The 110,553-nt window shown below is 35.1% G+C and overlaps 14 protein-coding genes, 1 long non-coding RNA gene and 1 other non-coding gene across 33 annotated transcripts in view; 3 read left to right on the top strand and 13 right to left on the bottom strand.

Annotated features, from left to right (window-relative positions):
* Window positions 1-3,622: 3,622 nt before the first annotated feature.
* Window positions 3,623-8,222, bottom strand: LOC149730357 (muscarinic acetylcholine receptor M2-like). 3 transcript variants are annotated; one of them, XM_089886998.1, is made up of 6 exons: window positions 7,751-8,221; window positions 6,039-6,279; window positions 5,100-5,336; window positions 4,453-4,568; window positions 4,165-4,235; window positions 3,623-4,131 (listed from the first exon to the last, which is right to left on the bottom strand). In XM_089886998.1, the coding sequence occupies exons 1-6, from the start codon at window positions 8,084-8,086 to the stop codon at window positions 3,672-3,674; spliced, it is 1,461 nt and encodes a 486-aa protein (XP_089743124.1). In that variant the 5' UTR covers window positions 8,087-8,221; the 3' UTR covers window positions 3,623-3,671. The 3 variants fall into 3 exon arrangements, with proteins under 3 accessions (XP_089743124.1, XP_089743122.1, XP_089743123.1); XM_089886996.1 differs by having other exon boundaries at window positions 3,623-4,235; window positions 7,751-8,222; XM_089886997.1 differs by having other exon boundaries at window positions 3,623-4,235; window positions 4,459-4,568; window positions 7,751-8,212.
* Window positions 8,223-9,338: 1,116 nt separating this feature from the next.
* Window positions 9,339-15,480, bottom strand: LOC149730356 (uncharacterized). 3 transcript variants are annotated; one of them, XM_089886983.1, is made up of 9 exons: window positions 15,093-15,480; window positions 14,497-14,617; window positions 13,961-14,097; window positions 13,384-13,508; window positions 12,921-13,039; window positions 12,260-12,490; window positions 11,753-11,893; window positions 11,140-11,242; window positions 9,339-10,229 (listed from the first exon to the last, which is right to left on the bottom strand). In XM_089886983.1, the coding sequence occupies exons 2-9, from the start codon at window positions 14,557-14,559 to the stop codon at window positions 9,607-9,609; spliced, it is 1,542 nt and encodes a 513-aa protein (XP_089743109.1). In that variant the 5' UTR covers window positions 14,560-14,617; window positions 15,093-15,480; the 3' UTR covers window positions 9,339-9,606. The 3 variants fall into 3 exon arrangements, with proteins under 3 accessions (XP_089743109.1, XP_089743110.1, XP_089743108.1); XM_089886984.1 differs by having other exon boundaries at window positions 15,325-15,478; XM_089886982.1 differs by lacking the exon at window positions 15,093-15,480 and adding an exon at window positions 14,941-15,086 and having other exon boundaries at window positions 13,384-13,507; window positions 13,963-14,097.
* Window positions 15,481-15,607: 127 nt separating this feature from the next.
* On the bottom strand, window positions 15,608-23,356 carry LOC149730355 (atlastin-2-like). The gene is made up of 11 exons (XM_089886995.1): window positions 23,034-23,356; window positions 22,415-22,546; window positions 21,947-22,102; window positions 21,047-21,103; window positions 20,045-20,201; window positions 19,403-19,477; window positions 18,850-19,034; window positions 18,137-18,208; window positions 17,652-17,779; window positions 16,866-17,169; window positions 15,608-16,391 (listed from the first exon to the last, which is right to left on the bottom strand). The coding sequence occupies exons 1-11, from the start codon at window positions 23,289-23,291 to the stop codon at window positions 16,293-16,295; spliced, it is 1,623 nt and encodes a 540-aa protein (XP_089743121.1). The 5' UTR covers window positions 23,292-23,356; the 3' UTR covers window positions 15,608-16,292.
* A 1,699-nt stretch (window positions 23,357-25,055) lies between these two features.
* Window positions 25,056-32,757, bottom strand: LOC149730353 (kelch-like protein 12). 4 transcript variants are annotated; one of them, XM_089886989.1, is made up of 13 exons: window positions 32,649-32,757; window positions 31,664-31,795; window positions 31,314-31,434; window positions 30,986-31,139; window positions 30,712-30,929; window positions 30,444-30,596; window positions 30,136-30,253; window positions 29,517-29,611; window positions 28,975-29,155; window positions 28,586-28,726; window positions 27,839-28,006; window positions 26,436-26,568; window positions 25,056-25,853 (listed from the first exon to the last, which is right to left on the bottom strand). In XM_089886989.1, exons 2-13 carry the CDS (start codon window positions 31,735-31,737, stop codon window positions 25,739-25,741), a joined length of 1,671 nt encoding a protein of 556 aa, XP_089743115.1. In that variant the 5' UTR covers window positions 31,738-31,795; window positions 32,649-32,757; the 3' UTR covers window positions 25,056-25,738. The 4 variants fall into 4 exon arrangements, with proteins under 4 accessions (XP_089743115.1, XP_089743114.1, XP_089743113.1 ...); XM_089886988.1 differs by lacking the exon at window positions 32,649-32,757 and adding an exon at window positions 31,920-32,204; XM_089886987.1 differs by lacking the exon at window positions 32,649-32,757 and having other exon boundaries at window positions 31,664-31,905.
* On the top strand, window positions 25,733-27,308 carry LOC149730354 (uncharacterized). Its single transcript, XR_016385878.1, has 2 exons — window positions 25,733-25,872; window positions 26,426-27,308. It is a non-coding gene; the product is annotated as an uncharacterized LOC149730354 (long non-coding RNA).
* Window positions 32,758-33,331: 574 nt separating the features above from the next.
* On the bottom strand, window positions 33,332-42,011 carry LOC149730352 (kelch-like protein 12). Of its 3 annotated transcripts, XM_089886993.1 has the most exons (13): window positions 41,956-42,011; window positions 40,932-41,063; window positions 40,582-40,702; window positions 40,254-40,407; window positions 39,980-40,197; window positions 39,720-39,872; window positions 39,411-39,528; window positions 38,792-38,886; window positions 36,956-37,136; window positions 36,559-36,699; window positions 35,799-35,966; window positions 34,914-35,061; window positions 33,332-34,305 (listed from the first exon to the last, which is right to left on the bottom strand). In XM_089886993.1, the coding sequence occupies exons 1-13, from the start codon at window positions 41,994-41,996 to the stop codon at window positions 34,188-34,190; spliced, it is 1,788 nt and encodes a 595-aa protein (XP_089743119.1). In that variant the 5' UTR covers window positions 41,997-42,011; the 3' UTR covers window positions 33,332-34,187. The 3 variants fall into 3 exon arrangements, with proteins under 3 accessions (XP_089743119.1, XP_089743118.1, XP_089743117.1); XM_089886991.1 differs by lacking the exon at window positions 33,332-34,305 and having other exon boundaries at window positions 35,060-35,402; XM_089886992.1 differs by lacking the exons at window positions 33,332-34,305; window positions 41,956-42,011 and adding an exon at window positions 41,188-41,326 and having other exon boundaries at window positions 35,055-35,966.
* Window positions 42,012-42,572: 561 nt separating this feature from the next.
* Window positions 42,573-49,770, bottom strand: LOC149730351 (kelch-like protein 12). The gene is made up of 13 exons (XM_089886986.1): window positions 49,616-49,770; window positions 48,945-49,076; window positions 48,595-48,715; window positions 48,267-48,420; window positions 47,993-48,210; window positions 47,725-47,877; window positions 47,414-47,534; window positions 46,478-46,572; window positions 45,918-46,098; window positions 45,526-45,669; window positions 44,765-44,932; window positions 44,078-44,210; window positions 42,573-43,498 (listed from the first exon to the last, which is right to left on the bottom strand). Exons 2-13 carry the CDS (start codon window positions 49,064-49,066, stop codon window positions 43,381-43,383), a joined length of 1,728 nt encoding a protein of 575 aa, XP_089743112.1. The 5' UTR covers window positions 49,067-49,076; window positions 49,616-49,770; the 3' UTR covers window positions 42,573-43,380.
* A 731-nt stretch (window positions 49,771-50,501) lies between these two features.
* LOC149730350 (pleckstrin homology domain-containing family D member 1-like) lies at window positions 50,502-57,260 on the top strand. Its single transcript, XM_089886999.1, has 14 exons — window positions 50,502-50,681; window positions 51,131-51,221; window positions 51,717-51,815; window positions 52,083-52,162; window positions 52,588-52,679; window positions 53,091-53,143; window positions 53,453-53,547; window positions 53,684-53,777; window positions 54,248-54,420; window positions 54,682-54,751; window positions 54,941-54,982; window positions 55,482-55,626; window positions 55,790-55,930; window positions 56,123-57,260. The coding sequence occupies exons 1-14, from the start codon at window positions 50,542-50,544 to the stop codon at window positions 56,281-56,283; spliced, it is 1,476 nt and encodes a 491-aa protein (XP_089743125.1). The 5' UTR covers window positions 50,502-50,541; the 3' UTR covers window positions 56,284-57,260.
* Window positions 57,261-57,364: 104 nt separating this feature from the next.
* On the bottom strand, window positions 57,365-66,136 carry LOC149730349 (uncharacterized). Of its 4 annotated transcripts, none has more exons than XM_089886976.1 (14): window positions 65,998-66,136; window positions 65,038-65,184; window positions 64,033-64,139; window positions 63,348-63,507; window positions 62,986-63,087; window positions 62,365-62,514; window positions 61,605-61,750; window positions 61,166-61,328; window positions 60,723-60,818; window positions 60,179-60,298; window positions 59,607-59,812; window positions 59,068-59,254; window positions 58,743-58,897; window positions 57,365-58,116 (listed from the first exon to the last, which is right to left on the bottom strand). In XM_089886976.1, exons 1-14 carry the CDS (start codon window positions 66,049-66,051, stop codon window positions 57,654-57,656), a joined length of 2,256 nt encoding a protein of 751 aa, XP_089743102.1. In that variant the 5' UTR covers window positions 66,052-66,136; the 3' UTR covers window positions 57,365-57,653. The 4 variants fall into 4 exon arrangements, with proteins under 4 accessions (XP_089743102.1, XP_089743103.1, XP_089743104.1 ...); XM_089886977.1 differs by lacking the exon at window positions 65,998-66,136 and adding an exon at window positions 65,277-65,454; XM_089886978.1 differs by lacking the exon at window positions 65,998-66,136 and adding an exon at window positions 65,277-65,454 and having other exon boundaries at window positions 64,033-64,135.
* A 753-nt stretch (window positions 66,137-66,889) lies between these two features.
* LOC149730347 (AMP deaminase 1-like) lies at window positions 66,890-80,620 on the top strand. The gene is made up of 17 exons (XM_089886974.1): window positions 66,890-66,965; window positions 67,713-67,894; window positions 68,275-68,459; window positions 68,719-68,959; window positions 69,205-69,352; window positions 69,911-70,094; window positions 70,377-70,515; window positions 71,029-71,160; window positions 71,480-71,542; window positions 71,879-72,010; window positions 72,513-72,676; window positions 73,065-73,187; window positions 73,565-73,732; window positions 74,207-74,327; window positions 79,337-79,546; window positions 79,888-79,994; window positions 80,321-80,620. The coding sequence occupies exons 1-17, from the start codon at window positions 66,926-66,928 to the stop codon at window positions 80,517-80,519; spliced, it is 2,538 nt and encodes an 845-aa protein (XP_089743100.1). The 5' UTR covers window positions 66,890-66,925; the 3' UTR covers window positions 80,520-80,620.
* On the bottom strand, window positions 74,508-79,170 carry LOC149730348 (uncharacterized). Of its 6 annotated transcripts, none has more exons than XM_089886969.1 (3): window positions 75,927-79,170; window positions 75,711-75,866; window positions 74,508-75,575 (listed from the first exon to the last, which is right to left on the bottom strand). In XM_089886969.1, exons 1-3 carry the CDS (start codon window positions 78,877-78,879, stop codon window positions 74,755-74,757), a joined length of 3,930 nt encoding a protein of 1,309 aa, XP_089743095.1. In that variant the 5' UTR covers window positions 78,880-79,170; the 3' UTR covers window positions 74,508-74,754. The 6 variants fall into 6 exon arrangements, with proteins under 6 accessions (XP_089743095.1, XP_089743097.1, XP_089743096.1 ...); XM_089886971.1 differs by having other exon boundaries at window positions 74,508-74,972; window positions 75,415-75,575; window positions 75,711-79,169; XM_089886970.1 differs by having other exon boundaries at window positions 75,711-76,640; window positions 76,818-79,169.
* A 453-nt stretch (window positions 80,621-81,073) lies between the features above and the next one.
* LOC149730345 (eukaryotic translation initiation factor 4H-like) lies at window positions 81,074-86,629 on the bottom strand. The gene is made up of 7 exons (XM_089887001.1): window positions 86,389-86,629; window positions 85,930-86,077; window positions 85,194-85,242; window positions 84,642-84,706; window positions 84,174-84,279; window positions 83,507-83,773; window positions 81,074-82,294 (listed from the first exon to the last, which is right to left on the bottom strand). The coding sequence occupies exons 1-7, from the start codon at window positions 86,445-86,447 to the stop codon at window positions 82,086-82,088; spliced, it is 903 nt and encodes a 300-aa protein (XP_089743127.1). The 5' UTR covers window positions 86,448-86,629; the 3' UTR covers window positions 81,074-82,085.
* LOC149730346 (small nucleolar RNA SNORA53) lies at window positions 82,532-82,754 on the bottom strand. The gene has a single exon (XR_016385948.1). It is a non-coding gene; the product is annotated as a small nucleolar RNA SNORA53 (small nucleolar RNA).
* Window positions 86,463-90,826, bottom strand: LOC149730344 (uncharacterized). Its single transcript, XM_089887000.1, has 5 exons — window positions 90,558-90,826; window positions 89,851-90,225; window positions 89,536-89,697; window positions 89,172-89,339; window positions 86,463-88,582 (listed from the first exon to the last, which is right to left on the bottom strand). The coding sequence occupies exons 1-5, from the start codon at window positions 90,616-90,618 to the stop codon at window positions 88,404-88,406; spliced, it is 945 nt and encodes a 314-aa protein (XP_089743126.1). The 5' UTR covers window positions 90,619-90,826; the 3' UTR covers window positions 86,463-88,403.
* Window positions 90,827-91,556: 730 nt separating this feature from the next.
* Window positions 91,557-98,348, bottom strand: LOC149730343 (tuberin-like). Its single transcript, XM_089886967.1, has 4 exons — window positions 97,121-98,348; window positions 96,586-96,774; window positions 93,874-96,224; window positions 91,557-93,554 (listed from the first exon to the last, which is right to left on the bottom strand). The coding sequence occupies exons 1-4, from the start codon at window positions 97,601-97,603 to the stop codon at window positions 92,216-92,218; spliced, it is 4,362 nt and encodes a 1,453-aa protein (XP_089743093.1). The 5' UTR covers window positions 97,604-98,348; the 3' UTR covers window positions 91,557-92,215.
* Window positions 98,349-107,522: 9,174 nt separating this feature from the next.
* The window catches only part of LOC149730342 (uncharacterized), a 5,778-nt gene continuing 2,747 nt past the window's right edge, over window positions 107,523-110,553 (bottom strand). Inside the window, exon 1 of the mRNA XM_089886926.1 lies at window positions 107,523-110,553. This exon is cut by the window's right edge and continues 2,747 nt beyond it. Coding sequence (XP_089743052.1) covers window positions 107,523-110,553 — 3,031 coding nt within the window.

Genomic DNA, 110,553 nt, shown 5'->3' with positions numbered 1-110,553 from the left:
TATTTTTAAGATATTTTTAAGATATTTTTAAGATATTTTTAAGATATTTTTAAGATATTTTAAAGATATTTTTAAGATATTTTTAAGATATTTTTAAGATATTTTTAAGATATTTTTAAGATATTTTTAAGATATTTTTAAGATATTTTTTTGATATTTTTAAGATATTTTTAAGATATTTTTTTGATATTGTTTTGATAATTTTTTGATATTGTTTTGCTATTTTTTTGATATTTTTTTGATATTTTTTTGATATTTTTAGAATATTTTTCAGGTATTTTTAGGATATTTAAGAAAAAACATACTGTTCAGATTTTTTGAGATATTTTTAGGTTTTTTTTTGATATTTTTCAGTATTTTTTGAATATTTTTTAAAAAATGATATTTTTTAGATATTTTTAAGATATTTTTAAGATATTTTTAAGATATTTTTAAGATATTTTTAAGATATTTTTAAGATATTTTTAAGATATTTTTAAGATATTTTTAAGATATTTTTAAGATATTTTTAAGATATTTTTAAGATATTTTTTTGATATTGTTTTGATAATTTTTTGATAATTTTTTGCTATTTTTTTGATATTTTTTTGATATTTTTAGAATATTTTTCAGGTATTTTTAGGATATTTAAGAAAAAACATACTGTTCAGATTTTTTGAGATATTTTTAGGTTTTTTTTTTTGATATTTTTCAGTATTTTTTGAATATTTTTTAAAAAATGATATTTTTTAGATATTTTGTAGATGTTTTGTAGATATTTTTTAGATATTTTTCAAATATTTTTAGGATATTTTTAATATATTTTTTGGATATTTTCAGATATATTTAAGATTTAAAATATTTTTTGATGTTTTTAGAATTTGTTTTTAGATGTTTTTAGAATATTTTTTTAGATATTTTTATGCTATTTTTAGGATAACATTAGACTTTTTAATTTTAAAGATTTTTTAAGACTTTTTAGAAATAGAAATAAGATACTTTTTGATTTTTCAGATAGTTTTCAGATATTTTTCAGATATTTTTAAGATACTTTTAAGATATTTTTGAGATATTTTTGAGAAATTTTTGAGATATTTTTGAGATATTTTTTTGATAGTTTTAAGATGTTTTTTAAGATATTTTCAGATTTTTTTAGATATTTTCAAGATATTTTCAAGATAGTTTCAAGATATTAATTTTCTGATGCTAAGTTTGAAACTTCTTCTCATGGTTCCACAGATAATACAAGATGTTCATTCTTAAAATTCCCACCATTTAAAGCTTATAAATGTTTCGGCATCTCCTATATAACATCCCCATAGAGAATGACCTCCCATCCCGATTGCTGTCCAACCGGAAGTCACTGCATAAACAACCCAATTATTCCCATTACTCACTTTTCTAAATCACTGCATAAACAACCCAACTATTCCCATTACTCACAATTTAAAATTACAAAATTGTTTTTTTTTAAGTGTTTGTGTTCCTACATTTTTGCTTATTTATACAAACTTGCTACCTTGCTGTTAATGCATCCTACATATTACACTGTACATCGTAACCCTTCTTCACTTACCCGGACTAATAATCTATGGATTTGCAGCATTTGAATTTCACCCAACCTAATATAATGCAATGCAATTCCAAATATTTTTATTAAATCTGCAATGAACAAAAATAAAATAGCAATATTACAAACAGCGATTTCATAAAAAAAAATTATCGTTGTGTTTGATCTTCTACCTCGAACGTTTCGTTCAGGATTCTGTAACAGAGAATTTGCATTAACGTTGGATACAAAATGTTTAAATCGTCGGCTTTAGTTTGAAAGCCACTGCACCACGACAAGGTACCGACGAGTTAGCAGTGGAAATGTGTTTTTGTTTGAGTTTGATTTTGTGTAGTTGTGTGTTTATGCAACGTTGCTGGGTTAACCACTACTGACATTCTGCCTGCAACAATTCTAATATAAATACATAGAGAAATGAGAGAACCTGTAAAAAAGAAAGAGATATTCTACACCCTAATGTTCGAGGGAATAAAACCAATGCCACCTGTAAGAAAATGTGTTGTTTGGAGCTATGCCTATTTAAAAGAATAACCCTAAACCCAGCATTGTTGCGCAAAGTTCACATTTTATGGAGAGCCTCTTCGTGGTAAGTCAACAAAAATACGGAGCGTAAAGGGACGCGCGCGATTGACAAAAATGATACAACATACGAAGTGCAGCTTATCTTACCAACAAAATGTTGGCCCACGCTCGAGAACTCTCCCCTAAAGCCCTAACGTGCTAGTAATAAATTCACGGTACCGTTCACCAGTACTACAATTTGTACCGTACTGATGTTGAAGCTTGTGTTCCATCCACTCCTCTTCTTCCTCTCCATCCGCAGGACCCGGATACATCAATTCCATCTTTCCTTCTTTCTTCGTCTGTTTGAAAACAAGTGTTAATAATTTGTTAGCACGCCCATAACAAACCCGTTATTGCCATAATAGGCCAAAACAACTGGATAACCAGTCTATTAACCTGTTGCAGATAAATATAAATTACCCCCATAGACAAGAGATATCGAAACGTAAATCTTACCTTGATAAAGATTCCTGAAAATCCGCGTTATTGAGCATATTCCCTGGCGCAAGTAGAGCTTCGGGTGTATCCAACCTGTAGCTGAAACTAAACCATTTGTTTCCCCTAAACCCCATTAAGTATTTAAATATAAAAACAATACATAACAAATGAAACCGTGCCCGGTTCAACAACAAAAAATATAAATAAATGCCAATACCGGCCGACAATATGGGCAAACACCCCAAACAATATGAATATCAACAACCGCCAAAACCGGCAACCCAAGCACAACAGAATGTGCAAATCAAACCTTGAACAAAACATGAGCGTCCAAAAGCTCAAGAACCAAACTAGAAACACAACCATGCGACATCAACACAACATCATACCAACATGAACAACCAACAAGTGAGATGCAAACTTGCAACTGTGGGCTAACACCAACTTTCGGGCGAGGAGCTCAGGATAAAAAAGAAACTAATCATTTTTGAGGGGGGATTTCGAACCAAAGTTTCCTGATTTATATTTCTTTCTTTCTCTTGGTATGAAATTCTTAATCTTTGTTGAAAACGTTAGCTCTTCGATTTAATTATTACAAGCGCCAGTGCTTCTCATTGAAAAATGTCAGTGTTTCCGAAACGTAAATCTTTACAAAACTTTTTAAGCTGCATGCGAAAATATCCGATCTCAACCGAACGTTTCCGAAGTTACAATAACATATTGGAATAATAGTTTATGTGTTTATCTCTACAATATATTATGTATTGTTGCGCAGAGATGGGGAAGTTAACAGAAAATCAACAGCCGTTATTACAAGGATAATAATGAAAAAGTTATAAAACGTAAATTTTAAAACCAGGACGATTCAAACTTTGAATTTTATTTGAGCGCTCTCTATCTTATTATGCGCGTTCTATTGTAGCACAGGCATTGCGCATTTGAGATTTAACCTATATACCATTTTAGAAAAGGATGAAACATGGGCAGCAGGAAAAATGACCGTGATAGAATATCCAGTACGAAACGTTAGAGACAGAAATATAGACAGCAGCCAATAAAAGTGCGACCGTATAGAGCAATGTAATGTATTTGTGAAACGACTGAAAAGTAAACGACAACTTTATTGGACAGTTGTTAGGTTTTCACCGACAGATAATGCCGCTGCCCTTGCAAAAGGCTTCAAACTGGTTTTAGTGCGAAATAAATCATTTGATCTTTGGCAACGTAGCAATCGGTGAAATGTCCTTCTGAATTCGGGGCTACACATTGCATAGCATGCTGGGTTTATGGTGGAGTTGAGATAACAGAGCCAGTAACTCAACTTCCACAAGATATCGTTCACGCAACCATCTTCCCCGCATACAGTGGAAATAACAACCAGAATATTATAAGGTGCCCATGTTATAATAAACACCACCATAATACATAAAAGCATTCTTGCTGCTTTGTTCTCTCGAGCTGACATGTTGCGAACGTTCTGTCGAGTTGCATTTAACAAACTTGCGGTAGTTTCCGATAACCGGAAACTTGATTTGCTTTTTTCGATCGTGATCTCGTCTTTGTGGGGCTCTTGCCCTATCGTGATCTCGTCTTTGTGGGGCTCTTGCCCTAAGTGATCAAAAGACGACGTCTCCACTTTAATCACAGCTAACGGCGGTTGAATTTTCGAACCATTCTCTTTGTTCTGTAATTCAAATTTACTTTTTTAAAAGGTTTCTATTTTAAGCCATAAATTATAAACTTTGATAAAAAAACGAAAGTCATATTATTTAAATTTTAAAGCAACGAAAAGTCAAGAATAAACAGCACATCCACATTCGTTCAAACACCCTCTCCAATCTTGTATGTAAACCAAAGTAAAGCAATAAAAACGGAATATTTTTAAAGGTAAATAAATGTACACTAACGTGTTCGTCTTCTTCTAATGTATTGTTTTGATTTCTTCTCATTTTCCAAACCTTTACCCCTTGTGTATTTCTCTCTTTAATTCGATCAGACATGGCGCTACTCCGAGTACCTTGGGGGAATATTTAATTATATTATATCACCCGTACAGTGAATTATTTACAAGGAATGTATTAAAACGTCGTTATCAGTTATAATATATAGTAGTTAGGAGTAAGATGGAGCATGTTTTCATTCACTTTTATTATCCCATTTGGTGGTAAACAAATTTCACCAACTTTATGAACAGTGCTCTGGATCATACACCGTGTGCATGTTTTTTCCAAGACAACAAATTTGTGTTTTGTTTAGAATGACTGTTAATTTGGACAGTCAATTAGTGACCGCTGAGTTAAACGTCTTGAAAAAGACAATAAGTCGAACTTTGGTACCATCGGTCTTCGAGCCAAGTATAAGTTATAGTCGGCTTGGTTAAAACGGATTATTTTTCATACTCGAAAAAGGATACTCACAGAATCAAATAACTGTATCCTCAAGACTATAAAATAGCGTTGTTCATTAAAACGCGATCAGGAAATATGGGAAATTATTTGCTAATGCTGTCCACCTTACCCCAAAGTATTACCTAAATGTCACAACTCACCGTTCAAAGTTTTTTTCACAGAATATTGACCAATGTTTTTCTCATTAGTTGACTTTCGTATTCGAAATGTGTTTGCATACTTTCGGTGCTCAACATTCACTCGGTTGATATACCAGCTTAATATACTCATAACAAGCACTGGCACATAGAAGGCAGCCATTGCCGTCCCTATTGCTACAGCGGGGCTTGCTAAGATGAAGCGAATGTAACATTTCTTGTTCTGTACATTGCGACCACCTGTAAGAAAATTCGTTGATTTAGTTAAAAAGCAGATTGAAATAAAACGTTTTATTTTTGGGTGTTTTATAAATACAAAATGAAACTATGTATCGGAGTATTTAACTAAAAAATATGAACAGAAAGTATCATGTTCCAACAGAGAGGTGCACGAATATTTTAGTCTGTTGGCTTAATTATAAAACCTGCACGTCTTTTTGGTACAGGGTGTTACTTTATAAAGCCATTGAAATAGTTTACTATGGCACGTCTTTTTGGTACAGGGTGTTACTTATGTACGTACAACCAGCATACGACGGAGCAAGGTTATGTGCAATAAGTTTAACAATGTTATTATGCATTACAGTTGTATTTAACAAAGTGTGGATTTGAACATTCGGCTTAAAATACTTTGGATATACAGTAGGGTAGGGGAAGATGAGACACCTTTTCCTGCTATTTTTTACTCCATTTAATTGGTAGTAAACAAAAAACATTCAAAGAATTACAAAACCCTATCCTTACGACTTCCTTAGACCTTTGTTAATTGTTTAAAACGTGATCAGGATACTTGGATATTTTGTGCTAAATGTCTCCCGTATTTCCCATGGTACTCTACCCCTTTTATAAGTTAACTTTAAAATTTTGGCTTCGAATTTACGGCTTGTATAGCTTTGAATGTGCGAGTTTGATACATTAAACGGACTCTAACCGCGTTCCTACCTTCGACTAAAGGCCACAATAGTATCGATGGAACCCAAAGTATGAAGCTAACTGTCCACGCCCCTACTATCATAAGGCAAGCTCTCCTCTTGGTCCGTTTCACGCGGTAAGTCATTGGTTTGGTGAGAGCGAGGTAACGGTCAACACTTATGATCAACAAGTTCATAACAGATGCATTGCACGCCACATAGTCAATACATAGCCAGATGTCGCATACCAGGGGCCCAAGATTCCACTCGCCCTGTGAGACAAGGAGAAAGCGTTATATAGGAATGTGAACCAAAAATTTGAATCAGAATTTGATCTTTTTCCTACCAAATATCCCACACATGCGTTTAAACCGAAATCTGTTACTCTTTGACAATTAATCGTATACTTATAGTGCTATAGGATTGTCATTTAGCTGTAACGTTTAATAGAAAGGTTAATCCAGTGTTTTACCGCATTTTCTATATTGAGACAACGGGTATATATATTTGTTTTAACGGAAATTCAGATAGATTAGATTTGGAGTTTAGGTTTTCGTATCTACAAAGTTACCTACGTGGTAACACTTGCACGGGTTTATGAAACAGAACACTCATGTTTTAACTGTCGTTGCCTCTCCATGCGTGGGTAAATAAGGTACTTACATTCGATCAAAGGTATTCGGTAACGATGGAAAAACTAGTATTTCGTAATAAAGAATACTTAGCGTAATCGTGGAAGTATTCAACAAATAATGATAAATCTGTGCGGCTGAAATAAGAACATTTTTTTGATGTTGGTATCTATCGCTCTTACAGAGAGCGATTCGTCCTACTAAAAAACAAGCAATGCCTTAGAAATAATCCGACACCCTTCAATTAAAACTTGTCGCTTGAATGGACAATTTTCATTCGCAGGGAAAATAACATCGATTCTCAACTGGACGAAATGCGTTAGACCAATGTGTCGTATTGACGTGTTATGTCAGAAGCTTTAATAGTTCAAATCAATACGCTAACGAATTGCTACTGAACGCATAGCCATGTAAAGGTCAAGACGCATGTTACATGGTACAGTAGGTTGGGGTAAGATGGTTTATATGTCACTCTCTTTTTTTGTCCCATTTAGTACAAAGAACGTAAAAGAATTATATAACGGTATCGTTATGACCCTAAAAAGCGTTGTTAATTGTTATAACACGATTATGATATATGAGATGTTCTGTGCTAAAGCGTTATCCATCTTACCCCACAGTACTATTTACCAAAACATTTTGATGCCTTTAAGGGAATTGTGTGTTACTAAAACTACAGTGTTGTGCATATATACCAAAAACACATTTAAAGTCATGTGGTTAATATGAATAATGCAGGTGCTCCATAAAAAGTTAATAACATACTTTTAACCTAAAAATAACTTTTTACAGGTGACTATTTTGGCGTTTAAGGTGATTTTTTACACATTAGCGTTTCCATTCGGTGAACGACGAGGTAAAAAAGATTTAAAAGTTAAAAACAACGATTTAAAAAAATACTTTCAAATTAAAAAAAATGTTATTCACAAGTGAATATTTTTCAAGGTAATTTTGTTGCACATTAGCGCTTTCATTCGGCGCGAAGATACCAACATCGATTGTTAAGCATGCACTAAGCCGACCCTTGGTAATCAATATTGTTTAACTACGTTTGTCTCCATGAACAATCGCAATGAAAGCCGAAAGTAAATCCCCATGCAATATTTCATACCTGTACGATGTAAATGGTGAAAAGGTTCATTGAAACCAATCCGATTACCATATCCGCGTAAGCAAGGCTTAGTATGAAATAGTTGGTAATGGTCTGCAATCTTTTGTTCATATAGAAAGCGATGATCACAAGAATATTCCCAGCTGTCGTAACGAGACTTATGCTTGTCGTTATCAAACACACGAACAACGCAAGTTTGGGCTCCATGGCGGTCAGATTTTCGTGGCTTGAATTTAAATTCAACAGCAATGAGTTGTTATCGTTAATTTCGCTCATACCACTTGTGGAAAACTCGTCCATAATTGAAGTTTCTTGATAACTTTCAGCTCCTTGCATATTTTAAATCAACAACAATCAAATACAGTGCAACTAGACCATTTGTATTTCACTACAAACAAACCCAGTCTGTTATTTTAGTCTCATTAAAACCACAAATACTAAGCAAACAATACTTATGACTTTAAAACTACAAAAACGAATGTTATATTGTAATTTCTATGAGCTAACGTTAAGAAAACAAACTGTTAGTGCGCCTGTCAACGTGTATCTAATTTCATAGACCTTAAAACCAACCGTTTTATTATAGATTTAAATTTTATGAATATTGTCAGAACGCCCGCGGCACAAACCGAAGCCTTTTTAGCCTAACACAAAATATACGCTCAAGTTCGATCTGTCGTTGCCTTTCGTGTTTCACTTAATAGGCTATAAGCTCATAAACCTAAATCGAAGTTATCGACAAAGTGACGAATAGGTTTATTAAAACATGTTCTTTTCATTATTTCCAGTCACTGCAGAATTTTAAACTGGACTTTGGTTTTAAAACTAAATTAATCTAAACATGTATTAGTATAAAGGTGGGGTAAGGTGGTTCATGTTTTTATTTTCTTTTATCATCTATTTGGTAGAAAATAAATAATATTTACAGAATTATAAATCGTATCGTCGTCACTCTTAAAATAAAGTTGTTAATTGTTAAGACATGATTGGGAAATATGGGATAATATGTCCTTATGGTATCCATCTTGCCCCGTAATACTATATCTGTTTCTAAAACTTTTTTTTAAATCTTTCTAATTTCAACTAAACAGCTACGACCTTAATACTTTAATGGCAATCACAAAAATCCATCTTTTGCTTTGACACATAATCTGATGAAACATTCAGCATAGGATAGTTTAGCGCAATTGATATTGATTTTACCAAGAACAGCAACTGTTACACCGATGGCTATACCTAACTAAAAATCGATTAAAAACTTTTCCATGTAGCTCTAAACTTGCTAGCACGGAGCCGACTAGATGTAAAAAACAAGCGGTGTCCTTGTAACCGGCACATAGTAGGTTAGGGAAGACGGGACACCTTTAGCACATTATATCCAATTATCCTGATCCTGTTTTAAACAATTAACAACGGTCTATGGGAGTTGTGAGAATATATTTCTATAATTTTTGACTTTTGTTTACTACCAAGTGGGACGAGAAAATAAAATGTAAAGGTGTTTCATCTTCCCCCACCCTACTATATTCAATCTAACTGTGGCCTCGACTGTTAATACAATTAAGATTTCAAACACACTCGCAGGGAATCGCATAACTGCAGTTTAGCAGCACCTTTATATACAACAGCCATTCAAAACGTATAGGAAATCGGATTATACAAATACGCTTAACCTACTTAGAAGATGAGAGCCTTTTTATGGATTCTTATTCACCACAATGAGTGTAAATACAAACGCAAACCAATACACAGTAATCGGATTCAATATTAATAAGCGTCCTGCATATTTCGATGAAGCATACAGCGTCAAAAATACAGTTTTCAATCAGAATATGAAAAAAACCTGTTTTATGTGGCTACAAAATACTATCATAGCTACTTGAGCTATCAGTTTCATAATCCCTAAATTGATCCAAGTATTTTAATCTTCTACAATTTCCTTCGTTCCGTATATTCTCATACTCCGACCTAATGACTCGAAAGTACTGCAGGATTCCCGCGCACTTTGTAGAGCTAGGACCGTTCGCTTCTAACGCTGAAACGAACAGCGAATCTAAACTATCTGTGTCGGAGCTTAAGCCGTTTGAATTAGCCCCGTCAGTCGAACAGTAGTAGCAACCGCAGCCACAATACGTCACCAGCATTGAGCCTTTTTTCCGCCTTGCATCACCAACGAATTGAAGGCTCGCACCCGAGCTATTAGACTTGGAAGATGTCCTTAACAAATCACTTTCGATCGATCGGCTGATTGGTCTGAATCCAAACTCGGGATCCTTAATTTGTAAATGTGGATCGGATTGCCAACACGGAGACATATTGCTCCCCTGGCGTTTCGATTTACGACCTTCCAATGCAGAGAGAGTAAATGAACCTGACCCTTGGCTGCAAAAACTCCGATATTTTTCTTCTGTGTTACCATTTGGTAGCGACACTGTAGAGCCACGGTGCTCCTCGCCTTTATCTTCCTTCTTCCCTTTTTCTGCCAAAAACGTTAATAAGGTATTGATACAAACCACCCACCCACATATTGTAGCCAAAATTATTCACCTTTGTAAACATTATTGATTTTCACGGATACCGATTTTAATATTGCTAACGGTTTTGATTTATTAAGGTGACATAGTGACAGCGGTTTAACGATCTCATGCAGTTTATGTGACAGGGACGTAAAGCGCTGGATAGAGTCAAGGTTTTTACATTTTTTAAATTTTAAAATTAAGTTTTAATTTTTATAGCCAGATTAAGTGCTACGAAATACGTAACAGATGAAAATGCCCAATCATTTACTATAAGAGGTATATAACAAGGTGGGGGAAGATGGGACACCTTTAGCACCTAATATCAAAAATACCCTGATCGTGTTTTAAACAATTAACATTGGTCTATGGGAGTCGTGAGAACACGGTTTTACAATTCTTTAAATGTTTTTTGTTTAATACAAAATGGAACGAGAAAAATATAGGAAGGTATCCCATTTCCCCCCACCCCACTATGTATAATTCGTCTGAAATTACAACAACCATTCTGCTTTTTAAACGGAAAACAAATCGATTTTTATAATAATAAAACATGTGTTTGTGTATGCATTATTTAAAGGTGTCGGAATAATAAATTTATGACTTTTCTAATATATAGTACTTGCGTCACAGATAATACATATACACGCTTGTTTTTATTGTAGTACTTTGGGGAAAGATGAATACCGTTAGCACATATAGTATCCCATATTATCCTAATGTGTTTTAAACAATTACCAACGCTCTTTTCAGAGTCATAAAGATACAGTTAACTAATTCTGTAAATATTCTTTGTTTGCAACCAAAAGGGACGATAAAAGAGACTGAAACATGGACCATCTTACCCCAACCTACTATATGGTTAATAAAAACCTGTTAGAGCGTTTGTTTTCCTTTTTTCTTGTCCATAGATGCGGTTGATTTCGTTTGACAAGCGCATGAGTTTTCTTTCCAAATGATTGATCAGATAGTCTTTCTAATTAAAAACAAAATATTGCATTAAACGGATCGAATAATCAATACGAATAATAGGCGACTATAGACGCAGTAATATGATAAATAAATGGGCACGCGATACTTATTTATGCTCGCGCGGCGGAGCTGTGGTTTACAAAATTGGCACCGATAGTTTTTAAGCAAACCAGCTAACGGTGAATGCCCCAAACCAGTGGTCACTATTGAGTGGTAAAAACAATCACCTACAAATTTACATATGTGGTATCTCGTAAACGAACACAAGCTGTATAAAATAAAAACACCCGCCTTATAACTTTAGATCTTGTCAGAATATTCGCAGAATTCAACAAAAAAAATCAATCAGTCATCAAATGTTATAAATTTCACTTGTTGTAACAAATCGCCATCATTTCAATGAGAATTTCGGCTCAATGATAAACAAGAAATATCTTGGAAATAATCCGACTTGGTATAATTAAAGTCGCCCCACTATATACAAAGATAACGAAACACAAATGAACAAGATGACCTCACAAAGTTGATCTCTTAAAGATTCGATTTTATTCAGTTGACTTTCTGTCTCACCCCGATTCGAGGAAGAATGTTTTTCTTGTACAGGTATAGAGATTTGTTTCGGGGGATTCTTTTTCTTTGATTTAGTTAGGAGTACCTGTGTATGATAGTTAGAACTTCTGCAGCAATACAGTTAGGATAATACGGATCTGGTTTGCTTTTAGTCGGTCTGTTAAAACTAAGACAATATACGGACTTTTGTCACAAATATAGGCATTTCCTAAATATCAAGATACTATTTGGTAACTCGTAGGCTGGCACGAGGTGTTAAACCTGTGTGATAACGACTGTCGTTTTCCGGCTACGCGAGGATAAAGCAAGTTACATTCATTCATTTTCTAAGCTATAAATATAGTCTTGCGGGAGATGGATATCGTTAGCAGATGATATCTGAAACAAGGTGATAAAATAAAAAAGGAAGCATGCACCATCTTCCCCCAATCTACGTGTAGAATAAACTGACCTTAGGAATAAATTGAATTGACACAATGAAAACCGTCGTTGTATTCACCACTGTGAAGAATACGATGAACTGTATGTTGGGCGGAGTGAGATATACTATTGGTAATGAAAAGCAAAACACAAACAGAGCCAATATAGATGAAACGACATGTGTGTTCGAATCGTTGAAGGAAGCTTTGGATAATTGTTTCGTACACCAAGCCATCCATATTGTAACACCCAATATCGAAACCTGAATAAATATAATTGATGATATAGTGGGTTGGGAGAAGATGGGACACCTTTAGCACATAATATCCAAATATCCTGATCGTAGTTTAAACAATTAACAACGGCCTGTGGGAGTCGTGAGGATAAAGTTTTATAATTCTTTGATTGTTTTTTGTTTACTATTACATGTGACGAGAAAATATAGTTAACATGTGTCCCATCTTCCCCCACCCTACTGTATTAGGGTGGTGTAAAGTGGGACACGAGGGAGCATGAAAAAACATTTCGTAAGCGGACACAAATGTGTATGAAACAGAACATTCGTGTTATAAGCCACATGAGGATAAATAAGTTATAATCAATCATTCATTATACCAGATTGCTTTGTACATTTAATGCCCATTTACGAGTTACCTATATTTTATAGTATAACTACCTTAATCTATTCTTACCTTTATCGCACAGATACAGAATACCCAAATAATCGTGTAAGCTGTTGCGCAAGATACAACAAAATCTTCATTAAGTAAAGATAAATGGTTTTCCAAAAGTTTTGTCAATCGATATACACCTGAAATTTAGTTTTAAATTAAGCTTACCGAGAATTTGAAAACGAAACTTAACCAAATGTGTAGAGTATATAGCACTGTGGGTAAGATAGATACCGTTAGCACATAATATCCCATATTTCCTATCGTCATCAAAAAAAAAAGTCATCAGGATACGGTTTTGTAAATATTCTTAATTTATCATTCGGGACGAGACATAGTACTAAACATATCCTGGGATATCTCCTAAGACCCACCGCGTGCCACGCTGCGAGACCTCAGCCACATACAATAGAATTGTCGAATATGTTCTAGGTTTACTAGGAAATGAGTTGAGGCAACCTCAGCTAATAAAGGATCAGCGTACCTGAAACATATTCTACTTGCACGAAGTAACAAACACTCTGATCGTGTATATGCCACATAATAAGAATCACAATTTCAAGGCAAACCAACAAGAAGACAGCACATAGCAGCTTTTCATCTGTTACCTATATATGGGTAAAAATGTGTTCAATGTTTAAGTACATATAGTAGAGTGGGGAAGTTGGGACACCTTTAGCACATAATGTCTAAATATCCCGATCATGTTTTAAACAATTAACAACAGTATATGGGAGTCGTGAGAATACGGTTTTATAATTCTTTGTATGTTCTTTGTTTACTACCAAATGTGACGAGAAAATAGAATGATGGTGTTCTATCTTACCCCACCGCAGTATATATAGTAGGGTGAGATATGAAGATGATAGTCCATTTTTTTAATTTATCCCCTCTTTTGAAACTTTAAAGTCTTACGTGACAATATAACTTTAGCGAAATTAGATTTTTTTAAGCTGCATTTAGCTGTTAAAACACCCAGTAGTGAACACTGGGTTGGAGCAATTGCTGTTGCCCAAGGACAATAGTAGCAGCAACGAGCATGGTAAGCGAAAACTTCACATACTTGCTTTCTTGAGTTTTGTTGAAATATTTTATCAATCCTCCAAGTCTTTGCAGCAAGCGAGCCAAACATTAATGTAAAGCCAACATCGAAGCAACAAATACCAGCAAAACAACAAGTTTTCCACGTTATTACGTCCTGTTAAAAATATTTATAAGTCAATATTTTTTATTGAGCACAAAGTGGCCAAATGGATCTTTCTCGAAAAACAGTTCTTATTCTTCACATTGCGAGGTTTACAGTTTCACTCGAAAGAAATTACTTTACGTGCCCATTCATTAGAGCTCTTCTCTCTTGTTAATGTCTTTTACTTATATTTTCGCGTGGCGGGTAACCATTTATAATAACAAGGGTGTCGCGGTTCGTTCCATATGTGTTGGCCTAATACATTTCACGCATTTGCCCAAAGACACACTCGCGGTGGCAGCATCGAGCTTTGAACCCGAGACCCGGTTACTGTTATGAAGCTTCGACCAATGCGCAGCAGGACGGTCGGTCAGTTAATTCTTATTCATTGAAATAAATCTAACCACCTACCTCTGTTGTAGGAATGTCCCTTATAAAAGCCGAGGACCCAACCAAGCATGGCGATAAGTACATCAGGATTGAACCAAATAAAACCACAATGTTTATGTTGGGACTTGATATTTTAATCCATCTGAAAATAAAGTAATCTTAAAAGGCGGCCAATTTGATTTACTACGAATTAAGATGCTTCAATGGTTATGTTTGTACCTAGAATGTGTTATGTACACGAGAAGTGTTATAGTTTGACACAAACCATTACTCCAATATACGAGCCTATATTAAACACATTTTATATTAAGGGTTTCTAATAATGGGGCATTTGAGTGTGTTTGTACAAACTATATAAAGCAAAGCTTATGTCGAAACATTGGCATAAATTAGTGTTAAATGGTAAAAGTTTAGCGACGCATGCGAGACAATACACCCAGGAGTTGCATTCTACGCAATACATACCTGCTATTATAGTGTGTCCAGATAAATACAATATGAAAAACTGACGCTATTACACCCAAGAAGCTAAACACGCTCGCCACGACATAACATAAGATATCCACTTTTAAATACATTACTTTAAATCGAAACACAACCATTCGAAGCTACTTTACCTATGATAAGTAACTGGATAATTTTAACACAAGATCACTGGTGCGGAGAAACGGAAGTTAGGAAAATATTATCTCAGTTGCTACTTTTGTGAGTGTGACTGTCTTTGTTTACATAATACGTCGGGGTTAATTCACTTGAACGCTTGTTGTTGTATGGCTACTGACAAACAACGAAGACGGTCGCACAAGAGCTGGTATTTCACTTAGCCATTATAAAGCACTTGTCGCCTACCTTTGGTACAACGACCATATCTTCAAAATTGGCAAACACTTCTAAACCAGAGGATATGGGTTCGAGGCTCGATGCGGTGTCTTTGCGCAAGACACCCAACGGCAATGCTTTAACACAGTGGTCCATTACAAAGTTACATATGTGGTAACTTGTAAGCGGACACGAGGTGTATGGAACAGAACACTGGTGTTATAACGACTATCGTTGCCCGCCACGCTTTGGCAAATAAACTGCATTTAATCTCGCCCTGAGCCATTTACAAATAACATAACAAGTTACAATATTAATAGTTCTCACAATTCATGTATTTACTTTACAAATTTTGAACAAACACCATGAAAAGTGAGCTTAAATAAAGTTTGAACCAAATGGAATATTCTGGGAATCCGTTCTTACAACGACAGTAAACACTGCAAGTAACTTTGTTCGTACCTTGAATAAAAAGCCACAACCGTAACCTTAACAGGTGGAGTGTTACAACATTAAGTATTTCAACAATAAATATACAATCTGGCATGAAGAATTATTTTAAGCAAAAATTAATTGTCACACACTGTTTTTGTTGGCCGAAATTTACACCCAAGTTTTTACAATGGCATTGTAACTATAGTGTTTTGCAGCACAGTGATTTGTCAGACATAAGCGATAACAGGTAAATTACATGTCCATGATACACTACGAATTGAGATATTGAAAAGGCTCTTACAATTACCCACACACACCAATATAATGGCTACAAAACACAACGTAGCCCAAACAATATATAGTAGGTTGGGGTAAGATGGGACATCATTAACACATAATACCCAATATTTCCTAATCGTGCTGTAACAATTAACAATGTGGGAATACAGTTATACAATTCCATAATTTTTTGGGGGGGAATTCGGTAAATTTTTTTGAAAACCTGGACCATCTCACCCCAGCGTGCTATACAGCTTGGACAAGATTGTGGCAGATGGAATAATTTAGTTCGTTTTAATTTTATTTGTCATTTGTTTGATTGCTTCATCTCTTATATGAGTTGTCCCTGGTTTAACAATGGATTCGTAAAGTTTCTCCATGAACTGAAAAACATAAAAATATTAAAGCAATGTTATTAACTTTTCATATTTTGCCCCTTTTTGCATTTTTACCATTGTGGGTGTATGTATCCTTGGGCAAAACACTTTAACGGTAATTGTTTCAACCGAGTAGTCACTAATGGGTTGTACTAATGGTCAATACAGAAAGTACAATCAACCACAAAGTTACATTTGTGGTAACTCGTAAGCTGGCATGAGGTGTATACCAAACTCAGTTATCACTGATAAGTAGTAGCATCCTGGGTGTCGGGGTAATGAGCCAACTCTGGCTTAAATCTAAGTTCGCATATCGTGCCACGCTTTAGGTTTCTAGCCATGTAAAAATACAAACAGTTTTATAACTCCCATCTTTTGGTCTTTAAAATACACAAAGCAGAGATTTATCCCTTATATAAAGCCCATATAAAAAAACTGACATAAAACATTAGAACAAGTTACAACAGTTTAATAACTCACTGAATCCCAGATAAAATCGGCGGCAACTTCCAAAGATTGTCCGATAGCGATATGATCACCAGTATACCTCACATAAGCCCATACAACAAGTGCTACTAACATACTCATACAGATGAGTGAGAACACGGTAGCAATTGAAGTGAGGTATATGAATCCAAACAGCCCAGACAGAATGTAACTAATTGCACCAAACGCAAAGAATACGGCTGGTGTACGTGCGTAACGAAATACGTTTTTAGCGTCGTTGCTTTTCACAAAATTATCAAACGCTTCTTGTATTGCAGTTTCAAGTTGTTCACGGTATCTGGGGAATTAATGTTTGGTAAATATTATTTATACTCATAGATAGGGTTAATAACATAACCACACAATTGACCGTTTATATTGTATATGGTGGCTGCATACACATGCGGCTTATAAGTTATCACACTGACTTCTAGTTTTGTGAGTGATTTTTTCTGGTTGGCTGACAATTCCGACAACCCATTAGTGACCACTGGGTTGGAGCAATTAAGTAACATATGTCAATAACGACAGTTATAGTAAGAGCACGGCACCATTACTAAAAAATACTGGGTTCAAACTTCAAACAAATAGAATAATATACATCTCAGAAAAAGATCAAAAAGACACCAAAGTTACATACATAGCACAAGACGTAAAAAGTTAAAACCGTTACCAAAAGTTACATACAAGGTAACAAAAGATGTGGAAAATAGTCTACTCTGTGTGTTTTAACCCTGGTTGTACCACCAAATAAGCATAATTAACATCCATTCAACTTACTTTAAACTAAACTCTGCACCCCCCATTTTCCTTGAGGCATCAAAACTATCGAGTGAAGTTTGTTTATGTTCCTGGTGTTTATCTTCAAGTAAGTTGGGGTTGAGGAACGGTTGGTCACCTCCGCATGTCTGTGTGTGATAATTATAATTATGTGTACAAGGCGTTGTGTAGCGACTAAGTTAGTTTAAAAAGATGCAAAATTCCCAGGATGGGCTTGCATACCCTGCGGCCTGAACCAAATGAATCAACGCTATAGTATGTACTATTGTAACCGTAATAAATTCTGTGAAAGTTTGACGATTCTTGTAACGAAAAACGGTCAGGATTAAAAACTACAAAAATACGTTAACGGACAAAAAATCCAACAAATTATTTTGATATAACAATTTAGTGTGTGCTGTTTTACATTTATGTTTAAAACTAAATTTGCTGTACATCAGCTTAGCTTATATAAGATGTAGAGAGTTAGATGTAATGTTACATACTTGTTCCATTAGGTTGACGTAAACATCTTTAGCTTTAGAAACAGCAGAAAGATTATTTGCTTCAGCAGTAGCCTGGAATCAATTATTATTTTGTTAAAATTGATTAATTCACAAAAATTTGTAAATTAGTGAAAAGTCGGTCAATTAAAATGAAATATAATGAATAATGAATTAGTGCACAATATACTCCTAAATCTAAGCAATAGTTAATTTTGAACTGCATCAGTATATAATATTCTAAAACACTTTACATATCAAAATATCAAATGTTTAACACAAAGTTTTTTACACTGGGAGTACAAGACAAACTGTGCTTGGTTGTATAGACACCTAACAGCAGGAACAAAGCTGTTAAGGCTTAAAACTAAGGTTCTAAAACACAGGATGTCACCCTGTTTTACCAATATTGTGTTGACACTTAAGACATATTGGTCTATGCACCCAAAATCTGTAGACTTATTTTTGATAATAACATATGATTTTACGCATGTTACAAAAAATAAGGTAAACGTCACATTGGCCTTTCCCACTGTTACCCATATACCATGACAAACACATCTTACTTGCAAGTTGCAACATTTTAGGTTCAGGCAGAAATAATAGTTAGTCTGACTGTGTCAACATTGAGACACAAGGCTTTCCATATCTCGGTATAAACGGGGATGACCACAAAGCAGTTAGGAACCTCTTATATAATAATAAACACATCTTACTTGCAACATAGTTTTAGGTTCAGGTAGTTCCTCTCCATCGTATATTTTAATATAAGCTCGATAATATTCCACAAGCTCAGCTGCTGTTACTTCTGTCCCGTTGATTTTCTTTGTTTTTAATTTATCGGGCGACAACAGTAGAGGGGCGAGGCAACTAAGATGAGTTTTGAAATCGTCAGTAATATCTGGTGATAGAAAAAAGCAATATTGTTGCACATTTTTTCTAAAAAAGGAGCAAATAACCAAATATATATATATCAAATATCAATAAATGTACAATATTTAATGAAGAATTTATGTATTTTAAACACAATTTTTGGTTAAATTTTAAGGAATGAAAATCATAAAGAAATAAGGAATGAAAAACCTTATTATGAACTTAGCAGTGTGTTTAATTACATGGAACATGAGCTGTACAAGTACATATATGTAACTATATCCAAGTCATTCAATACTGTAATTTACATTCTGGGAAGATGACATGTCTGCCCATCAGCCCATGTAATTATGAAATCAAACTTCTAGCGAACGATAATTACAATAATTAACAAACCTTTTAAAGCTCCATTAAAATGTGGGTTGGTTGCGACAGATAGTCCAGGGTGGGGCATCAAAAAACAATCCAGATCTTTCAAATAAATATAGTTTAATATTATTGATGGTTACTACACATAATATAAGTATTGAAGTTATAAATCAGTCCGTCCTAATCAATTATTTATCCTAATGTGGCAGCTCAGCTTAGTTAAATAAGTTATATTTATAAAAAAATAGTCATAATAATAATAAATAAAGTGTTCTACTGCGTAGTTTGTGATATTAGGCACAGTGTATAATTGTACACCTAAGAGCTGACTTTGTATGCGGTGTTCCGGCTTACAAATGGTCAAATATGGAACTTTGTGGGTGATTAGTAACAACTGGGCTGGAGAAATAACTGTCTTGCTCAAGAATACGCGCCATAACACTAACATCATTGAGCTTTGAACTCAGTCTACTCGAATTACAATTCATTACATATGCCAATCCTATATATATATAGGTATGAAAATATGATCGTAATAATTGTCTTGCCCAAGAACACGCGCCCACAATGGTGGCATCATTAAGCTTTGAACCCAGTGTACTCAAATTACAAATCACAGCCAGTTATATATTAAATACAAATCATGTTAAGTTACACTAAAGCAATCACCTGTAAAACACGACCGAATATGGGTTCGAACTCTTTGTAATTCCTCATGCTGTTGCTCAGTAAGTTCAAGTCGTTTATCCAATAGTTTCCTCCCCCCTTCGTACCCATACGTATATTCATAAGGGTAACTCCAGTCACGAACAAGGAATTGGAGGGACTGGAATATATTTATTGACATGAGATAAGTATAAACCAATATAGGGGTAGCTTAGGGGTGTCTTGGGTAACATATCACCCCAATTGTTGGAACAGGGGTGACATTATATGTTTTGGGCATAAAACAGATTTTACCTGCTGTTAGTTTTCTATACTAACAAGCAGAGCTAAAGTATATTGCATTCACCACATTAATCAATGAGGTTCTCTATGTATGACAACTATGAGTGTAACTGTATTTTAACAATGTCACCCCAGTTTTTACCCTGCTGTTAGGTGTCCAAACAAACAAGCAGAGCCAAAGTATATTACATTCACCACATTAATCAATGAGGTTCCCTATGTTTGACAACCATGAGTGTAACTGTATTTTAACAATGTCACCCCAGATTTTACCCTGTTGTTAGGTGTCTATACAAACAAGCACAGCCAAAGTATATTGCATTCACTACATTAATCAATGAGGTTCCCTAAGTTTGACAACTATGAGTGTAACTGTATTTTTTTAACAATGTCACCCCAGATTTTGACCTGCTGTTTGGGGTCTATACAAACAAGCAGAGTCAAAATATATTGCATTCACCACATTAATCAATGAAGTTTTCCATGTTTGATTATTATGACTGTAACTGTATTTTATAAATGCAACCTTATATTTTGGCAAAAATTGATTAAACATGGCATTTATGGCGTTGGACTGTAGGGTATGATACATTATGTCATTTTAACTCCACCAGTTATCTAGTATAGCAACAGAACAATAAACACAATATATATGTATATATATATATGTATAAATAAATATATATAAAAACATACATTTGTTACAATTACAAAGTCTCAAACCTGGAAAGGTTTTTCGGAAGATTCTTCCATCGCCAATCTTCCATATTCTGTAAAAAGCTGTAGAAATATTTCGTTTCAGTAATAAGATCTATTTATATTTCTATTCTACTATTTATATTATATATATATGATTTTTGGGTACTAAAATACTTTGGTTGGAAATTTTATTTATAAACAAAAACATTACAACATGTTATGGGTAACCCCTATATGGAATAGAAAAGTCATGCATAAGAACCACATAAAGCTTGTATTGCGCAAATCCCAGAATAAACAGAACAGGCAGCCATGATATGAACACACGTAACTGTGACATAAGCTTAATCATTGACAACAAACTTGATCCATTGTTACATTGTTGACTAACTTGGAACATGAACTACAAGGTTAAAGGAATATCAATGGTGCTGATTTATAACAGGCAGAGTATGTATGCTTTAAAGCTTATCCTGACAACTTTGCAGGGGTTGTGACAGCCCCTAGATATCTAATTGTACATTTTTTATTCTTTAATATTTAGAAAAATACAAACTGCTACTCCTACAGTTATAGCAGCTTTGGACAACAGATTTTACACGACACATTTTTTAAAAGATTATACCTAAACTGCAGTATAAAACCTACTTCTAAAAGTCAAACTTAAATTGTATTATAAAACCCTTTGATTTACAATTTGGAATATCAAGTCAGAAACACTCTGAGAGCTTGACTTAGTAGGGCAGCTGGAAAAAGCTGCGTCTTTTACTTTAGGGAAGCTTTGTGGCAGCTTTACCTTCCAGTTTCCTTGAATTTCCAGACCTAAAAACCTTACCAGACTTTAACTTTTTAGCGTAAGCTTTCTTCAATTTCAAAAACATAAATATAAGGCATAGCCATAGGCTAGATATAAATACATTATACCTCCAAATGTTGCAGGTCATCTTCTTGGATATTTTGTGAAATGTTATAAACTTGCACGGAACTTGTCATGGTGCTGAGGGCAAATATTGTTGCGCAATCTTTGACTGTTGAAGAAGAATCAAACGCTCCTTGTGTATCAACAAGAACAACTGCTATCTGTCGGCAACATATATATATATACATATTAGCCTATTATATATAGTGTAGAATAAAGACAAAAATTATGCTAAAAACTGCAACAGATGTCAACATGTCATGTAGATAGGCAGTAACTTTCGAAAATGCAGGGGAGGCAGGGATAGTTGGATACACATCAGCAACTTCTAGATTTTCCAATTGAAAAAGTATTTTAATGGTTCAAATAAAATTTATACTTTGAAAAATTCCAATTTTTCCTTACAATTAAGTTTCACAAGCCCTGGATTTTTTTTATAAAATAGATCAAATAACGACCACACCACCCCTTACCTCATGCCCTTCACTGATGGATATTTTGAACACTTTACTCCACATAAGTATTCCAGTTGTATCTCGATCTGACCCCCCTCTCCATGAAAAACCAGATAATAATTCATCAGAGTCACCAAGCCAATTCTCCATCTGTGGGGATTATATATTTTGTTTTGTTTTTATTTATATATATATATATTTATATATAAAATGGTAGATGTATATAGGCTATATTAAGATTCTAATTAAGGGATAAAAATAGAAATATTAATAAAATGAGATAACACAAAAAAAGAAATATATATATATATATTTATATTTGTAGAAATATATATATATACGACATACGTAATACGTATAAGGTTTAATATATATATATACACACACCTTAATGAATAAGTTACTTAAGATGGGATATTTCCTTATTACAAAAACATTTAGCAGTTTATTTAAATCATACGAGAGCATTCAGAATAAAGAGATAATAAAATGCTAATTACATAAATGAACTGGGGTGCACTTTAAAAGTTTCCATGAGGTTTCAAGGTACATTAACAACCAGTATAGGCTACTTATCCTCACCCATGTGGAATATATATATAGCCTAATATATAAACACCAAAAAACTTTGATTTACCCCATAATTTGTCAGATATCTCAGGAAAAAGTTGAGCAAAAACGATTTTCCTTTACGGAAAGCACCAGCTACTGAAATAACGGCTACGGGAAGATTCATCACGTCATTCTTGAGCAAAATAGATGAAATAGCTTCCTCGTCCAAGCAGAATCGATGGTCGTCATCAACCACAACTATAGGTATTGGTTGGTCTGCGTTTCTGTCTACTTCTGTGACTTCAGTCTCAGTTTCAAGTTGTTGTGAAACCTCAGTTGCCATTTCGTTTTTGGTTTTTAAATAAAATTTCTTTATGACTGTGTCTGTGGGACTGTGGAAACCAGGAAAAAAAAAAATTTTTTCAAATAAGATAACATATTTTTTAATATTATATACAGGCCAGTACTTCAGTTGCAATTTCGGTAAATAATATTACTTAGTTCTATGTTATATAATATAGTCTCTGGCTATATATATATACATATATATACTGTATTATAAATTATAAAAAAAAATATTATTTTAGCTCTTTTCAAGTTGAATACATAACAATAAAACACAGGTTCAAATATTGGAGCAAAGATTAATTAAGACTGTATATCGACAGTAATTTGACTAAACCATTAAGGTTTTTTTAATATTTGCTCTATTTTAAAAAAACTTTAATTTACAACTACCAGCCGGCGTGTTACGTAAAATAAAACAGCGTTTTAATATTGATAGCAAATATAGCACCACAGTCGTCACGCTAAACTTCTGAGTAAAAATACTGACACGTTAAAAAAACAAAATAAACGCGCTGCATTTACTTTTAAAAATCTCAGGAACAATAGACGGACATAGAAATATAAAACCTTATACATAAATATAAAACCGTACACATAGTGGTAGCAGAGCCATAGAAATACCACAGAAATAAAAAAGAATAGAACGCGCATCTCCAATGTCGGCAAAGGAGAGAGCACGATACACTGTCTCTCTTTCGCGGGTCGTTCCCGTTTACTATTGTAGTCAATGGAGTCGATGACGTTTTGTGTACTTTTTCTTCGTTTTTTGACTTAAATTAAAGTTATTGTGTAAAAAAACTATTTTCTAACATATATATATTTCTAAAAAACCGTTTGTTTGAAATTTTTAATTAATTTTTTTTAAATAATTAAATTTCCTAAACAAGTGGTAAACTGTAAGCGTTAACGTACCAAATAACTAAACTAGCCTAACAAACTTGAATAGTTGGTGTAGTTTTTAAAATAAACAGCTAAAACCTTCCAAAAACATTATGCGCCTATCTTTTACAATGGAGACGAAGGGAAATGGGGACGGAGTTGGCGGTCACGTGAATAGAAAAAAGAATATATCACGGTTTTGGAAAGTTGCGCGTTCTACTCTTTTTTATTTCTGTGAGAAATACCGAGTAGTCCAACCCATTGTTACGTAAAACACAAATTGAACGGCAATTTGGTTCCAAAATAACACAGTAGGTATAGGGAAAATGTATGTTTTTCGGTAAATTAAAGAAAAACTTGGGCCTAAAAACAAATTTAAAGGTTGAAAAATGTAAAAAACATGTGTTATTTGTTTTCTGTGTCAAAAAAAGTCAAAAATTAGAATTAGAAGCGGTTGATTTGCGACATTTTAGTCATTTAATGCGGCTAAATTTATACATTTTTTCTAAAAAATGTTGGTAAGGTAAATAGAAGCTGTTTTACACCTTCCCACAATAGGAAAACACAAACAAAACTTAACAGGTTCGTTTAAACCCATTGTCAAAGTCACCACTTTTGCTCTATTTTGGACACACATAGACGGCAGTTGGACTACTCGGTGTTTATACGACTCTGAGTGGTAGTAGAGAGTATATAAAAGTAAAAAAATCCAATCGTTTTTTATTTATTTATATTTTGCCCAAAGGCAACTAAAATATATATATAATTAATGCTCTTATAGTCCTTATGAGCTAAATCTGAGGACACTGTACCAAGCCTTTTCTTATAAAATCCTATCGTTTATTAATTACGTCGCGTCTCTTATGCATATCGCTGTCAATTTACGTCACCATCGACGATAAAAGTTTTTTTCTTGCGGAAAATGGGGCCGTTGATCACCGACAATTAAAAGAAAACAAACAGCGAAGACAAATAAATGGTGACGAAAACAGCAAAGACAAAATTAATGGCAACCATTTATTAACAGTTACAAGTGAAAAATCACTAAGAATGGATTGAAAAATTTAGGTGAAAATATAGAAATATAAATTATTAAATTGGAGTATCAAAAGTACTAGTTGCATAATTATATATTATAGGTTGAAGTAATTAAATACAATCTCAAGTGCTTTTATGTTATGAAGAATTTTTCATTAATTATTACAAACCTAAATTTATGAAGTTTCAAAGTATTTCTGCAATGTGAACAGTGGCTCATGTGGTTTACAAAACTATTGATGGAATATTTATCAAAACAAGTCATGAAATACACAAACAGGGATTGCATTCTCAGCTATCGACTAAACTAGTTGCCACCTAAATTCGATTTTGGTTTTTTAGTCGGTAGATTTTGACCTGTAATAAGCAATCCACAGAAAATTAGTCGGTCGACTAAATGTGAAAACCACCGACTAAATTTTAGTCGGCCGACCAAATAACCGCGGTAACCAATAGTTACTCCGATCGATTAGTTTAGTCGGTAGCCAAGAATACCATCTCAGTTTTCTTGAAGATTTTCATTGTTTACAAAGCTACAACTGATGCCCAACGTCTTGGTGTCTTCATGTTGGTCTCAATCTTCCATTCATTGATTGTTCCATCATAAGCCTCAATTGTTTTTATTTCTTTGTCACCGTTGCTAAGAAGATAATATTAAGGTAGGGCTGGTGTTATTTAACCATAATGCGTCATAGCATTATATGCTGGTTTTATTATTTGTATAACTTTACAGGAGGATAAACAGACACAAAATTACCAATATAAATTATTTAAATTAAAACATTTTTTTTAAAGCATTGTGTATTGAATAACAAATGTATCACAGACTGTTATCGGACAAAAGACTGATGTTGTGACATAATAATAGGTAAATAAAGTATTATTGTTTGGGGAATCGTAAAAAAGGGATGCAAATGCTGTATTACCTGTTGATAAACAAGTTACTGGTATAATAATGAAAATACACTGCCACCAGGTAGTATGATAAGGTAAACAATGAATAAAAGGTAGGGGCATGAGTGCATGACATCTAATCTTCTAATACACCACTGCTTATACCAGCGTGTTTGTTTTGAGTAAATCCATAAGTTTTTCAAAACAAAATTAAAATACAAAGTTCTAATATTTACAAATACAACAATTTTAACCAATTTAAAGATTTGTCAAACAAATTGTTTTAGTATTTACAACTAAACACTTTAAAATCTTTAGAACCACTTACCCTCCAATGACGTATATCTTCCCATTCACAACACAAGCACAAGAACCAAATCGCACGTGGTCTAAGCTGCCAACATTGGTCCAAGTGTTGGTTGGTATGTTATACCGCTCGACGCTTTTTAACCCATCACCACCTTAATAAACATTATACAAAGTATAGAGTAATTATATTGTATTAAATGTTATTGTGTAGTTTAAATGTATTTGAGTTACAAATTTAAGGGTGGTATGCAGAAAATATACTTAACTTTTTGCTTGATCTTAGTTTAGCTAAACGGAGATCATGCAAAAAACTTAAGTGGTATGCAGAAAGTATAATCAGTGATTCTTAGCTGATCTATGTTTATATTTTTCGTGTTTGTGACGTAACAATGGACGAGAGAATTTCTCTCGAAAATTACTCCACGAAGAAGGCAATTCTCGGTAAAAATGGCGACAAAAATGTTTAATAAAAGTCAAAATCGAATTTGTTATTGTTTTTATACCTTTAACAGAATAGTAATCAATATAAACAGTAAAAATAGTATGGAAAGAGTAGCAGCAAGTCGGAGTAAGGTCAGTAAGCGGTTACCGAACTTTTGCGATCCGAAGCGCTTTTTTCTAAAAAGGCCCAGACTCCGTTAAAACCTATAAAAACGATCCAATACAATCTATTTGACATGAATTTACAGAAATTAATCTTATGTCGCGTTACCAACCCTAAAAACTACCAATTTGCATCGCCACCAGACACTTAAACAGCCAATTTCGCTGTTTAACTTTTTGACGATAATCGACAATCAAAAATCGGTAATTAACTTTGATTATACTTTCTGCATACCGTTTAAATCGTTGTTATGTCAACAATGAAATTTGATCTAAGATCAAAGTTGATTATACTTTCTGCATACCACCCTAAGATTAGTTTCTTGCAGTTTGAGTTTGGTGACTTGAAGTGTGCAGTTGGTTTTAAAATGCAAACCAATTTCCCAAATTCAAATTATTTATTCAGATATATTAATATGCAATGTGTTTTACATTTCTTGTTGTTTAAACATACAATCTAATCATCCATGTTTAAATATTTTGTAATAAATAACGTTAAATAACACACAATGAGACAAAAATAATCCAGATAAACCTAACATGTCTACTATTCCGTTAAACCATGTTATATATTTTTTAACCTGCAATGAATTCCTAAATATTTTCCTATTGTTTTTGCGAACAGATACTACCCACTCTTGTTATGAAATAATAAATAATGATTGAACATTGGCGTAAAAAATCTAACAAGTAACAATACCTGTCATAACATACTTTCAATATTGCGGTTTATTTAAAAAAAATATAATATTGCAATGAAATCTGTAAATTCAGCCAATGTAACAGAACTAAATTTTAAACACAGAATAAAGAACAAACCAATGGCATAAATCTCATCATTGTAAACAACACCACAGAATCCAGATCTTTTCTTATTCATTGATTTTAGTGATTTCCATTTCCCTTCTCTTGGATCAAAACTTTCCATTGAGTTTAAAGGATTTAATCCAAAACCCTCAACACTTCCACCAAACGAGTACAAGCGACCTGTACAAGAGTTAGGTTTGAAAATAATAGTAATTGTTTCATAATAATCAAACTAAGGATCAACAATATCTCTACCTTGTTTTTACAAATTAGTGAAAGTTTTTAATGTATTTTATAAAATATTTGATAAACCAGTCTAATACAAAATATAAGGAGAAGAATAAATAAATATGAAATTCACAATGGTTTACATTGAACAGTGTCAAGGAGGAAGGAATTTACAGAAGTCGCAAGAGCTCAGAGGTTCGCCGAGTGCTAATGACGTCATCAAGAAAAAAAAAGTAAACAAGAAACATTAAATCGAGCAAACATTTATCAAAAATCATTTTCAAATATTACAGCAGCTTTATTATTTTAAAATTACTAATTATTAATTTAAAAATTACTCCTCACAAACAAATTTAATTAAGAGAAAGCTTGCTTATGTTGATATCGTTTAGATGCTTTTCTTTCTTCAACTTTAAATATTTTTGATTCGATGTGCTTAAGAATCATTATGTTTATTTTTGTGTAGTTTGAGCCCGTTCTACTGTCATATTCAACCCACTTTATTATTACATATATATTTATTATACCAACCGTTATAAGAAACAAGAGCATGACCCCATCGTTCAGTTTGCATTGGAGCAATGTTCGTCCATGTATTCACCACTGGATTGTATAATTCAACTGATGATAATGCATTATAACCATCCCATCCTCCTGCTACACACATTTGATCTGTAACAAAACATATTACAATTAGAAAATTATTAGTTCTAATATCACAATATTCACTACTAATGAGAAACATAAACTACTTCATGTGTTTGGTAACGAATAAAAGCTTATAGGTTCAGACTTAAGCAAGTAAGTAAATTAGCCCACCCCTATATACTGTTAAAACAGGAAGGGGTTTATAATAATCTAAACACTTTTTCTAAAATAATAATCCACCAATATATTGTTAAACATAATAAGGAACCAACCATTCAACACAGCAGATGCTGCACCGCATCGTTGTTCCTTCATAGATGCCACCTCGTACCAACCAACATTAACTTGGATTAAATTTAAACATTCAACAAAGTTGAAATCATCACCACCTGCCGTATAAACATGGTTGTTTATCTTCACACTGGTTGAACAAGACCTTTCATACAAGGTTGACTGTGGATAAAAATGACATCATTAGCTGACTCATGATAGGTCATATTCACGAATCATGATTATGAAGTTTTGAAAATCACCTGTTATTTTTTATTTCAAAATATCTTAACAGCCCATTTATCTACAATGGTGAGACCAAATTTGAAATATTTGATTTGAAATGATTAAAAGTAGGGCACTAGGTGGAATAATACAAAACATAAAACACTCTGTGGCAGCACCATTTATTGGTGCTAAATTGGCTATTATTCATGTTTATAATTGAGATATTTTGGCAATATAATAAACCATAATATAACAATCACCATGACTGAAGCACTATGTGAAGTAATATAGAATATAAAACACTTGAATAACCAACCTTTATTTCTCTCAAATGTTTCCCAACAACGTCATAAATTTGAACAAGTTTCCTTGTGTCATAGCCACCCACAATCATGAACTCGAATGTTTTATCTATTGTGAAATAAAAGTAGAATTATGACTCAATATTGATATTAAAATGATTACTGCAAAAATGAGGGCAGTATATTTAACTAAACTGCAATTCAGTATACAATGAAGAAACATATTCTAATTTAAACACAATGAGTTCTAAACTAGGTGCATACAAAAGGAATAGGAGCTTGTCCAGCACTACAGGTTATGTGAAAATGTACAATTGATTTGAAGACATTTCTTGTCTCATATCTCCAATATACCAACCATAGAATTAATATGACACTATATTATCTATACTTGGTTCTGGTTGATACATAAGCTGACCCATTGGTATTATGTGTAACCAGAAATATATAATCGCTACAGTTTAATATAACTGCTTCAGATCCATGAGATTATAAAAGTCACCAAACCAAGTTTTATATAAAAGAAAGTAAACAATGAGTATAAACAATATGTGTCACTATAGAGGGTACTGTGTCCTGTAACCAACTAGTTTTACTTTATGCCACAGCATTAATAGAAATATTATAAATTACATTCTCTAGCTCCACCTTGTGCCACAGCACCACCTGGTACAAACAGTTGATTTTCAAGACGAGCGACATATTCTGGGTTGAGAATGTCAAGAAAATAATCTGTTCTTTTAATCCATTTCTACAAGAAATATAAACAAGCGACAATTAAACCAGTGTCAGTATTAAACATAATGTAATGCTAACTCTATGGTATTAACAACAAGTTGTTAGGCTTACAAAAAAATTAAAGTCAAATTAGATTGAAAAAGGTGTTTTATACATAATAAAACTATTGCAAAACTAATAATAATCAGTCTAATTTAATATACCTCAGATTTTTTAACAATCTCTTCAAGGAATGCAGTTGATAGTTTCTTGACATCAATCAGTTGAAACAAACGTTCAATGAATTGCTGACGTTGTTTAAAGTCGTGTTTGATCCAATTCAAGATGGTCCTGAAAATTGAATCTTGGCCAGAATCCTGCAAATTGTAGAAAAATAGTACTTTGCACAAAACAATTACTGATATGATCAACAATTCAAACAAGGTCACTTTTCACTAATCCAATATAAAAATCAAGGATTTAAATTTCTACCTGTTTCTGTTTCAATGCAATCAGAGATTCAGCTTCATCTAAGGATAAATCCATGAATTTCAATTCTTTGGAAACCAACTCTAAGTGGTCAACAATGAATTTGTCACATTTTTCCACCAATTCCAGAAGCTGGTATCTTTGTGCAAAGGAACGGAAACTTAAACAGTTCCCAACAGCAAGTGCATCATTGAAGAAGCTAACACAATATCCCTTCACATCTAGAAACATATGTTTTAGAAAGTATGAATCAAACTTAGGCAAATGCAGATATTACCATTAAACTGCAAGTAATCTGAAGCCTCATAAAGTTGGCAAACAGTTTTATCGCTTATATCGATCACTTGTAAGTAAATGAAAGTGAACAACAAATCTAATATTGAAGCCTTCATCCCCTTTACTTCAATATCTTCATTAAAACCTTCCTTGAACTGAAACCAAAGTAACAGAATACGTAGCAATTATAAATTATTTTTAAACAAAATTTATTTATATGGGGTCTACAACATGCAAATGATATAATTAAACTATTTTAACAGAATCTACTTTAACAGATTAACATTTATGAAGGGAATTGTCACAATAAATATCAATTGGTACATTACCCCAGACGTGAACATTTTCTCATAATAATCAGAATATCCAGCAAGAATACTTTTCTGAGCTGAAACTTCTCCATCATCTAATTTGAACGTGACATCAGTAAACACTTTTCTTTTACGTAACCTGAAAATTATTCTGTCGTAATAAACTGTTGTACTTTCTGCAATGCAGGAAATAAAACATGCTAAATATGCATACTGCATAGCTATTACCTATAACAAACTTAATCCAAACATTATACATGTTTTCTTGTTTACATTATTTCGATATATTATGTTGTGTTTTTATTAATAGCCATAAATAAAACTGCTGTAAACTTATGGAATAATAAAGCAATTTAGATGAATGTTACCTGTTTAACTTTGTAAGTACACGTCCTTCATGATCGCCTTTGTATTGTATCACGTGTTCATCATTTGTAGCCATTTTATGCTTATGTAGAGGTTGGCATATAAAAGCTGATTTATTTTTCACCAACCAAGCACTGAAAGGAGTCAAATGATAAAGTGGTAAATTAAAAATACTTCACAATGTGACTATAACGCATTAAGAATGAATATTAACATTTTTCTTAGTAATGATTTTATGAATTAAGAATCCATATCCACCTTGGGAACTATGTTTGAAAGAACAATAGCTTTCCACTGTGTTAACCAGTCTGATTTTAGCAAACCACAATTATTATCAAAGTTTAATTAAAACTCCATACTATGCGGTCCCGGTGCTAGTGAAGAATCCTCCCCCACATTATTTGCTAACCACTAACCCCTAACTACTAACCCTTATAACCACTAACCCCCTAACCAACAACCCCTAACCACCAACATGTAACACTTTCCACCAGCCTATTCTTTTAGTAGTGGTAGTATAATTAGTGCATGTCCGCTATGTCCACAATATTTACTAATTCACTATGTTCGCTATGTCCAATTGGAATATTGTGGACATAGTAGACATAGCAGACATAGCGGACATAGTGAATATTGTGGACATAGCGGACATGCACTAATTAAAGGGACCCCATACTATGTAAAATCTTTATGCAAAGTTTTACGATTTGACAAAGGCTTGTATGTGTGTGTGTCTTAAAATATGTTAAGCAAGCTGTATAAACACACTATGAACATCTTATACAGTTAAGACCAGTATTTAAGTCGAAAACGTCATTTCAATTTAAAAAATGCGATTGCTGTCTCGGTTTGCTAGAAATAGACAATAGCTTGCCACTGTGTTGACAAACTGCGACTGTTTTCTGTGTAGCCTATAGTGGTATTATCTATAAGTGTGTTATTATATCCATAAGTTTATACATGTATTAATATATCAGCTTTCCTTACTGTGATTCGTGTAGTTACTGTGATACGCTGTGCACAACACACCCAGTAACGACCAACATTCGTCGGTACAAGAAGTTCCTCTTTCTAAAAATTGGGGGAATTACCGGGAATGTGCGCGCCTTTTCGGTAATGATTATGACGTAATAATAAGGGAGCATAGCTTTAAAAATCAACACGTGCTACAATTAGCACAACTTAAATAAAATTCTTTTACTGTTTGTTGCTATGAAGGTATATCTCGTCGGCTTCTATGTTTGCCTGGAGTTTATGTTGCTTAATAGGTCTTATACATAATGAATGAATGAATGAATGAATGAATGAATGAATGAATGAATGAATGTAACATTCATTCATTCATTCATTCATTCATTCATTCATACATAACGGTGCACGCCAGTCTGAATAAACACTACCGTTGTTAATAATTGTAACACCATTAACCTAAATAAGTATCCAGAAACTATAGTTCGACAAAATACAAACTGTAAGGCCACTACGTGCTCAATAAATAACTACTAAGAAAACCATTTGTTTCTTATAAAATATCGTTTATATTGGGTTCCGTAGCGTCAGTTGTGTTTCTCGCTTGAAATTTACGCGCAAATTTCACTACCGACGATGAAATGTTCTTCCTGCGGGAATTGGGGCCGTTAATCACCGCCAATTAAAAGTACGAAAACAGCTAAGACCAGCAGTTTATTGGCAACCATATATTACGACCAGAGTCGGTGTAGAGTATGTTTATATACCAACTCTGATTACGCCGGGAAACGAACTACCAATGATTTGTTTAACGATAACTAGAAAATGCGGGAATAAATTTGAATGAAATCTGATTTTCACGAATGCATAGTGATAGTTTTATAATGTAACGTGTTTGAAATTATAATTAGTTAACAAGTGAAATTATTAAAAAACTAATCCAATGTTACAATATAAGCTTTTCTTTGTCCGCTGTTATTATAAACAACATGTTCAAAAAGGATCTATAAGGCAACTAACATGCCCAAAACAGTTACAAGTGAAAATTCACAATGAATGAATTGAAAAATTTAGGTGAAAATATAGAAATATAAATTATTAAATTGGAGTACTAGTTGCATAATTATATATTATAGGTTGTAATTAAATACAATCTCAAGTGCTTTTATGTTATGAAGAATTTTTCATTAATTATTACAAACCTAAATTTATAAAGTTTCAAAGTATTTCTGCAATGTGAACAGTGGCTCATGTGGTTTACAAAACTATTGATGGAATATTTATCAAAACAAGTCATGAAATACACAAACAGGGATGGCATTCTCAGCTATCGACTAAACAAGTCGCCGCCTAAATTCGATTTTGCTTTTTTAGTCGGTAGATGTTGACCTGTAATAAGTAATCCACAGAAAATTAGTCGGTCGACTAAATGTGAAAACCACCGACTAAATTTTAGTCGGCCGACCAAATAACCGCGGTAACCAATAGTTACTGCAATCGATTAGTTTAGTCAGTAGCCGAGAATACCATCTCAGTTTTCTTGAAGATTTTCATTGTTTACAAAGCTACAACTGATGCCCAACGTCTTGATATCTCCATGTTGGTTTCAATCTTCCATTCATTGATTGTTCCATCATAAGCCTCAATTGTTGTTTTTGATTCATTGTCACCATAGCTAAGAAGATAATATTAAGGTAGGGCTGGTGTTATTTAACTAAAATTCATCAGAGTAATATATGCTGGTTTTATTATTTGCATAACTTTACAGGAGGATAAACAAACATGAAATTACCAATAAAAATGATCAAATTTAAAATAAAACATATTTTTTAATAGCATTGTGTATTGAATAACAAATGTATCACAGACTGTTATCGGTAAATATATCACAGACTGTTATGGTAACAATAGACTGATGTTGTGACAAAATAATAGGTAAATAAAGTATTATTGTCTGGGGAATTGTAAAAGTGGGATGCAAATGCTGTATTACTTGTTGATAAACAAGTTACTGGTATAATAATGAAAATACACTGATCAACCAGGTAGTATGATAAGGTAAACAATGAATAAAAGGTAGGGGCATGACATCTAATCTTCTAATACACCACTGCTTATACCAGCAGGTTTGTTTTCAGTAAATCCATAAGTTTTTCAAAACAAAATTAAAATACAAAGTTCTAATATTTACAAATACAACAATTTTAACCAATTTAAAGATTTGTCAAACAAATTGTTTTAGTATTTACAACTAACCACTTTAAAATCTTTAGACCCACTTACCCTCCAATGACGTATATCTTCCCATTCACAACACAAGCACATGAATCATATCGCACGTGGTTTAAGCTGCTAACATTGGTCCAAGTGTTGGTTCGTATGTTATATCGCTCGACGCTTTTTTCTAAAAAGGCCCAGACTCCGTTAAAACCTATAAAAACGATCCAATACAATCTATTTGACATGAATTTACAGAAATTAATCTTATGTCGCGTTACCAACCATAAAAACTACCAATTTGCATCGCCACCAGACACTTAAACAGCCAATTTCGCTGTTTAACTTTTTGACGATAATCGACAATCAAAAATCGGTAATTAACTTTGATTATACTTTCTGCATACCGTTTAAATCGTTGTTATGTCAACAATGAAATTTGATCTAAGATCAAAGTTGATTATACTTTGATTATACCACCCTAAGATTAGTTTCTTGCAGTTTGAGTTTGGTGACTTGAAGTGTGCAGTTGGTTTTAAAATGCAAACCAATTTCCTAAATTCAAATTATTTATTCAGATATATTAATATGCAATGTGTTTTACATTTCTTGTTGTTTAAACATACAATCTAATCATCCATGTTTAAATATTTTGTAATAAATAACGTTAAATAACACACAATGAGACAAAAATAATCCAGATAAACCTAACATGTCTACTATTCCGTTAAATCAGGTTTGATAATTTTTAACTTGCAAAGTATTTCTAAACATTTTCTTGTTTTTTCTAACATATACTACTCGCTTTAACAAGTAACAATACCTGCCATGATATACCTTCAATATTGCGGTTTATGTTATAAAAATATAATATTGTAAAGAAATGTGTAAATTCAGGTAATTTAACAAAACAAACTAATTTAGAGTTTATATATAAAATAAACAACGAACCAATGGCATAAATCTCATCATTGTAAACAACACCACAGAATCCAGATCTTTTCTTATTCATTGATTTTAGTGATTTCCATTTCCCTTCTCTTGGATCAAAACTTTCCATTGAGTTTAAAGGATTAAATCCAAAACCCTCATCCCTTCCACCAAACGAGTACAAGCGACCTGTACAAGAGTTATGTTTAAAAATAATAGTAATTGTTTCATAATAATCAAACTAAGGATCAACAATATCTCTACCTTTTTTTTACAAATTAGTGAAAGTTTTTAATGTATTTTATAAAATATGAATAAACTGTATTTGATAAACCAGTCTGATACAAAGTATGAGGAGAAGAATAAATAAATATGAAATTTACAATGGTTTACATTGAACAGTGTCAAGGAGGAAGGAATTTACAGAAGTCGCAAGAGCTCAGAGGTTCGCCGAGTGCTAATGACGTCATCAAGAAAAAAAAAGTAAACAAGAAACATTAAATCGAGCAAACATTTATCAAAAATCATTTTCAAATATTACAGCAGCTTTATTATTTTAAAATTACTAATTATTAATTTAAAAATTACTCCTCACAAACAAATTTAATTAAGAGAAAGCTTGCTTATGTTGATGTCGTTTAGATGCTTTTCTTTCTTCAACTTTAAATATTTTTGATTCGATGTGCTTAAGAATCATTATGTTTATTTTTGTGTAGTTTGAGCCCGTTTTACTGTCATATTCAACCCACTTTATTATTACATTTATATTTATTATACCAACCGTTATAAGAAACAAGAGCATGTTGCCATCGTTCAGTTTGCATTGGAGCAATGTTTGTCCATGTATTCACCACTGGATTGTATAATTCAACTAATGATAATGCATTATAACCATCCCATCCTCCTGCTACACACATTTGATCTGTAACAAAACATATTACAATTATAAAATTATTAGTTCTAATATCACAATATTCACTACTAATGAGAAACATAAACTACTTCATGTGTTTGGTAAAGAATAAAAGCTTAAAGGTTCAGACTTAAGCAAGTAAGTAAATTAGCCCACCCCAATATACTGTTAACACAAATACACAAGCAGGGGTTAATAATATTGTAAACATTTTTTCTACAATAATTTTCTACCAATATATTGTTAAACATAATAAGGAACCAACCATTCAACACAGCAGATGCTGCATGCCATCGTTGTTCCTTCATAGATGCCACCTCGTTCCAACCAACATCAACTTGGATTAAACTTAAACATTCGACAAAGTTGGAATCATCACCACCAGCCGTATAAACATGGTTGTTTATCTTCACACTGGTTGAACCCCACCTTTCATACAAGGTTGACTGTGGATAAAAATGACATCATTAGCTGACTCATGATAGGTCATATTCACGAGTCATGATTATGAAGTTTCTAAAATCACCAGGTAGTTTTTTGGCAAAAAATCTGTACAGCCCATTTATCTACAATGGTGAAACCAAATTTAAAATATTGGATTTGAAATTATTTAAAGTGGGTCCCTAGGAGGAATAATACACAACATCAAACACTCTGTGGCAGCTAAACAGTTATTGGTGTTAAACTGCCTATTATTCATGTTTATAAGTGACATGTTTTAACAATATAAAAATCCATAACATAAAAATCTCCATGATTGGAGCACTATGTGAAGCAGGATTGTAAAAATACCCCATTTTCAGTGATAATGTCACCGTCCGGATCGTCGAAAAACGTCCGGATCGTCGAAAAACGTCCGGATTTTTTTAATAGAAATAAATCCTATTTATATTAAAATCAACTTTCTTACGTCCGGCCAACAATATACTCTTTGGTTTCTTAGTTAAGTAATTATTGACGACATAAACATGCGCTATATTTTAACCACATCGGTTACCCTGCGAGAACACCGCGAATAGCTAAAATGACGGAACGGTTCGTCCAAACATTACAAAAAATGCATTTTCCTAACACCTACTATACTAATTTTGACACAAATCATGTCACATGGAACCTTTATGTGGTGAATTTAAAATGATATTACATTTATTAAAACGACGTAACAAATCGGCAGAAACAAAAGAAAAGTTTTACGCACGTTCATCGTGGATTAAAAATGTAACGATGATTACGTCGTAATGCCTTTGATAAAGTATTAAAATTTTAGAAAACAATTGTGGTTTATGTGCTACTATATTTCGTATAATTGTTTTATTCCCGATATAATTTTAAGCCAGCAACCAAGAATAGTTTAACTTTAAATGCAGGTAAATTGCGTTTAAGTGAATTTTAATCGGTGCAAATATTAGAGCGAGGAGCGACGCTATCAGTAAATTGGAACCAACGCAAATTGTAATATATTATTACAAAGTATCGTCCCGGCCGAGCTTGGACAGAAGCCGAAAAACATCGTTTGTTGGCACCGCACGAGAACCAGAGTTCCATTACGTCACTTTTCACGAGAATAAATTCACAACGATTGCTTCGTTTGTTATGTGTGGAATGTATGCTACCACATGCGTCTTCCTTTATTTCCTACGCCGTCACAGAGCATAAACATGTGACGCTCATACAAGATGTTTCAATCTCGTGGTTCGTTGGGCAGTGGGCCCATTCCTCCCGATTGTTACGTAATGAAACGTCATAGTTATGTTGCAATAAGACATGTGACGTAACAATTAAGCACAAAATGTCCAAATTGCAACAAGGCAATGTTTGTTACTTGAGCGATTACGTTAGCTGATAATTACGAACACGCGACGAACATAAAACATTAAATCGCAGCTTTAACAACCGTTTCTATCGCACAGGCGCCCGCACTTGACTGTGGGGATAGTCAGTAATACGCTTTATAACAAGATTTGGTAGCTTGGGTGACAGACGCATGTAAAACATAATACGTCCGGATTTTCAATAAAATTAAACGATCACCGTCCGGATTTACAACTTTTACAATCCTGATGTGAAGTAATACAAAATATAAAACACTTGAACAACCAACCTTTATTTCTCTCAAATGTTTCCCAACAACGTCATAAATTTGAACAAGTTTCCTTGTGTCATAACCACCCATAATCATAAACTCGAATCTTTCATCTATGGTGAAATAAAAGTAGAATTATGACTCAATATTGATATTAAAATGATTACGACAAAAATGCAGACAATAATTAACTAAGCTGCAATTTAGTATACAATAAAGAAACATATTCTAATTTAAACACAATGAGTTCTAAACTAGGTGCACACAAAAGGAATAGGAGCTTGTCCAGCACTACAGGTTATGTGGAAATGTACAATTGATTTGAAGACATTTCTTGTCTCATATCTCCAATATACCAACCATAGAATTAATATGACACTATATTATCTATACTTGGTTCTGGTTGATACATAAGCTGACCCATTGGTATTATGTGTAACCAGAAATATATAATCGCTACAGTTTAATATAACTGCTTCAGATTCATGAGATTATTATAAGTCACCAAACCAAGTTTTATATAAAAGAAAGTAAACAATGAGTATAAACAATATGTGTTACTATAGAGGGTACTGTGTCCTGTAACCAATCTAGTTTTACTTTATGCCACAGCATTAATAGAAATATTATAAATTACCTTCTCTGGCTCCACCTTGTGCCACAGCACCACCTGGTACAAACAGTTGATTTTCAAGACGAGCGACATATTCTGGGTTGAGAATGTCAAGAAAATAATCTGTTCTTTTAATCCATTTCTACAAGAAATATAAACAAGCGACAATTAAACCAGTGTCAGTATTAAAGATAATGTAATGCTAACTCTATGGTATTAACAACAAGTTTGTTAAGCCTACAAAAATATTAAAGTCAAATTAGACTGAAAAAGGTGTATTACACGTAATAAAACTATTGCAAAACTAATAATAATCAGTCTAATTTAATATACCTCAGATTTTTTAACAATCTCTTCAAGGAATGCAGTTGATAGTTTCTTGACATCAATCAATTGAAACAAACGTTCAATGAATTGCTGACGCTGTTTAAAGTCGTGTTTGATCCAATTCAAGATGGTCCTGAAAATCGAATCTTGGCCAGAATCCTGCAAATTGTAGAAAAATAGTACTTTGCACAAAACAATTACTGATATGATCAAACAAGGTCACTTTTCACTAATCCAATATAAAAATCAAGGATTTAAATTTCTACCTGTTTCTGTTTCAATGCAATCAGAGATTCAGCTTCATCTAAGGATAAATCCATGAATTTCAATTCTTTGGAAACCAACTCTAAGTGGTCAACAATGAATTTGTCACATTTTTCCACCAATTCCAGAAGCTGGTATCTTTGTGCAAAGGAACGGAAACTTAAACAGTTCCGAACAGCAAGTGCATCATTGAAGAAGCTAACACAATATCCCTTCACATCTAGAAACATATGTTTTAGAAAGTATGAATCAAACTTAGGCAAATGCAGATATTACCATTAAACTGCAAGTAATCTGAAGCCTCATAAAGTTGGCAAACAGTTTTATCGCTTATATCGATCACTTGTAAGTAAATGAAAGTGAACAACAAATCTAATATTGAAGCCTTCATCCCCTTTACTTCAATATCTTCATTAAAACCTTCCTTGAACTGAAACCAAAGTAACAGAATACGTAGCAATTATAAATTATTTTTAAACAAAATTTATTTATATGAGGTCTACAACATGCAAATGATATAATTAAACTATTTTAACAGAATCTACTTTAACAGATTAACATTTATGAAGGGAATTGTCACAATAAATATCAATTGGTACATTACCCCAGACGTGAACATTTTCTCATAATAATCAGAATATCCAGCAAGAATACTTTTCTGAGCTGAAACTTCTCCATCATCTAATTTGAACGTGACATCAGTAAACACTTTTCTTTTACGTAACCTGAAAATTATTCTGTCGTAATAAACTGTTGTACTTTGTGCAATACAGGAAATAAAGCATGCTAAATATGCATACTGCATAGCTATTACATATAACAAACTTAATTCAAACATTATACATATTTTCTTATTTATATTATTTCGATATATTATGTTGTGTTTTTATTAATAACCTTAAATGAAACTGCTGTAAACTTATGAAATAATAAAGCAATTTAGATGAATGTTACCTGTTTAACTTTGTAAGTACACGTCCTTCATGATCGCCTTTGTATTGTATCACGTGTTCATCATTTGTAGCCATTTTATGCTTATGTAGAGGTTGGCATATAAAAGCTGATTTATTTTTCACCAACCAAGCACTGAAAGGAGTCAAATGATAAAGTGGTAAATTAAAAATACTTCACAATGTGACTATAACGCATTAAGAATGAATATTAACATTTTTCTTAGTAATGATTTTATGAATTAAGAATCCATATCCACCTTGGGAACTATGTTTGAAAGAACAATAGCTTTCCACTGTGTTAACCAGTCTGATTTTAGCAAACCACAATTATTATCAAAGTTTAATTAAAACTCCATAGTACTATGCGGTCCCGGTGCTAGTGAAGAATCCTCCCCCACATTATTTGCTAACCACTAACCCCTAACTACTAACCCTTATAACCACTAACCCCCTAACCAACAACCCCTAACCACCAACATGTAACACTTTCCACCAGCCTATTCTTTTAGTAGTGGTAGTATAATTAGTGCATGTCCGCTATGTCCACAGACCACAATATTTACTAATTCACTATGTTCGCTATGTCCAATTGGAATATTGTGGACATAGTAGACATAGCAGACATAGTGGACATAGCGGACATAGTGAATATTGTGGACATAGCGGACATGCACTAATTAAAGGGACCCCATACTATGTAAAATCTTTATGCAAAGTTTTACGATTTGACAAAGGCTTGTATGTGTGTGTGTCTTAAAATATGTTAAGCAAGCTGTATAAACACACTATGAACATCTTATACAGTTAAGACCAGTATTTAAGTCGAAAACGTCATTTCAATTTAAAAAATGCGTTTCCTGTCTCGGTTTGCTAGAAATAGACGATAGCTTGCCACTGTGTTAACAAACTGCGACTGTTTTCTGTGTAGCTATAGTGGTATTATCTATAAGTGTGTTATTATATCCATAAGTTTATACATGTATTAATATATCAGCTTTCCTTACTGTGATTCGTGTAGTTAATACTGTGATACGTTGTGCACAACACACCCAGTAACGACCAACATTCGTTGGTACAAGAAGTTCCTCTTTCTAAAAATTGGGGGAATTACCGGGAATGTGCGCGCCTTTTCGGTAATGATTATGACGTAATAATAAGGGAGCATACCTTTAAAAATCAACACGTGCTACAATTAGCACAACTTAAATAAAATTCTTTTACTGTTTGTTGCTATGAAGGTATATCTTGTCGGCTTCTATGTTTGCCTGGAGTTTATGTTGCTTAATAGGTCTTATACATAACGGTGCACGCCAGTCTGAAAAAATACTACCGTTGTTAATAATTGTAACACCATTAACCTAAATAAGTATCCAGAAACTATAGTTCGACAAAATACAAACTGTAAGGCCACTACGTGCTCAATAAATAACTACTAAGAAAACCATTTGTTTCTTATAAAATATCGTTGATATTGGGTTCCGTAGCGTCAGTTGTGTTTCTCGCTTGAAATTTACGCGCAAATTTCACTACCGACGATGAAATGTTCTTCCTGCGGGAATTGGGGCCGTTAATCACCGCCAATTAAAAGTACGAAAACAGCTAAGACCAGCATTTTATTGGCAACCATATTTTACGACCAGAGTCGGTGTAGAGTATGTTTATATACCAACTCTGATTACGACGGGAAACGAACTACCAATGATTTGTTTAACGATAACTAGAAAATGCGGGAATAAATTTAAATGAAATTTGATTTTCACGAATGCATAGTGATAGTTTTATAATGTAACGTGTTTGAAATTATAATTAGTTAACAAGTGAAATTATTAAAAAACTTATCCAATGTTACAATATAAGCTTTTCTTTGTCGGCTGTTATTATAAACAACATGTTCAAAAAAGATCTATAAGGCAACTAACATGCCCAAAACAGTTACAAGTGAAAATTCACAATGAATGAATTGAAAAATTTAGGTGAAAATATAGAAATATAAATTATTAAATTGGAGTATCAAAAGTACTAGTTGCATAATTATATATTATAGGTTGAAGTAATTAAATACAATCTCAAGTGCTTTTATGTTATGAAGAATTTTTCATTAATTATTACAAACCTAAATTTATGAAGTTTCAAAGTATTTCTGCAATGTGAACAGTGGCTCATGTGGTTTACAAAACTATTGATGGAATATTTATCAAAACAAGTCATGAAATACACAAACAGGGATGGCATTCTCAGCTATCGACTAAACAAGTCGCCGCCTAAATTCGATTTTGCTTTTTTAGTCGGTAGATGTTGACCTGTAATAAGTAATCCACAGAAAATTAGTCGGTCGACTAAATGTAAAAAACCACCGACCAAATAACCGCGGTAACCAATAGTTACTGCAATCGATTAGTTTAGTCAGTAGCCGAGAATACCATCTCAGTTTTCTTGAAGATTTTCATTGTTTACAAAGCTACAACTGATGCCCAACGTCTTGATATCTCCATGTTGGTTTCAATCTTCCATTCATTGATTGTTCCATCATAAGCCTCAATTGTTGTTTTTGATTCATTGTCACCATAGCTAAGAAGATAATATTAAGGTAGGGCTGGTGTTATTTAACTAAAATTCATCAGAGTAATATAGGCTGGTTTTATTATTTGCATAACTTTACAGGAGGATAAACAAACATGAAATTACCAATAAAAATGATCAAATTTAAAATAAAACATATTTTTTAATAGCATTGTGTATTGAATAACAAATGTATCACAGACTGTTATCGGACAATAGACTGATGTTGTGACAAAATAATAGGTAAATAAAGTATTATTGTCTGGGGAATTGTAAAAGTGGGATGCAAATGCTGTATTACTTGTTGATAAACAAGCTACTGGTATAATAATGAAAATACACTGATCAACCAGGTAGTATGATAAGGTAAACAATGAATAAAAAGGTAGGGGCATGACATCTAATCTTCTAATACACCACTGCTTATATCAGCATATTGTTTTGAGTAAATCCATAAGTTTTTTAACAAAATTAAAATACAAATTTCTAATAATACAAATGCAACAACGTTAACCAATTTAAAGATTTGTCATATCATTTTTTCTAGTATTCACAACTAACCACTTCATAACCTTTAGAACCACTTACCCTCCAATGACGTATATCTTCCCATTCACAACACAAGCACAAGAACCAAATCGCACGTGGTTTAAGCTGCTAACATTGGTCCAAGTGTTGGTTCGTATGTTATATCGCTCGACACTTTTCAAAGCATGACCACCTTAATAAACATTATACAAACAGAGTATAGAGTAATTATATTGTTAAATGTTATTGTGTAGTTTAAATTTATTTGCTAAAAAATTAACATTGGTTTCTTGCAGTTTGAGTTTGGTGACTTGAAGTGTGCAGTTGGTTTTAAAATGCAAAACAATTTCTAAATTCAAATCATTTTTTTTCAGGTATATTATTATGCAATGTGTTTTACATTTCTTGTTGTTTAAACATACAATCTAATCATCCATGTTTAAATATTTTGTAATAAATAACGTTAAATAACACACAATGAGACAAAAATAATCCAGATAAACCTAACATGTCTACTATTCCGTTAAATCAGGTTTGATAATTTTTAACTTGCAAAGAATTTCTAAATATTTTCTTGTTTTTTCTAACATATACTACTCGCTTTAACAAGTAACAATACCTGCCATGATATACCTTCAATATTGCGGTTTATGTTATAAAAATATAATATTGTAAAGAAATGTGTAAATTCAGGTAATTTAACAAAACAAACTAATTTAGAGTTTATATATAAAATAAACAAGGAACCAATGGCATAAATCTCATCATTGTAAACAACACCACAGAATCCAGATCTTTTCTTATTCATTGATTTTAGTGATTTCCATTTCCCTTCTCTTGGATCAAAACTTTCCATTGAATTTAAAAGATTTAATACAAAACCCTCATCCCTTCCACCAAACGAGTACAAGCGACCTGTACAAGAGTTATGTTTAAAAATAATAGTAATTGTTTCATAATAATCAAACTAAGGATCAACAATATCTCTACCTTTTGTTTAACAAATTAGTGAAAGTTTTTAATGTATTTTATAAAATATGAATAAACTGTATTTGATAAACCAGTCTAATACAAATTATGTGGAGAAGAATAAATAAATATGAAATTCACAATGGTTTACATTGAACAGTGTCAAGGAGGAAGGAATTTACAGAAGTCGCAAGAGCTCAGAGGTTCGCCGAGTGCTAATGACGTCATCAAGAAAAAAAAAGTAAACAAGAAACATTAAATCAACCAAACATTTATCAAAAATCATTTTCAAATATTACAGCAGCTTTATTATTTTAAAATTACTAAATATTAATTTAAAAATTACTCCTCACAAACAAATTTAATTAAGAGAAAGCTTGCTTATGTTGATGTCGTTTAGATGCTTTTCTTTCTTCAACTTTAAATATTTTTGATTCGATGTGCTTAAGAATCATTATGGTTAGTTTTGTGTAGTTTGAGCCCGTTCTACTGTCATATTCAACCCACTTTATTATTACATTTATATTTATTATACCAACCTTTATAAGAAACAAGAGCATGATCATATCGTTTAGTTTGCATTGGAGCAATGTTTGTCCATGTATTCACCAGTGGAATGTATAATTCAACTGATGATGATGCATTAATACCACCATCACATCCTCCTGCTAGACACATTTGATCTGTAACAAAACATATTACAATTATAAAATTATTAGTTCTAATACCACAATATTCACTACTAATGAGAAACATAAACTACTTCATGTGTTTGGTAAAGAATAAAAGCTTATAGGTTCAGACTTAAGCAAGTAAGTAAATTAGCCCACCCCAATATACTGTTAACACAGGAAGGGGTTTATAATAATCTAAACACTTTTTCTAAAATAATAATCCACCAATATATTGTTAAACATAATAAGGAACCAACCATTCAACACAGCAGATGCTGCAAGATATCGTTGTTCCTTCATAGATGCCACCTCGTACCAACCAACATCAACTTGGTTTAAATTCAAACATTCGACAAAGTTGGATTTATCACCACCAGCCGTATAAACATGGTTGTTTATCTTCACACTGGTTGAACCAGACCTTTCATACAAGGTTGACTGTGGATAAAAATGACATCATTAGCTGACTCATGATAGGTCATATTCACGAATCATGATTATGAAGTTTTAAAAATCACCTGTTATTTTTTATGTCAAAATATCTTTACAGACCTTTCATCTAAAATGGTGAAACCAAATTTGTAATATTTGATTTGAAATTGTTAAACGTAGGTTACGTAGGGCCTTAGGTGGAATAATACAAAACATAAAACACTATGTGGCAGTTAAATAGTTATTGGTGTTAAATTGGCTTTTATTCATGTTTATAACGATGACGTTTTGGCAATACAATAATACAGAATACAGTATAATATAATATTCTCCACTGGAGCACTATGTGAAGTAATACAAAATATAAATCACTTGAACAACCGACCTTTATTTCTCTCAATTGTTTCCCAACAACGTCATAAATTTGAACAAGTTTCCTTGTGTCATGACCACCCACAATCATGAACTCGAATCTTTCATCTATGGTGAAATAAAAGTAGAATTATGACTCAATATTGATATTAAAATGATTACGACAAAAATGCAGACAATAATTAACTAAGCTGCAATTTAGTATACAATAAAGAAACAGATTCTAATTCAAACACAATGAGTTCTAAACTAGGTGCATACAAAAGGAATAGGAGCTTGTCCAGCACTACAGGTTATGTGGAAATGTACAATTGATTTGAATGAATAAATGATGAATGAATGTATGAATGAATGAAACTTCTTTTATCCTCGCGTGGCTGGAAAATGACAGTCGTTATCACACGAATGTTCATACACCTCGTGCCAGCTTACGAGTTACCATGTATGTTACTTTGTGGGCTATTATTTTTTGGGGGGGATTTTTTAATTTTTTTATGTGTGGCCGATACTTTGGACAACTCCTTAGTGTCTTTCCCAAGGACACATAGGCGCACAATGCAAATAACGACAAGCCTTGAAACCATTACCTCTGGCTTTAAAGCAGGCGTGCTAACCAACTGTGCTGCGGCACTGGATTTGGAGACATTTCTTGTCTCATATCTCCAATATACCAACCATAGAGTTAAACGACGTTATATTATCTATACTTGGTTCTGGTTGATACATAAGCTGACCTATTGGTATTATGTGTAACCAGAAATATGTGATCGCTACAGTTTAATATAACTGCTTCAGATCCATGAGATTATAAAAGTCACCAAACCAAGTTTTATATAAAAGAAAGTAAACAATGAGTATAAACAATATGTGTCACTATAGAGGGTACTGTGTCCTGTAACCAACTAGTTTTACTTTATGCCACAGCATTAATAGAAATATTATAAATTACCTTCTCTAGCACCACCTTGTGCCGCAGCACCACCTGGTAAAGGCAGTTGATTTTTTTCAAGACGAGCGACATATTCTGGGGTGAGAATGTCAAGAAAATAATCTGTTCTTTTAATCCATTTCTACAAGAAATATAAACAAGCGACAATTAAACCAGTGTCCGTATTAAACATAATGTAATGCTAACTCTATGGTATTAACAACAAGTTGTTAGGCTTACAAAAAAATTAAAGTCAAATTAGATTGAAAAAGGTGTTTTATACATAATAAAACTGTTGTAAAACTAATAATAATCAGTCTAATTTAATATACCTCAGATTTTTTAACAATGTCTTCAAGGAATGCAGTTGATAGTTTCTTTACATCAATCAATTGAAACAAACGTTCAATGAATTGCTGACGTTGTTTAAAGTCGTGTTTGATCCAATTCAAGATGGTCCTGAAAATCGAATCTTGGCCAGAATCCTGCAAATTGTAGAAAAATAGTATTTTGCACAAAACAATTACTGATATGATCAACAATTCAAACAAGGTCACTTTTCACTAATCCAATATAAAAATCAAAGATTTAAATTTCTACCTGTTTCTGTTTCAATGCAATCAGAGATTCAGCTTCATCTAAGGATAAATCCATGAATTTCAATTCTTTGGAAACCAACTCTAAGTGGTCAACAATGAATTTGTCACATTTTTCCACCAATTCCAGAAGCTGGTATCTTTGTGCAAAGGAACGGAAACTTAAACAGTTCCCAACAGCAAGTGCATCATTGAAGAAGCTAACACAATATCCCTTCACATCTAGAAACATATGTTTTAGAAAGTATGAATCAAACTTAGGCAAATGCAGATATTACCATTAAACTGCAAGTAATCTGAAGCCTCATAAAGTTGGCAAACAGTTTTATCGCTTATATCGATCACTTGTAAGTAAATGAAAGTGAACAACAAATCTAATATTGAAGCCTTCATCCCCTTTACTTCAATATCTTCATTAAAACCTTCCTTGAACTGAAACCAAAGTAACAGAATACGTAGCAATTATAAATTATTTTTAAACAAAATTTATTTATATGAGGTCTACAACATGCAAATGATATAATTAAACTATTTTAACAGAATCTACTTTAACAGATTAACATTTATGAAGAGAATTGTCACAATAAATATCAATTGGTACATTACCCCAGACGTGAACATTTTCTCATAATAATCAGAATATCCAGCAAGAATACTTTTCTGAGCTGAAACTTCTCCATCATCTAATTTGAACGTGACATCAGTAAACACTTTTCTTTTACGTAACCTGAAAATTATCTTGTCACAATAAACTGTTGTACTTTGTGCAATACAGGAAATAAAGCATGCTAAATATGCATACTGCATAGCTATTACATATAACAAACTTAATCCAAACATTATACATATTTTCTTATTTATATTATTTCGATATATTATGTTGTGTTTTTATTAATAACCCTAAATGAAACTGCTGTAAACTTATGAAATAATAAAGTAATTTCGATGAACGTTACCTGTTTAACTTTGTAAGTACACGTCCTTCATGATCGCCTTTGTATTGTATCAGGTGTTCATCATTTGTAGCCATTTTATGCTTATGTAGAGGTTGGCATATAAAAGCAGGTTTATTTTTCATCAACCAAGCACTGAAAAGACAAAGTGGTAAACATGTTTGTTCAAAGTTTCATGGTAGCAACAACAAGCCTTAAACCTGTAACCTCTGGGTAAGAGGCAGCTTTTATATGCCAACTCAACTATCTGCCAGTACTGCCCCAGCATTAGATAAAGCATTGCCGTTTTTGCTTCTTTTTAATGTGTATGTTGGATCAACTATTAAACTACCATGTAAGCCAACATACTGAACATATTGTGGACTATATACAATACAAGTTTTATTGACAATTTGACATGCCCTTGTATGTGTTTAAAATTTAAAATAAGTTAAGCTAGCTGTTTCAAAAACACACTGTGAACATCTTATGCAGTCTAGACAAGTATTTTCGGTCGAAAACGTCATTTCAATTTAAAAATGCGTTTGCTGTCTCGGTTTGCTAGAAATAGACGATAGCTTGCCACTGTGTTAACAAACTGCGACTGTTTTCTGTGTAGCTATAGTGGTATTATCTATAAGAGTGTTATTATATCCATAAGTTTATACATGTATTAATATATCAGCTTTCCTTACTGTGATACGTTGTGCACAGACCCAGTAACGACCAACAATGGTTGCCACGATACCCGTTGCTACAAGAAGTTCCTCTTTCTAAAAATCGGGGGGAATTACCGAGAATGTGCGCGCCTTTTCTGAAATGATTATGACGTAATAATAAGGGAGCACAGCTTTAAAAATCTTGTCGGCTTCTCTGCTTGCTTTGAGTTTAAGTTGCTTAATAGATCTTATACATAACGCTGCACGTCTTAACAAAAACCACCTTTTTTAATAATTGTAACACCATTAACCTAAATTGGAAATTAGAAGCTATAGTTCGACAATATACGAACTGCAAGGCCACTACATGCATAATGAATAAGCCTGTAACTATATAACATATTATATACGACAGATTATAAAACGGTTAGTATTTTTGTTTTGTAACACACATTTTTTTCACATACACCTGAAAGGTAATTTTACTTTCTGTTCGGTATATTTGAGTATTTAGCTTGAAGGAAACACAAGCCGGACTGATGTGCAAATACATCCGGATTCAAACTTACAGCTACCATATATGTTTGCTTAATGAGTAAAAGGCACTCAGCCCACTATTACTTTATAAATCACTTCGCAGAATTAAGTAGCAGACAGGTGAAACACTGCGTCGCGTATAGCTGTGTATATTCGTACGTTGGCTTTAATTTCTTTAGCACCGCTTTTAATTGTATGTTGAGAAAACCGGAAGGCGTAAGATGGTTCATTTTTCATTCTCTTTTATCATCTCAATTAGCAATAAACAAAGAATATTCAGAATTACAACCGCATCCTCGCGACTCTAAAAAAAGGCGATGTTAATGGTGTAAAAACACGATTAGAAAATGTGAGATATTATATGTAATAACGTTTATTTACCCTACATTACTGTACTGTAGGTTTTAAGTCGATACTTATAAAATATGAGCAAATTACTGGAAAAGCGGACGAGTCTGAGTTCGTTCTCAGACTTGACAGATATGCAGGTAACAGGTGGCTTCCAGATGAGCGGACTTTTATTAAAGAAACCAATGGGTCGACCATCAAACAAATGGTCAAAAAGGTTGAACGATTAAACTACTTTAAACTTTAATTTAACGACTATGGTATGACTGGTAGTTCCTTTATATAGTGGGGGGGGGAAGATGGGACACCTTTAGCACATAATATCCAAATATCCTGATCGTGTTTTAAACAATTAACCACGGTCTATGAGAGTCATGAGGACATAGTTTCATATTTCTTTGTATGTTGTTTGTTTACTATACTAAATGGACAAGAAAATAGAGTTAAAACGTGTCCCATCTTCTCCCATCCTACTGTATGTTGTTTTAATTATTTTTGGTATACGACAGTGCATTTAATGAAAAATATAAAGAAATTTATTATTAATGCCTATTTGTGATATCAAAAACTTGCTGGTGCGAAGTTCTTTTTGTTTGCTAACGCGCTACTTTCGGTTTAACTATTTACACATACGTTGCAATAATTTAATGTAAACTTTGGCGGCAGATTCTTCGTACTGAAAGACAGTTTCATGTTCTATTATGGGGAAACGGAAAAGAAAATATTTGATACAAAAATATTCAATATACACCCGAAGGTAATTTAACGTAAACACAGACCTACGCGGAAATTGATTCTTCGAAAAAAAAAAACGTTTCGACGCAGTGAAACAATATTTTTCCCGCGTGGCCGAAAACGTCAGTCGTTATAACACAGAAGTTTTGTTTCATATACCTCGTGCCCGCTTACGAGTTACCACGTATGTTGTTTTGTGGGCGATTACTTTCTGTATTGATACGTGTTACATTTATGCGTTATGTTGTTGTAAATGAGCAATTAAAAAAGGTTACAAACCGCTATACTAACCAAATAGAACTGTAACAACTTTGTCACAAATAACTGCTTTTATTTTCGGTATTCTAGGCGGCGGTTTACAACGTACCGCACGCCAGCGTCGCCAAAGTATAATGACCGAGAAGAACTAAGGTTATCCGTACTCTGCAAAAAACATGGGTGTCCGCTAGATGCAACTCAATGCACACACAGACACAACAAATAATACGCCATAGAACTAAAACAGTTTGTCTTTTAGGGTGTGATACCACTTGGAGATTGTATAATAGAAGAAGCAACTTTGCCCAATCTTCCATACGGGATTCGAATTCTGCCTGCTAACGCTGATAAAAGTGATGTAAGTCTTGCAAGGTGTTTAGATTAAATTGTAACTAATGTATAGTAGAATGAAGGAATATGGCTTGGCTTTTATTCTGTAATATTTTCCGGCATTTTGTAATGAACGTAGAATATTTACTGAAATATATAACCTATAAAAGAGCGTTGTTGATTGTTAAAAAATCTCATTAGAAAATGTGGATTTAGGTGCTAATGGTATCCACCTTAACCTACAGTAGTAGCCTATCCTATACGACCACGGTTGATCATATTCTCACTTACATAGGCATCTGCACTGTACTTGGGAGCGGACGATGAAGACTCAAAACAGGAATGGATCAGAGCCATAGAGCAAAGCTCAAAAATGTAAAACATTGGTTAATATTTTTTTCATTTTTCTATTGGCGTGAGGTCTGACAGCACGGCAGACCATGGGACCTGGGATTTAGACCAGAGTTGGTCCATTACCCCAACATTCAGTGTGTTACTCCGGCTAAAACTGAGTTGGTTTATTTTTTAGGATTTAAAATACAGCCGCAGTAGATCAGTTAGCGCAAGCAAACACACAGAAGGTTGCATACGTGTTAACTTGTAAGCGGGCACGAGGTGTATGAAACAGATCACCCCGTGTTATAACAACTGGCGTTGCCCGGCCACGCGAGTATAAATAAGCTACATATCTGTTAACTCAGAAGCGGGCACGAAATATATGAAACAGAATACCCGTCTGTGTAACAACTGCGGTTGCCCCGCCATGCGAAGATGGTATAACTTATTATTTCAATGAACAGAACAACTTTGAATGCGGAACTTAGCGAGACAATGATCAGGTCTTTGCAAGAACAACTAATCAGCGTTTCAAAAGAAAGACAAGAACTGTTTGGTAAGTTTTGTTGAGTGATACAATACCGTGGGGTAAGAAGTATACGGTTATATAATTCTGTAAATATTATTTATTTATTACCGAATTGGTCGATAAAAAAAGAATTGGAACATAAACCATGTTACCCCTCTATACGATATATAGGTTGTGTAAAAGTCTTTTATAGATGCAGGTAAAAGTAAAAGGTCTATACAAGGACTTTGTTGTTAAATGTATTGCTATTACTGTTATTATAGCTTAAAACACGTTGGTTACAATGTGAAGTATTAACAGTATATACAAATTTCTTTATATATTTTGCACTTACACAAAGATCCAGACAAGGCTTATATATATGAAATATCAAAATGACGTATGGCATGTTGATACACAACAACAGGAGTCTGTATCAAAATCCATGTAATTTTTCAGAGAAATTCATCAAAGTGTCGGAAGAATTTGGTGCGGAACGCGCGAAAACCGAGGTGAGAAACTAATTTAGTCGATGTTTATATAACTTATAGTAGGATGAGGTAAGATGAGACATTTTCATTCTTTTTCTCGTTCCATTTCGTAGTAAAGTGAATATTTACAGATTAATATAACCGTATCCTGACGACTACCCATAACTTCACACTTTTATTACGAGCGTGTTTTACGACTGGCATTTTGTTGTCAACCATTTTTTTAAGTTTTTCGCGTTGATAGATTGTGTTATTTTAAATCAAAACGGGTTTAGTTAGATAGGTTTAATATATGAAGAGACAAACAACTTACATAATGTTAACATGTAGGAGTTGGAAGCTTTCAATTTTCAACTTGCGGAAGAAAAAGTTCGAATCCAGATGTTTGTGGACGAACTGCAGGATACTCAGGAAACTATAAAAACGTATATTGGCTTAACTAAATTAAATGTGAATGAATGTAACTTGTAACTTGCTTTATCCCCGCTTGTTCCATATACACCTCGTCGTGCTCACTTACGAGTTACCACGTAAAAAATAACAGTTGTCAAATAAACGCAGTGACTTGGAAGATACTTTGAAAAACATGGAACTGCTGGAAACGGAAAGACATAAAATGTTAGCGATTACAGTAGAGCTTCAAGGCTCGATTCAGGTATTACAAGATCTAGACTAGTTTGGAGTGTTTAAATTGCACTCATGCTGAAGAACAATCACTCACAAAGTTTAATTATTTAGTTCATTGCGAGTTGACCATAAGTTGGGTTTAACAGTCAAACTATGGAATGAGGCTTCTTTTCTCCGATTTTTTGTGTTTTTAAATAGCGTGATGTTCGTTATACCATGATCGAAGAGATAAACCACGTTATATATGTGCAGATATATAACATGGGGTAGTTGGTTTTTATTTGAAAGAAATTTCGTGGAACTAACTTATCGTTGCAGTTGTTATATTATCGACTTCTTTGTTTGTGGAGCTCTTGCTTTGTTTGTTGTGTTCCGTAAACTTAGCTCTCACTATCGCAATATTTACTGCACAGCAAATAATGCGCGTGATACCAGCGGAGAAAAATAAATCAAACGCAAACTTCCTGTTGTTTCGTTTAAATTTGTTTGAACTTTTAGAGACTTTCACAAGAGAGAGAAATGATATTATCTGATCTCGAAGAGCAGAAGAGAAACGATGCGGCTAAATCTGACGAGGCGACGAAAAACGTTGAGGAATTGATGCAAAAACTTGACGGAATCACAAAGCAAACACTGGAAATGGAAGAACAGAAAGCAGAGTTGGAAAAACTGTACGTAAAAAAAAAACAAATTGTGTCTAATTGTTGGGCACGTAGTTTCCTAGGCGAGTTCGCCCGATTTTTATCGCGATCAACGGTGCACCCGCGGAAAACGGGAACGAGTTAACTTTTTTTATGGCAAGACTAGGAATTGCGTTAGAGATGTTTGATTTACCTCTCCGCATGGGGATAAATAAGTGTTGAACATGTTGTACTATTGTACATTACATGCTGTTTATCTATGTTGGTAATAATTTTGAATTCCTGTTTCAGGCTTTCGGAGAACGAACAAGAAAAAGCAGAGTTTCGTTTGACAACAGAAGTGTTGAGCCATGAAATACAGGTAGAGTAATATAGAATAGACGACGTTTCACTTGCCATTGGACAAGAGTTAAGACCTATCATGGTTTATAAAAAAGTCTTGATGAAATAAAAGTCTTCGGAATGGCACGAAATTTTGGAATATTTTTTTATACATACCAAAAGAATTAAAAATCTAAATTGAAATAAAATAATTTGAAATCTATTGCAGGATTTGGAACAGGAGCGGCATCTCATGCAAGAAGAGGCGAAGGTATCTTCGGCATTTCATTTTTTATATCTGTCAATTTAAACAACCTATTAGTAACCACTTTGGAGCAATTATCGTTAAGTGGCTTGCCCAAAATATATGCGCCCTCAATGGTAGCAACATCGAGCAGATATTTTTTTGGTTAAGAGGCGGCCACAGTGACCAACACATGCGTCAAAGAACGAAAAATATAAATACGTGTGGTTTGTTTTAACAACATAACAGCTCATAACAGCCGAGATATAATAAGACGGGAAAAGACAGGTCATCTTTAGCATTTAATATCCAAACGTCCTGATGGTGTTTTTAACAATTAACAAACTGTCAGCAAGAGTCGTGGGGATACAGTGCTTTTATAATTATTTGAATGTTTGTTGTTTACTATCAAATGGGTCGTAAAATATAAAAAGGTGTCTCGTCTTCCTCCATCCTACTATGTGTTTATATTGAAACTGACCAGAAAATCTGTATCTTATGCAATAATTAATCTGTTTTGAAACAGGCTGAAAATGAAGAGAAGCAGAAGCTTTCCATAGAGTTGGAACATTGTAAGATTGCATTGAAACGTTTGCAGATTGAAGCTTTGCATTCTAAAGAAAATGAAGATATCAACGATCAAGTGATGACTGATGTCAAGAGTTTACTCGGTGAGTATGGTTTGTTTGGTTGATTTGGGATAGGACTACATATGTTGCACTAAACCACCTGTGTTATGGCTATGTGTTGCCCACCATACAAGGACGTATTAAAGAACTTCATCTTACCGACAATTTGTACAATCATCAACAGTGACCTTTAAATTTTTAACAGAGTTTTTCGAAAGTTGCGCCGAGAAAAGCAAACTTGAGATACAAAGAAATCAACTGAAACGAAAACGGATGTCGCAAAGGTTGAGTCGAAAGAGAAACCGATCTTTATCAACGCGTATGAGAAGCTCAGGGACGTTTTACGGTATGTAAGCAATTGAAATGTGTGGTGTGAATGAACGAAACTTATTTATTCCACATGTCGGAGCAGCGATATTCGTAAAACATGGGTTTTCTGTTTTATGCAACTCGTTCCCGCTTACGAGTTGCCACGTGTGTAACTTTGTGAGTTAATATTTTTCTGGAGTGGTTTAATTTATTTGCTGTATGTTATCAGGGTCAAAGCAATCTCCTAATTTTCATCAAGAGGACATCAAAGAAGATTTAGAAGGAGAAAAAGAACAAGAGAGAGAACAGGAAGAAAAGAAACAAGAAAGAGAACAGGAAGAAAAACAACAAGAACGACAAGAAAAGAAGACACAGCACAAGCCGTGTTAGAAGATCAAAATGATGATTTTTGTGACAGTTCCGAATCTACTGATATGTAATTAAGTAGGGTACTATGGTATGTGGACTCCGGATATACCGTCGTCATCAAATCCCATATTTCTTAATCGTGTTTTAAACAATTAACAACGCTTTCGTCATGGTGATACGGTTATATACTTCTGTAATTATTCCTTGATTACTTACGAATGGGACGATAAATAGAACGAAACGTAACGTCTTACCCACACCAATATAAATCATCAAACTCCCAAATTACCTATTTCTATTGTTCAGCGAATCAAACTACACGAACTTTAACATTTTCGTCATTCCAACGTGTTCTAATATTCCCATTTCATCCCCGCAAATTTATTATTAATTGTTTACTGCGTTCACGAATGCGCTTAGTGTTCTTTATTACAACACACTAGTTTTTCCATAGTTACCGAATACCAATGTAAGTAACTTATTTATCCTCGCATTGCGGGGCAACGACGACAGTTATAACATAAGTGTTTTGTTTTATAGCCTACACCACATGCCAGCTTACAAGTTATCACATGTGTAATACTGCTGTAAATCTATTAGCATTCTATACAAACGTTTTATTCTTGAACTAAGAATATTTATTTAAGGAATTTTGTCAATATATAGTAGGGTGGAGGGAGATGGGACACCTTTAGCACGGGAGTCGTGAGAATACGGTTTATAATTGTTTGAATGTTCTTTGTTTACTACCAAATGTGACGAGAAAATAGAACGATAAGGTGTCCCATCTTCCCCCACGCCACTATACTCAAAAAGTTTTGAAAATTAGGTCATCATTATTAGTTTGTGCTTCACTTTTTTGACAAAGGTTTAACAACATTTATATCTCATGTTAAGTCAGTATCATTTGTTTGTTGATGAACATATTATGTGTGATCTATTATATTCGTGCAAAGATATCGTGACAATGTTATTGTATAATAAACCAACAATCGCTATTAGAGTCTGTTATTGGAAGTTTGTACCGTTATAAAGGTTCCGTCTCAGAAGCCGTAGTGGTTTATGCCGCACAAAGCGTTGCATTACAAATGAGATTAGCACATAACTGTACAATTATTTCTTTATTTTTCTAAAATATACCATAATAGTAGAGTGGGGGAAGATGGGACACCTTTAGCACATAGTATACAAATAGCCTGATCGTGTTTTTAATAATTAACAACGGTCTATGGGAGTCGTGAGGATATAGTTTTATGACATTTTGAATGTTTTTTGTTTTCTACTAAACGGGATGAGAAAATGGAGTTAAAAGGTGTCCCATCTTCCCCCACCCTACTATATAATTTATCCTTGCAACTAAGCATGGCTGCAGTTGAAGCAATTAATTCTTTTCAAGTTGTAAGACCAAGAGATGAAGGGACAGCGGAGAGAGATCTTATATTTGCCATCGCGTTCGATGCATATTCCGAAAACACGTCTGTTTTCCCGAACGCACTATTCGGTCTTTGGTCTCCACGCAAAGATAAAGATGATCTTCTCCAAGAACTCTGTCTTGAAGATTGTGGTGGTGATTGTATTGGTAGATTTCCTTGGTTGTAACTCCATTCATTCACTCTATCCACAGCATAAGGTAGAACGTCCCTATCTTTCAATGAGGGGGTGGCAGCTCGTTTAATAGATTTCAAGTACGACCTTTCGTTATTAAACGACTGTTCAATATATTTCGACTTCTTGGACAAAAAGCAAACTGCTCGTTTAAGTTGGTCGATCTCTTTCAGGAAGTTTGTTTTTACTTTCTCAGCATTTTCAATCTCTTTTCTGAGATTTTGTATCTCCTGACCAGAATGATCCAGTCTGCGTAGAAAGAAAAATAATAAACGTCCTTGCCATGATACGACGGTTAGCGACCAAAGAATACGAGTTCATGGCTCAACAGTGATATCATTGTGGATGTGCTTGACTTTGGACAAGAAACTTAACGGTAACTGGCTTCAACGCAGTGATCACTATTGGGTTGTCCAAATTGTCATCCACACAGAATAAATTAAAGCCCCCCAAAATAATTATCCATAAAGTTACATACGTGGTAACAAGCGGACACAAAGTGTATGTTATAACATCGGTCATTGCCCAACCACACGAGGATAGATCAATGTTCAATCATTTAGTCAAGAGTTAAAGCAAAGGTATTTTGTTAAGTCCACGCCTTAACACAGCGGTTACAACAGTCTGCTTGTAGAATACGGGTTCGAGGCTGCCGTTGCGGGCGTATGTGTTCTTGGGCAAGACACTAGACAACAATTGCTTCGACCCAGTGGCTGTCTAAACTCCCTTTTCAGTCAACTCACTAATGATCAGCCCATAAGGTGGAAACTGCCACATATAGTCCACAGCAAGATAAACTCATGGGAAAACATGTTATAAAAGAATGAATAAGCGATGACAAAGCTCCTAGACCCTACCAACCAGTCGGTACTCACTTTTCTCTCATAGCTTTAGCATGCGCATACACAGTGTCTCCTTCATCTTCATTTAATATTATCACATCCACCGTTTGTGTGGAGCAACATCCTACCAACTTTATTTCCTCATCTTTCTTTTCTTCATGCAGGGCTTTCAATTTATCACTTGCGACCTGGAAATTAAACGTAATAACTAATGTTTTTACAAACAAGTTAGTTAGTTTAGCCCAAAAGCTAAAGAGATATGGGAAATGTTTTTGCCCAACCTTTGTCTATTAGGCCGACATGACAGAATAAAAAAGTGACATACATTAAGTTACAATGTAAACCAAGGTAACATTACTTTCAACAGCTTCCGGTCAGCCACTGCTCTTATTTGGCTTCTTTCTGCTTCTTTTTTTGCCGCTTTGTAAAGTTTTTCTGCAGATTTGACTTTTAATTCAGATTTTCCAATTTTTTCAAGATGGCCGACTTCAGCTTTTCGTGCTTTTTCCAATAGTTTTGTTTTTTTATCTATCTCCAAAATTAATCTGCAACAATACACTGGTTGAAACACAACAATGAAATGTTATTACTTTAACTTATTCAGAATTTTAAAACAGAAATTTAAAGTCAACAAACGGAAAAAATTTAAGAGTAAATGCATATATGTAAGTTTTAATTATGAGCAAGCTTTGGTCTAAATCCTCAGTTGCATAGCCTGTCAAGCTGCAGGACCGCACCCATATAAAATAGAATGTATATATTAATATATACAATGTTAGGGTAATAAGCCAACTCTGGCCTAAACTTCAAACCACATAGAATGCCACGCCATGCGACCTCACCCACTTTAAATAGAACAAAAACTTATAGCAAGATATTCACAACCACAATCATTACCTCTCCTTCTCACTTATAACCTTTATGCTCTCCTTGAGCGCTCGATCTCTTTCTTGAAGGGCTTGGTTCATTTTGAACTTGGCGTGTTGAATTGCGATGTCTCGATTCTCACAAGCGAGATCGGGGTCGGTTTGAATCCGAACATCTTTTGTTACTTTCTGCAACTTCCGTATTTCTTCTTCACGCTCGCGTTGCATGCGTTTTATCTGCGTGTATAATAGTACTTCATGACTGAAAGCCCAAAGTAAGCTAACTGATCATAATTTCTGGTAAGAATTAAGAAAAAGCTTAGTATCGCTGCTTATTTATTCTCAGATAGAAGAGCAACGTTAGGTATATAACACAGGTGTTCTGATTCGTACACCTCATGTACCCTTAACTGTTATCATGTGTGTAACTTTGTGGGTGATTGTTATTTTGGTCTAGCTGTTAGATATCAAGCAAAATGATTTGCCCAAAACAAATATGTTTACAATGATACACAATGGTAAGACCATCAAGCTTTAAACCCTGTATCTTGTCGTTAGAGACAAAAACAAAATAACATATAGACTGTATCCATCTTGACTTACAGTGTCTCGTAGATCTTGTTTAATATTCAAATCTTTTCTTGCACGTTCCTCAGTTTTTCTGAAGGAAGTTCTCAATTCATCCAGTTCCTTGATCAAGTATTTGTGGGCTTCACTCAAATCCTGGGGGTTGCAATACAAATTGAATAATTTTGTATAGTTTTGAAATTATCATAAATTTATCCTTGTGTGTTGGTGTAAAGGTGACAAAGAGTTATAACAGTGCTATATTGTGCACCATATGTGGTAACTTATCCTTGTACCTGCTTAGATTTACCATGTATGTTACTTTGTAGGTAATTGATTCTTCTGTATGACTGATGATGGGTTGGAGCAATTGCCGTTAGGTGTCTTGCCCAACGACACATACACCCACAATGGTAGCAGCATTAAGATTGGACAGAGATTCTTTACAGTTAAGTGGGACCACTGTGCTATTACATGTGTTGTTATTAATAACCATTTACATAAATAGAATACATTGTGTTTCTATTTTTCAGGAACTGCACGAGCAACATAGAGTTAAACAAGTAAAATGAAGTTTCACCTGGTTGCGTTCTGCCGTTCGGAATTGTCTTGATAGAATTTTATCTTTGGCTTTTCCGACCAAAACCCTTTCATTCTGCATTTCCAGGTATTGATCCTAAAATTTAAATATCAGTTGGTGGGTTCTGCTTTGAATAAAATGTAAATTGAAAAATTTCACATGGCGGGAACCGACAGTCTTATAATATGATTGTAGTTTTATGCACCTCGTGCCCACTTACTAGTTTCTATGTATAAACCTATTTTTTCCCGCATTTAGAGGCAACGGCAGTCATTATAGGATGGATGTTCTGTTATATACACCTCATGCCTGCTTACAAGCTACCATGTATGTTTGTGAGACAGGCACTCCAACTACTGTGCCACGGCCCCGGTTAAAACATAGATATGAAATTATTTACGAAAATAAAAGTTCTACACGAAAGTAACTTATATTTATCTTACTTTAAATTTTTCTTTCTCTTTCCTAATTTTCTCACAGTTTTGGTGAATTTCATCTTTTTCTTTCTTCACTTGTTTAAAAGCTTCTTTGAATAAATCTCTTTGTTCTTCAACTTTTTCCATTTTAAGTTGACAACTTTCAACTTCTTTGGTTAATCCATTTACTCTATTAAAAAATAATTTAATTGGATTCTATTCGAAATAAGAGACTGATGATGCCATTTTAGGCTTGTTTCTTATATAAAGAACTAATGGGGTATCTAAATTGAAAGTTACACAATCAGCATAATAGAGCACAAGATGTATAAAGCCACATTGGTGCGTTATAACACTGTTATAACTCTCCCTTACCCCAAAACACATGGATATACACCTGCGTTATAACTCCAACTATCCACGCAAGGATAACAATTTACATTCATTCATTCCTATAACCATTAACCTGCTAATATAATCATTCTTCTGCTTTGTAAGCTCAGCGGTTTTTATCTCATATTCCTCAATTGATTTGCGAAGTTCTGTTTGTTCTTTCTGGCGTCGAACGATGTCGTATTTCAATCTTTTTTCTTCAACTCTGCAGCCATCCACCTGGGTGAGTTTGTATAAATGATGTTAATTTACTCAATATACATTTTTTTATGAACTTTACATGATTTCTGTATGAATGAAACTTAACTTATTCCATTGATACTTATTTTTTGATTCATAGTGATAAGATTAGGGGTACCTGGGGTGACATTTGGCATCATATGTTTTAATACACCAGTTATAAATAAGAGCCAACTTTTACACTGCTGTTAGGTGTCTATACAAACAAACAGAGCCAAAGTATATTGCATTCACCACATTAATCAATGAGGTTTCCTATGTTTGACAACTATGAGTGTAACCGTATTTTAACAATGTCACCCTAGATTTTACCTGCTGTTAGGTGTCTATACAAACAAAAAAAGAGTCAAAGTATATTGCATTCACTGCATTAACCAATGAGGTTCCCTATGATTTGGAATATACACTCTTTACTATGACTCTATAAGTGAACATTTATATAAGTGTTCACCCACAAAGTTGAATACTTTGTACCTCTACAGCAAGTCTGGAGCGTACGAGGCTTAAGTTCATGGTGGGAAATAGGGCAATAAGGACACTAATGTTATTTTTACTTGTGTCAGTAAAAAGCTTAGTTTAAACTGTTATCTTACTTCTGTTGTTAGGTTATGAGTCCTCTCTTTAAAATGTCCAATTTCATTCTTCATATCTGAGATATTCGATTGCAAACCTTCAATGTTTTGTCGCATTTGTTCTTCAAGAGCGAGCAGTTTGTCTCTTTCATTTCTAAGCTCTGTTCCCCACTGTCCAATATTATGTGACTAATATAGTATAGTATTATACAAATTGACTATTGTGGAAAGGTTGTATTATAAACTGTTTATTATATAATTTATTATTATAAAAAGTAATATAATACCACCTTCTATATACAACCTAGTAATATAGAAGGTAGTATTATTACTGCAGATCACAAGGTTAGAGGCTGTGGTTGCTAACTGGAGATCACAAGGTTAGAGGCTCAAGGCTTATCTATGTGGGTACATTTGCCCTAGGACAGGATTTTTTAGCTCATTGATCCAAGCCAGTGGTCACCAATATGGGTTGTCAGCCAAACAGGCAAAAAAACAATCACCCACAAAGTAACACACATGGTAACTTGTAAGCAGGCATGATGTGTATGAAACAGAACACCTGTGTTATGACGACTGTCTAGCCAAGCTACATGAAGACAACTTGGTTACATTCATCCATTCATATACTAAGCCAAACACCTCCAATCTTTCATCACATTCCTTCCTCAGATTATTTGAAGTCTCCAACAACTTCTCCTTCTTTTCAATCAAGGTAGAAATTGTTTCTGTGGCTTTTTCTACCTACATGGGGAATATCATGAGGAATATATTGGTTATCCGGAATTGCTGAGTTGCAATTAAAAATTAGGTTGCTCACAAAGCATTTTGACTGTTATTGTAAAAGTTAAATCATTTTATTGTATGCTTATAAAAATTTAAGTTGCCAGAGCTTTGCTGACAATTTTTTCTTAATACAGTATTTAAAACAATTGCAAATCCGGGCTATTAAATTGTGGCTTTTGAATTAGGGCTTTTAATTTATGAAGCCACAAACATGTTACCTCATTTGTAAGTTTTGTGGCTTCAGCTTTAAATTCATCTCTCTCAGCTTTAAACATCTGACAAGACGCGTAATATTTATCCACGTCTTCTAACATAGAATGGATATATTCCTCACGCTTCTCACTGTAGTTATTGTTGTATGCGATGTACATTGAATGCCTGGTGAGAAAAACATATTTAATATGACACTTATTGTTACATCGAGTTATCGCGTTCGCTTAAGTGCGGAAATCCTAGTGACCTAGTGTAGGGTTGGTGCATATCAGGCTGCGTGGTTTGCACATAGCAAATCCCGACTGCTACACTTATCCTCAAGTAGATTTTACTTGTGCCAAAACCTATTTCTTTTTTGTCTTCTTTTTTTTAAATTAATTTGATCTTTACATTATAAAAAAGATAAATAAAATTTATGCTATGTTAAAACTTTGGGGTCATAGCCAAAGATTTGTCACTATTATATTTGGCTGGGTCCCCCACTACAGTGGTTCACAAATTCTTTTGACTGTTATTGTAAAAGTTAAATCGTTTTATTACAAATACTTACAAAAGTTGTGTGAGATGTAGTTTCGTAACTTAGGTCACAAAATTTTTGCTGTTAATTTATGTATAATATTTTGGATTTCCAATAAAAGCATGAAAAGCACCAGTGTATCCCAACACAAGATAAAGGTATCTTATACCAACCCATGAGCCAACTTTTGTGAATCAGAAATATACATGTCTTTTATATCGGCAAGTAACTTCTCGTTGTTGAAATATGCATCTCTGTGAACCTCACTGAAACATTCTTTCTGAAACAAAATATTTAGTGTTTAAATAATTTATGTGGCATATCGTATATTTATTATCACAACCTTACACGATCAAATCATATTGCAACTGCCGTTCACCTCCACAACATTGTCATTTGTCACACCCCAAAAAGAATAGGAAACGGCGAGCACGTGACAAACACGTCACACAAAGGAGTACACAGGCGCGTTACACAACAATAATAATACGGCGCCTTCTCTGCCTCGAGCGAACTCGAGTTGGCGCGCAGAACATACTCTACAGCACGTTACATGGGGAACCAAACAGCGCTACAGTTAATAAATTTACAATCCCATTTAGACCGGACAAGCTCCTATATAATGTTTTGTGTATGAATTACTAAAAACAAGGCATAACATTATTCTGCTTTTACAACAGGGATGACACAATATGTTTTCACATTACAGTTTTCAGCATTAAGTTTTACACTATTATTGTCTATATAAACAAGTACAGTATTTTACCCTGCTTTTAAGTGTCTATATAAACAAGCAGAACCAAAGTATATTGCATTCACCACATTAAGGTTCCTTATTTTTGACAATTAGGGGTGTAACTGTATTTTAACAATGTCACCCTAGATTTTACCCTGCTGTTAGGTGCCTATACAAACAAGCAGAGCCAAAGTATATTGCATTCACCACATTGAGGTTCCTTATTTTTGACAATTATGGGTGTAATTGTATTTTAACAATGTCACCCCAGATTTTAGCCTGCCGTTAGGTGCCTATACAAAAAAGCATAGCCAAATTATATTGCATTCACCACATTAATCAATGAGGTTCCCTATGTTTGACTACTATGAGTGTAACTGTATTTTAACGATGCCGCCCTAGATTTCACTAAAAAAACTATAACGACCACAAACACAGCTACCTCCAGCATTTGATAATATCGCTGACGTAGAAGTTCGGTCTCGTTTTCAACTTTCCGGACTTCGTTAAACGAAGATTTAAACTTAAATGTTGCATCACGTGATTGTTTGTATAATTCAAGCAGATTGGATTCCGAATCTTTCAATTCCTGGGAACAATATTTGTTTGAAAAATATAAACAAAAACAAAATGGGTTTCGGTTCAGCAGCCAGGCCTTTTAAGAGAGACTCTTTCCCACACCTTTTATCCATAGCGTGTTTTAATAACTGTCGTTTTGCTGTTGACCCCCTACATAAATGATCATTTGGTTACTACGAACAGATTGGTTAATTCCATTTCATACACCTCCTGCCCAGCTACCGTAACTAACTAAACTAAAGCAATTAACATCGCCAAAATTTTTGTTTTACAGCAAAAGTAAAATGGTAGTTACCCTAGGGTATTTCCCCCATTGAGCAAAATAGATAACACGGTGACGTCACACCAACAAATATAAAGGTCACGCATGTTGATGATTGAATGCAACTTATTCACCCTTGCGTGGCGTTACTAACTTGTGTTATGTTTCATACACCCTTTGCCCGTTTATGTAACATTGTGGGTGATTGTTGGACTGATAATTTGCACAGCCCATTAATGACTGTTGGGCTGAGAAAACCCCCTGGGCCTTCGAACAATTAGTATCGAACCCATATCCTCTAAGCTGGCGCGCAGCCAAGGACATGCCTGATATCGTTGTAGCCGAAACATATTAAATTGTTATTTTTGAGGGTTTTTTTACGACTGTCGTTGCCCCGCCATGCGAGGATAAATAAGTTACATACATGGTAACTCGTAAGCGGACACGATGAGTATGAAACAGAACACCTGTGTTATTAAGACTGTCCTTGCTCTGCCACGCGAGGATGAATAAGTAAGATTCATTAGTTCATGTTTTAATATTTAAACCAATACGTCTTACCTTATATATACGGCGATGATCTGCGCTCGCCAAACTCTTCGATTTTTCTTCCATATCATATAAATGCGCGCAAAATCTCACTTAACAGCAGTACAAGCACATAAGTTTCACCTACAAACTGTATTGTATGGTATACTAATCCAGATAAAACATAACAGGCATAGCGAGCGATATAATACGACATTCCAAAGCAATGTTCTTTCGCCTCTTATTCTCCAACAAAAGCCGACACTTGTAAACCGATACGAACGCTGTGTTATGTCAATGAGACAGATATTGTTGTTTTGTGGCGGAATACTTATACATACAAAACGATCATATATCGCACTGCACTTGATATTGTTGAGCAAAATATTCTTCCTAAATCTCGAATGAGAGAATGTAAAATTGTAGTCATGTTTTTAATACATCGCAGTTTGTGGTAAAAATGTTAAGACCTTAACTTTCTGATCGTGTTTTAACAATTTAGAATTGTGTAAATACGGTTATGTAACTCATTAAATTTGATTAATCTTTGCTTACTACCAATTAAAAATAAAATAAAAGAATAAAAACAAGTCCCATTTTACCCCAATCGCGGCCTACTATAAAAATACATTAAGTATGGGCCGTGAATAGATAAATATACAAAGTAAGTCGCTTATTTATCCTTTCTAGGCGTGAAATTCAGAAGTTAAAATACTATAGGTGTCCTGCTTCGTGCATATTGTCCGCACATATACATATATATGCAATTATGCGCCTATTACCACATGGAACAACATATTTGTTTATTATACAGTTTATACCCCATAACATAGCACTGTTACGTCATCTAACGTAATTCTCCTTACATTTGTGCGTAACAATACCCATTGTTTAAAATGTAAGTCCGATTTAACCTTCATATAAATAAACTTTATATGAATTGTGTGCAACCTATACTGCCATGGGTTCGTCTTGTTCTAAAAATGGCGTTGGGCCATCCGGTAAGTTAAAAATGTAACTTGTTTATCCTTGCCCGGCGGGGAAACGACAGTCGTTATAACACGGGTGTTCTGTTTCATACACCTCATGCCCGCTTACAAGTTACCACGTATGTAACTTATTTATCCTCGCATGGCGGGGAAACGACAGTCGTTATAACACAGGTGTTCTGTTTCATACACCTTGTGCCCCCTCACGAGTTACCACGTATGTAACTTTGTGAAATTTTTTTTCTGCTTGGCTGACAGTTTAGACAACCCGTCAGTGACCTCTGGGTTGAATTTGCTTTAATTTATTCGTTTAAAATGAAGACGTCACACCAATGTGATCTTCACTACTTCACCGGTCATATTTATAATATTAAGGTTTCTCAAATTAAAAAAAGAAGTTCAATTTGGAACAAGTTTAAACCCGATAGGTATTTTAAAATATCAATTGTGGATAAATAACTTATACAAGGGGGCTATTCCCAGCTTCGGTAGTTTCCCACATACAGTGGAAAATTCAATAATTTTGGTTTGTGGAAAGTCCCTAATAATGAGTTAATATAGGGACACCTTTAGCACATATTATCCAAATATCCTGATCGTGTTTTAAACAATTAACAACGCTCTATGGGAGTCGTGAGGATACAGTTTTATATTTCTTTGAATGTTCTTTGTTTACTACAAATTGGAACGAGAAAATGGAATGAAAAGGTGTCCCATCTTCCCCCACTCCACCAAGTCTGCTTTAATATTTTATATCAGACTTCGACCAATCTTCGTCCAAAACAAGCTTGGAAAGTGAAAAATGTAGTCCTGGTACAATCGCGTATAATGTGGAACGCTTGATTACGTCACAAGTTGAAAACGGGTTTGTTAACAATGACGTCCCTTCATCTGAACAACGATCTAAAAGATTGTCCGATATCGCGGAAATGTTATTTTTGGTAAGAATCAGCTCTGGTTGTAAGAACAATCTTTCCCCTTCTTATCTGCTAACTGGTAACGTAACAATCAACCACTAACCCGTAACACATGGTTATCTGTAACGTACCGAAGGGTTCTTCACTAATACCTGGTTATAAATTACCACGTCTTTAATTGTGTGGACTGTTTTATTACTCTATGACTGACAATTTGTGTACAACCCATTTGTTACCACTGGGTTGGAGCAATTCTAGTTAGGTGTCTTGCCTAAGGACACATACACCCACAAGAGTAGCATCAATCAGCCTTGAATCCAGCACATAAACTATATATTGATTTAGTTTCGCTGTCTTAGATGTATGCCGTATGCGTGCTTACCTACTTTTCCAATATTCTGCAGCAACAACAAACACTTGGAACGCAGCCAGCCGTGGAAATGGGAAATGAAAAACCGATCGAGCTTGAGTCGGAACAAACGCGACGAAGGCTTCAGAAACATCGGGCTTCGGTGGCGTATGCAAACGGTCGGGGGGGAAAACGGGGGTCTGTTGTACCAGAGTTTGAGATGACGAAGACACACGATCAGTAATTATAATACTTATTTATTTATTTTAATCAGCTAATGTGATTATTCTTTCAACGGCTCTAGTATAAAAAAACATGTTATTTTTGACATTTCTGCCAACTGACAAGTCCACGTCAGGGGATCTGGGGATGTAACCACAGAACATCGAAAATAAGCTAAGTTTTCATACACGATGATTCGTTGAAAGAATATTTAAATTATTGCTGGTAGCAGAAGTAATATAATGTTATTTGTATTTGATCGAAACTTTATTGACAGTGAGTTGCCGCCTGCCTCTGTTGTTGCCTCATCCACAATATGCGACGACACACAAGTTACCTCGGCTGTTCTAATAACGGCAGAGTCAGATCTTCTCGACCAAACAAAAAGCAAGCATAGCATTCTTGATAAACAAGAAAGAATAAAAGTTTCGGAAATGTCATATGCGGCCACACCGCTACCCGACACTCACTATCAGCGAGTTTCAGTAACTGGTGAATTAGATGACTTACTCTTGGACGTAAGTTTAAGTTAAATTTGTTTGCAACAAATTCAAAAATAAAAAAAATCATAAAATAACACACTGTGTGGAAAACTGACGAAACAAAACCAATTTTGTCCGATTTTTAGAATGAAGTTGTTTTAGAATTCACTTTCTTGCGTTGCTTTATGTATTTCGAGTTTCACTTTCAGGAAATATGAGACATGCAGTTGTTACCTTTAGCTGGATTTTTGTTTCTTATTAATTTTCCAATTTATTTTTAGGAAATACGAGACATAGGTATGAGTCTCATACACGCTTTAAAAACTCGTCAACATTACATGAGAGCTTGCCGTCAAAACTTTCCATCATCTGTGTCCAAAGCTTTGTCGGAAGCCACAGGGAAACCATGCAAACATCCTATTTATCCAGGTATAACAAATATTATGTGGAAGGTTTTTAATATATAATAGGGTGGGGAAAGAGGGGACATCTTTAGCACATAATATCCAAATATCCTGATTAAGTTTTAAACAATTAACAACGGTCTATGGGAGTCATGAGGATATTCTTTGAATTTTCTTTGTTTCCTACCAAATGGTGCATGGAATAGAATACCCTGGCGAATAATTTTCTATATTCGCTGTATTTCCAGCATATCAGATGGATTTTTTAGCATGTGCGCTAAACATACCCCGCATGACAACTCTTGACATGAGCTTATTGCCTGAATTAATCAGCCAAAAAGTAATGTATGCGGTAACTTGTTAGTGGGCATGAGGAGTATGAAACAGAACACCGTTGTTTAAACTGCGGTTGCCTTGCCAAGAGATGACAAATAAGTTACATTTATTGAATAAAAGTGCAAACATGTTGTTCACAAGATTTTTCCTGTTGATTCCCTTCTCTTCGTTCTTTAAATAACATATTCTTAGGTATCGTTTTTAAAGAGATAATTTAAAATTATGTTATGTAACATTGCTGTAACAGATTCAGTGGACCCGATGGGCAAAGCTCATTTCCCCAATGATGAAAAACACTGGAAAGTTGAAACGAAAAAGGGAATCGTGCAAATTATAGACGGCGAAAACGAAGTGTTTCTACCTCATGTTAATAGAGATAGATTTGTGGATAACCGGAACCTTCTCTATGCGTTTGTAGCTGATGGACCATTGTGAGTGTCAGTGTGGGCGAATGTGTCCTTGGGCAAGACACTTAACAGCAATTGATCCAACCCAGTGGTCACTAATGGGTCGTCCAAATTATCAGCTATACGTAAAAAAAAAAGAAAAAAAGTAATCACCTACAAGGTTTCATACGTGGTAACTCATAAACGTGTATGAGGTGTATAAAACAGAGCACCTGTGTTGTAACAACTGGAAAGGTGTCCATCTTCCCTACCCCGCTATAACACCATTGTCAAGCAGAAATGACAAATTATGATTTTTCTCAACAGAAAGACATTTTGTTACCGGCGTCTTTCGTATTTGAAAAACAAATTTGGGATGCATCGATTGCTGAATGAAGAGGTTGAGTTGGAAGCGATGAAAAATCCCGATGTTTCGTGCAGAAGAGACTTTTACAATGTTCGAAAGGTAAATATAATAAAGTTAATCTGTCGCAATGGTTATCGTGCTTGCTTTTAACCAAGAAGTTTTGGGTCAAGGCTAGTCGCTTCTACCATTGTGGATGTGTAGGCATATGTATCCTTGGTCATACAATTCATAGTAAATACCCAATCCAGTGGTCACTAATGGGTCGTATAAGTTGTCAGCAATTGCCATTAACCGATAAGTGTCTTGCCCAAAGACACATGCGCTCACAATGTTACCAGCAACAAGCCTTGAACTTTTTACCTCAGTGTTAGAGGCAGGCACGCTAACCACTTTGCCACAGACAGAACATGGTAACTTGCAAGGTAAAGTTCGTTTGCTCACAGATTGACAGTTGACACCCATATCCAAGCAGTTGCTTGGCTTAGTGTTCACTGATGGGTTGTTTAAAATCTAAACTACCAGCCATGTACACAAAAAATTGCCTTCTAAATAATTTCCCACCAAGTCACAGAAGCGGATAATTCCAAAAGTAAAATTTGTTTGTTTTCACAGGTTGACACTCATATTCATGCAGCTGCATGCATGGGACAGAAACATCTGCTTGGTTTTATACAGGAAAAGGGGAGAACGGAATCAGACAGAATTGTGCTTGTTAAAGATGGCGTTAAAATGACATTGAAACAAGTAAAAAGTTCATATATGGAAATTCTATATAATTTTAATATATACTTGACAGCCTGTATGTAACATTTAATTTCATTTCATAATTTTAACTTGTTAATTTCTGATGCAAACAGTGACGCAACTAAAAAAAGGGGAGAGGGGGATTTTCCAAAATAAATTTTGCTTAACTTTTTTTAAAAAAGGGGGGTCACGTCACCGAAACTCTCCCCCTGGCTGCCCACTGGATGCAAACGAGCTGTAAAAATGTATTATTGCATCAAAGATTCTAAGAGTGAATTATTATATCTTCCCCAATTTGATTCTGAATGATTTTTTGAAGGTGTTTGACAGTCTACAGTTGGATCCGCATTATTTGAACGTTGATTCATTAGATGTTCATGCGGTAAGTTATTACGGTGGATAATATGGATAAATGTAACTTGCTTTATTCTCGACTGGGAGCGCAACTTTTAAAATATTTTAATCTCAACCAAAGCGAGCGATCAAAAGTGCAAATTAAAAACGTAATAATTCAAATTTCAAAATGAAATTCCGTTTGTCGGCAGAGATGCCAGGCCTACACTGTCAAAGCTTGAATGAAATCAAAATTTTTCGTAGTTAATTCTTGCAGTAAAACGGAAGTCGTTATAACACAATTGTTCTGCCTTGATAAAATGTTTTTTTCAGCCAAAAATGCAAAATCTGCAGTTTTATATTTTAATCCTACTCTCTTTCACAGGACCGACAAACTTTTCATCGCTTCGATCGTTTCAACAACCTTTACAGCCCAATGGGAGCTTCAGAACTTCGTGAGATCTTCCTTAAAACAAGCAACGACATCGGAGGAGAATATTTTGCCGATATAATACGGGTGAGTGGTGGATGGGGTCAAATACGATCAATGACAGTTGTTAATAAATGTAACTTGTTTATCCTTGCTTGGTGGTCGTTATAACACGAGTGTTCTGTTTCATACACCTCATGCCCACTTACGAGTTACCATGTATGTAACTTATTTATCCTCGCATGGTGGGGCAACGACAGTGATGATAAGACGGGTGTTTTGTTTCATACAGTTGTGCCTGCTTACGAGTTACAACGTATGTAATTTTGTGTATGATAATAATTTTGTAACTATTTTTAACTTGTTTATCTTCGCGTGGCACCGCAATGACAGTTGTAATAACACAGGTGTTATTTTATACACCTTATGCCCAATTACAAGTTACCACAAATGTAACTTTGTGGGTGAATACATTATTGGACTTTTCTTTTTTTCATTGCTTACAGTTTGGAAAAATTACAAAAGTTACCAATGGGTTAGAGAAATTGAAAGAAACTTTACTATATAATTAAACTTTGTGTTTTTACAGCAAGTTGAGAATTCGCTTGTTGAGCAAAAATATCATTACCTTGAACTAAGACTTTCAATTTACGGGAAGAATTTTAATGAATGGCAGAGTCTATCTCGTTGGTTCACGTCTCATAAACTTCAAAGCACGCATATCAGATGGATGATTCAAGTACCTCGTTTATAGTTAGTAATCACTTTGTCTAATTATTACTTTGTTCCAATTAGGTAGGCTAATAATTTTGTATTAACAATAACATTTAGTTGTTGTTTTTCTGTTGATGCCTCTCTCTTTAATGGGTTTAATTATAAGCTATACAGAAAACAATCACCCACAAAGTTACATTCGTGGTAATTTGTAAGCTGTTTGAAGCATAACACCCGTGTTATAACGACTGCCGTTTTCCGGTAACACAAGGATAAATCAAGTTACATCAAGACATAGAGCTTAGGTCCATTACTCCTGTTATGTTTATACAATACACTCACAAAAAAAGTTAGGCTTAGACGGATAACACCAAGCCTTAAGTAGACCAATTTACAAGCAAGATACATTCACACCCATTAATTGCAGTGACCTATATAAAGCCAAGGGTGTTGTTGATTCATTTGAAGAGATTTTAGACAACGTGTTCCGTCCAGTGTTTGAAGCCACTGTTCGACCTCACAAAAATAAAGAACTCAGTTTATTTCTGCGGTATGTTGGTGTGATGTCCGCTGACAGGATCCACAAGTTTAATTTGTTTCTCTGTTGGTTTTAAAACGGCCAAACTTTTTTGTCGATTTGTTTTGGGTAATCTTGTTAGGATTACAAGAGTTACTTTGACAAATTGAGGTATATGAAATAAAACATCTCACAAAGTTACATCTGTGGTAACTTATAAGCGAGCACGAGATCTATGAAACAGAACACCTCTGTTATAAATTCATAACGACTATCATTTTCTCGCTACGGGAGAATAAAGCAAGTTACAGACCTAGAAAATTTTTAGATGTTTTTTATTTACTACCAAATTGGACAAGAAAATAGAATAAAGAAGGTGTCCCATCTTACCCCAACTTACTTTATTTAAGGCACATCACTGGGTTCGACAGTGTAGACGACGAATCAAAACAAGAGCCAGGATTTATGAAGAAAACTTCTCCCACCCCAGATGAATGGAAGCGAACCAGTAATCCCTCGTACACGTATTATCTTTTCTACATGTATTCCAACATAGCACGTCTCAACTATTTACGACAGTAAGATGATTTAGTTCTACCTGTACAATGTAGAATATTAAACTATATTGCAACAGACATGCTTTTTAATTGGCCCTCTTTCCCCAACTTTTTACCCATAGGGTGTTTTAACAACTGTTGTTTTGTTGTTGATTCCCTTCTCTTCGTTTTTCCCTATCGTTTTCAAAGATATAAATACAAGTTGTGTTATTATAGTGTCCAGCGCCATGGCGTAGTGGTTAGCGGGCCTGCCTGTAACCATTAGGTAATGAGTTCAAGGCTCGTTGCTGCTACCATTATGGGCGTATGTGTCCTTGGACAAGACACTTGACGACAATTGCTCCAACCGAGTGGTCACTGGTGGGTTGTCCAAATTGTCAGTTTTACAGAAAAAAACAAAGTGCTGAAGATTGATTCCTTTCTATATTATATGTCTTAAAAATTAAAAAAAAATTATTTAAAACGGTATATTATATATTTTAACCTAATCCACAGCACAAAGGGAATGAACACGTTTACATTACGCCCACACAGCGGGGAAGCCGGACACCACGATCATCTACTCACAGCTTTCATGCTCGCAGAAAACATATCTCACGGCCTCGTCTTAAAAAAAGTAATTTAAAAAGTACAGTTGAAATATTGGCACATTTTTTTTAACCAGATCGAATAAAAATTTGGGAAGTGCTTTGAACCCAAAACCTCAAAAGTAATTTTTGAACTAAATTAAAAAAAAATTAACAAGTACAGTTGAAATATTAGTGAAAGTCTCAAGGTCACTCAGTTCAAAAGGATGTTGACACCAGTAGCACATAATTGTAATGAATGCAAAAACCCCACAAAGCTTAGGTTATATACTCATAAAATAAAACATGGAAAACATATATACAAAAAACAATGGGGACAAAGTTAAGGAGTTTAAAGGGGACACAAACATACAACTTAAAGGGGACAACATATATACACTTTTTATTAGGGGACAACAAAATGGTTTTAGAAGTAATGAGAGATTAACAAATTCATTGTATTTTTTCTTTTTCTTTTTAAGTTAAACATGCATAGCGTAAAACGTTAAACAACGGTATAGATGAAACGCCTTGTTTGGTCAATGCATCAGCCAGTTGTTTTTTCGATTCAACCCATTCCATTGATAAAAGTTTATTTGTTTCCATCATTTCTTTAAGGACTGCAATGTCAATTCGCAGTCGTTTGTCAGCAACCCCCTTCCTGGAATGAACTGCATCGTACAATGATCTGTTGTCTGTAATGGCGTGAATTGGTAATTTTGTTCCATGTCCTTTTCCATAGAACAACTCTGTAATCATATATGACAAATAATATGCAGCCTCAACTGCATCACATGCTGCAGATGCTTCTGCTGCCAATGTACTTCGAATCACTCTTTTAATTCTCTTCGACTGCCAAGACAAAATGTTACATTTTTTGTTTTCTCCAACAAGAAATATTAGGAAAGCACCTTGGCTACCACCGTCATGTAAATTGGCAAATGCTGCATCAGAATACACAACAAGTTTTAATTTCTCTACGTCACCTAAAGACATAAACTTAATTTTCAGATCTTCGTTATGTAACTTTCTAATAACTTTGTTGCAGTGTACAATATCTTTTACAGTTGCTTTGTTAAAATTTGTAGCCAAAACACAGACATCAAACGATATATCCGGTCTAGTGTGTGAGCTTACCCATAAAAGTTGGCCAATTTTCCTTTGAAGCAACTCCTTTTCAACAGCTGTGACGTCACTATTCATGTTGCCACGACGACAACCACTAATATTAATAGGTTCCAACAACTTTATGTAAGAGGATTGATCTACTGTTATATGTCCTATCGTCTCTTTCATTTCTAAGCCGATATATTTAAATTTTTCGCTGCTTTCCGATCCAATGGTAAATGTTTTATATAGTTTTTCAATCACGAGTGTTTTAAATTGATCATTACCTATCCACAGTATATCATCCACATAAACACACATCATACCTTGTAGAACATTATTGATATGATAGATGAACATTGCTTGATCTCCTGAACTTGGTTTCGCACCAGCGTCTATCATAAAACGTCGCACTCTCTCATACCACAAACGGGATGCATCGACCAGCCCATATACACATTTGCGAAGCTTCCAAACAACATCTGGTGGACAATTGGCCTCATTGGGCGGTTTCAAATAAATATCCCGATCAACTAATTCACCTTGTAAGAAAGCTGTCTTTACATCAATGCTGTTCATGCGCCATTTCATCTGTTTTGCTACGCTCAACATTATTCTCACAGCTTCTTTAGAACAAGTAGGTGATTCTCTTTGTAGATTTTGTTTTTGCTCTTCGAAGCCTCTTGCAACCAATCTTGCTTTGGGTACCATATCATCACCTTTTTTCTTCATGGTACAAACCCAACGCACAGATACACACTTTTGGTTTTGGTTCTTTACTTCTTGAAACACTTGATTTTCTCTCCAACTTAACAGTTCTTTCTCTTTTGCTTCACTAAAAATATCACTGGTTATTACAAATGATTCTTCAGTTTGTGGTGTAGTTTCATTATTAATTTGTTCATTAGTTTCATCATTAACATGTTCCAATCCGGTTACTTTCGAAAAATCAATCCATGTACGTTTGCCACGAACCTCATTAGGCAAATCATATTCAACGTTGTAAGAATTTTTATACTTTCCTGTGGCTTTACCGGCTCTACTTAAAATTGTAACTTTCTGTTGTACCCCATCTACATTGACAAATTGAACCTTATCATTAGCTCGCAGTCGTGGTTGTTGTACTATTGTTCTTGTTAATTGTGGCGCCGGTTGAACAACTTCTGGTTGATCATCATGATCACTTTCTTCATGATCACTTTCATCATCGCTGGATTCTTGGATTGACGGATCAATTGGAGGCTTTTCTGTGGTATCTTTGGAAATTGGATTATATACTTTATTGTGTTCATTTATCCTTGACACTCTACAGCTATGTGCCTTTACATATTGACCACCATGTCTTAGAAAAATGACTGCCCCATCTTGACCCAAAACCTTTACTGGGCCTCTCCACAATGGAGAATCATCACGTTTATAATATACTAGTTCACCTATGTTATACTTGTCACCGGTCTGACGAGTTTGTCTCCTCAAAGCTCTTCGAATCTTCTCGGATGATTCGGCAGAAATGAATGCCCTTCTGGCTGCATGTAGAGCAGATAGATGTGCACCAACATCAAAACTTTCAGCCTGTCCATTAAGTGCAGGTTGTTTGTCAGTAAGGGTGGTGGGTAGATTAATATTTCTGCCAAAAACAAGCTGGTGAGAACTAAAACCAAACCGGTTTACGAGTGCATTCTTTGCACTTACACTCCACGCTACTGCAGTTTCCCAACTGCATTTTTCTTCATATTTTATTTTTGTTACCATATTGGATAAAGTGAGATTATGCCTCTCACAAAGGCCATTACTCCATGGTGAATAGGATGCTGTTGTCACCACAGTGATATTAAAGTTGTGACACATGTCATGAAATACAGCATTGTTGAACTCCCGTCCATTATCGCTAAAAACCTTCTGCGGAGCTCCAAACAAACTAATCCAATTAGCCATAAAGGTTTTAACAATAACATTTGCACTCTTCGACCTAATTACTGATGCGTTGCTAAAACGAGTAAATGTATCAATCATGTGAAAGTACCAAACATTGGGCTCTAGTTCATGTAAATCCATGGCGACAGTTTCGTTAAAATCTGACCCCCAAGACAATCCAACAACAGGCCTTGCTGGTGTTTTTTTGTGTTTTTGGCATGTATCGCATGATTGTACAACATCCAGAATTAATTTTGATTTTTCTGGTGTCAGTTTGTCTGAACTTTTCAGTAGTCTTTCCAAATTTTCAGCAGACGCGTGGCCAAATTGTTTATGTAATTTGATAATTGAGTTACGCTCATCAGTTGTAGCCAAAACAGACTCGCAGTCGTAAATGTCAGCCGATTTTATTGGTAATATATCAATACAATAATGCCCGTTTTTCGATAAACTGAGTTTGATTTCATTTCCGAATAACCTCACAGTGTCATTTGATAAATTTAGTTGAGCACCTGCTTTTTTGAGTGACGTTTTACTTAATAAAAGTGGCAAATTTCCAGGAACAACCTCTGCACTAATATGGCAGCGCTTACCAGCAATGCAGGCTGGAAGTAAAACACTCTTCGATGAAATTACTTTTCTTCCATCCCCAAATTTGAAAAGGGTGTAGCTTGGAAAAAACTTTAACTTTTTCCTTTCACTTAAGCTTATAGAATTGATAAATTTATTAAGCCAAACCTTTCCACATACTGTTTTTGTGCACGCCGTGTCTAATATACCATGAGTCTCCGAAACTTTGTCTTCTCCTTTTTCCTCAAGAAGCAGGATGAGATTAACTTCTTCATTTTCCACAAGATTTGCCTGTCGTGATCGATGTGGACAAGAAGTTGCCCAGTGCATTTTTGATTCACAAATAACGCATCGGGTTATTTCTCCAAACTTGTTCCGTGGATTCTGTTTTCGTTGTGTGTCTTTTTTATTCCAATTCACTGGAGTCTTTTTCCTATTCATATATTGATTTTCAAACACTTCTTCCTTTACATTTGATGAAACAGCTTCAGTATTCCCAAAAACCCTTTTTAGAGAGGACTTCATAGTTTTGAGCTTTAAATCCGCACCCAACGTGAGTGCTAATTGGCGTTCACCATGACTAAGATTGGCTCCATCCATTAACTTGAAAGCTAAGACTGCGTCAGATAATTCCATCCCATGGCTACATATTTTACTATACAAATGTTCAAATTCAAGTATGTAGTTATTGATAGACAGAGATGACCTTGAGAATGTATTGAACCTCACATAGGCACTGTATGCTTCATCAACTTTTTCTGTTTTAAATGCCTCATCCAATTTGTTTAGAAGAATATCCAATCCACCATCACAATGCAGCTCTTCAGTTGATAAACTTGAGATGGCCCTCTGAGCCTTGACGTGCCCCTCTAAGGCATAAAGATTTACAATGATTGCTTGCTCAGATTTTTTAACATCAGAGACTAACTGCCACATTGATATCTTCCTTCTCCATTCTACATAGCAATCATTTTCAACAAATTTTGGTGGAGATCTTCTTGAAAGTGCCATTATTAACTTAATAAATAGAGTACTTAAAAGTTGCAACCATCCTCTGCTACCATGAAAGTCTCAAGGTCACTCAGTTCAAAAGGATGTTGACACCAGTAGCACATAATTGTAATGAATGCAAAAACCCCACAAAGCTTAGGTTATATACTCATAAAATAAAACATGGAAAACATATATACAAAAAACAATGGGGACAAAGTTAAGGAGTTTAAAGGGGACACAAACATACAACTTAAAGGGGACAACATATATACACTTTTTATTAGGGGACAACAAAATGGTTTTAGAAGTAATGAGAGATTAACAATTAGCACATTTTTTTAACCAGATCGAATAAAAATTTGGGAAGTGCTTTGAACCCAAAACCTCTGGGTTGGAGGCAGGGCGCTAACCACCGCGTCCAATATACATTAAAACGTGTTGTATCACACACATTTAATTAAATTTTATTTTATAGGTACCTGTACTGCAGTATCTCTACTACCTTGCACAAGTTGGCATCTGCATGTCCCCACTTAGCAACAACCATCTATTTCTCGAATACAACAAGAGTCCTTTCCCCGATTATTTCGCTCGTGGTTTGAACGTTTGTTTATCAACAGATGATCCGTTGCAGTTCCATTTTACGATGGAACCGCTGATGGAGGAATATGCTGTGGCCGCACAGGTTCGTTGGGTAATACTGAATATGAATGAATTGAATGTAATAATGTAACTTGGTTTATCCTCACCTGCCCGGAAAACGACAGTCGTTATAACACAGGTGTTCTGTTTCATACACCTCGTGCTCGCTTACAAGTTACCACGTATGTAACTTATTTATCCTCGCATGGCGGGCAATGACAGTCGTTATAACACAGGTGTTCTGTTTCATACACCTTATTGCGATGATGATAGAGCACCCGAGTATATAAAAAGATCTAATGTCACTCAATAGGCAGTTAAAATGAAATAAGGTGAAATTTGTTGTTAAACTTATTTTTATCCCTAAACAAAACTTTTCAACAGGTATGGAAGTTAAGTGTTTGCGACATGTGTGAATTGGCGCGCAACAGTGTTCAAGTTAGCAGTTTTTCACACACAGAAAAACAACATTGGCTTGGATCCACTTACAGGTAAAATTATTCATAGCATGTGGGTTTGTTAGAATGCCTGAGGTTCTGGGTTCAGGGCTCTTTGCTGCTACCAATGAAGTGTCCTAGGGCAAAACGCTTATTGGAAATTGCTTAAATCCAGTGGTTACTAATCAATAGTCTAAATATTCGCTACACAAAAAGAATTCCCCTCCAAAAATTATTAAAGTTTAATACATGGTAACTTGCAAAAGGGGACAAGGGGTTTGAACACAATTGATGTTGTAACAATTGATGTTGTATAGCATGTATAGCAGTAAAGCAACTTACATTTAACTCAGTATATACAATGTGTATTTCTTTGTTAGGGAAGAAGGAGAAGTCGGCAATGACACTTGCAAAACAAACGTTCCAAACATTAGAGCTGCGTTTCGTCACGAAACTCACGTGCAGGAACTCAACGTTCTTTGCCACGCCTACTCTCGCGATGTAACTGAAGATTTAGAGCCACCAAGTGAGGCAATTTCAAAGGTCGCTGGCGAGTTTGACAAAGTTGAAAATTCATGAATGTGGGATTCTTGCTTGCAGACTTTATACGGTGATATTCACTGCTACCACTTCCAATGTATTATCATGTGTGTTATCCAAATAAAACAAAATCAACTAGATCTCTTAGAACTGTGGTTCTTAAACTTTTTAGTATGCTTTACGCTTTTAACAAAGATGCTTATCAGATTTAACCCCAATAAGTAATGTGGCACTTATTTATTAAAAAGCGAAAACGACTAATTTAGTTATACTTAATGCAACGGATGCGCTTGCTTTTTGGCAACTAGTTGTTCAATGTCTGGTAAAGTACTACAATTGGCACAATTTTTCTGTCCCGTCAACTGATGTGGATATTGATTGGTAGCTCGTTTACCCTCTAAATAGGAGGAATTTACCCCCAGTTTAAGAAATGCTGGTCTAGAAGCATGCAGCTTTGCCTGCTCTCTGCATATGTTAGCCACAAGACTACTAAGAAATAAGTTTCGCTCACAAAAGAGACCACTGCCTTTGACTTATTGTGTCCCTGTAACCACAACTAGGAATAACATAATAAATAATCAAACAACACCTGATCACCAGCTTAATACTTTAACCATCAATTTTTGGTACTTTAAAAGAATTATTTTTTTCATACTTTCCATCAATTTTTCAAACATTTGACTCACTTTACGGTAAAAGCTTTTGAGCAAAGTGAAATCATTTTCGACCGGTCTGTAAGGATTTTCAACACAAACATTTTAAATTCGATAAAATCAAGTTTCGTAACTTTAAAATACGACACCAGTTGTTGTGACATCACACTAAAGAATTGGTAGTACTGCTTTCGTCACACTAAGAAATAAATTAACATGTTGTATAGTGGGGTAAGATGGGACACCTTTAGTACAATTAACAACGGTTTACAAAAGCCGGAAGAATACAGTTTGATAATTCTATTTAGTATTTTGTTTTCTTCAAAATGGGATGATAAATGAGCATGGATACGTGTCCCATTTTCCCCCACTCAACTATACTACGACCAAAAGCAAATTGTATCAAGTGTCCAATGATGGTAATGATGCAGCGCATATTACTTGACAAGCTTAGAACCCAAGCATCCACATGGTCCATGCATTTGTTACTTAAACAACCACTGTAGTTGTACAATACGTGCACTATCAAAAAAACCAAAAGCTTAATTGAATAAACGGAATTTGAACATGCGTACAAGATACATGTTATTCCTAACAATTCCAAATGTTTGATAAAACGACTTTATATAGTTCCCTCTTTCAGATATTGAGAAAGTTTTGGCGGATATTTCTTGTGCGTGACTTCTTTATCTAAACTCAGAAACAAGAAATGCAACGACGGTGCTGCAAATAATAACAACTGTACAATATAGATAGGACAAGCACCTATGAATTAGCAGTAAAACGCGTGGTCAGATAATGGCAGGTGAGGCGTGCCCAATCACAAGTAAAACGCAAAAATAATGTAACAGCTGACGACTGTTCCTTCACTTACACATAACTGCCACGAAACATGATAAATTGTGTTCGGAAAACAAGTTCTTTTATCATTTGTCTCTGGCTGTTATTTCCCTTATTCTGCCGATAATTCCTCAACTTTGCGTTCCTTAATATTCAGCTTCTCTTCAACTTGTTTATCCAAGTCGTCCAAACCTTTTTCAGCTATAATTTGTTCCCGTGGCCGAGCCCCGCCGAAAATTGCGGAATTTGGATTCGCGACGGCATTTACTGGTTTGTCCACTGTACGTTTCTGCAGCTTCAGACGAGGGCGATTACTTGTGTCTTTGTGGACAAAAATATTTAAAAAGATGATAAAAATTTTAAATAAATTTTGAATAACTTGAATTAAAGTATGAATGAATATAACCTTTATAACCTTAAAGAACAAAATATAATTTTTTCAAATTTCTATCTCTTACAGTTTAAAGAAACGCTGTAAGACTGTATTTTTATTTTTTGATAACGTTGGTATTAATTAACAGATAATATTTTTTTAACGTTGTCTCCAAAAAGGCAAACTTTGTCCGCAGTAAAGATTTATGCAGTTTGAAATACAAAGCCGAACTGCTAAAATTTTAGTGAGGGTACAAATACTTTGACACACCATTGACTCATATGCTATACACTGAACAACCATGAATGGTTGCTGGACACTCGTACACCAAATATTGCCACTAAACGTGAAGTAAACGACAATATTTGAAAACTTTTCGTCCGTAAAGCATATTCAAGGAAGTGTGTCAATAATTTAGATTTAGTATTATTATATAATATATATAGTCATAGTCATAGGCGCCGAGTTTTGAAATGTAGTGCAGAGGCGAGCCTATTATGACGTAACACAATCGTGACGCGCCTACGCGTACTCGGCGCCTATAAACGAACGATTTATATATCGGTCAATCTTGCAAATACGCACGGGGAAAGGATCAACGCGTAACACTGACGTCCAGCGTTGAGCAAGCGTAAAATAACGTCAATGAAACGCCGAAGTGTTATGACGTCACGATTGTGTTACGTCATAATAGGCTCGCCTCTGCACTACATTTCAAAACTCGGCGCCTATGTATATAGTAGGGTGGGGGTAAGATGGGACACCTTTAGCACATTATATCTAAATAACCCGATCATGTTATAAACAATAACAAAGGTCTATAGGAGCTGTGAGAATACAGTTTTATAATTCTTTGAAGTGTAACATGTTACTTTACTACATATATATAGTAGGTTGGGGAAGACGTGCCACCTTTTTATTGTATTTTCTTGTCCCATTTGGTAGTAAACAAAGAACATTCAAAGATTGTAAAACCCTATCTTCACGACTCCCATATACCGTTGTTAATTGTTTAAAATACAATTAGGATATTTAGATATTATGTGCTAAAAGCGTTTCATTTTACCCCACATGACAATATAAAGTAGGCAAATATTTTAATTTAAACTACATAAAGTGGTTTTTATACAAAGTAGTCAAATGTTCCAACAAGAACAAACCTGCAGTGGTAGGTTGATCTTTTTGTTCAGCCTCCCAGTTTTGGTACCGATCCCTTCCATGGTCTCGGTCTCGACCCCCTCTGTTATAACCACTGTTGTAATCTGAGCCACCAAAGTTTCGTTCGTTGCCGTAGCTTCCCCCACGGTCGTACCTTCCGTATGATTCTTGGTTTCCATTATTGTACCCCCGACCCCCACGCCCCCGATTGTAACCCCCGCCACCACCACCACCGCCGCGGTATTGTTCAAAATCTTGGTTTCTTTGCCCTGAATGGTTTGTTTGATGTAAAACACTGAATAAAATTTACTGTGGAACAGTAAGGATCTGGTGCCACTAAAACAAACAGACAAAAATCAAGTCCAACCAATTGTTATATAAAAAATAATAGATATCTATTTTGCCGAAATGACATCAGCTGTCTCTTGTTAAAAGAATAACTGTGACACAGTGGTTAGTTCCCCTGCTTATAGGTTACAGGTTCATTTACTCTACTGTTTGTGCTGTTCGTAAAAACAATTAATTGCATTCACTACATTAATCAACGAGGTGCCCTATGTTAAACAAATGCATGTGTAACTAAATTTAAAAAAACAGGACAAAAAAATCTGAGGCTGATGAGACAGTTAATTATATTCATCACAAAAACTTCACTAAACTCGATCTGACCTCTTCCCCCACCCCCATGTCCTCCTCTCCCTCCTCTTCCTCCCCCCCTTCCTCCTCCTCTCTTCTGCTCCGCTACATTCACACGAAGACACTGATCTTCAAATTGCTGGAAAGAGAAGATTTTTAAAAACTTTGAAAGACAAAGTTTGAAGGAAAAAAGGTTATGTTTCTTGCCAGATGGCAGACGCAACTTTGAAAATACAATACATGTTTTCATACAAGAGATATATGGCTAAAACATTATTTACAACATGTCTGGTAGCACAAGTAACAGAATAAATATAGAAATTCTGTTTCTACAGCATAATCAGGCTATAACTTCTACTTTGGCCAAAGGTCGGCAACTTACGGACCGCGAGCCAAGTTTTCTATGTGCGGCCGCGACAAACATAAATCTCTGATTTGGCCCGTGCAATGAAAAAGGCCAACCCCTGACTTAGACTATGGTCCATGCATATTAATACTCACAGCTCCGTTAAATTCTAATGCTTCTTTCAGGGATTCCAAATGCTCAAATTCAACGTAACAGTAACCTGTGATATAACAGTATAGATTGTGATGTTATTAAGGAATTTGAACCAATGTAATTTACTTATCCTAACACACAGTGAATAAATGAAAGTGAATTCACATGACAAGGCAATGGTATGTAACTTATTTATCCTCGCATGGCAAGGCAACGACAGTCGTTATAACACGGGTGTTCTGTATCATACACCTTGTGCCAGCTTAAAGGTTACCACGTGAGGTAACTTATTTAGTCTAACATGGTGCGGCAACGACAGTGGTTATAACACTGGTGTTCTATTTAATACATCTTGTGCCCGCTTATAAGTTACCGTGTATGTAACTTATTTATCCTCGCATGGCGGGGCAATGACAGTCGGTATAATACGGGTGTTCTGTTTCATACACCTTGTGCCCACTTATAAGTTACCACATATGTAACTTTGTGGGTGTTTGGTTTTCTTTATGGCTTACAATTTGGACAACACAGACACAAAAACACAGATAACTTGCCCCGAAACTTGTCTGTTTCTCTGTCTCTTACCATGCGGACATTCTTTATCTGTGTAAAGAAAACATTAACACTTCGTCGGCAAAAAAAAACTTCCAAAATACATTTTGTTACACCAGATGAGCTGCTAAATGATTAATTACATTAAACCTGATAGCAGAAGTAACAGATTATGTTGAACAAAAATGTTAACATGAGATAATGTAATGTATCAGCCAATAAGAAGAGTAATATAACTGTATGATGAATTACAATTGCTTGCCCATCAAAAACACTTCTTTATAACAACAATCAAAAATGTAACTGTAATTTGGTCTATAATCATACATAAGTCACTTCCAATTACAATATCACAACAGCAAGACTAAGAGACAAAAATCCTGCCCAAAAAAATCTAAACAAAAATCCTCAATGCAAAAAACATTTTAAAAGTTTCCATCTTTCTTACACCAAAATCTTTGCATTATGTCTGGTGATAGAAGTAACAAAATATGTTGAAAAATAATGTAACATCCTATAAGAAGAGTAATATAACTGTATGATGACCTTATTACAAGTACTTGCCCATCAAAACTACTTATTTATAACAACATTCAAATATTTTCATTTTAAAACCTTTTCAAAAGTTTTAATTTTTCAAATTTTGCCACAGAAGTTCTAATTTTGCCCACAAAAAATAGAAAAATGTTTCAAACAAAAATCCTGCGCAAAAATGTAAACAAATTAATTTTTTCTTACGCTTAAATCTTTGAAAATGAGATCGATGTCTCCTTGCACTGTTTGTGTTGGAAGGTTTCCCACGAAACATGTGAACGGGGGTTCGCTTGGTAATTCTGTTTGTTGTCGTTGGTTGCCTCTAGATCTGTACCCTCCTCTGCCACCATAACTAAACACATTGTATATTTGTTACAGAAACTGAGAAACGTAAGAGTTAATAGGAGAGTAAAAATTGGACCACACCGTAAGGCTAAACCTAAAATAACTACCAACCTCTCACACTTTCCACCAGCCTAATCTGTTATGTTCCAGACTATTCTTAACTAGTGCCAAAATATATACACAAATATATATTTATATAATACATTTTTATTATTGTAATACGGTTATTTACATTATGCCTGGTAGCAGAAGTAACATATTATTTATTTAGTCCATTAATAAACTCATATGGTTATATACTTAAACTAACTTACTTACCTTTGCCCGTAATTCCCCCTATCATTGTATGCCATAATCAGTTTATCACAAAATCGCATAAACTGTGAAAAAGAAAAACTAATTTAGCAATCAAATTACAATTATTGACACTAAACTATTACCGAACAAAATCTCGTTTCAAGCGAAATTATGCAACAAAAAGCGTATATTTATTTATCATCATTAAGAACTAGATTTTTAAACTACATCTATAGGCAAATATGGTTTAATATACGCCATTTTAAAATTAAAAACGCTACGATTTTCACTCCAACACCAAAAACGGAAACAACACAAGCAACACATGGCCGCAGCGCGGAAATGCCGAGTGTGAAGTATGTTACATGCTATCCGTTTCAGTGACATTTATCATTCATGGGATTTTTGAATCAATTTGAACAGAAAATCCTCATTATGTTTTCATTTAAGGCTTGTCTCGGTTATATAAGTATATGTTTAAACATAAATACTTAAAATCAGATCAGTTGTAGAATTTGGTATATTTTATTCCTTTTAATTGTGATTGCATATATACAGTAGCGGATAAATAAATTACAAGCAAACAATAATATATACGGTTTGAATAATTGGTGCTAAAGCAAAGATTAAACACAGCGAAGGTATAGCAGCAGAACCAGTGGTAGAATACGATACACTTTGGGTGGAAGGCATCGAAGAATTTCTTGGCCGAGTCAATAAATATGGAGGGGTTGAGTTTCTGTAAATATGCATGGTCGTCGTTGTTTGGGTAGAGTTTGGGGTCATAGGTTTGGTGACCATTGGTTGTGGTGTTGCACAATTAATGGTACTTGTAGAACTCATCGTAATTGAGCTGGAATCAGCACAGAGGCCATTTTCGCAGAGACTGTAGTTGGCGAAACACATGCAGCATGGAACACCAGAAAAATACGGTCGCGTGGTTTTATTTTGGTTTGTTGACAGCAGGCAAAAAGCAGCTGTGTTGGACATTGAAGAACATCGGGTCAACGCGCACCCAACTTTCGTGGACTCTCCTTTTACCAGTTGTTTGTACACATTACATATAGAAACGTTCCCGGAGCATCTATTAGTTCTGTATACGTACGTGTAATCTAACATAGATGTGATTAACCGTACCTGACTAGACATAGTATTGTTTTTGGATAAAGTGCGGAAAAACACACCCCCCGCGCCAACAGGGGTAATGGGGTGTAAATTATTGCAGATCATATTTAGCGAGAAGGCCATGTTTGCAAGCCTATCGTCCCAAGCCAACTTATGAATGTTGCTTGCCTTTAAACCTAATCTAGCTCGGTTGAATAACTTTACAATAGTCTTTTGATTATCTCCGCTCAGTGAAATACGAGTTGCGGTGAGATCTTTCGAACTCGTCTCATCTGCCAGTAGAAGCATCAAAGCAAACACAGCAAAGAACATGTTTCTTGAACCTGATGTTTCAGAAATAAGTCGCCACAGTTAAAAAGCTGCTTTTCGTAACTTTAACACAACAATAAATGGTTCTCCTTTTTTGTCAGATTGTTCATAAAAGTATTTCCGCGACGGTGGCCTATTTCCGCAATGATGCTACCATTTTATAAAACCTTACGTTGTGATTTGTGCGTGGTGCTGAATGCGTCACACTGTTATTTATTACGAATGTATTTATTTAAGCCTATTTATAATTTCTAAAGTAATTATTATTGTAATTTCTATAGTAACAAGTACTTAGAAAGAAAAAAGCCACGTGTATACATGATTCCAACTATAAAGCTGATAGACGTACCACGGCCTACTAGAGATATCTCTAGTAGGCCATGGACGTACACTGGCGGCACTTTTTTCAGAAAAATAGGTTTCTATTCAACATGCAAAATGACACGCAAATGTCAAGCAAAGTCGTAAAGCGTTCCATATTTAGCCCTATTTTACAAAAAAAAAATTTTCTTTCTGACAAAAATAAAAAAAAAGAGTTTTCCTTTCAAGGTACTTGGTTAGAATTTTTTTCTGTTTAGAATACAAAAATATTTTTTTTACAATTAACGCAAGGCTGCATCGGTAGGATGATGACGTAGAGTTCCAAGTTTTGGGCGACTTATTTTATCGCTGTTGAAACTTTGTCTTCTGGAAGACGAAATCGTACTAACGGTTGATTTTTTCCTAGATGATGAAACTTTATGTTCTTTCGTCAAATCCCTGCGATTCCAATTCATTTGTCCTAGCCATGTAAAATAAGAATGCCGAATACTATAATAATAATAATAACTTTTTATTGGTCTCTTCGATTATGGTAGCGAAGATTTAAAAATATTTTTAACGAAAAGGCAGGATATAGTGACAAAACAACAGTTGTTAAAACACACTTACGGTTAAAAACATATTTACATTTATTTGGAAGAAAATAAGCGTGGTCGCTACACCTAGCGGACAGACGAGCCATTTATTTTAATTAAGTTAAAATTCTAATAGAAACAAAAGTGTGCGTAAAGACACGACCCGTACAATGGGGTGAGTCGGCTATATAAAAATAACGTATATTTTTAACCTCCAATTGATATTTAGTATAGGGTGAGAGAAGGTGGGACACCTTTTTGTCTAATTTGTCGTCCTAACATTCAAAAATTTATAAAACAGTATCCTCACGAATCCCATAGACTGTTGTTAACTGTTTAAAACACGATCAGGATATCTGGATATTTAGTGCTAAAGGTGTCCCATCTTCCCCCACATAAACCATCTTGTTTGTTTTGACATACAGTTTATATCGCCGAATACTTTATAAAGAATATGTTATATTTTTTCTATACCTGCTGGAACAATGGAAGGCCTCGGATTCTTGAAGCAAAAACCCACGATGCCACCAAACAGTAAAATGAATGACGCTAACCAACCAAGAACGTAACTTGCGCTGATAGGAACCAAATAATCGTTGTACAAGTAAGTGAAAACACTCACTCCGCATGTGCAGCTACCACCTGTAAAAGTGTTTTTTTCCATTTTTTAAAGTTGTTGATTTTGTGTTAGGAAGTTCAGCGAAAAAAACATGTAAGATTTATAGTAGGGTGGGGGAGATAGGACACTTTTCACTCTATTTTTCCGTCCCGTTTAGTGTGCCATCCTCCCCATTCAAAGATGTCCAATCTTCCCCAACCCTGCTGCATTTTCCTTTACCAGAAACGACAAGAAGGCTTCTCATTCTCTGGTAAGTTGCAGACCGAGCGTCGTCCATCGCAGGTTTACATTGAGTCAAACACAAACGACGAGCACCGAACACAATCGACCCGAAACCGCTGGCAATGCTGATTAAAAATAACCCGACCGGAGCTGCCGCCTCTGCAAATGTAAATCATTGTCTATCAGTAAAAAAACACAGATGTTTTGTTTCATACACTTCGTGCCCGCTTAAAAGTTGTAAATTTTTAATTAATATATCTTTCATTTTCGCATGATAACATAATATACAAATGTTAGTTCTTTTTTACATACCAGATATTATTTCATGTAAGCATCGTTTACTGTTGGGTAGAGGACCATAAATACATCTCTGAAAATACCCGATGTGTCCTTTGACCCTCCCGCCTAGTTCCGAAAGAACAAACCACTCCGGTAAAATAAGCGAGAGAACTAATGCAAACAACCCCACAGCTGCAAAGCTTGCGAGTACAACAACCCGCCAGGCTTCAACTTTTTGCTGAATCTCCGCCTTGCGAGATCTGGTGATCTCGGCTCGACAACCCGGTACACTACATTCCACATCAGGTGATAAGTCGGGTTTGAGTTTTGAAGAATTTCGAAAACATCGGTCCTTTACTCCGGCAAAGTAGTCGCCGTAATATTGAAATTTGTTTGCAGTGGAAGATGCTGAAACGTTATTAATCGGTGAATGAACGATATAAATATATAACCTCGCGTGGTAACGAAAAACAGTTTATGAATCACTGATGTTTACGTTATAAGTGGGTTAGGGCACAGCATATACTAGAGATAGGCTACAGTCTTAAAATCACCTTTTACCATTGCATAATCTTGTCGTAATTTATACGTTTAGGGTTAATTTTGATTTTTATAAATTCAACAGGCCGCAAAATTTGTTTTAAAATTTTACCGGTCTGAAGGCTGTAAATAAGGTTGAAACCGCTGACCTAAGCTAGATACATTCAACAGGTGGAAATACTAATCAGTTTAAAACATACCGCATCCTCGCATGATCCGCGCCAATCTTTCCCGACCTGATGGATTCATATTTTCCTCCATAACTATAACTTAACTACTGTAATGTTTACACAAGTATATATTACTGTGGGGTAAGATGGAACACCTCTTTTGCACATAATATTCAAAAATCCTGATTGTGTTTTAAAACAATTAACAACGCTACTCTGAAATGGGACGGAAAAAATGGAAACGTGTCCCATATTACCCCAACCTACTATACGTTCTTTTTGACTTCTACTATTATAGCGGCGGTGATTTTATACGGTTAGCAACCTTTTTTGTATTCAAGTAACCTTGGAAACCACTACCCAGGTGATAATTTGAAGAGGCAGCGAAAGCACTTTAACATCAAAGACCATTCATCCATTCAAATTGAATATCGTGTGAGGTTCCCACTTGAAAATTAAAAGAAGACCCGCAGTCAGTGTGGGTGAAACAACAATGAATTGTCTTCCATTATCTTTTCACACCGCGCAAAATAAAGGTTTTTATAGGTAATCGGGTTATCAAAACAATTTAAACTTGATGGTTTATTTAATCTTTTGTAAAAAGGAATAGTGTTTATTTTTGAATATCGTAGAAAACGGCCACAGTTCTAAGATACTTCCTGTTAAGTTTATATTGTTACCGTATTTCCCATACGGTCCTATAGTATGTGATGCTCACTATTAAATAAAAGTTTTGATCTGGTACTATTGTCATCAGAACGCCTTATTTTAAAACGACTCCTCCATTTGTAGAGGTCATGTCTTTGCACACACTTTTCGTCTATTTCTATAGCAACTTGTTTTGATTTAAATTTAGTAACTCAGTGTGAGTTCACCATACAGACATGCTTTTTAACTAACACTCTTTTTTACAATTTTATCCATAGCCTGTTTTAACAACTGCTGTTGTTTTGCTGTTGATTCCCTTCTCTTCGTTCTTCAAATAACATGATGTTTGGTATCGGTTTCGAAGAGATAAATAAAATTATGTTGTTTATGTAAACTTATACCAATTTTTAATACATCTTATTCTTGCAAGTAGTGACGAACACAGATGTTTTAACAAAAAAAAAGACTTCTCACGTAACAACACAGTAAAATACAAAGAATAAAAAGGATTTTAGAGATTTTTAAAACTTGGTAAAATTTTCAAGGAAAAATTGTTTTGCTAAAGTTATTTCAAAATCGTTGTAGTATTTAGTTAACATATTAATAGCACCAAACAAACTTTCGAAACTCAAGAAGCCATGAAAATATAAATATTAAATAGGAATCAAATTAGTTTTAGTTATCATGTAGCCAGATAAAATATTAAGTGAAATAGGAAATATCATTTTTACATAATTAGTTAAAAATAAATTGAAAACGAAACACAGAAATTGTAAAAGTGATGCCAAGTATGCATCACAAAAAAAAGAAAACCAAGATGTCCCCTGTGAATAATATTCAATTCAGTAATCCAGGAGCACCAGTGTAATGATCTTTCAAGGTTATGTGTGACTGAGCTCTCAGCCGCCATTGTTAGTAGATTGGAGAAATAGTTGACGCGCAACAAATTTGTTTATCGATTTGCAGTACAGAATATACAAGGTAGCCCGGCCTGTTCTGCCATCCTAGGTTCGGTGCTTGTGAAGGAACACTGAAAAGATTTAAATATAATCGGAAAACTCATCAATTTGGTATTGTGGGTTACTAGTTGTGGAAGATGTGTTACCACTCTCTTGGATTGCCCTTGAACGGATACGCTTGATTTGATTTAAACGAGAAAGTGGTTTCGAAACGCAGTCACCGGGTTTATCTTTATGACGATAAGCTAGAGCTGCCATATTTGCATGGAGTGCGGTTTGTCGTACCACCATACCAAGGTGGTCGTTCGATACAATGCGCTTCTCGGTCATTTGGAGAATCACTTCAAGTTCAGGCTTGTGGTAATACAATTCAACTTGGTTAAAGTTTGTATCTTTAGGTTTTATAATGATTTCAATTGATAGGAATTGTCCCTTTACCACACAGCCTGGGACATAGTCTTGGGATGTGTCATCGTCATATACTATCATTACATAATCATTACCAATATGCCTTTGCTTGCAACTGATGTCAGTGCCAGCATTAGGCATGAGTGTTGTTACATGAAACACCATCTGCATAATGTTTTCCTGCCATATGTAAGTGAACTGGCCATCTTCTTTCTCACTTTGATCAAGCCCGCCGAGATAAATATGCGACATATTGCAATCTGCTAAACAAACCAGTTTCCCCAATGTGTTTAGGAATTCTTGGTATCTAGTTGAACCATGTTCGTTGCTTAAAATGGCTCTTCCATCACTGCCTTGATACTCCCCAACGTAAACCACACCAGTGGACCAAATATCATAAGGCGTGATCCTGTCAAGAACTTGTACAGCTCTGTCTATCATGGGCGTGTCTGGTAGAAGCAACGGGAGATGCATTGAACCCGCCACTGCAGCAGTTTGGAAAAGTTGCAAAAAAATGAACGCAGGGGTTGAGAAATTTTCATCAGCTTTACTCTGTGTAGATTTAAACTGTGCTGCATACCCTGAAGCATTATTATTTTGCCCCGGATTTTGCAAGCGATTTGCTAATTTTCTCTTTGCCTTTTCAGCCGCACTTTGTGTGTTGGAACTTGCGCTGCCTAATGTACGGCTCCGCTGTCGGGGACGACTTAATTGTGGGGAAGAAATGGGCAGTACGGATTCACCATTAAGTTGCAAAGATACTTCACTAGTAAGTGAATTCACGTTAGAATTTAAGTCTTGTGTTTGCTCAACTAATTGGAACTGATTACAATGCATCATCCAGCAAGAATTCCCAGACGGTCGTCTTACACAGATTTCTGCCCAAGTGGATGAACGTTCAGTGACGGGTTTCCTGCTTTTAGTTGCTACAGTTGCACCACTGTGTTGGTATAAAGGCAACAGTTGGTTGCCACTGTTTCGTAAAGTTGCACCACTGGATTTGTGACGATTTCTGTTGAAAAACAACAAAAATGATAGTAATGAATTTGGCTAACTAAATTCTATTCAGAATTTTTTATTTAAAATAGGTTGGACTTTTTTGCCAGTTATGTATTTCGTAGCACCAGATCCTTACTTTAATTTTTACACAAGAATCGTTCAGGGTTAGATAAAGCAACAAAGTAACATAAATGGTAACATGTAAGCAGGCACGAGGTGTATGAACACCCGTTTTATAACGACTGTCGTTTTACGTCCACGTGAGGATAAAGTAAGTCACATTCATTCACTCCCATAGTTTATTTATTTTCAGCTAGATAAATTCATTTCACCTGGATAACTGAACATCGCTTGTAGAAGTAGATTGCAGCTTCCCTGGTGCTTCCACCGACATTTTCCGTCTAGAAGGGGAGAAGTTGTAATAGTTATCTGGATCCGATGATGTCATCACATCGTTTTGCTGCGGAACACCCGTGGTTATTGTTATGAGTCTGTTGCCTAGCAACCAAGTTGAACTTTGACTCTTGCTGAGTTTAGTTTTCTTCAGAGCAGAATGTTCCATAACCGGTAAGCTGTTTGAAAAGACGTACCGTGCCATTAGGTCAATGCTGGATTCAATTAAACTGTGTTGAAGTGGGTCGTCCATGTTGTTTCGGTTGACAGTTTGTAGGTTACGAGTAACAAACTGAACTAATCCAGACCTGAAACTTAGTCTACATTTCACAAACCACATCGAGACAATGTTATGCGCAAGTGAGACGATGTATAGCGAGAATTTCGAAGGGTTAGCGTGGTGTAGTGCTATTGCAAACACACTTAAGTACTGGTCTTCAACAAAATCGGAGTAAAGATGGGGAAGTTGGGACAGAAAAGATAAAAGTTCTAAGACAGCGGTTGCTAGATGGACAGTGGCTGACATCTGTGACAGACGGAGCAGAATAGATGGGAGGAGTCTTATCATTGCATCGGGTTTCATCTCGATCATACATAAAGTAATTGCGTTTATGCATTGCTTGGAGCATTTGGTTGCGAATCCCAGTTCAAAACAACGAAGCATTTGGCGCTGGCGGGAGACGTCAACTTTGTTGTAAAATATCGTAAGTTTCGTGAGGACGTTCAAAGCGATCAGTTGCAGGTCAGCACGCTTCTCAGGTTTATTGTATAATGCCGCTATTCGGTTCGCACTCGACACAAAGTTGCTGAGAAGTTCCATCAAGCTGTCAATGTCATCTAATGATAAGCAAGTTGCAATCTGCTCATTTTCAAGCAGAACTAAAATATTGGTGATGACGGTTTGTAAGATGGGCCAATAGTTTTCATGCTCCATGCACTGGATGCATATCTGTATTATGCGCTGCAGATGAAGATAAACATAATCTGTGTCATTCACTATAGCAGGTTGCAGTCTTTTGCAAACAATATAAGATGAGAAACACTCAACATGCGAGAGTCGAGCTTGGAAGTTGTTGTTAACACGAATCTGAAAGAAAGTGTTGAAAATTTTCATCCGAGATTCCCATAAAATATAAGACTGCTCGGAAAAGTTTTCGACTTCATAATAATTTTCTATCAGCTGTATAAGAACTTCACACGCTTCTATTGAATGGCTTGCTAGAGATGTATGGAACTTTTCAAGGAAGATTTCAATTAATCCTTGTACAGCAGATGCCACAGCAATGAGGACAGTATTTTTCGGTACTTTTGGATCAGCTGGTGAAATACTGCCGGTGATTTTCTTGAGTAAACTTAGTAAGGTAAAATATTGGGTCGACGTACATAGAATACAAATTCGGGTTAAAAATTTAAGAGAATTTTCAATTACTTGTACGTTTGTTTCATCCGCTAAGTTCGAGAACTGCGGCAAAATAACTTTTTCCACAAGATCCGCTTCATGCTGCTGGAAATTGTTGGAAACAATATTCATCTCCAATTCTAACAGTTGCAACCTCACTGCGGGGTTCATGTCGTTGCTATAGAATCTATCTATTAGAACTTTGAGCTTAACGATCCAGTTTTCTATTGAAGGGCTTAATAAATGCATTTTGTAAGTTAGAAGGTTGATAACAGACTCTGTAGGTCTATGTAGAATCTGCTGTTCGATTATTTCATTCAGTCTTTCCTTGGAGCCAGTAAATGCTTGAATCTGACATAAGTTTTCCACAATACTTAGCAGCTCATGAGTTTTCTCTTTCAAAGGGGCGACTCTTTCAGTGTTCTTACTGCCCTTTAAAATACAAAGCAATTTCTCGATAATGTTAAGCATATTGTCCCATGCTGAAACTTGTAGCTCATGACCAAACTTTTTGACCAATCTGTGACAAGTCAGCACTACTTCAAAGGCGAGCATTAAGTTATGACTTTTTAACGCATATTCAAAGGAAGGTAGAATAGACTGTGGGGTGTACATTAAACTTTTCACACATTTAGACCCCCATAAGCCCATTCCAATGAAAAAAATTGCGCTTTGTATTTTCGGGTATGTTTCTTGCTTTGCATCACCTTGAAGGATTTCTAATAGAGTCTGTATACAGCTATACCCCAAGTGAGTTCCCATTAAGTTTCTCATTAGATTCCAACTAAAGTCACAACATTCTTTAATATTCAATGTGTGGCAAAGTGTGTTAATGGCATCATTAGTGCATTGCTTTGGGAGAGCTTTGTAAGTGATCAGAGCTTCCAACACCTGAAAAGATAAAGTGGTTTATTTACTTTTATTTAAATTTCACTTTTTATTTAGTTTTTACTGACTTTTTTGAACTCCATTTACTTTTTTAAATTCCTATATACTTTTATTCACAATACTGAAACCAGTTTCTCTTTTAATTTTACAATATCATAGTACAATACCATGGTATAACCTGTGTACACATTAAATAAGTGATAATGTAATAAAGAGCTCCCTAGTTTTGTTAAACACAGGCGTGAATATGAAGAAAAAAATTTAAAGAGCACAAAGACGAGTTGAGTTATGCAACACTGAGAATATGAGTTGCCATCAGAATCTGCTAGTTCAAATATACATCAAGGAATTCTACAAAACAAACCTTGAGACTGCATTCATATTGTTCCACAGAAGAACAAGAAGTGCAACTTGTGCATACGCTACGTACAATACCATGAATGGTTTCCTCTGTAAGATGAGATGAATTAAACTTGATGACATTACACAACATATCTATGTACAAAGCATTTGAACCCATACATTCCATCCATTGTACCAAATGTGGACCAATCTGTAATATTTAAAAGTAAAGGTTAAAATATGATTCAAGCCATAATACAAGAGGACTAACGAATGACGAGAGTAACCGATAAGAAATGTTAGGTGAAGGAAACTTATACACAGCGCATTATAACACGGGTGTTCTGATTCATACACCTCATGGTCGCTTAGGAGTTACCACGTATGTAACTTATTTATACTCGTGTGGCGGGGCAACGACAGTTGTTAAAACACAGGTGTTCTGTTTCATACACCTCATGCTTACCAGTTACCTTGTGTGTAAACTTTGTGGGAGATTATTTTTTAGAATCAATGACAACCTATTAGAAATCAATGTTTTACAAACTATTACTCACTTCTTCCTCAAGCATAAATAAGTTCTTTCCATGTTCGGTAAGAACGTAAATAATTTCCATCACGTTTTCGACATCAGATTTCTCAGTAAAAACATGTTTTCCCACTTCAGCGTATAACAACGCACGCAGCATGCTTAAGTGGCGGTGTTGTTTAGTTATCAATGTCTTTAAAAACATGAAATATTCACTTCGAACGTTTAAGTCCATTGTGGGAAGAAGTTGGTCTTTTGTATCCAGCCACAGCTTTTCGATTACGTCGCAATCGATTTGAACATTTGACAAAACTCTTTCAAATTCTCTCAAACGTTTCATGCGCTCTTCTGGATTATTATTTGATGAAATGGCCAACCAAAAGTCATCGCTCACAACAGAATTAGTAGATTGCTGCAAATCAGCCACATCTACTGATGTTTGGGTTTTATGAGACGACAGCAAGTTTTTAAATCTGCTTCTTAAGCTGCTCGCTTCTTTATTATCACTCATGTTTTCTTTGGTTTAATTCAAATAGTTTGTCAGATAGAGCTGACGCAAATGAGGACCTATATTTCAAACTAACAGTGTCGAGAAAAGCATAAATTGTCTCAAAACGTTCACCTAAAACTGATGTACTTCGATAAGCCTCTTCAACTTTAGAGTTATTTTCTTCTACAACAAAAAACCCAGTGCTAGTGAGTTCTAGTGTAAAGAAAGCAGATTCCAATGTTGTAATATGCAGCAGGGTCGGGTTGTTTACTGGAACAGTAACACTTGTAACAGCAAACTTTATTTCAGAAGCAATTGATTGGATCTCATTCACTAATTCATTATAATCCATCTAAAAAAAGATTTGGGCACTTGTGCAGAATCTTCCGGTACATAGCAGAATAGGCTGATGGAAAGTGTTAGAGGTTGGTGGTTAGTGGTTATTTATAAGGGGTAATGGTTATAGGGGTTAGTGGTTTGGGGGTTAGGGGTTTTAGGGATTAGTGGTTATAGGGGTTAGTGGTTAGCAAATAAGGTAGGTGGAAGATTCTTTACTACCACCAAGATTTGGCTTATAGTTACAAAGTTTTCCTTCTTTTGTGCTAACCACGTAAAACCACCAACCCTTAACTAATAATCCGTAACTATACCAACGTAACACTTTCCACCAGCCTAATATGTAATGTACCGGAGAATTCTTTACTATATTGCCAAACGATTTATAAACAAAGCTAACTTTGCATTATGTGCAGAGATTTAAAGATAAACATATCATTACATGGGTTAATGCTTTAACGCTCAGGCTGGAAGCTTTCCGAAAATCCCCTTAGTATGACGTAGTTAGATATTTCTATGAGGTCGTCGAGCGTGTCGATGTTATTGCACAATTTTATTTAACTGTTTGGTGTTATTTAAAAGTTTGAGGTAGGCCTGGAGCATATTTGTTGTTTAGTGTTATTTTAAAGTTGGAAGTAGGCCTGGAGCATATTTGTTGTTTAGTGTTATTTTAAAGTTTGAGGTAGGCCTGGAGCATATTTGTTGTTTAGTGTTATTTTAAAGTTGGAAGTAGGCCTGGAGCATATTTGTTGTTTAGTGTTATTTTAAAGTTGGAAGTAGGCCTGGAGCATATTTGTTGTTTAGTGTTATTTTAAAGTTGGAAGTAGGCCTGGAGCATATTTGTTGTTTAGTGTTATTTTAAAGTTGGAAGTAGGCCTGGAGCATATTTGTTGTTTAGTGTTATTAAATTGTTTAGTGTTATTTTAAAGTTGGAGGTAGGCCTGGAGCATATTTGTTGTTTAGTGTTATTTTAAAGTTGGAAGTAGGCCTGGAGCATATTTGTTGTTTAGTGTTATTTTAAAGTTGGAAGTAGGCCTGGAGCATATTTGTTGTTTAGTGTTATTTTAAAGTTGGAGGTAGGCCTGGAGCATATTTGTTGTTTAGTGTTATTTTAAAGTTGGTAGTAGGCCTGGAGCATATTTGTTGTTTAGTGTTATTTTAAAGTTGGAGGTAGGCCTGGAGCATATTTGTTGTTTAGTGTTATTTTAAAGTTGGAAGTAGGCCTGGAGCATATTTGTTGTTTAGTGTTATTTAAAAGTTTGAGGTAGGCCTGGAGCATATTTGTTGTTTCGTGTTATTAAATTGTTTAGTGTTATTTTAAAGTTGGAGGTAGGCCTGGAGCATATTTGTTGTTTAGTGTTATTAAATTGTTTAGTGTTATTTTAAAGTTGGAAGTAGGCCTGGAGCATATTTGTTGTTTCGTGTTATTAAATTGTTTAGTGTTATTTTAAAGTTGGAGGTAGGCCTGGAGCATATTTGTTGTTTAGTGTTATTTTAAAGTTGGAGGTAGGCCTGGAGCATATTTGTTGCAACTGTGACGTCACTGGCGGGGCAATCGGATTTGACCGTTTCTCATTACACGGACTCGCCGAAATTTTAATTTGTCTCATCCCTAAGTATTTCTGAATACGTTTACGTTTGTATGAGCGTTTAAAAAGCACATATTTAAACGGTTGCAAACCGAAAACAAAGGGTTGCAAAGACTTCCTTTTTTTCTGTTTTTTTGCAACCCTAACGTTTAGTAAAACTTTACGCCTATGGCAATAGGCATGAGCAATATACAATCTGTTAAGATGATTGCTTCTAAATTTTGAAACAGGTAATGTCCTATATATAATAATGTTATTGATAAATGTTATGTGTGCTGACCGAATGCCTCAATTAGGTTGTTACGTTACAGGTATGGCCGTATGGGTGCTTTCCATACCTGTACATAACTACCGATATCGATGTGTTCAATTCAACTGATTTATTTTGTTGTATTTATGCCAATGCATATTTCACAATATCAGTAAAGTAGTATCTAGTATGCTGCTGGCGTTGTGGCTTAGTGGGTTAGGCGCCTGCATTGCAACCAAAGTGTGCCCGATAGCCAGGCAAGTAGATTATTGTAGATAAGATTCAAAACATAGATTATTGTTGCTACCGCAGGCCAATGGAAGTGGTGAATTAAAACTTTTGGTTTGATTTACGCATACATTAAGCCACTGGCGTCGATTTATATGGTGCAGGGTATGCAGGCCTACCCTGAGAAAAAAATATTGGAAGTACAGGGTAATAATACAAATATATTAGTCATACAACCTATGCACTATGTAGTCTCTATTTTCTCAGAAACCTCAACTTTCCTTTTTTTTCTTTTATAGTTTTACTTCACTACTTCCTTTTAAACATAAGCTTACCCGCAAATAACATTTATTAGACTAAAAAAAAGCCCATAAATTTAATAACCTATATAAACCACAAGAAGTAACCAGAGCATTACACTTGATTTACTTAAATTATAAATTTATGGTTTTAACTAAATTATAAAGACTTTTGAAAATCTAAATGACATCTTAACTTTATCTAAAGTAAATTCAGCAATAATCATAAAAATGACCTAATTAAACATCCTTAACTTAAAACATAAATTACATTATTAGAAAATGTGGGCAAAGCTGTAAAATGTCTGATTTTGATACTTAATTACCTTTAAAATCAATTAAATCATTAATTAAAATAATTTAATTTACATTTTAAAATTAATTTTATCACAAAGTTAGTATTGGTTGGGGTAGAAAAAACGGGTAACACTAATAGAGGGAAAAGGGAAAAGAGGGAAAAGGGGGAAATCGACACTACAAGGGGAAATAGGGAAAAGAGGGGAAAAGGGAAAACTTGCATTCCTAAAGGAGAGGAACAGGAAAAGAGGGAAAACAGGGAAATGCTGCTTAGTAAAAAAATTAGATTTTTTTATATTTTATTTACTTAACTTTGATAATTAGAAAAAGGGAACAGGAGAAAATCAATACTAACCCAAGGGAAAAGATAAAAAGTAAAGAAAACAGGGAAAACAGGGAAAACGGTGGAAAAGAAAAAGAGGGAAAAAGGGAAAAGGAAAACAGGGAAACAGTTGAAAAGTGGGAAAAGATGGGAACAGTCGTAAGGAGGGAAAACAGGAAAAGGGAGGGAAGACAGTTTTTTCCTCTTCCCTTTTTTTCTGTTTTCCTTTCGCCCCTCCTTTTCCCTGTTTCCCTCTTTTCTTTATTTTTCATCTTTTCCCTTGTTAGTATTAATTTTCTGCTGTTCCCTTTTTCTAATTTCAAAGTTAAGTAAATAAAATCAAATTTAAAAAATATCGTTTTTTTACTAAGCAGCATTTCCCTGTTTTCCCTCTTTTCCTTTTTCCCTTTTTTAGAAATGCAAGTTTACCCTTTTCCTCTCTTTTCCCTATTTCCCCTTGTAGTGTCCATTTCCCTCTTTTTCCTCTTTTCCCTTTTCCCTCTTTTCCCTTTTCTCTTTTAGTGTTACCCAGAAAAAACAAAAACAGAAAAAAACACAGTTGTTTTTTATTACAAATACCTGCATTCATAATAAATTTATCACGAAAGGCCTTCTCACAAAAAAAGTTTAGCAAACCCCATTAACAGTTTTTTTTGTCAATTTTTGGTTTGATTTAATAATTTGTGCTTTACCGAAAAAATAATTACCACCTAGAAGAACAGTTAGAATAAAAAATAAGCCCAATAAATTTCCTTTTTACCCACAAAAGCTGTTTGCGATAAAATAATTTTTTAGCGGGCTAGGAGGGTTGTCCTTTCTTACCCCAAGTAGCCCATTGTTTTTTATTACCCCACTTTACTATAGCCTTTATTGTCTTAGGAAGCCTAAAGAACCACAGATTTTGTTTGTGAGCAATGTAGTTTTCAGATTGATACTGGCAGAATACATTACTTTACAACTGTACACTATAACTGTAAGTCTGTAATCCTATTATAAATCTAAATTGGAATATAGTCAAGTGGGATAATAAAAAACGGAAAACATAAACTTTCGATTTTTTTTCTATGTAATAAATATAAACAAAAATATTTTAATTTGTATAACCTATATAAAGCTCAACAAGTAACTGCAGTACTACACTTAAATTAAGTAAATGTTTTAAATCTAAAGTACAGTCTAAACTAAAGCAGCATAATTTAAAAATGACCTGCAACTAAACAGTCTTAACCTAAAACATAAATTACATCATCAGAAAATGTAGGCAAAACTGTAAATAACTGTTTTTAATACTTGATTACCTTTAGAAATAATTAAATCAATAATTTATTTGAAATACTATACCTTTAAAATCAGTTTTATCACAAATTTAATATTGGTTGTAGTAGAAAAAATAAAAACAGAAAAAAAACACTTGCTTTTTTTACCCCTGTTTTATAAGGCAATATCAGGGTAAAAAAAACAAGAAAAAGAGGTGTATATCAAATATTCTTAAAAATTTAAACATACAAGCAGCAAGTTACTTAAATATGTAGCAAATAACTGCATTAATAATAAGTTTATCACGAAAGCCCTTCTCACAAAAAAAAGTTTAACAAGCCCTATAAAAAGTTTTCAATTTTTTGTTTAATTTAGTAATTTGTGTTTTACCGAAAAAGAATTATCATTTAGAATTAAAGTTAGTATAAAAAATATGCCACATAAATATTGTTTTTACCCAGAAAAGTTGTTTGCAATAAATTGTGTTTTTTTAGCGGGCTAGGAGGTTTGTCCTTTCTTACCCCAAGTACCCCATTGTGTTTTATTAAGCCACTTTACTATAAAGTAAAAAAAAACTTATTGAGTTAAACCCCATTATAGCACACAACACAACCAATTGAACACATAAAATGGGTAGTACAATAACTAGTAACCCTTCGTTAACCTACATTTTTCTTTGTGATCCCTGGCAGCAGCAGCAGTCTCTGTATGTATGCATTGGCATTAATACAACAAAATAAATCAGTTGAATTGAACACATCGATATCGGTAGTTATGTACAGGTATGGAAAGCACCCATACGGCCATACCTGTAACGTAACAACCTAATTGAGGCATTCGGTCAGCACACATAACATTTATCAATAACATTATTATATATAGGACATTACCTGTTTCAAAATTTAGAAGCAATCATCTTAACAGATTGTATATTGCTCATGCCTATTGCCATAGGCGTAAAGTTTTACTAAACGTTAGGGTTGCAAAAAAACAGAAAAAAAGGAAGTCTTTGCAACCCTTTGTTTTCGGTTTGCAACCGTTTAAATATGTGCTTTTTAAACGCTCATACAAACGTAAACGTATTCAATACTTAGGGATGAGACAAATTAAAATTTCGGCGAGTCCGTGTAATGAGAAACGGTCAAATCCGATTGCCCCGCCAGTGACGTCACAGTTGCAACAAATATGCTCCAGGCCTACCTCCAACTTTAAAATAACACTAAACAACAAATATGCTCCAGGCCTACCTCCAACTTTAAAATAACACTAAACAATTTAATAACACGAAACAACAAATATGCTCCAGGCCTACTTCCAACTTTAAAATAACACTAAACAATTTAATAACACTAAACAACAAATATGCTCCAGGCCTACCTCCAACTTTAAAATAACACTAAACAATTTAATAACACGAAACAACAAATATGCTCCAGGCCTACCTCAAACTTTTAAATAACACTAAACAACAAATATGCTCCAGGCCTACTTCCAACTTTAAAATAACACTAAACAACAAATATGCTCCAGGCCTACCTCCAACTTTAAAATAACACTAAACAACAAATATGCTCCAGGCCTACTTCCAACTTTAAAATAACACTAAACAACAAATATGCTCCAGGCCTACCTCCAACTTTAAAATAACACTAAACAACAAATATGCTCCAGGCCTACTTCCAACTTTAAAATAACACTAAACAACAAATATGCTCCAGGCCTACTTCCAACTTTAAAATAACACTAAACAACAAATATGCTCCAGGCCTACCTCCAACTTTAAAATAACATCAAACAATTTAATAACACTAAACAACAAATATGCTCCAGGCCTACTTCCAACTTTAAAATAACACTAAACAACAAATATGCTCCAGGCCTACTTCCAACTTTAAAATAACACTAAACAACAAATATGCTCCAGGCCTACCTCAAACTTTAAAATAACACTAAACAACAAATATGCTCCAGGCCTACTTCCAACTTTAAAATAACACTAAACAACAAATATGCTCCAGGCCTACTTCCAACTTTAAAATAACACTAAACAACAAATATGCTCCAGGCCTACCTCAAACTTTAAAATAACACTAAACAACAAATATGCTCCAGGCCTACTTACAACTTTAAAATAACACTAAACAACAAATATGCTCCAGGCCTACCTCAAACTATTAAATAACACTAAACAACAAATATGCTCCAGGCCTACCTCAAACTTTAAAATAACACTAAACAACAAATATGCTCCAGGCCTACTTCCAACTTTAAAATAACACTAAACAACAAATATGCTCCAGGCCTACCTCCAACTTTAAAATAACACTAAACAACAAATATGCTCCAGGCCTACTTCCAACTTTAAAATAACACTAAACAACAAATATGCTCCAGGCCTACCTCAAACTATTAAATAACACTAAACAACAAATATGCTCCAGGCCTACCTCAAACTTTAAAATAACACTAAACAACAAATATGCTCCAGGCCTACTTCCAACTTTAAAATAACACTAAACAACAAATATGCTCCAGGCCTACCTCCAACTTTAAAATAACACTAAACAACAAATATGCTCCAGGCCTACCTCAAACTTTAAAATAACACTAAACAACAAATATGCTCCAGGCCTACTTCCAACTTTAAAATAACACTAAACAACAAATATGCTCCAGGCCTACTTACAACTTTAAAATAACACTAAACAACAAATATGCTCCAGGCCTACCTCAAACTATTAAATAACACTAAACAACAAATATGCTCCAGGCCTACCTCAAACTTTAAAATAACACTAAACAACAAATATGCTCCAGGCCTACTTCCAACTTTAAAATAACACTAAACAACAAATATGCTCCAGGCCTACCTCCAACTTTAAAATAACACTAAACAACAAATATGCTCCAGGCCTACTTCCAACTTTAAAATAACACTAAACAACAAATATGCTCCAGGCCTACCTCAAACTATTAAATAACACTAAACAACAAATATGCTCCAGGCCTACCTCAAACTTTAAAATAACACTAAACAACAAATATGCTCCAGGCCTACTTCCAACTTTAAAATAACACTAAACAACAAATATGCTCCAGGCCTACCTCCAACTTTAAAATAACACTAAACAACAAATATGCTCCAGGCCTACCTCAAACTTTAAAATAACACTAAACAACAAATATGCTCCAGGCCTACTTCCAACTTTAAAATAACACTAAACAACAAATATGCTCCAGGCCTACTTCCAACTTTAAAATAACACTAAACAACAAATATGCTCCAGGCCTACCTCAAACTTTTAAATAACACCAAACAGTTAAATAAAATTGTGCAATAACATCGACACGCTCGACGACCTCATAGAAATATCTAACTACGTCATACTAAGGGGATTTTCGGAAAGCTTCCAGCCTGAGCGTTAAAGCATTAACCCATTACATGGGACTATACAAAGAAGACGGAAAAAATTTTCCGCTAGAGGCGGTAATTATTTAAATTAAAAAATACGGAAAAACGAACAAAACAGCACTACAAAGTGTTAATAAGTGTAAAACAAATTAATTAAATAATAAAAATACCTTTCTAAATACATAAAACACTAGTAAGAACATATTTCCCACATTAGGTCGGTTATATACGCTCTTTCGTTTGGGTGACTGTCGTCGAGTCTGTGGTGTAGCGGTTTGCGTGCGGTCGTAAACTCTCTTTGTTTCATTTTTACCGGGTTCGAGTCCCGCACAGTGGAATACTTTTTTTATATTTTTTTTCAAGTTTTTTTTGTTTGACGAGTTTGGGGTTAGGAGTTGGGGGGTTAGGGGTCAGTGTTAGGGGTTAGTGTTAGGGGTTAGAGGTTAGTGTTAGGGGTTAGGGGTTTATATCTTATTTGTATAAACCGTGAAACTAACTGCTCCCCATAAAATAGAGAAACGAATTTGTCATCGCCTCCTAGCGGAAAATTTTTTCCGTCTTCTCTGTATAGCTCCATGTCATATCATTACTTACACAGTAAGTTGTTAACCTGTACATTTGTGTCACATGCGCATCGGCAATCATTTACATTTCGGACAACACTTATTTACTGACGACGGATACTACGGAAACTACGGATTCTTATCTCGCACTGTTTTCTTTGGTTTCCAATATTAGTCTGCAGTGCGGATTTGCGAATAAATATGTTCCATTATTTATCAAATCGAAGTTCCCTGCTACCGTTGTTGGCGTATGTTTTTTTGGGCAAGACACCTAAGGGCAATTCCTCCAACCCAGTGCACCAGGGGTCACGAACGGCCTGCCTAAAGACTCTCGAGTCTAAATCGTCAGCCATACAGAAAAACGTTCTCCACAAAGTTACTGTAGCCGACAAGCTACACCGGAAAAATTAACTAAAATAAATTAACAAGAGGCTTCCATCGGAACAACTTTAATCCCCAACCAACGATATTAAAAACAATGACAATGCACGCGACTGAGAACTTAGTAGTAAAACAAATCAACGTTCGGGTATAAGGGAGGGAAATCAAGGGGTATTTCAAACGGTCGTTGACGCAGAGTGTAGGGGTATGTGGGTATATACGTTTTCCAATTGTGAAGCATTTCAAGTAACAATTTCTATCTCTAGCCCCTTATTCAAATAGAATATAAAGAATGGTTAAAAATAGGAACTGAACTTAAAACAGCATGAACGTAGAGGTAACTTAAAATAACATAAAGCGTAGACGGAGACGTGCACTGTGCAGCCGTCGTTAAATAGAACTGAGGACGAACAAAGTCAAATACACACGAGACGAAAATCAACCATGCATACGAAACAAAGGAGAAAAGAATCGCGCTGGCATCGGAAAACAATGGGGAGTAAACAAACGACAATTTAGGGCGACACTGTACATTACACACCGGCCCCAAATGATATCTGTCACAGAATCATTTTAAATTCAAAAAATGGACAGTGGAGTCCACTTTCGTCCATATCAATAATGGGTCTTTACCCGTACCAATAAGCAATCAATGGGCCATTTCCCCATAGCAAGCGCTCGTGCATCACGCAGCGCGTTCAATTTAGTCGGTTTGTTCGACTCTTCTGCCCAAGGCAGGTATATGCACGTGTATTCGTGACATTCTCACGCACGTCAACTTTGCAAGTCTTCTGCTTGCCATCACAATAGGGTACCGGGTGTATGCAAGTACGAAACCAATTAATTTTAAACCCCAAGGCTTAAACGAAGCCCGCGAGAAACAGCGGTAGTACCTCAAAAATAAACTTTATCAAAAGGACGGGCGCGCAGCAAAAAATAACATTGACAAAAGTATTACAACACAAGTACAAACGCGATCCAAACGACCAAGGACGAATCTGGCTGACTATGCAGCCTCCAACAAACACAGTTTTCGCACATCGCGAATTAAATAAGTTCCAGTTCCCGTTCGTATCTTCGTCCGTCGCACTATTCCTTCTTGGTCAGGGAAGACTTCAATAACGATCGCCTTCGACCACTGCCCACGTTTAACATGTTCATCGACAACAAGTACGACGTCGGAAACGGAAAAATTTCGTTGCGGAAGAAGCCACTTCTGTCGCTGTTGTAGCAAGGGTAGATACTGCTTCGTCCACTGGCTCCAAAATCGATCCGCTAGGTGCTGAACAGCTCTCCACGACTTGCGGTACCCGTCAGCCGCAATAAATTCACCGGGACTGTAGGACTCGTCAATAGAGCCGGTGAGCAAACTCATTGGTGTGAGAACGCGAAGGTCAAATGGGAATTCCGCCAGAGCGGTAAGCGGCCTCCGGTTCAAAATAGCTTCCACTTCTACAAAAAATGTAAGAATGGATTCATCGTCGAGCGTTCGTTCGTGCGTCAGTTGGCGTAGAATCTTTCTGACAGAACGTATCATTCTCTCCCACACTCCACCTTGGTGGCTGGCGGCGGGTGGATTGAACTCCCAATCAATGCCTCGTTGGAGCATGGAATCGTGAATTTGCGTCTGGTTCCATTTCGATACGGAATCTCTCAATTCCTTGTTGGCACCAACAAAATTTAGCCCATTGTCGCTAACCAGCTTCTTTGTTGACACCCCACGACGACAGAGGAATCGACGCAAAGCTTGTATGAACGAGCTCGTGTCCAGAGAATGAGCCACTTCAATGTGGATGGCACGTGAAGCCATGCACGTAAACACGCAACCATATCGTTTCAGCGTATTTCTGCCGGATTTTACAGGGAAAGGACCCATGTAGTCAACTCCAGTGTTGGTGAATGGAGGATTGCCAGGTGTAATACGGGGTGGGGGTAGGGGAGCCATCATTTGTTTACCGACTTTCGCTTTCCACAGCCGACATGCCCTACAACTAGCAATGTAATGGCGAACGCTCGACAAACCATGTACGACCCAAAACTTCTCACGGACAGCGGATAACACATGCTGTGCACCCGAATGTCCCTCTCTCTTATGGTAGAAATCTACCACCAACCCAGTCACAACACAACGTCGGGGAAGGATTATCGGAAATTTACATTCATACGATAACAACGAACAAGACAATCGCCCACCAACACGCAAAACACCATTTACTAAAATCGGGCGCAAACGAAACATCGATCTGGAACGTTTCCATGACAGACCACGACACCCTTCGCGTGACAAATGGACGGGAAAATCGGAATACCGCGGAACACATTCGACAATATCACGAAAATACTGGCGCTGAACTAACTTAACAATCTCCAACACCGCGGCATCAAGCTCGCATGACTTCAATGGACCAACGGACAAAACACGTGATACTGAACGAGAATAACGATTTCGAAAGAAACAAGCAAAACGTTTTAACCAAGCAAATGCCCTTTGCAATCTAACAAAACAAGAATACCTGGACAACAATTGAACGATACCAGACTCCGGCTCAACGGCCGCGACCACAACACAAGTACGTTTAACTTCGGGATCTACGTCCGACAACTTTAAAACCGCGGGACAAACAGGCCACTCGGCCTCGCATTGCAACAAAAACCGTGGACCATTAAACCACAACAAAGCTGGCGCTGAATCTATCTGATCCGGCGACAACCCACGCGACGCAACATCAGCAGCATTTCGAGCAGAATCGACATGCCTCCATTGCGACGGTTTCGAAAACTCATGAATCACCGACAACCTATTCGCCACGAACCTATGAAAACGGCGAGATTTGTTCGTGACATACTGCAAAACAGACGTGGAATCCGTCCAAAACACAACACGCGACAACTCATAACACAACTCATCCACAATCAACCGAGCCAATTTCACACCAACCACAGCAGCACATAACTCTAACCGTGGAATAGTCAACGACTTCAATGGGGCAACACGGGACTTACCAGCAACCAACTTACATGACAAAACACCCTCACACGACACACGTAAATATGCAGACGCGCCGTATCCAGACTCACTCGCATCACAAAAACAATGCAACTCAACAAAATCAACCAAGGGTGACAAACCAAAACAACGTGGCAGCACAACACGTTCCAAACACGTAACCCCACGCAACCATTTAGACCACGTATCAGCATGCTCACGCCCAATCACATCGTCCCAACCAAGTCCCTCACTGCAAAGCTGCTGCATTAATAACTTAACCGGTAAAATGAACGGCTGGATCACGCCAAGTGGATCAAATACTTGACTGGCCATTGAGAGGATACCGCGACGGGTAGAGTTCTTTACCGTAACGTCGACTTTAACGAAAAATGCGTCGTCTGCCGTATCCCAGTAAACCCCAAGAGCCTTTCCTGTAGGGAGTTCTCTGTCACACGGCAACAAACCTTTTACCATTGGTTGTCGCGGCTGGGGATCGATACTTTGCAACAACGTCTCGCTGTTGCTCAGGTACTTGTGGAGATGAAACCCACCGTCGTTGAGAAGTACCTCAAGCTCCCGTACCAATGTAATGCCTTCTTCCGCGGATCCTACCGATGTCAGCAGATCGTCAACATAAAAGTTATCGGTCACCGTTTTGACAGCCTTAGCCGACACTCTCGGTTCATTGTCCAAAGCCACTCTCCTCAAAGCGAACGAAGCGCAGCTTGGTGACGAAGTCGCACCGAAAGGGTGAACCAACATCATGTAACTAGCTGGCTCCGCACTTAAGTCACCATCAGGCCACCACAAAAATCGCAATGCGTCTCGATCCTCTGGGGAAACAAATACCTGGTGGAACATGGCCTTTATATCTGCCGTGATCGCTACCTGATGCTTACGAAACCGCAACAACACTCCAACCAACCGGTTTGTAAGATCGGGACCTTGCAGCAACATGTCATTGACGCATACGCCACGGTATGTGGCCGCACAGTCCATAACAATTCTAAATTTTCCCCTTGTGGGATGATGAGGAATATACCAAGTT

Source organism: Ciona robusta, chromosome 10 (genome assembly GCF_009617815.1).
Source record: "Ciona robusta chromosome 10, ASM961781v2".
Taxonomy (NCBI): domain Eukaryota; kingdom Metazoa; phylum Chordata; class Ascidiacea; order Phlebobranchia; family Cionidae; genus Ciona; species Ciona robusta.
This window is presented reverse-complemented; position numbering and strand designations above follow the sequence as displayed.

What these genes read in the sequence shown, in the direction of transcription:
- LOC149730357 (XM_089886996.1), bottom strand. Translation starts at nt 8,086, where the DNA reads ATGCAAGGAGCTGAAAGTTATCAAGAAACTTCAATTATGGACGAGTTT. An exon ending in TCACCATTTACATCGTACAG is followed by an intron (nt 6,280 to 7,750) that starts GTATGAAATATT and finishes CTTGTCTCACAG; the next exon opens with GGCGAGTGGAATCTTGGGCC. An exon ending in ATTGTGGCCTTTAGTCGAAG is followed by an intron (nt 5,337 to 6,038) that starts GTAGGAACGCGG and finishes ATTTTCTTACAG; the next exon opens with GTGGTCGCAATGTACAGAAC.
- LOC149730356 (XM_089886982.1), bottom strand. Translation starts at nt 15,077, where the DNA reads ATGGTTGTGTTTCGATTTAAAGTAATGTATTTAAAAGTGGATATCTTA. An exon ending in TGGACACACTATAATAGCAG is followed by an intron (nt 14,618 to 14,940) that starts GTATGTATTGCG and finishes CTTTATTTTCAG; the next exon opens with ATGGATTAAAATATCAAGTC. An exon ending in GCAAGTAGAATATGTTTCAG is followed by an intron (nt 13,040 to 13,383) that starts GTACGCTGATCC and finishes ACTAAATTTCAG; the next exon opens with GTGTATATCGATTGACAAAA.
- LOC149730355 (XM_089886995.1), bottom strand. Translation starts at nt 23,291, where the DNA reads ATGGCAACTGAGGTTTCACAACAACTTGAAACTGAGACTGAAGTCACA. An exon ending in ATGACCTGCAACATTTGGAG is followed by an intron (nt 21,104 to 21,946) that starts GTATAATGTATT and finishes ATATTTCTACAG; the next exon opens with CTTTTTACAGAATATGGAAG. An exon ending in GGTGCAGAGTTTAGTTTAAA is followed by an intron (nt 17,170 to 17,651) that starts GTAAGTTGAATG and finishes TTAATTCCCCAG; the next exon opens with ATACCGTGAACAACTTGAAA.
- LOC149730353 (XM_089886989.1), bottom strand. Translation starts at nt 31,737, where the DNA reads ATGGCTACAAATGATGAACACGTGATACAATACAAAGGCGATCATGAA. An exon ending in AGATTACTTGCAGTTTAATG is followed by an intron (nt 30,930 to 30,985) that starts GTAATATCTGCA and finishes ATATGTTTCTAG; the next exon opens with ATGTGAAGGGATATTGTGTT. An exon ending in TTGCATTGAAACAGAAACAG is followed by an intron (nt 30,597 to 30,711) that starts GTAGAAATTTAA and finishes TACAATTTGCAG; the next exon opens with GATTCTGGCCAAGATTCAAT.
- LOC149730352 (XM_089886993.1), bottom strand. Translation starts at nt 41,996, where the DNA reads ATGTTGGTCGTTACTGGGTGTGTTGTGCACAACGTATCACA. An exon ending in TGATGAGATTTATGCCATTG is followed by an intron (nt 35,062 to 35,798) that starts GTTCGTTGTTTA and finishes TCGTTTTTATAG; the next exon opens with GTTTTAACGGAGTCTGGGCC. An exon ending in AAGATATACGTCATTGGAGG is followed by an intron (nt 34,306 to 34,913) that starts GTAAGTGGGTCT and finishes TTATCTTCTTAG; the next exon opens with CTATGGTGACAATGAATCAA.
- LOC149730351 (XM_089886986.1), bottom strand. Translation starts at nt 49,066, where the DNA reads ATGAAAAATAAACCTGCTTTTATATGCCAACCTCTACATAAGCATAAA. An exon ending in TTGCATTGAAACAGAAACAG is followed by an intron (nt 47,878 to 47,992) that starts GTAGAAATTTAA and finishes TACAATTTGCAG; the next exon opens with GATTCTGGCCAAGATTCGAT. An exon ending in AAGATATACGTCATTGGAGG is followed by an intron (nt 43,499 to 44,077) that starts GTAAGTGGTTCT and finishes TTATCTTCTTAG; the next exon opens with CTATGGTGACAATGAATCAA.
- LOC149730350 (XM_089886999.1), top strand. Translation starts at nt 50,542, where the DNA reads ATGAGCAAATTACTGGAAAAGCGGACGAGTCTGAGTTCGTTCTCAGAC. An exon ending in CGGAACGCGCGAAAACCGAG is followed by an intron (nt 53,144 to 53,452) that starts GTGAGAAACTAA and finishes GTTAACATGTAG; the next exon opens with GAGTTGGAAGCTTTCAATTT. An exon ending in ACTCAGGAAACTATAAAAAC is followed by an intron (nt 53,548 to 53,683) that starts GTATATTGGCTT and finishes AAATAAACGCAG; the next exon opens with TGACTTGGAAGATACTTTGA.
- LOC149730349 (XM_089886976.1), bottom strand. Translation starts at nt 66,051, where the DNA reads ATGGAAGAAAAATCGAAGAGTTTGGCGAGCGCAGATCATCGCCGTATA. An exon ending in TCACAAAAGTTGGCTCATGG is followed by an intron (nt 63,508 to 64,032) that starts GTTGGTATAAGA and finishes TTTTCTCACCAG; the next exon opens with GCATTCAATGTACATCGCAT. An exon ending in GAACGGCAGAACGCAACCAG is followed by an intron (nt 60,299 to 60,722) that starts GTGAAACTTCAT and finishes TGCAACCCCCAG; the next exon opens with GATTTGAGTGAAGCCCACAA.
- LOC149730347 (XM_089886974.1), top strand. Translation starts at nt 66,926, where the DNA reads ATGGGTTCGTCTTGTTCTAAAAATGGCGTTGGGCCATCCG. An exon ending in TTTGTAGCTGATGGACCATT is followed by an intron (nt 70,095 to 70,376) that starts GTGAGTGTCAGT and finishes TTTTCTCAACAG; the next exon opens with AAAGACATTTTGTTACCGGC. An exon ending in GAACTCAGTTTATTTCTGCG is followed by an intron (nt 73,188 to 73,564) that starts GTATGTTGGTGT and finishes ACTTTATTTAAG; the next exon opens with GCACATCACTGGGTTCGACA.
- LOC149730348 (XM_089886968.1), bottom strand. Translation starts at nt 78,879, where the DNA reads ATGGCACTTTCAAGAAGATCTCCACCAAAATTTGTTGAAAATGATTGC. An exon ending in TATCAATAATGTTCTACAAG is followed by an intron (nt 75,576 to 75,710) that starts GTATGATGTGTG and finishes ATATCGGCTTAG; the next exon opens with AAATGAAAGAGACGATAGGA.
- LOC149730345 (XM_089887001.1), bottom strand. Translation starts at nt 86,447, where the DNA reads ATGCGATTTTGTGATAAACTGATTATGGCATACAATGATAGGGGGAAT. An exon ending in TCATTTTCAAAGATTTAAGC is followed by an intron (nt 85,243 to 85,929) that starts GTAAGAAAAAAT and finishes TTCTTTACACAG; the next exon opens with ATAAAGAATGTCCGCATGGT. An exon ending in AGATCAACCTACCACTGCAG is followed by an intron (nt 82,295 to 83,506) that starts GTTTGTTCTTGT and finishes TTGTCCACAAAG; the next exon opens with ACACAAGTAATCGCCCTCGT.
- LOC149730344 (XM_089887000.1), bottom strand. Translation starts at nt 90,618, where the DNA reads ATGGAGGAAAATATGAATCCATCAGGTCGGGAAAGATTGGCGCGGATC. An exon ending in GCGGATCATGCGAGGATGCG is followed by an intron (nt 90,226 to 90,557) that starts GTATGTTTTAAA and finishes ATAACGTTTCAG; the next exon opens with CATCTTCCACTGCAAACAAA. An exon ending in GCCTTCCATTGTTCCAGCAG is followed by an intron (nt 88,583 to 89,171) that starts GTATAGAAAAAA and finishes TTACATGGCTAG; the next exon opens with GACAAATGAATTGGAATCGC.
- LOC149730343 (XM_089886967.1), bottom strand. Translation starts at nt 97,603, where the DNA reads ATGAGTGATAATAAAGAAGCGAGCAGCTTAAGAAGCAGATTTAAAAAC. An exon ending in TATTTATGCTTGAGGAAGAA is followed by an intron (nt 96,775 to 97,120) that starts GTGAGTAATAGT and finishes TAAATATTACAG; the next exon opens with ATTGGTCCACATTTGGTACA. An exon ending in AGCGATGTTCAGTTATCCAG is followed by an intron (nt 93,555 to 93,873) that starts GTGAAATGAATT and finishes GTTTTTCAACAG; the next exon opens with AAATCGTCACAAATCCAGTG.